Raw genomic sequence first — 139,690 nt, 5'->3', positions numbered from 1 at the left:
GAGCCGACACTCGGTCGACGCTCGGGCGGCTCGGGTTACAATGTAACACACAAAACGAATCTCCCATGAATAAAAATTTAAACTTTTACTCTTTTCAGAGTACGTTCTTAAAAATATTATGAATAAATTTAGGAGATTCTCCTGATGAAAATAAGTTCAAACCCACCATAAATCGAGCTATATTTAATAACTCACAATTCGTCCAATCAATTATCCCACCTTTCCCTTAATGTCGCGATACAAATTATATGTTCCTGCCATTCTGCTCGCGAGCCGTTCAAGCGGCTCGGTTACCCATCACTAGCTGCGGGGAGTCGAAACATCTTTGAACAGTTATCATTAGCCAGCCATGCTCGTAATTCCACGGGATGGACGGCGGTAACCGGCGGGTCGGTCGCGTGCGACAAAAGACCGAGGACGGAGGGAACAGGGGAGGCGTCGTCGATACACGACGGTCGACTCCTCGCAGCCTCCATCGCCATTACTTCGCCTGGTATCGACGAACCGGACTGACCTCTCTCCGGTGTCCGTAAATTACGACGCATTCCAGCCGTGACCTCCAAATGTTTCGTCGCCGGCGGGCATTATTTTCGCGAGCCGATTGCGCGCGCGGATACGGGGCCTGGACACCTCTGCGCGCCGGAACGAGCTGTCGATGCATAAAGTAATAGAGAAAGAAAGACAGAGTTGGCCAGATACAAAACACGATCTTGTGCTACACATACATTTTCGCCGCGGTGCGGTCGGACCCGGTTCTCTATTCCCGGCGAACAGTTTGCTGCCAGATGTTATTACGCGACCGATTACCTGGATGGTAATGTGACGGTGTTTATGGGATCGGCTTATGGCACCGCGATCCGTATCTTTCGTAATAAGATAATGGTCTTATTCTTGACGTCACGAACCGACGTGTGGCTACTCGCCTGTTCTTCCCGATTTTCCCGCGGATATAATATCGATCTTTTTCTGTCTGGTTGCTGTCCACACCTTTTTGCGCTTCAGTTCTGTAGTTAATTTTCGAAAAACCTTTTCCATGTCTTCATCTTCACACAATCTTATGGAATTTCATGAAAATCGAAGGGTGGTCCTTTTCAAAACTGCAGGCAACATTCTCATAACCGCCTACTATCGTATAAATCTTCTATCAACCGTCCAGACAACTTACGAGTAGTAGATAGGTACCGTGTATGTATGTGTTTCCCAATCGGATCAAGAGAATCTTCTTCCTCGTACAACGCGTCCCGTTCAATTCGTTTCTGTTTGTTATCGCTTATTTAAATGTTACGGGTCAATACGCGGCCACCTACCAAGGTGAGCTGTGGCACGTCGAGCCGCAGCCATGATAGAATTCCATCGTCGTTCGATCGACGGTATCCACCGGGACGATACACGACTCACGCCTCACGCCCCATAAGCGAAACAGTCAGAACGGTCAGTTATGTGCCCGATCATGATAAATGGCCACCGATCGCGACTCCGACGAATATCGGCGAATGGTTATGGCTCTATGAAACTCCGCGAGCAAGTCGTAATCCTTTTTTCATTTCTCCTTTCTGTCCAACGGAATAACTCGTCGGCATTCGTCACTTCGACCATTCCCCCCCCCCCCGCCCTCACTGAACCTCTTGATGGAATCGTTTATCGGACGAAGACCAACGGGGACCTTTCGCCGGATATTCCACTCGTCTCGCATAAAGCTCGCTGCTGGCAACCGCTGTGGACTGACGCGCCCCTCGGGGACGTGGGGGATTTTTGTTCGATTTGGTATTTTCGTTGATTGCGAATGATGGTTGATCGATGACTTCGAACCGTAGGATTGGAGAATATAAGCGCGAGAAACCGGGAGTACGATGCCCTTGGTTTGGTGTTGCATTGGATTGTAACTACGTATGTAACTTTAGATTTTCTGCATATTTTGCTGTTCTATTCCGAATATACGAAGAAACGCGGCGCAACGAATGGAACTTTTATTTTTTATTCATTATTAATCGAGACTAAGGAATGAACTTGGTTTGCAACTTCTATGTATTACTTACCTCTCGTTCATCCTTCCGTTCTTTAAACATAACTCACTTATCCTACCCATCCTTTTCTATTACACCCTTTCTTATCTATATCTCATTATTTTATTTTCTACCTTGTCTACCGGAAGAATGCAATAAAATCAAAATTGTAACAAACTTTAATATTATTTATGCATTGTCACGAATACAGTGAAGCCTCTAGTAGGTACAGAATTTAAGATTCTGTCCCATTTTAATTTTTCAATATTCGTATATAAAATTCTGAATTTGCATAAACTTCCGTAGTCTAGTTATAGGTATTCACGTAACAAAGTTGAACGGAATCAACCGAATGCATCCGAGCTTTCGAAACCCTTCGCCAAGGAATCCACCTAGCACCTCGCGGGATCGATACCTGTCCGACCGTCAAACCCGTCCTTAGCCCACGGAATCCTCTCTGGTAGGGATCCGTTTCCCGAAAACGTCGCTCGGGAGCACCTGTGCCCGTGAAATTCCTGTGGGGGGGGGGGGGGACCACGTCGTTCTCTTGGCCGCTATGAGGAGGGCCGAGGCGGGAGTGGGGGGATGTGAAACGGTGCCGCGCGGCGAGGAAAAGAAAGGAAGAGGAATCGGTGAACGGACAGGGCGGGGGAGGGGACGTGGATGCTGTCTCGCTCGTTCACAGGGCCATCCATTGACGCCCTCGGCTCCGGCATTTATGAATGAACCCCTCCCGACCCGCGCACTTCCCCCACCACCGTAGATCGTGGCGGCCCCGTTCTTACTCTCTCGATGCACATGCGCCCCGGGGCGTTGCATGCGCACACGTTGCGTTTCGCGTTGCATCGCGAACTGCGGATATCAGAGTTCCCGTATCTCTCTCTCTCTCTCTTCGTCGCCAGCCAGGCGATGCGTCTCACGGTGCTTCGAGAATTTGTCGAGCTTCTGCCACGATCCTACGAAATGTTTATTCACAAGACAGAATGACGGGATGTCGAGAGTGCATGGGAAATAGAGATACAGGCGACCATCCCGTCCCTAATAACACGGTGTCTACATGACACGTTTTCGCTCTAATGTGGTTAAAGGATCGGGGATAAGCTCGAATAACACGATATTCCTACCGTAGGGAGTTCCTACAACACGATATTCCTACATGATATTTTTACTATTCTGAAAATATGGTATTTCTACAACATGGTACAAATTCATAAAACAGGGTATTTTCAAAACATGGTACTCCCGCAATACGTGATCAGCTTAGATTATTCTACTGTCATAAACAGAACTATTCTTCTAAGGTAACTATTTATAGGATTGTTGTACGTCATAAATAGAACTAAGCTGTCGCTTTTTAACTGTTACGCGAGTGTGTTGCAATCAATAGACACCATGCTGAACATCGTTTTAAGTAAGGTAAATGATATTTTCTTAAAAAAAATGATTTCTTGTAATAATCTAATGTCTCCTAAATTGCAAAACGTATTAAAATAAAGGTTTCAATAAAGTTTAATACCATTTAAGTATTATTATTACCATAATAAACCAGCAAGTAAATTCATTATAAAATATCCACCGTTTGCAATAACTCTATTGTAGGTAATACGACGTTATGTAAAATTGTTTCGTACATTTTTTACTTCTAACAATGGCTACGCGTCTCACAATGAGACTTTTTCATCGTCGCCAAAGGAAACCACAATAACCCCTAATTTTCGGAATATCTGCTGCCTAATTTGTACCAAAGAAATCCGTCTGGTCGAACGCACCTTTTTGTGCGAGTCTGCTGGACCATACGCCGAAATCTCAATAATGCGTTCCTCGCGTAATTTGTCTCGTGGTGTGTCTGACGCGAAAAAATGACAGAAACGGTCGGGTATCGTTACCACGAAAGGTGTTACTGGCAACCGCGACGAGACGCCGAGATTTCGTTAGGTTTTTGCAACCGTTAAACAAGATTTGCTTTCACCCGTTGACGTAATCGGAATCATTCGGGTCGATTAGCATCAAATCGACCGTGTCTTCAAACGACGGCAATACTTTCGATCATTTGCAAATATTACGTCATGGCACGATTGCGATTTCTTGGCCCACAGACACCACGGCCATAATTTGATGGTACGTATGCGAGATATGATGAAAAAGTTCCACAGTATTTATTTATTTTAAAAAATATTTACTTATTCGTCAATATTGATATCGATGTGGTATCACGATTTACTTTTAAAACGTAGGGGAAAGGTGTCTAAAACGATCCTTCGGAGTAAAATGATTCCTGGCTTCCCTGTGGCTATTTGTGGTGCTATGTAGTAATGTCGTTCCGCAATAGTTCTCCCCGCACGTCACTAGTCGTTGCTCGAAGTGGTATGTGAATATCAGTGCTCTGTGTGTTGTCCACAAGAAAAATGTACAATGACTGTATGTAACTTTTGTCATAAACGGTTTAATGTGACAGCTGCTTCTTACGCGGATTTAACCACAATTCAATAATAAGTTAATTAATGTTTTGTTACCGCATGTAATAAGTCGAGATTATCTTCAATCACTGAATATGAGTTGTGTGTTTGGGATCATATGATCCCTCTCTAGTAGGATAAAATGATCCCAGGAATCATTTTACCCATATGCTATATTATTGTTTTTTTTTGTTTTAGTTACAATGCCCCGTCCGTATGAAAGAAAAACAACGGGTCAAAGCTGTTTTTATTTAAATAAAATGTAATAAATGAAATGCTTTTTAATGTTCGTCGTATTTACTATCAGTAGGTATAAAATGGTCCTTAAGTATGCCTTCAAAGAAATGTGAATAAAAAATATAATTGAACAGGTAGCTAAATTTTATTTAAGCCAATGATAAGATAGATAGACTAACATACAAAAACTACTTTACTTTTATTTAAATAATGAGAATTTGTATTTTTTATATACGTTACGCCTTAAAGGGATTGTTTTAGGCACCTTCCTCCTATCTCTCTGGCTATTTTTTTTTGTAAAGACCCCTTGATACGAAAACGAATTCGCTCGACACCGAGTAGCTATTGCAAAAACGGAACGGAAATTCACGACGGAAAGGAAGAGAGGAAAGAGACGGTCGCGGGATCGGGGTGCACGCGCCCCTTTTTCCAGACGACGCTGGTGCGCGCGTCCTCGCCGCGTGTACTCCGCACTCCATTTTTTTTTCTTCTCGTGCGGCGCGAACGCAAGAGGAAAGCGGCCTCGCGCTACAATGCGATCCGCGTACGCTACTTTGGCCGCGGAAAAAAGCATCGGGGGCCCGGCAGCATTTTTGTCAGTCTGGACACGTGTTCCCCCCGGACGAGGAATCGGCCGTGTCTTCGCGTTGGTCCCGGTTTGTCGCGCGTTGCTCGCATCTGCTCGCATGTGCTCGATTAATTCCCCATCCCCCAACCCCTCCCTCGTTCCGCTGGTGCAGATGCGACCACGTTTAAAGAGACCCCCCAACCTTTTCCGTTTTGATATTGAGCCACCGAGTATACCGATCCTCGATCTCGGTCTCACTTTTCGTTTAGTTAAAAGTATCATCGCCGGTGTTCCACTGACAGACAACCTATACGCGATTTAATTATTGAAAATCGAGCGTTTATATAAAAATACGACAGAAGACTGCATTCTTGTTCATGAATTCTGGAGTTAGGTAATAAAAAGATAATAAAACATTGAGTGGGAATTGTAGAAGTGGAATTATAACTTGGGTCGGATACGACACGGACGTAACCATTAAAGGGTTAATAATGTACTTTAATTCGAGGAATACCTATATCGTGTATTTTAGATCCTACTTTATTGATATCGAATTAAGGTAGCAGATACTTGTGAAATGTTGCATAAAGTACGAAAGATTACGTGTAAAAAGGTACAAAATATCGAGATAATTGTCGGCAGAGAGGTGAAAATAACGTGGCTCCATCGTCTCGGCGACTTTTTGCGTTTCCGAGACTCATCTGGACGATTTTTCTCCTCCACGCGACCTCGATTCGCGCGATCGCGGGCTCCGTTTGGCTCCATTGTCTCGCATAATTCGCGCGACTTCGAGGAAATTGATTTTTTAGGAAAAAAAAACAGACAATCCGTTTCGTGTATTGGCTGTGGTGCAATGTAATTCGGTTCAATGGCGTGAGCACACAGTTTCGAAAGAACAATTGCGTTGGTGCACAAGAAATGTCGCTTGTCCATTAAATTTTGTTCGATTCTTTGTTGTTCGAAACCATATATTGAAGAAGAAGAAATACGCTGCAATACATGTGTTTTGATTACTAACGAGATATAATTATCATCCGTCATGGATAAATTAAAATAAACTTGGGAAAAGTGACGCAATACCTAGTTGCTGCAAACACAAATTTGTTGATCTACGTTATTTCTAGCATTGATATAACTACGTGTGGTTAAAGTGTAATTTGTGAAAACGATATTTCCCCTGCACAAACTCATCTGCCGTTCCATTAAATAACAAAGAGAAGCTTCCAAATGATATCACTAGAAAGTAAAAGAGAATTTCCTAACGGAGACGTTTTATAAATTGTAACAAAACTGTCGTCGGGGGATACGTTAACGGACGCGACAGCTAATGGATAATAATCACGTAATACACGTGAATTATTGCATAATGCCGATGAACAGTCGGGCGTGGCCGCATTACGCATTCCAGCCGGCGAAAAAAGGAGAATCAACGGGTCGTTGCGTCGGGTGGATCGCGCGTTCACTTTAAATATTGCAACTGATAATCATACCCCCCTGATCCATGGCAATTTACCACGGTGGATCGTACATCATCGTCGTCTGTCATTTACATGATGTCGGGGAACGCGATGTCGATGTGTTTGCACGAGTGAATGGCTGCGCACACGCTCGAGAACGGCGGGAAAACGGTTTTGAGGACCAAGTCGGTGAAATATTACACCCTCGTGCACCGTTCTGATCAATTGGATCCATTTGAACATTTGTTTTGAAGCTGTTTTACATTTCTCTTTTGTTCGTCCAAATCTTATTTTTAGAAAATGCTCTTGGAACAGTTTAAGTTCACCTTAAATAGTTCTGTATTTCGTATACCCTCATAAATTTATTATTATCTCTATTATATGTTGGAAATATTCGTTTAAGGTTTTGGGATTTCAAAAAGTTTATTAACATGCCTGATACAGAAATAATTTGTTATGTTTATTTTATATTAGTTTCTTTCGTACCATATTTAATCAATCATTTACATATTTACCGAGAGCTTTCCATTTGCAATTATACACTTGTCCCGTCATTTAATAACGCATGAAATCGAAAACACATTAACTTTCGGCGACTGATTCTGGTTCTTGGGATTACAAACACGTTTCACAAGAGAAGTGTTTTTCAAAAGCAAAAAGGGGGAAAAGAAGTACTTTCATTCAGAAGAAAATGTAGTATTCATTCTGCTTTAAAAGGACGCAGAAAGGAAGAAGAGCGAAGCAGGAAATTATGCCTGACGGGAAGAAAGAAGAGAAGAATGGTTTTCTTTGAAAAAGGGAACATTACGAAAGAACAAATTTACTTTGAAAAGAAAGGTGGCACAAGAGCAAAGAGATGTCTTATGAAAACACAAAGAAGAAGAACAGGAATATTCTTCTTTGTGTATACATATACATACTTCTCTTTAAGGGAATATAATCTTGGATTCTCGTTGCAGTATCAAAGGTTATTGTTTTCTAAAATGAAAACCAAGATAGTTATTCTATAATCGAAATTTTTATTCTCAATTTAGAAAAAGAAAAGGAACTGTACAATTTTATTTTGAGAAAATTGATCTGTCTTAATGAAGGAAATAGAATAGCATCATTCGTAAACACAGGGGATTAATTGCATAATATCATAAATTTATTATTATTCGCGTTACTAGAAAAAATGTACTCTATTTTGTGATAGATATACATAAAGTTGAAATTCAATTTGAAGTATGGAATAAGTGAAAATAAGGTGTTTTATGAAAAGAAAGTACGACATCTTTTTAAAGATATTATTGAATGAATTTAGCAATAAGGGATTGCGTATTCTACGTGGTTTTACGACTCCGCGTTCCTCGCAGACTGTTGACCTGCGAACGAAAGAAATATGAAGCCAGAGGTAGGAAAGAAAAGATGAAAAAATGAGCCACGGGTTGATTAAACCAGGGAAAAAAGGGGTAGAATGCATCCACTAAAGAAACCGAACCGCTGGGACTGGTCATCTTTAAATCTACGACAACGTATAATAGCAGCCTTCTTGTATATGTCGAAACATCCACATTTCAAATTTGTTACATATTTTCCTCTTTATGTACTGTAATATATTGTGAGGCAATCACAACTATCTGTAATATTCCCTAAACATAAATTTTATATGTTTTGCAAATAAACTTTATCCATTCACCAAAAATATGTAATTACCATTTAGGAGTATAACATCAAGTTTCACTGTTCACGAAACAGTAAAACATTCCTTTATGAATACTCGATAAAACTTGAATGAAATTAATAAGTATATCAACTATATATTTGAATTCAGTTATTTTATATTTCAGCTTCGGTAAAACTCTATACAGTACTATATCTCAGCTTCTTTAATTGTGACACCTAATTTCACACTTCTGACCAATACTGTCTTTAATGTACAATTATAATCTGAAAGTATACTGCCTTATTACAAACATTTTTTAAATAAATTTAATGAAATTATTATTCAACATTTAGGTATAGCAATAAGTAGTTTACTATTTTTCATGAAATACTGTATTTCTTTAGAACCATCTCATAAGTCTGTGTACTATCTTAACAGTACAATTCGCTATTCGTATTCATCATTCTCCGTCATTTTGACTAAATAGAAGACTAGAAAGATGATTTGAATTTAAGCAGCATTTATTACTTAATATTGAATTATAAATTAATATTCAGTACTAATAAATATAAAGAACGTTGCGTGCAGCAATGTGCGCCCAAGAAGAACGGAAAAAGGTTGCAGGCGAAGAGAAGCTGGAAGATCGCACGGAAGGGAAGAGAAGAGAAGAAAGGAAAAGTGGCGCGCGCGTCCCGAAAAAAGAATGTGACGAAAGAAAGGCGGAGAAGGAGTCGGGGAATCGGGCAAGAATTCGAAGAGCGGCATACGAGCATCTTATTTCAATATTTTAAGCGCACTCTGGGGTATCACGCATACCACAAGTGGACGGCCAATATTTGAAACGGACCAGAAACGCCGCGGCGTGGCCGGCCCTGAGAAAGGGAAACGGAAGGCGCGATGCATACAGGGTGGTGACAGAAATACTAACCCACTTCGGAACAGTCTGATTCTTTTTTAACAAAGAAAAATACGTTTACCAAAATCGTAGAACTGAGTTTGATCTTACAGAACTTCGATCGCAAGAAAAAAAAAAGTCAAACCAGATTGTACTTCATTGAAATCTGTTTTATGCTGGTGAGAACAATGGCTGTGTCACTGGATACGTTGCATTAGCATTATTCTATTCTACGTCATGTGATTTTTCCATAAAAAATTAATCCAAATCGTGGCAAGGAATGTGCCTTGTAAAATTTTTTGATCTCAAGAAGAAATAATTTATAAAGAGAAAGAATTCAGTTGTGAGTGACTAAAGCCCGTTTTGCACAATTAGTTCTCCGTGACCACCTACGATATCATTGTTATACACTCGTAATTGATACACCGAGGAGATAGTATAATACAATTCTGATATCGATTGTTTACTAACAGCAATCGAACTTACATATCATTTTGTAGCGTTATATTTGACTGAAACAAATTCCACGATATTGCTTACATTCGAGGGCGTTTTGCAGACAGCTGTTTTAAAACCGCGTGCGTCGACTCCAGCCGATTTCAATGGGCTGCAATTAGTCGCCGCGACAAATCGCTGGGCCGGGGGACCGCGAGGAAAAATCCGCGACGATTTTTCAATCGCATTCAGACGTCTGAACGGCGCGCGTGGAATTCCGCTCGTATCCCGGGCGAGTTGGCGGTATCGTGGTCAGCGTTCATTAAAATTCATTAAAAACGATAAGCTCAATTAGACTTCCCTGTGGCGCATATTTTCGAAACTCACCCCTTGTGACGGGATCCCGAACGGCGTTCCAGGAACCGCTTTACCGACTATAAAACAATAAATCCACTTCCGTAATAAAACTCGATTAACCAACGGACGCGGGGTTAACAGAAATGGTTCGAAACGTTAGAGAAGTGAATGGATAAAATTTTGAGAGCTTAGTGTCTCCGCTGTGTATCAATTGCATTGTTCAGCAAGTCCCAAAATGATGGTACTAAATCTGGTTTTTCTTTTTACAGCTCCATATTTACCATTTTTTAGAATTTCCAAAATTTCGTTGAATATTGTTATTATCGGTGGTCGGGGTCTGACTGAATTTTTTCGAAGGAAAAATCGTAAAGGAGTGTAATAATGAAGAAGTATAGTTACACATTTTGTAAAAACTTTGGAGACATTTAACAAAAGAATATTGGATATCCACTAATATGATTTATTGTGTTGTAGAATTGGGTTAACTGTATCGAGGCTTTTGGAATTTTCACAATCACTTTTACAATGTTAATAAGTCCAATTACAGAAATAATGGTCCAATCAATACACACAAATTCAGTAAACTTAAAAGTTTAATGATCCGCGTATGGGTTCACGACCCTCTTTAGCGCTTCAATTGGACCAGACGAGTTAACTCGTCCTCTGCAAACATCACCGTCATCAGAATCAACTTTAAACAGAAGGACCGATACAAAAGGAGGAAGAGACCTCTTTAAAAAATAGTACTATATCTATCTTACAAAAAATTACCATGCATATTCGTAGAATATAAACTGTCCAAAGAACGTAATGTTCAAATTCCACGAAAGAACTGATACAATACAAACATTACTCTTCGCTATTTGAAGATTTTCTTATTTAACAACAGTCAATACTCGTTAAAATAAACACGTATAATTCTCATTTTACCTAATTACTCTACTTTCAATTATATTGAAAAAATTACAACTATCACTTAATAACAGCTGAATATTTTTTTACTTAGATTAATCTACTAACCGGGTAACGAGAACCATCAATACCAACGACCACAGTACAATGTACATCAGATACAAGGAGGTAAAAAGTGCTCAAAAACTGCGTTTTCCCCCCCCCCCCCCCCCTAGATCTAAAACTTTAAAACAACTTTCCACTAATTCCCTACTTTCCTGCTTAACGTCTCGAATCACCCTGTACACTGTATCGTCACGTTTCAATTCACTGTAGTCGTTCCTCCCACAAGGGAGATTCCATCCTGTCCACCAAGAGTACGCCGAAGGGCGTGCGACAATTAGCCAGTTGTACACGAATAGCGTCCCGTCTATGAATGGCCTAAGTACGCGTTAATTAGTCGACGCGATGGCTCGCGGGACACCAGCAAAGGAAAAAACGATTTGTTCAGTGGTGGAGTAGAAGAGAGGTAGGGGGACGTAAGACCGTAGCATGTGTCAGTCCTCGGCGGAGCTTAATGGAACAATGGAGGGTGGGGAGGGGGCCCGGTGGCAAGTCGAGGGCCTCGCAGTCAATGAATCTGCTGGCCTTTTCCCATGCCCGCGAGCCCAGCACCGCCGAGTTCCCTCTCTCTGTGCGACTCTCTTCGGGTCCAGTCGATTTTATTAACCTCTGACTCATTCCCTCTTTACTCCCCCGCCAGCCAGTCCCCCACTCCCGTCTGCCGGATATTTCGTTCTTTCTTTTGTTTCTTTTTTCCCACTATTTCTGGTACCAGCGACGAAAGATGTCATCCGGGAACCGAAGAAGTTCGCGGGATAGCGATATCATGGACCATCTTCGCGAGGACAGTGTTATTTCGGAGAAGATAGCGGGCGAAGTTAGTCACTTATAGTTCGAACGAAGAGATGTGCGAGGAGTAACAGGGAGTGGATGGAGTCTTTTGGAAAATTAGCAATGGATAAGCAGGTAATGGGAATTAAAACAGCGAAAATGCAGCCGACACGTCGGGAAACGGTGTAACGATTCGCCTAAGTTCAGAAAGGCTAACTTTCAAGTTTTGATCCGTACCTCAAGATTCTCAGCTGTCATTAGCCCTGCAATTGTTTTGCGAGGATTTAAAAATAGCTCCGCTCAACATCTTCGTCCCATCCACCGTGTTTGCGTTCTAGTAGCCGCCATTATTCCAGAGGCGAAAGCACTTTTAGGACATTCGAAAAATCGCTACCATCAAAGGCAGTAACCCCTCGGGATTAGTGGCCAAGTTGGCGGGCCTCTGTATCAGTAGAAAATCAGAAAAAGCGAGAAGGAAAAACCAATAAACTCCCGGGATCCTGAGAGCGGATGGGTCGTCGGGTTCGCAACAAAGCAGTGGGCTGTTGATAAAGTAGCTAATTTGCCGGGTAGGGGTCTCCGTCCGTTTATTTTTCTTCGTTCCCCGGAATCTTTGCTCTTCCCAGCACGGACCGGCCCCCTCCCCCTTCACCCTTCACCATCACCACCCCTCTCTGGGTAACCTTTACCGAACTGGCAGTTTCTTCTTGGGCCCAGCTAAAAAGACTCCTCCCTCATCCATTGAGGAGGCTACGGAGGGTGGCGTTAACGAGCCGGCGAGACTTTCACACGATCGTTTGCATCGAGACAAACAGCTCGGCTTAGCTTACCGAACGACACGATTCTTCCTTATTTACATGAGAGTCCTTGGCCGCAGGACACTCCTTTGACACCGCGACCTCCGTGTATATATAGCCGATTATTCGTGGTTGCTAAGGGGTTAACAATACCCTTAGGTTTTAGGTGTATATGGAGTCTGGAGTCAGGATTTCATGAAGGTCCTGGAGTCAGAACCTCGTGAGGGTCCTAGAGTTAGAACTCCATGAGGGTCCTAGAATCAGCATTTCATGAGAGTCCTAGAGTCAGAGTTTCATGAAGGTCCTGGACGCTGGACTTATTGTTAAGTGGTTAGCAACGGAATGACGGTGAAAACTATTGACGATTTTTCGAAAATTCGTTCATTCGGGACATTACAGGAACTGGAGTCGAAGGAAAAGTGATTGACTATTAAACGACACCATAAGTGTCATAAGTTAATATCCCCATAAGCTACATATATCGAGTTTCGGACAATCACCTAAGAGAAAGAGGAATTATATAACTCAAAAAAAGATAGCTGCCGCTCTATACCGCTTTCAATTAATAATTTTCTTGTTTCTAAGAACAATCCACGTACTCGAAGTTCGAACCAATCACGCCTCAAATACCTTATGTATCTGCAACAGTACCACATACTGCATCTAATAGGAAAATTTCCACGCTGAAGTAGCTAAAATAGAGGGAAGTTCTATGATCCTGCATAATTCACACCGACACTACACAGCGATATCTCATCGACGACCTTGACCTGAAATATTTCGCGCATTTCCCTCGCAACAGAGATCACTATACGACGAGCCCATCCGTCAGGTGGGACGGAGGGGAGGGTGTGCGACGTGGGGGCCACGAGAAGGAGGATCGCCGAACGCAAGAGACGTGCGTGGAGAGCGGTTTCGCCGACCGAATGAAAGGGCGGAGAGGCCAGACCGAAACAACAAAGATGGCCAGGAGGCGCAGCACGCGATTCACTCGGCGAGCTGAGAGGTTCCCCAGCCTTGTCGTCGTAATCTCCGTGGCCCGATTCTGCCGCGAACTTCGTGGAACCCGGCCCCCGGGAGGAGGGAGATTTATCGGATTTGCAAATAATGAGACTATGTTTCAAAGGGGCCCCGACCACGCGCGTCCTTTTGTTCCTGCCGGATTCCACCGGTGATCCTGCGGCCTCTTTTTTTACACGCCGGGCACCTTGCGGTTTTTCTTGTTGATTTCAGCCGGATCACGATCGGTAACGTTTCGGGAAACTCGAGGAAACTGCCTTGTAGGAAATGTGGCTCAGAGGAATTTCATCGATTTTGATAAAGATTCCTTGAAAATGGAGGATATGTATCGAGGTTCTACGGTGTATGGTGTTGATGAAAATATAGGACACTGTCACAGGATGGATCCTACATGCGATACTAATTATAAGACAAAAATGAAAATTCACGAAATCGTGTTCTAGGACTTTGTTTACGTGTTATTAATTGATAAAAATATGGGCAAAATACACGTGAAACACACAATTTCAAGTAACAGGCAATTTCCAGCTGATACACGGACTCGATCGATGACCCAGTGAAATTAATGAATGAAATAATATTAAATGACTGGAACCAACTCGTTAAACAGTTGGAGAACGCGTCACTTAAGTAGAATAATCCACCGCGTCAGACGTACTTTGCGCGTAATCTCGCTCGTATTTTTAAAATATCTCGTACATCAACGAAGCCTCGAACTCAATTTTGATTTTAAAATTATTAACACCCTGTACGTATATCCAAACACTGACAGTCTTAAGATTCTCGTAAGAAGGTTCGCGCCACGTCCCTGGCGCTTTTCATCCCGCAGAACGCTTTCGGCGAATCGGCAAACGAAAGGGGGCAGGGCGAAAAAAATCGCATACGTTTCTCACGCAGAGATTCCGTGGGACGTGAAGCACGCGTGAGCCAGCAATTTACCACGGGAATAGTCCGTGTTAATTGAACCGTATTATCGAGCCAATCATATCGTTCAGAGAAACCGCGTATTTACATACATGCGAAAAATTCAGTAGGACGCCGCTTCGCGGTCCCCTCCGAATTCGCCAGGCTAATTCATAACCCAATACACGTGAGTTTCCGAAACATACATTAGCATCCATAAGTGTCTGTACACAGTACATTGTCGATAATAGAATGTTACTATTTTTCAATAAATTAAATACATCATTTCTGTTGCTATTCACCGAATAGAATGACTTTCTTTAGCTATATGTCACAATCATACTAGGCTCTCCTATCGTTAATTCTTCTCTGGAGCTAAAGTTCGTAACCTCTTGCAATGTTAAAGTTAAACTAATTCTAACCGTACGCTTACATGGTGTTACTGACATGTTTTGCTTCGTTATATGTGACAAATATTTCGTCTAAACGCATGAAAGTACAACAGAAGTTAGAAAAAGGCAGCTAAAATTTATTCCGTTCCTACACTTCTACGTGTATACGTATTGAACATTTCTCCCATGATGAGTCCTCCGTCACGATCGATTCCTATTCGGAGTTAATATACAGAATAATTTCTAAAACACCGTCACAAAATAAATGTGAGCCATAAAATCATTTGGTTTTTCGATGCAACAATTTCTACAGGAAGCTTACGCTCGCAAGAGGTATCCAATATGGCCGCCGTTGGTAGCCTGCACGATACATAAACCAGTTGATTCTTTAGGAATTGTATTCGTACTAACTTCAAGGGAACAAATACATTGTTCATAAATTGTCTAACATACCGTCCGGTTGGGTATACGAACGATAAGATGAAATGTGGAACCAGGTATGGTAAAAACAAAAAATTCCGTTTAATTGCTACTTTGTACAGGACGCGAAAGTGTTCGGTTAAGTAGGCAGAAAAAGGTGAGATCGATCGAGTGTAACCGTGCACAGACGAGTTAAATCGTCATCCCCCCGGTTAGCCGGTGGATTCCATAAAAAAAAGCGAGATTCGCCGTTCCGCGAGTTAACCTATACCGCAAAACAGATGCAAAATCCCGGTTGCTCCATTAAATCCCGTCTTCCAATTCGTGCCGGGCCGAAAGGGAACCCATCAAGCCAGGGCCCCATATTCCAAAAACCATCAGCCGGGGCCCAACCGAAACAAGCACCAACCGAACGCGCTCGTTCCCCGCAATCTCTCCCGTGCAGAGAGCGTTCCCTCTAAACGCGGGGCCCCGAAACCCGAGCTGAACATTTTTGGCCCCTCTTTCTCTCTCCGCGGCCGATCCCTCCGGAGCAAAAAGGATCTCTCGCCGTCGTCGTATCCTTTGATCCTGGCCAAGGAGCCGTTCCCTTCTTTCGTCCCTCTCTCCCAGGTCCGTTCCGTGCACTGGCCCTGGAAGGAAGGACCTCCCTGGACTTGGCCGCCGCTTTGGAGGTCCCGTTCCTCCCTCTCCTCTCCGTCTTGTCCCTCATAGGCAAAAGGGAGGCTAACGGAGGAGAGCCCCCGGGTGGGAGGCCCGAAAGAACGGGGGCCCCGATCGAGACGAAGAGATGGAACACGTCGGGGCGAGGAGGAGGCTCGAAAAGGACAAGGTCTCTCCTTTTACTCCTCCTCGAAAAGAAGTCTGCTCGCCCTTCCTTCGTTTGGATTGCCGGATAGAACGCGATCTTCAATGAGGATTTTTGATTTGGCTAGGTGATAGGTAAGATACCCGTCTAGAACAATCTTCCATGGACGGTTCTAATTTGCCTAGGTAAAGCTAGGTAGTATTTGTCATTGATGCAGCATCTATCTCTCGGGAACGTATCAGGAAAGGTATTCTTCAAGTATCTAAGTCTAATGCCCATCTATGCAACAATCGTCCAAGCTGCCAACACCACAGACTTCTTGTGTCCAAGCCAACCGAGCACACGACTGACAATAATAGTTCCCGGAAGTTTTCGTCCCATTCCCGAAGATTGTCAAACACTCGTTTAATTTAAAATCCAACTCACCAATTCCCAGGCTCCTACAAAATAACCCAGTACACATCACACCCCGCGTACCGTCCTCTGTACCCTCCAAAGGTTCACATCGATGCCTCCCCCCACCCTATCGCGGAAACCTACGGGGACCGTCGTCCTTCCGTGACCATCGAGTATCTCCGTGCATCGTTCCCGACGTCGAAACGCGGCGGAAAAAATACGAGGTTGCCGGTTGCGCGCGATTTGACGTGGCCGCGGCGGTGCGCACGCACACTCGGACACCCCCAGACACCCGCGGGTACAGCCACGACCACGAACCCCGTGGGCCCGTAGAACCGCATTCCAAGCTGGCTTCACGGATGGGGCCCCGATCGGGGGAACGAAGCGGGGACGAAACGGGCCGCGGAAGGGCGAGAGTAAGTGTGTGTTTGTGAGAGAGGGAGACAGGGAGAGGGAGAGAAAGCACGGGTCGGGGAATAACTCGATAAAGCGAAGGACCCCTTCTAATTAAAATGAGTTCCGCCGTGGGTCCTCGTGTACCACTCTCGCCGCGGTCTTATTTCGTCGCGAATCCCTCACCTCCCCTCCTCCCGCTCCTTCCTGACTGGCCGCCCTTCCTGGCATCTTCCTGGTCCCGTGGAATTCGAATGCCGGACACGTGGGAATTTCGGGTGGGGAGGGCCTTTTTCTGGCCGAGGATTGATAGCGGACGATTGATTCAGTTTTTCATCGCGCGCTGACTTCTAAGGATCGCTCTGCAGTGGTTCTCGACGGACGATGCATGGATCGCATAGATTAGAGATTTCTAGGATCGGATGCTCGGAGAATATGTATGCCGAAGGATGAAATTTCTTTTCGAGGGTGGAGGGGTTGGTCGTGTTGTTGGTGTTTGAAGACATTCGGGTGGCTAAGAGAATATTGAATGACTGTGGACACTTTGGCTCCTGTTGTCTTTTTATTGTGCTGTGTGGAAATAAGATTGATTGCATTTCTTTCATGAACTTTTGATTTAATTAACCGATTATTTAAAATATATCGTGGGAGTAGAATAAAAAAACGATTTGGAATACAATTCTGTTCTACCCTAAAGTTGGTCTCTTTAAAATATTATTATCGTAATATCATCTCTCTCACGGTATACATGCCCGCTGGCCAGAGCCGGGTGAACCGATATTTCGACCTCTAAGACGATTCACGAGAGTCGATTCCAGCCGGAATTGCTCTCACGGCAACTTCGCAGGAATCAACCCGATTTGTTCCAAGACTTCAAGACCCGTAAGAGAAAAATCCTTACTCATCCTTTTCCTAATCACACACACGTTTCCAACAACCCTATTTTATCAAGACTGTCAGGAACCTATCCCCATTATTCCTAGGAATTTTTTTTCAAAACTTTGTAGCAATTCACTCTTTTAGATTCAATTCTTTTCTAAAAAACACAATCTTCTAATTTCCGAAAGTGCAATTTCTTCCAAACATCGATGAACATTTTTTGCATACACAACGAATTCAACACTCCGTGAAAAATAAGAATTCCAACTTCGTCCGAATTCTGGAGGATTCTAGTTGATCCGTGTTACACACCGATTCCGCTTAATCCGTCCATCTCCAGGCAAGTTCGTGAAACGACAAACCCTCCCGTTTGGATCTTGCGATTCCCTAAACACGCCGGGCCCGATTAAGCCAAATAGTGGCGGCGCGGCGCAGTGTCTTGGTGCAGTAATTAAGTCCTTATTGAGGATCCCAGAGGGAAGTCATTCTCGGCGCAGCCGTTCTATCGCACAATACATCCAACTTAATGACCCGATGCGTAAATCAAATCCCTCTGCGTGCTCCTCCATCGAAATCCTGCACTGGTTCTCTCTCTCTCTCTCTTTCTCTCTCTTTCTCCCGCGCTATGTACCCCGTTTCACGGTGTTATTTTCTCTCTCTCTCGTGACAGAGAAAGAGAGTTCATCCATTTCTCGCCTCCTCTTTCACCATGTAGGAGGTGGAGGCCCCTTTTGAAAGCAGCCACCACCATCGCCATCGACGCCGCCACCAACATCAGCATCGGCACCATCTCTCGCAAGGTGGGTCGCCTTGGGTGATACATGACGTTTCTCACGGTGATAATTATCACCGTCTGCCCAGGCCCGGGAGACAGAGAGTCTGCCTTTGTATAAATACGCGTCATTAAAAACTCTACTCGATAACTAAGTGGGGGGGGGGAGGGAGAGGTTCGTTGTCACCTTATTTTCTCTTTTATCCTCCTGATTTTAAATCCCTTTAACAGGTTTTCGACCGACTTCACTGTTCTTGGGAATTTTTCGCAATGTTCTCGTCGAAATTGCCGGAAATCACGATTCTCGTTAAGCGAACGCGAACTTTTTATTTATTGATTTGCTCGAATCACGACGGAACACCAGTCCGTGCTCTCGTATAACGTTTCGTCGACGGTTCCCACGGAGCTGATCACCTTGAAAAATGATATATCTTGTTCTGATTAATTATCATCGCGCCTGAAAAACAAGAAAACAGAGGCCGTATGTAAAATTAAGGCCCGTCGTAAATAAATGCCACGATCCAAATACCGGATTTATTGTCGCTTGTACGACACAGCATACATTTTGTAATGTTAAACGTGAGCATCGTATTAACCATAATGTTGCGGCCGATACTACTGGGATAGTCGTAATTTTTCCTTCATTAATATCACACTGTCACTGACAATTATGTGTACACATGCATTCGGTCGGTGAAAAAGTTTCCGATGGATTTTCAATAGACGATACAATCGCCATGGTTTAGTGGAACAATATTATTATAGAATGAATTTCTCCAACATAAACACAGAAAATCGCAAAAGATTGATCGAGCTTTATCAAGCGAACGCGGAAGAGGCACCGAAAAATTCGCATAAATTTTCTCCCGCGGCGAGGTGATATTTTTACTGAAAAAACAAAGACGATAAAAATGTTCGGTTTGGTCGACGAAGCAACCGAAATGTCGGGATATATTTCTTTGCCCCGATATAAAGCCCTCAATAAAGCCTCCTCCTCGTCCTCTTCCGCTCTCACTTTTTTCGTCACCCTTTTCAAAAAGTAATCGGTAATCCTGTGGCGGAGGGCACTAACGAGAATTAATACCGACTGGAACTGTTTGTTTTGTGGACTCGGTCCAGGGACGGGCTTTTAAAGATCCGAGTCGCACATGAGAATCAGTTCGCGGGGCCACGTCTGAATAAATTAAATCCTTACCAGGAATTCACTAACGACCTGTACCTCTTCGGCTACACATCTCTTAATGCATGTACCTATAGACCCTCCTGTACCGCAAATTTTTCCTATCTTCCACCCCCGTCTATTCCCCTCGCTAGACTTATGTTTCTGGGAATACTGCTGTCCCCTAAATAACAATTTCGTGCAGTACTAGATACTCTTTTCCTAACCCAGACCAACGAAGAAAAAGAATTGATCGATTGATTTTATCCTCGACAGGTACACACTGACACTCATAGGTTTACATTTAATTTTCGGATAGGATGACTAAAACGAGAACGTATTGAATATTTAGATTTCTTTTTTCTCCTATCGTACAATTACTATAGATTTACACTGAACAACACGTGCTACGCAAAAAGTCACATCATATTTTCTTGCCTTTAAATAGTTCAGCGCGAATCAAATCGAATTAGAAATAAAATTCATCTTGAAAAACTACCCCCTTTCGATTTTCACCGGGGATTTCGCAGGATCGAAATGAACACTCCTCAGATGTAGCGCTTGAATCGGGGTAGGAAGCGTTGTATGCATGCACAAAGAAAAAAGCATTCGAATCGCCCGCGCGATCTTTTATTTTCCACGTTCTATACGTCAGACCAATCGAACAACAGGGCCGTGTTTACAGTTTGATTGTATACGTCTCGTCGCGGCGCGCGGTCTTGCACCGAAAAAACGAATGTGTGTTGGCGTCTGAAGCGACGATGCAATGGGAACCGCCCGAGGCGTGTCGGTGCACCCTGCAAAGGCTCTCAATCGCAAGAATGTAAAGGCCAACCGGTCCAGCTCGATTCCGATCAGAATTTCGGCCGAACGTGCCCGTAAACTTCACTTTCAACAACCATTATTTTTTATTATTTTTCGAGTATACGATGATCGTTTAAAAAAAAAACCGTCCCCCTCTTTTGTTCTGTTGAAAAAAACAACACGAAAGTCATCGGCGTCTACAATTTCCAACATGGCCGCTGTCTTCGGCGTGGGGACTAGATTGTGGAGAAATGCTGGTGGAAACCCTTTATAAACGAATATGCTATCAAGAATGTATCAACAAGGTATACTAAATAAATATAATATTATAGAAACTTTGAATGGGAAAAATAACCATGATTTTAAAAATGGCCGCCAAAAAGTGATTGGTACTGCTCCAGGGCGATAGCAGATGGGAAGTTAAAACGAAATAGAAAATGTTTTATCCATATAATATTAAAATTTCGAAATTTCCTTGAGAAACCTTCCTGCTATCACCCACTGTATGTTACAATCTTGATTTGGGAACTGTATCCTGTCTCTTTAACTCGACGAATCGTTCCCCAAAATTCATCGCTATGTCACTCTCCCCCTAACACCCTTCACAAGTCTCGTCCAAGAGGGTGGTGGAAGGTAAGGTGGCTGGTTTCCGCGCTTTAAATGGCCGCACTTATTACACAGATTGGATTAAAGGTCTGCTATGTCGGGCAGAGTGGTAGGCGGTGGTCACGGGACCGAGACGAGAGGAGGGAGAAGGGAGGGGAGGCGGTCGGGGAAGGTGGTTTAGGTTGAGACAAGAAGAAGGAGGGAAAGGTATGCGGCGGGGCGGTGTATATGTACGCATGTACACTTACACGTGTGCGTATGGTACGTACATACCTGCGGAACCGGCGGCCCACCTTCACAAGGTGATTCACTGCGATCCTGCCGCGCGTTCTGCTCAGCCATTACGTATATACTTGCGAATCGTCGCAGAAACGTTCGAGATGTTTTGATATTACACACTATCGTGTAACCTTTTGTTTTAGGAACATAATAAAGTAATTATGTATCACGTGATCGATCGAGGGGGATTCGTGTCAGACGAGGATAGACGCAGTAAGCAGAGTGATTACAAAAAATGGTTTTAAACTTTAAGGGCTCATATATAGTACTCGTCGAAAAGAGTAAAAATATGTTTAATCAACAAGAATCTTAAAATCAATACTTTTGGTGCAAAATTAAGTACCGGTACAAATGGTAAGTAAAAAACAACGGTAATAAACGACTCGAATATTCTTCAATACTTCACTGTCCCGACACATTGTACACCAGATATTTGGTCAAGTCTAAAAAAAACTACGTTTTCATCAATACTGAAAGAAAATTCAAAATTTCACTTCCTCAGACGTGAAAACTTTGCGACATCTAACCCACCAGATCCGAAAATCTCGTATATAACACCGACCGCAGAACCGATCCCGGATGGGCACGATCCACAGCCAGGCCGAGACTCATTCCCATCGGTGTGTCGGTGGTGTTTCATCACCGACAAGGTCGTCGCGGCGGAAAATACCAGGCCAACGACACGATTCGATCATCCCGAGACCGTCTAGCAGAGTGAATGCAACAAGAAGACGAGCTGTGGTTCCCAGTTGGGGGTTAGGGGGATGGACCAACACCGAGAGACATACACCATGGTAACAACAACAACAACAATAACAACAACAACAAACGATGACGCCGAGTGCGAAAGCACAGGGCCTGTCCGAGCCGACAATGCGGCAGGTACCTTCCCCGCAGGCATTCCATCAAGATGCTATCGAAAGTGGCCGACCGCGAGGAGGGGTAGGAGGGTAGGGGACAGTAGGCGGCTGGCCCAGGCGAGCGACGAAGAGGGAACGCGCTCGAGGAGGAGGCTGCCGAGAGATATTAAAGGATGCTGTGCCGCCAAACCGGGAGAGGAGGGAGAGAGAGAAAGAGAGGCATCTCATAGCGCGGTGGGTCCAAAAGCGAAACCACGAAGGATCAGAGAGATGGCTTGCATGGGCCTGTTCGGTACCCTGGGCCCCAAACCTCCCTCCCGACGACCCCCGCGAACGCCCTCGAAAACGTGACTTTCGGCGCAGCGCACGCGCACGGGATCCTTATTTATTTCGTGGTACATACCTATGGGAACTTATGCGGCTTCCGTTGCTGCGCTTCGTGGAATTTAAGTAGATTGAAGCACGGATTCTATATGGGCCTGTTTTCACCCCCATTTGTGGGTATTGTATTCTTTGTTCAAGGGTGTACTTGTAACACAGTAAATTTTCGATAACTGCGCGGGAAGATCTCTACTTTAAGCACTTGCGCTTCATCCTCACTACTGGGGGCTCGACTCGAAATGAAGTTCATGAAGAAATCATGTTTTTCTGCGGTAACTGCTCCAAAATTGTCTTGACTTTCGAGCGTTAATGGAGGATTTACTATACATTTGGATCACGCCACACCATATTCTGTTTGTTTTAATTTAAAATTATTAAATTTACCACTCATCTATGGGAATTATATTATTACGAAGCTTGAACGATGGGGCCACCTTTGAACACAGTACTCGAGTAATAAAGGAATATTTTTTATTTTACTGCATGTACACGCGGGTGCCATTTCTTTTTTTAGTCTGCTTGATAAAAAAATATATATATGTATATACAGTGTCCATCAATTTTATGAACTGCCAACAAAATTTCGCGAGACGAATTGCAACGTTAAGAGACAACTTCGACGTTAAACCGCCTCGAAATAATCGAAATGGAATCGAGATTACATCTTGTTTGTGGGAATATTATCTCGTAATGCACCCCGGAGAATTTTAATCGGCTTACAGCCGATTTATGGTTACGTTTCGCTCGTTTTTGCAAGAGGGATTCGCGGTCCCGTAAAAGTTATTTAACGAGCTCCTTTCGGCTTTGCCGTGCTGTTACGTATTCGTGACTGAAACTCTGTTAACCGGGACCGTAAAATAGAAAAGAATCCCGTATTCGATCGTCTCTGAAACCATCAACCACTCAATCAACCGCTCAATCGAAAATTAATTAAACGAAAAACGTTGAAATTGTTTTCGAGCATGTTCACGACATTCGTACTTGTTTCATTCATATTCGCGTTTTCATAGGAAGTTCTTTCACTTATTGCTCCTTTATCGGACTAAAAATACATAAACAAACATTCAACAAATTTCCTGACGAGAATTTGAAGTTCATAGATCAATCTATAATTTCGATTTTATTAGAAAAAACCTCAGATAGAAGTTACAGGTCATTCATGGGAATTTAAAATCGTTTATCAAGATGGATGCGTACGTATCAAATGACAGAAGATCAACATCCCTACTTACATAGATCAAATTTCTGTGAATGTAATTAAAGAAACGGTAATCGAACAGACATTTATACAGATTGTTCTGTGTCCACATAGAAAAACAAATCTTCATTAATTTTCATCAAACTACATCGAAACACATGAAATCCGTAATCTAGATACTAATTTTGTTGAAAAATCTTCGATTCGATCGATATCGTTCGGAAGCTTGAAACACAGCGGAAAATCAAATGGGGGTCTGTGTGTTGTCTGTCGGTGTGCATGTGCACGTGAGCGAGCCAATCGGCCAGGGGACGTGTTTCTCGCGGATCAGTGTGGGTGTACACGTGGTCTGGTCTGTGCTCTGACCCCAACCTTTCGATTTCGTCTCTTCGTTCCTGGTGGTATTCGCGGCGTGTTGTTGCAGCGGCTGCGGCGGCTTCATGAGGATCAGCCTTAATGGGGGTAGCCGAGGAATTCCTCTGGCTCGTAACCCGCGATTTGCTGCTCGCGAGGTGGTTGCGTACGTGCGTACAATATCAGCCTCCGAAGAGAATAGCCTCGACGTTTTATTGCTCTCTTGTTAACCCGTATCCCATCCCTCGACTATTCCTTCTCTCTTTGAAGCCGTCACTATTTCGAAATCGTCATTTTTTTTCTCTCGATCGATGTGTCTCGTATTTTTAGTTTACGACAAAAAGTTGTTTATTCAGGGTTAGGTATGCAATAACAGCGGTCACTTGGAATGTTTAAAGGCGTGCACCACCTTAGGACGCCTAAGAATAGGTAAAGTTTCGGAATTTTTTTCATAGGTGATTGCTACATGGAAACTTTCAAGCTTTCAGAAGATATAAATGTACCCTTCTTTACTCTTCAATTTTTCAAAACTAAAAAACGTTACAAAACGGTGAAGTTACTCGCTGATTTAGAAACCTTTTCTGATAGAACATTGTCCGGTTATAAAAAATGTAAAATAAATATTAGAGATTTTTCTTGCGACAGTTTCAATTAGAACGTGAAAATATAAACCTTTCTACCATGTTATACGTACATTGCTACAATTTTTCCGTCGTATTATAGTATGTAAATTCGTATTATATGAACGTTTACAGTATCCAAACAAAATTGTTCCCATGTCTGCGACCTTCTTATCAATTTCCACGCAAGAATAACGCTCGATCCTAACAAAAGATCCACGAGCAACAGAGCAGCCGAGGTTCGCCAAAACTGTGTCAGGGTGAAACGTGCGACGCAACGACTTACCGGTCGATTTGTCCAAGTCAGCTGTGCGATCCTACCGTTCTGTCGTCTGAATTATGATAAAATAAAATTAAGATATCAGTGAGCCGAGCGGACATACGGTGTTGCTGAACGACGAGAGAGGAATGTGGACTTCTTCATCTCCCTCTTTTCCCTCACTTCCGAGCACCTCTTTTTTTTTTCGAAAAATCTGCCACGACTTTCGAACACAAAGGCTCGAGCTTCGTTTAAATCGACCGCGAAATCGATTTCTCTCACGTTCGTCTTCGACCAGCTCCACGAGGCAAGTCGAGCATTTATTAAACGAGCCTCTAAGGGCGGAAAACCGTGACGGAGTGATTGCCGGTTGTCTATAGTACGTAAAAAAAACTGGAATACGCGGATGGAATAACGTAGACGTCTGGATTCTACTGTGATATCCTTCTTTCAATTGTTAATATTAATAATTGTCAGAGTTTGACAGACATCGATATTTCTGGAGCAGAATTTTTTTTGTATGTGTGTAAGGTTTCAGAAAAGGAGTAAACGTCTTCAAAAAGTAACTTTAATGTGTTTTTAGTGTCCTTTGGGAAAAACAGTTTCGAGTTGTTCAATTTCCTATGGTTAAAACACATTCAAGTGTAAAAGCCTAACTTTATGAGGTGTTTTGCGAGGGTCCAAACAAAATACCAATTTCCTTTAACTTTATTATCTATATATTTTACCATATCTAGTTTCAAACAATTCTGTGTGCTATAAATAGTCCACTTGTCGATAGTTAAACCGATAGTACGAACGTTGTGTCTGCTTCTATTCTACAGGATTGCTTTTTTCTATCTATCTTCATTAAGTAAATACGAAGCACTTTGTAATAAAAGCATAATGAACAACAAACTATCACTACATATTGGGTATTACAGCTTCTTTTATAATTTACAGAATAAATTTATCATCATAAGGAACTCTACGATCTCCTTTAAATCTCTGTTCATTCTTGAAATATAATAATTTATCAATTTTATTGTTACGTACATAGATCGTATAGATCAAAGTGAGTTGCAATTTGCGAAGCTTGTCGCTGGTGCCGCGGCGCCAACAGTAATGCGAAATAGACACTCTCCGACATGATTGTAGTCGGAAGGAGAAGACGAGAGTGCTCGAGAGACTGGATCCGTGACCGCTCATCGGCCGTAAATCCCTGGCGGATGGTTAGAGGTCGGGCGCGGTGGCTTGTTACCTCAATATGGAATTCAATGGAGGGTAAAAGCAACGACGAGAACGATTATCGGCTTCTTCCTCGGCTACCACCTTTCCAATTTTCTGTCTCATGATTTCAACCGAACGAATACGAAACTAGACGCATAAAATTGACTGGAAACCTCAAATAATAATCTGTAGCCTTTTTTGGTTGAGTGATTTCAAATAAAATTTATGTAGTCTTCAATTAGTGCCACAATCAAAGTAAACAATAATAACTGTTAATACATTAACAATCTCTAATAAATGAGATTGGATTGAATGCAATTAAAGGTCCATTCAGAAGGCGACAGTATTTATTAAAAAGCTATACCTACGTTTCTCGGGTATCAGCAAACAGACGTTCGCGGAAAGCGAAATAGGAGACGGCGACGTAGGAATGTGTAACGAAATGCACATTCTCCGATGATCTCCTCAGGTGTACGCGACGCAGTGCATCACGGTCACGTGAATCACAACGTTGCAAACATTATCAAGTTTTCTGCGATCGTTTGCATCGACGGATGGAAACGAAAATCACGGAAGCAGTTGTTCCTGCGCACGCGTCTGCCATGTTGCATAATGTTCCGACTGGCCATTTAAATTCTTAACGCATCGCGGCCGCTGGACAGGTAAAATCGTCCTTCGTTAGAGGCAGAAAAAGAGGGTAATTAAAAATTGAAATTAAACAACAAATTACGTTTAATTGTTTCGTATTTCTTGTGTGAACTTGCAAAGGGAAGGCTTAATTTTTTTCTTTTAGTGTTTCATTCGGTAGAAGTTTAAAATACAGCTTCCTAGAAGTCATTTGAAATTTGTTATTAATTATGAAACATTGTATAATCTGTATAAAAGCAGAACAAATTCTATTTGTGTTTCTATTACCCAAGTTACCCAACTTCGTTTCTTAAAGTATTGAAATCGTATATAAACTTCAATGAATCATACAAAATTCTCGAGCTGTTTTCCATTCCAAGTCGTGACACGAATATAATAAAACGACCTTAAATGTCACAGTTCCAGGTAAACATTTCTACCACAAGCCCGATGAAAATATAATAATACTTCCGTTAGATAAAACGGTGTGCGTCTGACTCAAGAACAAAAAAACGATTCACGACATGTTATCGCAGCTCGTTAAGCGGCGAGAGATTAAATTATCGAAACGCGTCTGCACCCGCCTCTAAATATAATAAATCGTCGATCAGCGGTTGATCGAGTGAATGACCAGAAAGAATCAGGGTGCGTCAAGAACTCCACTGTCCTAATGATTTGTCTGCCCTTCGTTTATCTCATTAACGAGTGTTCAATTCTACGTTGTCGAAAAACGACAAAGAATTGGGATTTCGTAAGCTCGAGTCGAAATTCTGCCGAATTACGAGATATTTTTGAATCATACTTTCATGATCTATGAAATTCGAAAAAAAATATGGAAGGATAGTGGCTGTCGTAATCGAATGAAAACTAAATCTATGTGCTCGATATCTTCTTGATAATTGTATTGTCGTGATCGATCGATCATTTATTAATTTTTGTATTATTTCAATTCGATAATAATATATTTAAATTATGAGTCATCAAACAGAATCGTAAATATTACTTTATAAATTACTGTATGAATAAAGAATTGAAAATTTCCATAGATATCAGTAATCTAACCATAGTACAATGACACCAACCTGAAACAGAGGCGTTAGATCAACAATGTGCCGCGGGCAAACCACACAACTGCAACAATAGATAAACAATCACGCAATTAGCACGCTTTAATCGCCGTTCGCGGCGAGGAACTGACGAATGCTGGGTTCTGTAGTTTGAAACTTCGTTCAATTAAAATTCAACTGTGGTCTTTTTTTTTTACGGCAAAACCTCGTACCTACATGCGATCTGCGTGGATCCGCTTGTAAAGGATTCAAGCGTGAACATCTTAATTGGTACGTAGGGAATAACTTTTTGATTACATGTGGATCATGAAAAATTCATACTGCGCCCGAAAGACTCGCGACGTTGAAATTACAGTGTGCCCTTTAATCGGTGCAGGTATACGTTTCATTCGACTGAATATACGAGACACTTTGGAGCAAAATTTAATACACTGTGTTCTCTATTTAAACCGGGGATTATCATTAACAACGTTTAGACCCGCCTGGTGTGAATTTTTTAAAAAATAATTACGGCTGTACGAGGTGTCCTAAAGATGAACGACGACACTCTTGATAAATTCGAGTGAATCCTGTCGATTGAACAGCGCTAAAATAAAAACATTAATCATGTTTCAGGCAAATCACCAAATTTACTTACATCTCATCTCTTTCATTTGAATTCTCGTGTACAAGAAAAGCTTCACATTTTAGTAATCACGAAAGAATCCTCGGATATGGATACTCGAATACTCATCCTCATATCCGATTCTCGAACGGGAATTTGGGTTATTATGAGTATACATACTTGGATATTCTGTAACCGTGTCTCGGACAAGGCGATCTTTATTCATCGCGATATTTTTTCTCGATTTTCCGACCAGTAAGAGTCCGTTCGGATTTCAGTTTCAGCAAGGACGATCATTATCGAGCGAACGAGACGAGCACCACCGGTCGAACAATGAGAGCGCTCGTCTCACGCGTGAACGTGGCCGCAAAAACGAGGCTCCTTTTGCCCGGAGGTAGCCATATGGCGTGAATTTGATTAATCGTACGCGCACCGCGTGGAACTTCACCTTCATTTGCAACGATACAGACCGCGCGCCGCGGAACGTTCTGGTTTATTATTCGAGGGACGTGCCTGCTCGCTGCGCCGCGCCAAAGATCAGGCCCTGGTTATTTAATAATCATGAGGATCGCCGGATCGTTAGACCGATTACTACGAAAATCCCCGATATATCGTACGCTCGCTATTGTATGCTTAATTAACGGAAACTACGAAGCAGATATTGCGAACGAAATTGTATCATGAGGCGAGGGAGCGAGAATGAACGGAGAGATTAACAGAATATCGCGTAATCTTCATCGAGTACGAAAGTATATGCATACCGAGTTTTAATTATATTGTGATTTTACTACAGAAATATTTCATCGTTAAAATTTTTTTTAGTTTGAAAATAAATTCTGTAGATTATCAATGTTTTATATTTATCAACTACAGTTACTTAATAAATGATAATCTAACCGAAGAGATTCGATCGGAGATTTGAAAGATTCTTTTAAATATCGCGCTACAGATTTCTTATTCCAGGTGCGTTATCCAGAGGAACTCGTTTTCGGTTTCCTAGTCAGGTTTCTCATTCGAAGAAACTTGTTTTAAATTCCCTGGTACAAGTTCCTTACCCCGAGGAATTCAGAACTTTGAATAACGTAGAATTTAATGTATTCTAAGTTCCTTGCCGGAGGGTCTTTTATGTTCAGAAACCCGTCTCAGACACACAGACCTCGTATCCGAGATTCATTATTGTTTAAATACGTTTCTCTTCGAAAAATCTTTATCAATTTTACATTTCATCTTTTACAATCCTTGATTACGAGAGAAATTCTCACCACTTCGTTATTTTGTATTTTTTATTCTTACCGTCAAATATTTTATCTTCAATTCTTTATTAAGTAAAACAGAATAGAATTTTTTTATTTCTTTTACTAAAGTAGTTTTTAAGTTCATCATTCTACGATTATTATTATCCTTTCACACGCATAACCCTTTATAATTCCAGTCTACTCTAATCTTTATATTTTTACAATAGTGTCACACAAGAAACTAATTTTTAACTAAGAAGAAATCAATTATATAAAGCCTCATAATATATGCATAAAAAATTAACATCGGTCTGTACAACGTAACATCAAACCTAATCACCTGTAATTTTCAAACATTAATAAAAACCAGGACACCCTGTACAGCATCAGTTACTTACCCCACAGATATTTCTCCATGCGTCGAAATGTTTCAGACACAGAGGAGCCAACACCAATGTTTTCATTCCCCCCTGAGCGCCATCTTAGCCGCGGGCAACAAGCTCTAATCGCAAGATGGATGAACTTAGGATCAGCCAGGTGTTTGCCACCGTCGAGGATCGGTGTATACCCCTCGCGCACGTTTCCTTTGCTCTATTACGTCGTCGAAGATTATCGAGGCAAGGGCCGATTTCGTTAAGGGTGGCTGGTCAGGCTGGCTGCGACTTGCACCCTTCGCGAGCTCGTGCCAAGCAGATGTCTTATTGTCATGCTAAGGGATCACCCCTGTGCGACGTGTAACGTCTTTCAGGCCGTCGCCGTCGGTTTCTGCTTGTTTGAAATTATTTTTTCGCAGGACAGGAGGGAGGCAGGGGGTTGGACCGGGTAACGTATACTGCAGAGAAGACTCCTGTTCCCCCCTCCCCTCCCACAGTTTTAAATATCCCTGCTGACTTGTGTACGCGTTTATTTGACCTGTTTAACAATAATTCGACTGCAGATTAGACTGATTCACTGCGAACACTAAAAGTGATTAATAATATTTAATTAGAGTTTTATTTGGTTAAGGAAGGGTGTGTGTGTGTGTACCAACGGGGGTAGGTTAAGAGAGCTAAAGTTTGTAAATGTAGGATAAGTAGATTAAGTCTAGAAGTAAGAGAAGAGATGTAAAGGATTTGTAACCCTTAAGGGAACAATAAATTCATATACATATTAGTGTTTTATTTTATTTGAAGGTTACTACAACCCCCAACCCCATTCATTCCAGTTTCTAGAAATTAATTCATAGATACCTACATTTCGGTACATATCATATCTGTAGTGTAATAATAAGAAATGGTATAATATTCGATTCGTGAACGTTAATGCAAATTTATAATTTCAGACATCTTGTGGTGCTACAAAATTTTTCATTTGGTAATGTGTTTTGTTAATTCTAAAATACGATTAGATGATCATTCTACGTTACTAAAGTTTCCATTTACGAGTATTTCGAAAATTCATCTACCCTGTAAATACGTAAAATCCAAAGACTAACAATATTCATAGAATACAAAGAAAACCTGGTTATGAAACCATGAAGAAATTCTTATCTACCATGTAAGATCAAGAGATCAGATCTTTATGCTATTAGTCCCGGTAAATTTTCCCCGAAAAACTTGAATGTTATCAGTACTTCGTAATAAATTTAAGATAACGTCTTCTCGTGAGAATCGTAAGATAAAAAAAAAGTTTCAAAATTCGTAGTTTGTATGACTGTGAATTTCATGAATTTACAACTCTTACGTGTGCATGTGTGTGTGTGTGTGTGTGTGTGCACGGAACATAAGAAAATAGAGACTTTAATAGAAAAAATATAACAATAACATTTCAAGTACACACCAAAGGGAATACAGGACTAAACACAATTAAAATCCCCATTGGCGTTATTATAAAGAGGAAAAACTGTGATTTTTGCAAAATTTCTCAATCCACTTAAACGTTTTCAATTTCTATGCACGTTAATGTATTTCATTAAAAAAATCACACAAATATAGTTTCACTGCGCAGCGTAGGCGTGCGCAAGAACAGTTCCAAGAACGAATTAGCCAAAAGGCAAGAAGGGGCATCGATCGATCCTAAGGCCAATATCACACGGCCCCGTGCAACCGTCGTCGGTCGCCGTTTGTTGGCCCTTCACGCAGCGGTCCGCAGCCGCAAATTTTTCAACCCTGAATGCCCGCCGAAATTCGCGTCGACACAATGGTCTCGTGCCTTTGCCTTTTGATTTCACTCCCCCTCTTCCTTGTGTCCGTGCATGCGGCCGCAGGTCTTCGAACTCGAGAAATACTTTTCTTGGCCTCCTTCACAGACGACGACGACGATCTCGAATAAAAATCCGCAGCTGCCTTCCCTTTTGTGTTTCACGGCACGGGCCTAGGACGCTAGACTTTTGTTGTTACCTTGGGCCCTTTTGTCGTGGGCCTGGCCAAGGTAGCGCGCGACTGACTTTCGATCGATAAAGGATCAACGGGCTCCGGGGAACGACCAGGGTGGGATTCGTGCGAGGAAACGCGATACACACCCGAAACGCCGATTCCTCCTGGAGGACTCTTATTTCGCGAAATTCCCGATTCTGCTTGCTTGTTCCTCTGTTTCTTTTTCGTCGTGACTTGACAACGAATCCCTCGATGCAATAATGTAGATATTTTTTCTTTCTTTTTTCCGTTCATTCGTTGACATTTAACCCTGCTATGGCTTGCTGGTTTAGCGATGCATTTGAAAGAACGATGAAATGGAGAAACATGCGTGTTTTTCAGATTTCGTTAAATAGTGAAAGTTTGTAATTGATATGTTATTAAACAATTTTTATTTTATTTATACAGAATAACATTGCCAATAATGCTCCATGTGGATGTGGAGATGTGATCTGGTTTTAAAGATACAGGCTCGTTTAACATTGACTTCTCTTGTTAATAGTTTCCGTTCTTCTACCCACAGGCAACCATGCGAATAATAGTCTGTTAGTTTCCACTTATACTCATTAAAGCGTAGTTCTTCGACCGCGAGGTGCCATTAAAATTTGACGATCAATTAGCTCCCATTCAAATCCCTGAGATCGTACAAGTGTACAAGGAGCTTTATACTCGTCTTTGCACATTTTACAAACAATATTAATCATAGAATATGTTAGAAGGTATGGATTGAACTGCTATTTCATCACAAGTACCAATTCCCTCCGGCATTGATTCAAAATTGTTCCAAGTTATTACTACATCGTAAAAATAAATCCAAATATATCCGAATGAATTTATTTATTTGTGAAAATAGCAAAAATTTGAATCTATAATGTAAAAAAAGTAAAGTTCCAAAATACGTCATGTATAGATGCTTCTTAGGATGATTAAAAGCATGCATACCTAATCTCGAAAACGACCACTAATATGTCTGTCCATTGCTAACCTTTTCTACTTAGAACAATCACTGATGAACCGTTATCTGTATAGATACAAAAATTGTAGCACCGCTGTTACACAAACCCCTTGAAGACATAATTTATAATATATGACTCAATTTTCTAATACTACATAACACTATTTGAAATTTCTCACAGAAAACACTGAATCATCAGGTGGTTCATGCCACAAATTGAATTTTCCTGCATCTGATTTCAAATCGAAAATTTATTATTATTATATACATATAAAATAACTTAATTATACACGTGATATAATTACTAACGAATAAACTAAGTGCTACCCAAACGTCCCCGAAAAATTTTGCAAAATTAATTCCCTCGAGAATGAAACTCGAACAAAACATTCGATATTCCACAGTCTCGACTTATCTTCCACCCGTAGAATCGCCCGTTACACGTTTGCACCATGAATTCCGGGCTCGGTGTATGTTATACCCCAGCCACGATCAATTCCAAGTGTACCTTACAGCATTCGTAAACGGCCAGGTGCCGCGGGGTCCTCTCCTCGAGTGCAGTCACCACCCATGGAAGCAATTCCAACGTATCGAGGTCGTCGTCAGACGGTGCTTTGCCCTCTCCCCTCTCTCCCTCCCCTTCGAGAAACCGTTCAACGGGGAATACACCCTACCGTTTTCTTTTCATTCCGCCACGTCTCCTTCACCCCCGGCCCACTTCTTGCGCCACCGAAATAGTATTACGTTAGACGATAGACGGTAGTCGATCGCCAGGTGTCCAAGTACCCTGCGCTACCCCCGTGAAAACGCAGGTGTGCCGGCACGCGTTCTCTTGCTGTCTTGCTCCTACACACTTCCATACGACTTCGCTGTCCTATTCTATGCGTTACGAACGCGAGAAACCTGGCTGCAGACGTGTCTTGCACGATGAAACACGCCCATACGTCAGTGGGCTCCTCGATCACCACCCGTTCGCAAGGTGACGGAATTTTGATAACAGAATTTCGAGGAATAATCTCGAGGCATTAGAGGGTATCGTTTTATTGACATTATCCTTTTTTCGGATCTCACTACGAAGCCAAAGGGCTTGAATGCAGTCGCAGCGTGAACGGTGACATAGTCGGTTAGATTACCAGTTCGGAAGGTAACAAACTTTTGATAACAGAATTTTGGAAATAATCTCTAGAATTAGAGAACGCTGATTAATTTCTAATCATTCGTTATTGATTTGAGGGTTTTTATGTAAAGTGACAAAGTTTTCAAATTCCACCCATCAGGGTCTTCAGTTATAGACACTCGGGGGATTATTAATGTGACGGTATACCCGGGAATCATCCGAGTGACAGCTTTCCGCTGTGTGATCTCGGAGGTCCCTGTCTCGAGCGCAACCGTCTTGAACATAAGGTGCTCCTTCTGCGGCAGTAACGCTGACACGTGTAAGAGGTGCATATGCCTTGTATCATTAATGCATAAAAGGCATGTGCCAAATGTCCTATAATTAGCGATTCTTATTTTCAGCCATTCTTTTGTTCGTCACGGCGGCAAATCAACATGGCGTCTCTTCGTGACACTTCTAATATCGACTATTATTCTAATCGTTAGACAAATCCTTCTCCCTTTCTTTTAGTTCGCAAACAAGGTCCCAAACAGAAAAATGTTATTCTTCTTTTTTTTCGACTTACTTTCACACATAAAATTATCCCCTACCTGATCATACGTCCTGCTGCACCCTGTATACATAGTTATAGTAAGCTTTGCTGCCGAACGGATTTGCCTTCCCATTATGTAACAGAGTTGAGCAGAATTTTATTCGAATAATGGACAGTGAAAAGCAGCAGTATCTAAGGGTGTCGTCCTGAGCTTTAAACAATTAATGAGATTAGATAATTGTTCGACAAATGTCGATTCATTCATAAAGAAATATTATTGTATTACAAAAATTGAAATGTCCACGTTCAAACAATGAAAAATGACGAAATATTTTTTTTATCTATCATTCGTTATTCGAAACTTTTTATCTAGATTATGAGTTTGCCCATCTCTGTGTTGTAATTCGGATAAACGATATTCTACAGTACTCAACTATATACAGCGACAACTCACGTATACAAAATGAAAAAAGAAAAGTTCTAACTTCTAATCGACAGTCAAATTTCCCCCGTCTACCAAGCGATCCAACGATAACATAATAACAAGGCGTAAGGGAGGGGAAAGCAGCATCGGGGGACGAAGAACGGCGTTGCACCCGCCGCAATTTACTCGGCGCGGGGCGGTACAATGGGAAACGAGTGGCTTGCTTCGCGTCCGACAATGTCGGCTTTTCTTCCGGGGGAACAGCAGCAGCCGTCTTGAACATAAGGCGTCGCCGTCGGTCGCCCGTTTCCTAGGGAGACTCTCGCTCTATTCAGAACGGGGTGCATAAGTAGCATCGTTGCAAGGCGCTGGCCGCATAAGGCGCACGTGCTGCACGCGTGCCACCCCGGCCAGATGACTTCTAATTGAATTATCGTAATCACCGGACGAAAATTTCGGGGGCCCCCGTGGCATTGTCTTGCTTGAAAGACCAGGGGGACCGTCGTCGAGGGCGGTTATTAACGCAACAGTGGCCGCCGATGGATTTTTACGACGACCGGTAACACAAACCCTCCGAGTGATTCTGAAGAACGACTTCCGCGAGGTGGTCGAGTTTAACGAGGAATTAATGGCAGGATTTTGAGAACTAATCACAGATTTCAATTTAACTGAAGGATAGAAAAAACATCCCGCATTCGGCCGTTTCCATATGAAATGAGTGGTTTAGTGATCGGCGATGATCGTATATGTATATTGATGATATTCGAACAATTCAATATCAAAGTAATCACTTTTCGATACTTATAACTTAGAGTCAGGACTGATACCGTATCGATGCTATCGATATCTGGCCGCAAATTTTCATCTGGTATCGAGTAATATCAAAGATATAAATATCAAAAAGAATCGATATCCCCTTGATACTTATACGAAAGTATCGATACCCATTCAATACTTTGTAAAATTGTTGATACTTGTTTGATATTTCATCGAAATATTGATACTAGATAAAAAATGGTACATTTTTCTTGGATTGACTGAGTATGTCAAAATAATGAACGTTCATAAAACGTTCGTGTACATAAAAGGGAAATTGATAAATTCGTAATCGATTAAGATGTTTTATATAATATTTCTCATATGGTACTAATTTATACGAAAATTAACATTGCAAATTATAGCCTGAAATTGAATTACCAATATATGTAACGTCTTCTTGTAATCAAATTTCCTGTCGTACAGATTTCCGAATAGAGAAACGTCACGAAGCTCGCGCATACTCGAACAACGTGCTAATAAGAACGCTGGGCTGGCGTAACGGCGGTCCGAAAAACGCTCCGTAATTATACTGTTCGTGTCGATATATTGCGTGACTTGAGGTTACCCGGTGGTATCACAAAACGTTCTTTGTAATGCACACGTACCCTGGAATAGCCATCTTATCACGAAAGGGGAGACCACCTCGTCGCGTTTCGCATACTGTAAAACACACGCACACCATCTATCACGCGCGGTCGTAAAGCCGCAATGATTTTCACAATCGTAACGACTAAATTTTACGAATTGTTCGCTCGCACGATTGTCTAAACGTCCGTTTCTGATCTAGAAAAAAAAGAGCACAGGGTCGGCTTTCAAAATGAATAATTTTCTATTGCGAAATTTTCGGTGACGAAATGAAGAAATTCGCTGTGAAGAATAATTTTTGTTGTAGAACCGTTGTTAAATAAAGCTGATTCTTACTTATCGCAATGACGCACATTGTTATCTAGGATGCGTAACAAATAGTGAAAAAGATCAAAAATCACTGAAAGGTCATGAGACCCTTCGAACAGAGCTCCCGACAGCATTTGATAACTATTAAGTTAGCCAAAAAGTTTGTTCGGTTCTTGACAATAGGTAGTTATTTTCAGGCGCGCTGGAATACAATTAACTTTTCGTTCAAATCTTGAAAGCACATGGTTATTTGATGGCTACCATTTAATCGTACATTTTAATCAAGTGCAGAGTACTTTGACTTGTCTATTTTTGGAAAAACAAATGACTTTATGAATTTTATAAATTTCTGAGCAAGTCGATTTTTCTATTTTTGTACCGCTGGATTCCGGACACTGTGCATCGTTTGGTAATTTTTCAGTAACAGTACATTTCAACCTCAGTTTCTGGCTGTTTACCGGGCTCCAGTAGGGTAATAAAGGAGACAGAGATAAATGTATATACGTTTCGCGCGTCTTGGGTGCTGCATCTGTCCTGTTAATTCTGCAGGGCCATTGAGTTTTCTATAAACACGATGCAGATGGACGGATGTGAGCGGAAGGTCAGGGACACACGGTCAACGAAATCGTTTTGGCGAGGGCAAACCGATAAGTGGCATGGCCTCGGGGCTACTGTCTTATCATTCCGTGTCAGCTGTGCGCCCCTCCTATCCCCCCCCCCCACGCAGTGTCTCGATTCTCGGAAGGTCCTCGTAAAAATATCACAGGATGTAGACGCCTGCTATGCCAAAAACCGACCTGCCTGCGTACAAACTGGCGTAGAACTCTCACATTTCACTGTCTCGTGCGAGCCATATGCGTCGATTTTTAGATCTACGATCGCGATAACTGGGTGTGTTTGATTCCGTTTGGTACACTGACAGCGACACAGTGCCGAGCAATCATGTAACATTTTGGTATTCCTAACGACAGATTTTTGTAAATAATTTAACTACTTCTCCATGTTAAATAAACATCCCAACCATACTCTTGTAAATCATTCTAATGATAATAATCCATTTGAAAAATAATATTTTCAGGTGTTTCGGAATAAAAAAGGAAATGCAGCTAAGTTGGAGTGAAAATAATCGAGCGGCCAGCTTCCACAAAAATTCGTTCCACGGTGCCTACGATATTTGTCGGAGCGTGTGAACCGGCTGACAAAATCCCTGTATATTTACATAAAAAGGAACGAAAAGGAGAAACCCGCGGGCCCAGGAGTCAAGGATTCACGAAACACGCCGATAAACCGCAAGTTCATGGGGCTCCATTGATGCCAGGCTTCTTGTCACATGGCGCCTGATCTACCGAAAGCGAGAGCATAAAATTAAGAATGAAAACAGTCGGAATTTTATGAATCGCGCACGTCAACCAATTTTTATGCTGTTTAAAAAAGAAAACGTTGTCCGGGCGAACTTAAACGACGAACAGGCTGTATCAAAAGTTTCCTCGTTCAAAAGATTGACCGGACAATATTTCTATGGTATTTTTATTGTTTAACGAACGATACTTCGTGACATTTATTACAAAACATAAAAGAAATGAATTATGTAATATGGCACGTATATTTGGCTTTCAGTTCGAAGTTACGAAAAATTGAAAACGATAAAAAGTTATTGTTTGTTTGAACATGAATAGTACCTTTACGATGTATGTATATGAATAATATTTTCAATGTTAGTTAATTTCTTCAGGAATTATACAGATCAGAGTATAGAATGGATTATAAACTGTGTTTTTGAAGTCTAGTTAAAGTGTATGTGTGTGGTTATTTCCATTTCATTCCATTCTTCTAATTACAAAAAAAGGAAGTGTGTCTGATAACCAGCAACGAGCTGGAAACGGATCTGAGGGACGAGGCTGATAGTTTGACAAAAAATTCAAAATATGGTTAGTTCTGAGAAACTGATGATTATCTTCAAAACATAAAAAAAAAATTGTATACTTTGCCCTGTGATACTATATTAACTTCAAAATTACGACATTTCTTCTCCACGTTTAATCAGTTCAGAATTGTAATATGTGTCAATGGTATGAGACTTTTTATAATACGATTAATAATTATCATTGTCATAGAAAATCAGAGAAATTAAACAGTAGTTTCTGCTTGCAGTCAAGAATTCTATTAGTCCAACAATAAATTTCGGACCAAAATAAATTTTCATAGTGTGTACCATAAATTAACAAACGGCTAATTCAGTGATTCAGTGATTCAGTGATTAAGTTAAAACTCAATATCGAATCCTATAATCGTCAACTACACACAAAAACACAAATTACCACATCATTACAAAAAGATCCCTAAAGAATCGAAATGCTTACTCCAACATCCGATCCTCTCTATACGACCATTAAAAAACACCAAAATTCACATCCGTAATTTGGTAACTAGTTAAGACATCACCCAGAACATTTTAATCGCCGACAGTATATGGAAACGCTAATCAGTAAATTATCTTATCATTATAAGACATTACTGACTAAGTACGAAAATTATTCGGTGATTTCGATTGCTTCCTTTGGTGCTCCCTGTATATAATGATAATTTGAAAGAATGGAAAGAAAAAGAAGAGAGCCTGATAACCGCAAAAAGAGATGAACGCGAAAGCGTATACGAAAAGAACCGAACCGCTTGTCGGTTAATACCGAGAGAGAGAAAAACAAACGAAATGAATATCTGTGCATGGGGGACCAGTTAACGGGTGAAAAGGCTTCCCAATTCGAGTCGTGGAAGCATAAGAGAGAACGACGTCGACGTTCTCGTAGAAGAGCGAAGGATCCGTGGATACCGTGGCGCAATTTCGCATGCGATCATTATCCCTTCGCTGGTTTCCAGCGCCTATTCGGAATTCCATTGACAGTTCCCGAGGCCCGGGGTTTCTCGCCGGAGGGGTATTATCGTCAGATTAACCGTTTCATAAGCAGGGTGGCCATGCCCCGCCGCCGCCGCCGCCGCTCCAAGACAATCCGCGGCAGCGTCGGGAATCGGTGGTTCTTCTTGTTCTGTCCAGGGTTCGCCCTCTCTCGGTCCAACGGGGGCCCCCGGAGTACAAAGACCCACCAGACGGGAATACTCGTTTCTTTCTGTTGCCTTTCATCCTCCTCGGCACTTCCTTCCCACCGTCTGCTACCTCGTCCCCCGCTGCCGGCCCCCTTCGATCCTCCAGTGGCCGGCATCTTGATGGACCATGCTTTAAATTAACCTTTTCTCGCGGATAATACTAGCCGGTTTCGCCCTGGAAACGCGTACTATTCTCCTATCAACCGCGTAAACGATACAGATGGGACCTCTGGTACAGTGGTCCAGATGAATATTCGTCCATTTGATCCTGAAGATTTAATCCATTCGGTTCGATAGATACTCCTAATATGGAACTGTTGAATCACTCGATTCCCAAATAGTCTCCACAAGGAAGAAATATTCACACCTGAAACCGCTCCCAGATATCGTCTAACCTAGCCGAGACGGACGAGAAGTGGGATTCAATCTAACCCGAAATTTCTGCCTGAAAAACACCCTGTAATCCCGATTCCCAATTGGAAAAAAGAGGATCGGATAACGAGGCCGGCTCTTCAATCGAGGATGCCCGCGAAACGGGCCAGTTTTCGAATCACTGCGGCGCGCCTGGGACCGTATTATCACGTTGCAGGCGAAACACCGTGTTGCCAGGAGGCCTAGCATCGAAAAACACCACGCCATTATCCGTCCCTCCGCGGCCAACCTTTCTCTCCCCCTCCCGATCTTCAGTTCTGCAATTTAATCTACGATGTGGAATACCTTCCCCACCATCTTGTTGCGACCGCTGATTTAAGCACACCTTGGAACGGACGCGCACGCCGGAGTGGAGTCTTTAAATTAACCATCAACAGATTAACGAGCGACCGGACGCGCGAACTTCCCCGCGTATCGGCCGAGGAATTATATTCTGTTTGCAGTAACAAAGTGCAAGCTTAATCCTCGGGACTTCGCGCGACAGTGAACGAGAGAAAGAGAGTAGAAAGAAAGAAAGAAAGAGAGAGACAGAAAGATCCGCTTCGCCTCCGCGACGGAGGGCTCGGGTTTCTTTGAATGATACACGACTTTCGCGGAACGCCAAAAAGAGCATGGCCGCGTCAATCCCTGTGGACCCAAGGAAGAGGCCCCCAACGGCCCCAACCCTGTGGGAAACAGTGTCATCGTCGACGCGGGTAAACGCGCGCCGCAGGTGAAATATTGTCATCCGGCTGGACAGGCCTTCTTCATTAATCTGACCGATGACTAGCTAATTTCGTACGGTGGTTTGTGTGTCGGGCGAACCAAGCAGGTGGTGGTGGTGAGCTATGGGGAATGGCGGTCTTCTTATTTTACAGAGGAAGTATCATTACGTATTCGATGATTCGGGCACGAACGGCCCGATCCTCTTGCCTCGCGGAATTCCTGTGGGAACTGAGACCGGCGATCTTTGGAATGAAACATCGAGATATGCGGCGGTAATTTTTTTGTTTAATGAATTTGTTGAACGAAGATTTATGGTCGTATGGCGGTTTGAACACACACTTGTCGACTGATTGAACGCCGTTGTTGGAAGGCTGAGAAACTTTGCGTGTGGATATATCTAAATAGTCTAAATCATAGTTTACTAAATCTTTTTTGGCTCAATACCCCCTTTTCAAAGTTTTTTTTTGGTCAGTGCTCCCTTTGGGTGAATAGTCCCTATTATCGATGTTTCCAAGTGTAGTTGTGCCGTATAATCTTAGAATATTAAAAAGTTAGATTGAAAATCCAGTGAATCATCGATGAGTGTTCGAAGGCACCGCGGTACCGAGTGTTCAGATGTCATCCCCACCAGTGGGCGCTTGACTGGTTCCACGGGGACCCACGCAGCTGAATTGAATTTTAATAAAATAGAAATTTCAATATAATTTCTTAAAATTGTACTTTGGTTTTCATTTAATGAATATATTGATAGAGAAATTAAATAAGACTTTTGATAATATTACTAATAATTATCACTGTCGTGTACAATCAGAGGAATTAAACAGTAATGAATTAATTAAGACTCATCGAACCTTATATATCGTCAGCTGCACACGTAAACAGAAGTTACCATGTTATTAAAAGAAAAAGAAGTTCGTGAGTTACTCCGACATCCAAACGCGGTCCTTGGTCCCAAAACCAGGGGGCCACGAACCGAGAGCAACGCGAGAATGGGGGCCCCCCGAGATCGGCGTAAGGACGAATTATTCTCGATTAAGAAAGAAGTTCCCTGCCACTTCCACGAAGTACTGAACACGCCAACGCTGCCCTTCGAAGGACCCCGTACACGTTTTGCTTCCATACGCGTTGCGCGGGCGGGCGGGCGAAGCGGGCGGAGCGGGGCAAAGCGCGTGTCTATGTTGGTGCACAATACGAATCGAGTTCCATTGAGACAATTGGCAATTTTCGACGCCGAATATCCGTCGGAAGCGGCGGTAGCGCCCACGGCCACTCACTTGGCAAATTGGAGGCCAGACAATAAATTGCAAACGGTCGCATATAGGCGTACACGGGGCCGCCGGGTACAATGGGTGTTGTGTACGCGTACACTCCAGCTTGCGCGCGCGTTCGCCTCGTCATCGGCATAAGGACCGCACGCAGTAACATTACCATTCGGTCGCAGACGAATTCATTGGCTATGCCAGGGCGTCTTCCGTTCACAGGCAGAACGGTTGTCAGTCCGGTTTGACCCGACTTAGATCGTACGTGAGGAGCTGTTACGGTCGGCACTCATCAAACGCCCGACGAGGAGAGAACGCACTGGCCCCCGAGAGTTGGTTCGTCTCTCCACCACCACCACAACCACCACCACCACCACCACCTCCTCCTCGTCCTCCCCCTCTTCTTTCCTTTCACGCTTTCACCCTCAGGAGAAGAGATACGGTTTGGACTCCTCTGGCGAGGACCTCCAATGTCCATGGCACCGACACGCACACTGATTTCTTGTTTAGTCACTGACAAGCAACGTGTAGTAGACCTTGGTCTAATCATGGTCTGTCGACAAACTTGCCATACTGTGGGAGATTAATGATTTTTACTAGGAGCTGTTCAAAATGATTCTCGATCTGACGAAATATTTTTTATTATGATTATAAAACTAAGGAATATATTGGGATAATCCTTATCCTGTTTCAAGATGGCGAAAAGAGTAGTCGTTTAGTTCTAGTCTGGATCCGAGTAGATTTTAGTCTGACACGCGAATTGGTCCCAAATGTGTCGGAACAGTCATTAAAATGATACAATGTCCGATTAAAAATACTGCTGTGTGAACAATTTTCTCTCTTTGAAAATTAGAATGAAGAAAATTACGATAACATAATTCAAGCCTTAAACTACGCCTTGTCCATTAATTTTTCACCATCATTATTCAATCTCCAAAAAACATCCTATATTCTTCAGAGAATTACATATTCCTCTCTTCCAATGCATTTTGCATACCCCTAAATTTAAAAATTCTTCAAATTTCCTGTTCGCGCATAATTTGTAGGAGCAACAGTAACGTACCATTATCCGTTATCTTCCAAATCACCAAAAGTGTATTATATGTATATCCGAAGTGGGAAGACGGCGTGCGCAAACTGTTGCATTTACAAACGGGGCGCAGCAACAGCAGCAACAAGTTGTCCGACATCCCCATTGATTCACCGTTGTGTCAGGGATTATCGATCGTTCCGATTCCCATGCCAGTATCTTGGGCATCGCTCGCCACGAGTCAAAGGACATTCTCTCTCACCGTGTATGCCCACAGAGTGGTGTCTCCGTGGCGTCCTGATGCCGTTTAAAATATGAGGGCACGCACGATACGCATCTGCCTCTGCCTTTATGCGCAATTACGATGAAGCTGGCATTGCGCCCCAATGCACCAATCTCGGAAAGCCCACGAAGAGACGTTCTTCTATTTCGTGCCACTTCATGGGGGCTTATTCAACGGGATTCTCGGTATATCTTGTGGGAATTTCGTATGTTATACACATGTACCTCACACATATGGATACACTGGGCTACAGCGTGTGTGCGTGTCTATGCGAGAAAAATCGAAAAACCAACTTGTGAATTAACCATATAAATACGATCACAATGGTTCGTATCGCGGACTTGTTTAATGAACTCCATTTTTAAGCTTCATGGATGTTTGTAATATTCATTTATTTTGTTAACGACCGTTTGGTGAAAGGGTCGTGTGACTCAGTTTATAGTGAGAATGATTAAAATACACACATTTCGATACAATTATTATCAGAGAAAAAGGAAATTAAACGTAATTTTGTTTTTCAATGTATCATTTTTCTAATGACTACACTAGAATCGTTCGAGTCGTTTTTTGCGACGGATCGTATAGTTGTGTTTTTTACCACTGTTTACAGCTCGTTTTAGAAACACTTCGACTCAGCATGAACGACTGCAAGAATCCACAAGTGTTCCACATCTTTGAAACAAATAATCCTACAGGAGGTATATTTTATGGCGGTGCTATCTCGGCATTTTAGTCCCTGTTTATACGTTATAAAAATAAACCGATTCTTAGAATATCCCTTATTTTACGCCGACTCGCAAAGTTATGATCGTGTTGAAGCTACTGGTATAAGATACATACCCACTTGAGCAACATTTTCCGGTGGCAATAAAACATCTGCGTTTGCAGCTGCATAAAGCAAAAACATTCGGAATTTTTCTACTAACCGCGCCTCTAGTAAACTGTTCCTCCTCATGTGTTTCTGTCGGTTTTTGTACTATTTATTTTATGAAATAATGTTCCCGTTTTACGATGATTCCGTTGATTTCGATATTAAACTTCTACTTGATTCGATTTTTCACGAAACTAACATGTCTGATTCTCTTGTGACTTTAACAGAACGATTTCAAGATGATCCTATTTTTCAATATTTATCAATGAATTCATGGGAATTACGACACATTTGTGAGTTACGTACAATTTTGATTGCAATATAAAAGTAAAGAAATTAGTGAATTTATAAATTTGTATATTTTCAAATGTTTGTCATGTTTGTAGGTAGTTCTACGGTTAATTGTCTTTAGCAGTTGTCACGTGCCCGTACGCAAAACGATTGGAAAGGTATTGACCGCCGCGTGATTATGAAACGGCCGGCGTAAAACGAAGCACAAGAAAGTCCTGAATGCACCTCCAAAAAAAGAAATGCGAAGGAATGCGACACAGTGTTCCTAATGGAAGCACGCCCACGTGCGACAGTGCATTGACCGTGGGCAGAAGACTTTCGGGTGGTTGTCTCTCTCTCTCGGGGTACCCTAATATTCCGCCATAAATTACCGGCAAGAATGCACGGGAAGACATTGTTTGGTTAACCCCTTAACGGCTCGCCAATCAGACGCTCGTGGCCGTTTCAAGTTCTGCAGCCTCTTTTTTTCATGAAACGTGCTACGTAATACATTCGACGAACCGTTGACATTCAATGAAAAAAAAAACGTTTATCAATTAATCACGATGATCACCATTCTAGGATAGTACCAGGAAAAGGTTTGCGAAAAATTTAAAAATGAAAAATCATAGACGGTTTAAATGGAACACGTCAGTATCCATAGATTTTCTGGTGGACATCCCGAAACAGACGGTATATTCAATAAAAAAAAGAAGCAATCTGTTCAATGAGGTCACTTAGAAAATATATCGAAGTATGATCGACCTAAGAAAATACTAATTAGGCAAAGCGTTGATAACGTAATGTAACATCAGTGCTGTATTCCTAATTCAAAGACTACAGCAAAAGGTGTTTGTCCAAAAACATTTTTCGCTGTACTGTATATTACTATATTGTAAAATTTAATGCTGTAAACATTCAATGCTGGTAGGTCTAGCGTTAAAATTGCGTCTACAAGGTTCCCCGATCGAGTCCCAACAGATTCACACGAGGTGTCTGTGTTTCGAGGAGTCTGATAAAAGGCAACGAAGGATCAAGCGAATCTTCCCCTGCAAAGAAGTACCTTGTGTGACACGGCCCCAGAATCCGCGGTTTCAGACGCATAAAAGGCCGGAAGGAGAGAGAGAGAGAGAGTTCAATGGCTGATCGTTCCAAAGGACTCTCCCACGGTTCACCAAGGAATTCCTATCTGCTCCCCACTGACACTGATTTTTCTATTGCCGTCTGTATATGTATGTATGTAGGTCACGGTGGCCACTCCGCAGATATACACCGTAGAGGAGCTTTCATTACTCGATGGGGGCCGCTATCTTTTTGCCAGTCGATGTCTTACGGAGAGCCCGAATGAACCCTTAGAAACGTGGGAAACCGTCTTCCCCGTGATGGTTCCAAATTTTCGCGAAGCTGTGCGTCACAGTTCTTTATTGGAAATGGGACATTTTACGGTTTCTATATGTATACATATATTCTTGTAATAGTAAGATTTAAAGATTTCGAAATTTCACGCGCGTTGTCAGCGATTCGACAAACAAAGGCATTCTACGGCACGAGTCACATGAATTTTTATGTTCGGCTACAATCTGCATATAATGATGAAGATGATTGGACCGGATGCGCCGCTCCTACAGCTCACGAATCTTTATTTCAATATTCAATTAAAGAGCCACTGACTGGGGGAAATATTCCAGAGTTGAAATTAATTAATAACATCGCTACCATTTCTACAGTTTCGCGTAGAAAAAAAAATTAACACAAACAGCAATGTTATGAAACAAAACATTCCAGAAATCTCTTCGTTCAATCTATCCTTCTCCACGAAATAAATTAAATCTTCAGGGAGGATGTCCTTCAAGGCGCCACTTTATCCCCAAGGGAAAAAAACATGAAGATAACTAAAAAGAAAAGATAACTAACGTCTTTCTGTAGAATCCAAAAAAAGTGTATCTCCGTGTTCGTGTATATGTATATACAGAGTGGTACCACTGTTACAAAGATGCTGGGAGGACAAGGATAATTGGGACACCCTGTATATCGGTGGGATTATAATTCAGGATTGTCGAAGGAGAACAAGAAACGAACCGAAAAAATAGAGGGGTGCCATCGGTCGAATCGGCCCCGAGCACCCCTCTCTCTCTTTCTTTCAAGGGAATCTTTTTTCTGGTCCGGCATTTAAAAATATCTTTCCGTTGCGAGTGTACACTCGAGAAGAGGCTGGGTTCGGTGGATCCTTAGGAAACGAGAACACTTGCTGCAGTTTCCTCGGAAATTCTGTTGCAGCAAGTTGAAGCCTCTCTGCACTTGTTCACAACTGTGGTTGTTCCCAATAATATTTAGTTTCGTAACGGTGACACCGTCGACCACCTACCGAAAAGAGACACTTCCTTCCTCGATTCTCTATGTATATATCTACTTCACACACTTCAACCGAAATTTATCTTCAACAGATGCTTCTGAACCGTCTGGAACTTGGCATTTCTCGAGGGATTTCACTGTGAATTACTAGTAAATATTTTTCATTGCCGTTACCATTATTTTCTACCTAATGAGATTTATGTAAATATGAAGAAAAATCTAAAATTACAAAATTCTGAAACCTCCTGAATTTTGTATTTACGATAGATATTTCTTCATGGCATCACCTACGCCAGTGGTGCATCCATTTCCAAAGAAGTCACTCTCTTGCGCCTATATTCAGGATAAAAATTGAAAAAAAAAATTTTTTTTTTCACTATTTCTATTGAATAATACACTGACAAACTGTTAATTTTATTCTATCAAAAAAATTCCTAAAACGTGGTACACTTCTTTGGGACATCATTGTAGAATGAGCCTTCAATCGAATGAATGTTTGGGAAGATTTAACGAAAATGGTCGAAATGGTTGACTACAGACTATACCCCACTACAGAAGAAAGCGAACACTCCCCTCCACCCCTTGCTTTCGATAGTTATCGTTTCTCGTCCGCGCGTTGTTACACACCATATGGCTGGTCTTGTGTCCCGGCGAGGAAATGGCGAAGGGAGGCAAGGTTATTTATTACTACATTACTTCTTACCTACGGAAGTCTGGGCTATTGCGCCCCGAAGAAGCCTATTGTCGCCCGGGAGAGAAGCAGACAAACACCGTGTGTCTCAGAACGGTTTACGAGCCGACGAGCTTTGTCTTCCCTTGGGCACTCGTGAACAAGCTCGAGGATTTGTTTACGGCACTGCGGCAAATTAATCGCACGCGATTTTTCGACAGGAAATCCGACGGCCCCGGGTAAAATTGCCGGTCGTTATAGGGGTTGCGGGCCACCTTTCGACTTTCACCTAGGACCGACTTAATGCTTCCAATTTGTCTTTGGTGGTTTGGTGGCGAGTAGGACAAGGGGAACCTGGAAGCTTGCTCCTTCTTTCTTGTTTCATTATGCTGTTCGGAACACGTTCGAATGGAAAAAGAGTTAAAGAAACAATCTACAGGGGTTGCGAGCCACCGTTCGACTTTCACCTAGGATCGACTTAATGCTTTCAATTTGTCTTTGGTGGTTGGTCGTTAGAAAGACAATGGGTATTGGTGAATTTTCTCCCTTTCGTTTTTTTCAGTATGGTCACGGTGTTGGGAAAATGTTGTTGAGTGGAGGACACGTTATTGTTCACGAATAGGTCCTAAAACAAAGTAATTTTTTACAAAGGACATCACTTTGCAATTGCCTTGTCAATTTTTCTTCATTGTTAGAGCAACGTGTAGTAATGTACGTTGGTCAAAACTCACGGAACGTCACGCAAGGGTGGCTACGCCTTGGATTTTGATCTCGAACGACTTCCTCGACACCTTGCGGTTACCCCCGCTTCTTCCACGAGGCCTGATACATACACTTAATTTCGTGATTACCCACGTAAGTGGTACGGTGACATAGGAAACTCGATGGGCCCTTTGTTCTCCGATAAAGGGACACATGTACACTGGGGGAACCTCTTTTTCCTACGCCATGTCTTGGAAGTGCACTACCGGTCACGTGTTACTGTTCTATAGAACCTTACAGAATGATTCCAGCTTATTGTTGGTAACATACTAACAAAATTTTGTAAACTAGTTTCTATTAGTACAAGTGTTGTCTTTCGAACTTTAATATCCCCTAAACAATATTTATTTCAGCCTATAAACAATTTCGTAACGCCTTATTACACTTCACTTCCTATAAATATCATAATCTTCATGAACAGGAGCGTTGATCTATCAGAGTTGGGCACAATTTCATAAGAAAGAAGAAGTATCAACACATAAGTGCGTTATCCTGACCTTCAAACAAGTAATGAGATTAAGTAATTGTTTGCCAAGTGTCTACTCATTGAAGAAGAAACATTATTCTATTAAAAAAATCTGGAATGTTCACGTTTAATCAATTAAAAATATCAAAGTACTTTTAAATATTTTATCCGTACTTCCAAACTCTATATCCAGATAATGAATTTGCCCATTTCTGGGATTTATCCCCGTTGGTCATCAAGGTGCCAAGAATCACCCAGTATATGTTACACACGAAGGAAGTGAAGCTTTCTCTGAATGCATCTGTTTGCCATGCAGAAGCACATCCTAGCCGCAGCATTCCCATTCTTCTCCCTATAGTCTGATGACGCCAGGCGAAGGAAGTTGTAGCGCTCCGCCTTGTAAAAATCCCGTTTCCGATGCATAATGCATCCCCAGAAATTTAAATGCGCACTTCCAATTTGCGAACGAAAACCTGTGACCCCCTCCCTTCTGGTTTATGTATTCGCTGACTTCTGAAGTGAAATATGTAGTTTAAATTGCAAACGGAAAGCAAAACGAAGTAACACGTGAAAATTTATTTTTTGTGCTATTAACACTAGAACTACCAGCATTCAATGTATTACGACATTTAATTGAATAATGTGTTAATATGTATAATATATAATACAATATAACACAATAGAGTGACATGTAACATGTATAATAAATTAAAACTTAATATAAATTAGATTGTGAATTTGACCATAAGTGTGGATTCACTGTCGATTTATTAGAGCAGACAATGCATGGATTTTTATCATACATTCATTGTAACACGAAATTGTTTTTAAAAGTGTGAATTTCGAAATCTCAAGAGCAATTTTAATACGTGTCATGCAGTACTGCATAGAAAGCAGGATGTGGTCGCCACAAAAGTTTATTGCTCGTTAAATTTTAACTTGCAACTCACTGTTTGATGGACGTTTAATCTTTATTGTTCTCTTGTACGCGTTTTCGTACGGTGTACTATACATTGTAATAACAATATCTCTACAATGTCTACAGTTTAATATCTTCGGTACTCGAATCATTGAAATCTTAATACATAAATGAAGCATAACTTAATGGTTTTAGATTTCCTATCTCCACCTAAAGTGTACGATTTAGTGATAGAAAAAATTTATAGAAATTCATAAATTTTTACATTCTCACAAAAAACTATTCTCCATTATTGACTTATTGTACTTACAATTATTTGAAATTACAATTATTTAACTTAAATGCAAAAAAATTTGAATTTTTTGTAAGCTCATGCAATTGCGTTTCAAGTAGGTATACATATCCCATAAATTTGGAGAAAGAGGAACAGAATCTTTGGGAACAGTCAGATACGAGAAAGCAGAAGTCAAAGAAAGGGTTGATCGAACTCCGCGGAACGAAACGTCACGGATTATGAGTCATACGCGACATAGCCTTCTTAATCTAAATTCGACTTATGAGACGTGTCTTGTTCCCCCTTCGCCGTATTCTCACGCTTCCAGAGTCTCGGTCCCGTTGACCACCCCCTTGGTTCGCGAGCAACGCCAATTACGCGGAATTCTCTTCACTTGAATGCTCAGTGGCGAGATAAAAATAAGCGGGGCCCGTGTTAATTTAATCTTAACGACGACGAATGCGGTGGAACCGATTAAGAAACGTTGTGGTACTCGTCTCACTCGCAAGGTCCAGTTTTAAATTGCGGAAACAGGGTCGTTACTTACCGCTCTTACCCGCTCCCTTCATCTATCAAAAAACGTGATCCCCCGTTTCCAGCGGTGCCATTAAGGGGTGGGTATTCCCATTTGGAGGGTTCAGAAGAATTATTTCTATTTATTCCATTTTCTTAAAATAACTCCTTTACACCATCAGCCGTTCAAACTATGTAACGCCAATTATCATAATTAACTCCTCATTTGCTTTACAGAACTATAAAATTTCATTCGCTCGATCCATAACATACCACGTACATTTAATTGTAAAGGGAACACTTCGTTTCGCATAAAATCTCGCTGTTTTTCCACGTCCGGCTGGATATTATCCCTCGAAACGATGCTTTTCAATCGTACAATAATAATCAGCCCCCTGCGCGTAATTGTTATAAACTTCTCGAACGACATCCTCAATTCAGTTTCGCCCGCTCGAGGAACCCAGACGGCGGTCGCGGTCACGCGAACGAAGATTCAATTAATTTCGCGATATTGCTTAATTATGGATCGGACGCGCTGCGAAACGCTCGGCAAAGTCTAAGCCGAAGTCCACCGAAGTTTATTGAACTTCAGTTGGCACACACAGGTGCAACCCAAGGCGAGCACACGGTGGATCTTGGCCGAGCAGCATTCTTTCGAAAATGGCGGCGTAAATAAAAAGTATCGGGATATAGAAGAAGGAGGGACGTACGGGAGAAAAGAAGAGAGCATGCACAAAAGGGATTTTCGAAGAATCTGATAATGAGCGGACATTTTGCAACGAAATCTGGCTCGTTAAATAATTTTCGAGCGACGCGCTACCCAGTTTCTAACGCCGTTTCTTCCTCCAGGCTTGTTTTATCTGATTTCCAAAGTTTCTTATTACGTGCGTTAATATAAACATGTAGTAATAGTAAATACGTTCATAAGGAACAGAAGTACCATATACATAGAAAACGGGTTTTAATTTTAATGTACGGAATAAAATACTCTGATAGTGAATCTTTCCATCTCTTTCAGAAATAAGGAATGTCGGTTTAGTTGTGTTTCCAAAGATCCAGGTACTCCTTCCTTTCCACAAACTTTTACCTCCAGCTATTCTCCATTCACGACACTAACTTTTTAAAACGAACACAATAATACTATCATCACACTTTTCCAAAGAACCAATTATATCCCCTTCCCGTTTCCTCGGACCAACCATAAAATCCACCCTGTATCACCCCTTTTGCCCATCTCATTTTCAGACGGTTCCTCCTCCACCCCACCCAAAAAAAATCCTCGAACGCCCGATCCTTCGGTTCTCTCTGTTCCTCCTATTAGCCACCTCTCCGTTCACCGGTAAGCTCTTCCACCTCCTTCTTCTCTGTCGCTTTCTTTCTCTCTCTCCGTCAGTTCATTGAGCACACGTCTGGTATGCGAGGACTTCTTATATACCCTGGATCGGGGCCGGCAACCTAATGGCCGACGAGGGATCGACGCAGGAGGCTTCGTAAGGACCTTCGTGATCGCGGTGCGGCCGGCGGGAAGCGGGCAGGATGGCCTTCAACTTACGGAGCCAAGGTTTGGGAGCCGACCGGGGGCCTCCCATCAATTAGTTATATGTATATATATATATATATGTATATGTGTGGATATACACATGTATATGTATACATGTGTGTACGAGACGCCGATGAAAGGACACCGCGAATTTATGATTGGCTGACAGGTGGCTGCATTGGGTCCGCGGCCAGGAACCAGTCCCTGGACTTTAAATCCGACTGCTGGGAGAGAGACTGTTTTAATGCGTGGCACTAGCCAGTATATGGCCCCTGCCAAGTCGCTGCTATGAGAAACTTCCGAGGAAGTAGGGAAATTTTTGTGCAAGTGCTGCAGATATTCAGTGCCGACGATTTTTCTGACAACTAGAGCGCATTAGTTTGAAAATAGCTATAAATGGTGGGTATTTTAATCGAATAAAAACGATTTTCTTCAACGATAAGCGTTTCCCGTTTGGATCTACAGAGAATGACTATTTTCTATGGTACAACCTAATGATTTTAATTAACATTGTAACAGATTTCCATCGTCAAGCTTTCGTTGAATTTCTATCGAAACGACACTTCATCGTTCGAGGATGACTGATTGAATTCGAAAAGGATTTTTCGATCCCGCTACATCGTTGTGTCTATTCAGGTATTCCGCGACATTTGCATGAATCCGCGGTGGAAACGAGATTGTTCATCGGGACTGCACATCACGACCTACGTACAGGACACCCTGGCACGTCGATGCCTCCAGCCCGTCACTTCCTGAAGGCAGTTCACCGCGAGTGAACAAGAGAAAGAAAGAGAGGAAAAAAAGGTGGTACAAAAAGCGAAGAAGAGCTTTCTTTGACCACCGCACACTTCTGAAATATCCACCCGGCTCGCTATATTTCTTCGGCCACAGAATTTCTGTTTCCTTTTTCTTGTTCGGGAAACAGGAAGCAGTAAAGAGACCGTCGGAGTGATTTACGGTGATGAATATTTTTCTATCGAACAACACTTGATAGCTGTCCACGGGGTACGATTCCATTTTTTTGTCGATTTTGCTTACGATTTTTCTCTTAGCAATCTTTTCGGGCGACTTCCTGTTCCGTTTAATAGCCAAATATTTCTATGTAACAATATTTATTCGAACTGGAAATGCATTAGTTGTCGATGTGAGTACAAAGTTTAGAAGGTTAACTTTATTACGAATAAGTTTATTATTGATTAGAGAAGATAGAGAATTCCAAAAAGGTTGACTATTGAGCCGCAAGGTATGGAGTATGATTAAATAACAATAATACAAATTTTAGAAAAAAATAATCAATTACCGTTAGATGTAATCTATAAAATATAGAACATGTATGCTGATCAAAGTAGATAGTTCAATCAAGTGAATTTTAACTGAATAATGAATTGTATTAACAACTTTACATGATAATCAACGCAATAATACATTTATAGAAGAACGACTAAAGTCATAAAAAAGAAGTATATCCAATGAATCAAATAATTTGTTATAGTTAAGGAAAAAATACACACCGAATATAACCAGTTTTGTATTAAATCGTGGAATATTTCGACCCCTTCGCGCGCACACGGAATTGCATATTTATTTCTTAATAAAAAGGGTCTCCAGCAGCAGCAGCCGCAGGACGTTTGATTCTCAGAAACGGGCCCAGCGGAGAGCTTCCAGTAATGAGATACGTTACATCGCGAAATATCTGATACAATATAAACTTTACGTATTCGTCATCTCGCCGTTTATCATGTTTTGCGTATCACTGCCCACGTTGTAGGTATAAACTGGTACCTCGGTGATCACACGGGACCACCCGGGGCCGGGTCTCGCACAGTGAAACAAAAAGGGAACGAAGAAAACGTATTCTTCCCCCACAATTTCTTAACGAATCGCGTACAAAAATCACGCTGTCTAACTCCTCTTGGAAACATTAGGCCTATCGCGAAGCAAATCGCTAAATGAATACATTTCATACCAAAAACATTCGTCTGTATATGAATTGGAACGGTATCGTTCGAACAATCGACGAACAATTAAAGGACCGTTCAGGTGGATCCAGGTTCCGCTGTACCAAAAAACAAGGAGGACAAGGGGAAGGATCCAAGGAAGCATATCACCTTGAACATCCGACAAAGCAACAAAAGCCTCGAAGAAAAGAAAAAAAAAACGTTATCTGGGAATGCAATCCTTGGAACGGAAACAATGAACCCGGGGGCGCAGAAAGAGGCGTGGACCCACGAAAACCATAACCTTGACCCCGAATCCGAGAAACGTGGCCCAGAGAGGGACAGAGTGGGGGGAACTATTGAGAACTAGCCGAACGATGCACACACCAGACGATGCTATTTATAATGCCGTGCAACTATTCATCATGAGTGCGCATCACGGGTCACGTGTAGCCGCGACTTTCTAAAGGCTGTCTGGTGAACCGAGAGAAACAGAGACGGGAGGGCTCCCTCCACCACCTCCGCCTCGTCCGTCGTCTTCTCCCTTTCCGCCTTTTTCCACGCAATTCCTTCACGAGCCTCGCCAAAACATCCTGCATCGGATTGACGCCTCTCTTCCAACCACAGCCACATAAAAGCAACCGTTCTCGCTCGTGATGATTCCGTCTCCATGTGTATGTGTATGTGTATGTATACACACACACAGAGACACGGGTTTTATGTAGCCGGAGCCGCCGCCACTGGAAGCCACAGAGGCTCACATGTAAATCACGTGTGCCACACACGAGGGGCCCCCGCTTCCACCGTGGCAGACGCGGCTGCTCAGGTGAGAGAAGAAGACGTTGGGAATCGGTTGGACCACGCGGTGGGGGGACACGATTGGTCGATGAAAGCCAGACGAACACGCTCGTTGGTAATATCGATCGTAGAATTATTACTGGAAGTTTGAAGTTTGCTGAGTAGTCATGGAAATATTTATAGTAAACCTACTAGGTAAATATTTAAATATTCCGAATTAATAGGTAATTGGAATTGAACCAATAATTCGAATTATACTTTCCAGGATTAGAAACTCAGCAAGGTTCTCAGATTCTTCAAAATAAATCAGTGTACCAAGTTGTTAAAATATTCCTCTGTAATAGTTATTCAGTTTTCGTAGGAATTTTGACAATCTCATTCGAAATTCTAGATATTTTCTAATCCAGATGTCCCAAGAATACGAAGCACCTGTTTTACGTCTATATTCAGGAATACCACGTAACTGTATGCAAATGTAATAAGTAGTTCCCGAATATTTCGTATTTTCTAATCCAGATGTTATCCCGTGTAGTATACGAAACAAGCGTCGGAAATATAAATTTCGAAATTGCCACGTAATATGCAAATGTTCGATGATACAGAAGGAGGAGAGACAGAAAGCGGCAAATATTGCTACCCGAAGTGGTAGCAACGGGCCAGACAGGTTGAGCGAGGCAAGAATGCATACCAATTGCAAGAATGCATCTTGTAAGTCGACGAGGAAGAACGTAAAGTACATAGAATTGACGTTCCGTGTCACGATACGTGAAGCTTCGTATAAATGGTACATTTGAATAGTTACAACGTCTTTTCGAAACGTGTTAGAAAAATTAATTACATTCTGTTCGAGGCTTCTGAACGTTTCTGTGTCGTTAGAGAAACATCGTCACGAACGGTACAACGGAAAATTTGGAATATATTAAATATATTTCAGAAAAATAAATTTCATCCAATAGATTCTAGAATAATACAAACTATTAAAGTAACAAACCTTTTTCTTGTAAAAAATGCGAATGATGAGGAAGTTGGATAGAACCAAAAATCTGAAGAATATAAAACCGAAATGTAATAACTATTCATCGCGTTCAACATATTACTTCTTCATGTACAAGTAAATTATAGTATAATTATTAACACATTTCTTTACTACCTTTACAATTAATTCCCATCCCATTACCGGAACATAATCATGTATTCATAATTCCTTCGACCATATAAAACCAATGTCTCTTAGGTGTCCGAGGAACCATAAGCATGACCAATTTTTACCATCCTCCTTTTTCGACCAGTCAAACCAATTCAATATACCTACACACAACACCACATCGAACAAATATTTTTCTTTATCCACGGTGCAATTCAAAATGGATACGAAAAAGCGTTTACGAATCGTTCAACGACGGGGTTTTTATTTACGCGAACCGTACGTTGGCAAACCGATGAAGACATTCATCGTCACCGTTGTCCCGCCAATTAGCCGAACAACGGTGGCCGGGCGCGAATCAAAGACGGAACGAAGTGTCCGTGCTTTCGTTCGTACGTTCGTGCGCGCGCGTGAATGACGGTTGGGTTGGCGATTTTCAAAGAAGGCATCATCATCATCGATGCGGCGTGCATAATCAAAAGCAGAATCCGCCCGGCCAGGAGAATGGCGCTTGTTCGATTAGCGACCCGGTCTTTATCGAATTCCATCGCATACCGCAACGTGTGTTACAGGGACGAACACGTCCGCCATTCACCGACGAAATCTCGCGCCGACGATCCGTCAGATATTCAGACAGAAGAAGTGGGAGAGGGGGGACTCTTCGTCGTATCATCCGGTGCTACACACGCGAAACAATCGCGCCGTCGTATCATGTATTATTTATAACGCTTGCCTTATGATCTTCGGCCCATATAACGTTTCTGCGGTAAATCGTTTTGTCGCGGCTCCATCAACCTCCCGATTGATCCCCCATATCGTTCTTCTAATCCTACATCCCCCACCTGAGCGTAGAGTTAGGTATTATTTAAATGATTATTAACAATGGTCATATAATAAAATCAAACATGTCTTAACACAAAAACTACCAAAGCAGTGAAAATAACTCGTTCGTAAACTCTTGATTTATATATTTTCACCAAGCTGTCTCTTTCACCAACGTGGAGGAAATAAAAACACGTTCGTCTTCGGCAATTCTAGTGTTAAAAGTATAAGCCTCATTGGCGTTTAAACAATATTTTTAAGCCAGGTAATATAAAAAAACATTAAATATCTCGATATAATGAAAAGTAAGCATACACCACTTTCAGAAAGAATGGCTCATCTATTTTTCTTACTAAATATATGTGAGACGACAATGTGCTAATGTGTACGTTTTTTGTCCACGGTTTATTACCAACCGCCCCCCTCATGTCCATTTGTATCCATTTTCCGCCAAATAAGGGGTCCACGGTCGAATTAAATGTATGTGGGAATCAGAAAAGGCCATGGAGCGTCTTAAGGATGATCCACATCGGGTGTCCTTGCAAGAACCCACAGGGAAAAAGCTGTACCCGCCCGAGAGTCGTTCTCCTCCCTATGTGTACACATCTACCCACATACATATATACAATATGTGTATATACTTGCCCGCGTTCGCGACGTCTACCCTGGAAATTCCATTCTGGTGTACACGTGGTACCACGGGGCGGCCTTTAAAAATAGAGGAAACGAGTGTAACGGCGCTGGATCGTAAAGTCGGGGTGGTGTTCTTCCTCTGTCGTCGGTCCTATTGCGGCGGTTCGCGCGCGCGCAGTTTAGGGCGGCGGGAAAGGGTGTCTCACAGATGTGGAGAATCGCGGAGGAAGTAGTCTCTTTGGTGAATGGTCTTGTTTGGTTACGGGCCATTTTTTGCTTTGGTCAACAGGCAGATTTCGAGAACGAAGGTACCCATATTGCTTTAAAAAAAAATCTCCGCTTACGGTGGGTGTTGTATAATATACGAGGTGTGACCATAAAGTTTCGAGAATAATTCAGTTTCTGACAAAATGCACATAGCTGCTTGCATTGGTCTAAATATTGAGCACAAGGAGGTACGATGACATACTACATTGAAATTGTATCATCACCTTATTAAGAAAATCATGGATTACTCGTTGGTACATTCTAATGCATTAAAACCTGGTAATACTTGTAAACTAACTGAAACTAACATTCCAAAGTGCTACGGTCTAATTAGCCATACTTGGGGAGAGAGACTGAACCACATGTGGATACCAACATGCAGTAGGTACTATCCGAATACCAGCGATCAAGCCGCAAAAACTTTTCCAATCGTTATTCAACCTGTTTCCAAAGGAGTAGCTGGAGCCTACGGCAATGACGCCTTTCTAGCCATGGCGCTCCTGGGTACGTTCGATCGAAATATTCAATCTGGACTAGAAACTGGACTCCCGGATGAACCTAAAAATCCCGTGGCTTCCAAAAGGATTGAGCCGACCGGTCTGGTTAAACCAGTTATTAGCCATTTACTGATCCGTGCGAATGCTGATTACGGCAGAAAAATGATCAGCAAAACTGTGAAATTAACCAGTAGACTATCCGTACGCTCGCGCGCACCAGGCGAGCGCCCAGGATAAGACGACAGTTCTCGAATTCTTTTGGTATTCGAAGCGTGACAGAACAACTCAGTATGGGCGCGCGTCCTTGGAATTCTGCATCGATCGGAGAACCTCGCGCCCATGAATCATGGTTAATCCGATCTCGTCTTTTGCTCCCTTTTCGCTGAACTTTCATCGCTTGCGTCACGGGAATGCTAGCTGGGGGGATTTAAAGCCACGTACTGACAAATCAATCCTGGCAATATATGTATACATATGTATACTTTGGTATGAATACCTGTTTGTCAGATTCGAGTTCGTACAGTTTCCTCCTGGAAATACTGCACAATGTGATCGAAGATTTGTAACTTATTGGGAAATTGAATGAAAAAAATGTAATTGTTGAGTATAGAAATAAAATGGTTGTTTTTCTGTACTGATAATCACAAATTGTTCTGTAGTTTTGGCTTAGTCACTACTTTGTGACTAAATGAAGGTTTATACCAATGAAATGGTTTTGGATTCTAGTGACTGATTAATGAAAAATTTGTTACTTATATAGATTTGAAGAGTTCGTCTCAGAGTAGAACAACAATTTGAAATTTAGAAGATACTATTCAAAACTGTAACAGTTGCAATATTGATATTAATATGGTAATCGATAATAGATATAATAAGATGAAATTGAATTTTTAAGAGGTCGGAGAATCAGTGAAATTCCAAGGTCGTTCGAATCGATGATGAGCGGAACCTTTCGATATCAGTTCAACGACCTGGGCTTCAAGACCAGCCAAGGTCACTCAAGGTCACAAGCATATAACGAAGTAATTTTAAAATATGCCGCGTAATATGATTACTTAATAGAAGTATACATATAATACTTGGTAATACTGAAAACTAAAATTTAAGAGACCTAAAATTGATCTATTCGCCGTATTTAAATATTGCCTTAAAAAACAGTTATAGTTTTTTTTCAATGCCTTAGGAAGCTTTCAATATACATACAACTTGTTAAAGTTACTTTAATCATACAAATATCAATTGATCCCATGTAACCATAAAAACGACTTAAAACATTCGCTACCAGTTAATTTATGAATCGTTCGATTTACGATCTAATTCATTACCAACCGGTCACTGAGTGATCTATACTATATAACAGTAGATAAATTAGTAAATTACCCATGATCCATAACGTTAAATTTAAATTTAATAGCAGCCTCTATAATATCAACCTCGGATACGATGTTTTTCACAAATTATTGTTTACGATTGTTATTTAATTGGACTTAGACACGCCTAGAAATATGCTAATAATCACAGAAAACAATGCCATCAGGAACTATAAATACACAATTTCGGATCGAAACCTCTCACAATGTTTCCTAACGAAACTCCCAAAATAAAGCATCGATATACACCAACCACATTAACCCCTTGAGCACACCTGCGGTGGCCAACCGTATCGATCAATCCCTGGAGTCGATATATACAGCGAAATTATCGGAATACACAAGGCGAAGGATAACCAGCCATGAAAAAAAAACACACAGGAACCGAGTAATTGACCGCGCGATAAGGACACACACAATGTGATACACTTTGTAAGCGCCTTCGTGAATCGATGGACACCGATGTTCGGGCCTGATCGGAGCAATTAAAAAAGATGGCCCGGGGCCAGTCGCAGGAAATCAAACGAGAAAGAGAAAGAGAGAGAGAGAAAAAGATACACAGATCAGGTAAATCGGACTGATCGAAACGCGGAAAGGTTATCGATCGCGGGTACGCAAGGTGTATCCCCGCCTCTCTCGAGTCGGCTATTAATTTAATTGCCGTGCTCAACGGGCAGCGAGAGGTGTGCTCCGAATGACGACGGCTGTTTCGACGGTTCGACATCGTCCAACCCGGTTGGAATTCAGCAATGCGGGAGGCGCAATCCTGGCTCCGCTACCATGCACGCCTCGGAATCCTGCGTGATGCGCGCTGCCGGGGAACCGATTTCTCTCTCTTCCGAGCGCCGACTCACGACAAACAGGAGAGAAAAAGGGAATCGAAACTTCCTTCGGCGGATCGAAGTCTCGTACACATCACCCAGGGCCCCCGAGTAGTATCCTCGCCGTCACGAAGGCTCGTTTGTTTCGTGGTTTTTAGCGGGAAAACGGGTTACCGTAAAGGAACGTCGATTAATCGCCGATATAATTTCCTCGGTTACGCATAAACCGCGTCCCAATCGAGTTTCCGATGGTTTGTCTTTTTTCGGTTGGTGGGAGGTGCACACGGGGGGATCGATACGGGGTGGCCTAGAGGCAAGAAACTGAAGGAATTCCGCGGAGCAGGTGTTGATTTAATAGACGTTCTTCGGGGTATCACGTTCGATGAACGACGAGACTTTGACAGTAGACGATGATACATAGGGGATGGTGAGGCAAAGTGAAATATTGTTTTGTAGATACTATTAATAGTACGTCATATGACGACTATTCTAGTAAATATGAAGGTCGCTATATTATTCTCTTTATGTACAGAATTTAAAAATTTCATATTGCTCGTACAGAAATTTAAGAAACACTGTTGTTTCCAAGCAAACAATATTTTACACATAATTTGAATGGTATTAAGTGGTCAATATCCTGCAACAGGTGTTTTTTTTTTTTCAAATAACTACATATTTCTTCCTATTGCATCGTGTATAACTCATGAAAACATACATTCACACATGTACTACAATATGATCATCAAGTTACCCTGAACTCCGAAAATGAAGGTTAACGATAACCTTAAAAACTGTGAAAATGAAAAGATTTGAAAAAAAAAAACAATGCTTGCTGGATACTCTCAGCGCTTAATACCATTCAAATGACGTATAAAATATTTTTCGCTTTCTCCTAATTAAAAAAGATATTCGGGGATCACACTTAAATCAGACACCGTATGTATAAAAAAGCATCTAAAACATTTCGACCATCATATCTACAAATAGAAACACCTTCCTTGCCTCCACCGACGTAAACACCCCACAAGACGTCGAAAGACCGAATTCCAGTCACCCTTCAACGTCTCATCGACCCATCGAACCCTTCCCCAGTCAACGATTTTCCATTTTCCCTTGTTTGGTCAGGCCACCGAGCCGTACGAAGCCTCCACCCCCCCCCCTCTGGATTTCATAAAAATCCGCGAACGCCCCACGATTTCACTTCTTTTTATACGGCAATTACGTCAAGCCGGGGGCTGTGCTCCCCATAGAAGTAACTCACTCAGTTAAGCGAAAGGCACGCGCAGGACTCAAAACATTCGCAAAAACCGGCCTACGTATTTCGGTTTTTGCCGAAAGTGTACGAGGAAATCGACCGTCCGTGTTTTTGCCTCTGACAACAAACATTTCGGGCCCTACCCCAGGTTGGGGGGTGGGGGATGGGGTACGCAAGACAGTGGAGGAATTCAATAATCTCTTTACCAGGGTGTCACGTAGGTGCCCCCCAGTTGTGCGGCAAGTTTTTTCGTTTATCCACGTACGAATCGGGGATGCCTTCCAGCAGCGTGGACCGTGGGATCAAACAGGATTTCCGACAAGGTGCGGTAACCGAATACACGCCGATCCTGTTCGGCGCCCGTGGTATCTCGACCGAGGAAAGTATTCTTTTCCAATCCATTTAACGATCGCTAGGTCAACCCTGACGGACGCCTTCTCGCTAAACGCTCACGGGTAGAAAGAGAATCGACCACCGGATCGGTCGGAAGCGAGCCAACGACACGACAGGCTTTTTATTCGCCCCGTCACTGTTTCAAAGTGGGTTGAACTGGCCAATTTTCTTCGGAACAGAATACCTTGGACGGTTGCTACAATGTGTATTCACAGTGACGATTCATATCGTGGTAAATTAGCTGCGTGAATTTGTTAACGATTAGCTGCTGAAAATGGAATTCATTTAGAATCAGGTCCTATTTGAGGATTGTGTGGAAAAATGGCTGCTCGTATTCATTCTAAGCCCCTTATATTGATCTTAAATAGAATTTATATTTAAAAAGTATCAACATATTTTTAACCTTTCTTTATTAATCTGTTTAATATACACATACACAAAAATATAGAAAATAAAGAAGTAAGTAAAAATGTTTTAGAGGTATTTCGTTGTTATTGTCACGTCTGAAATTGTCAAGCGTAAAATATTAAAAACCGCAATCTACGAAGATTTTCAAGAAGCTAGAATATTTGACACTTTAATAGACAGTTAATATTTAGACACTTAATAAACTTTAATGCAATCATTAATGTTGAAAATTCTACGTTGGTAATTGAATGATTCTGTTTTTTAAAATTGAATCTTACTCATATTACAATCAACATTTGACTGTAACATTCTGTTTCTTTTTATAAGTACCTACAATTGTGATATAATGAATACATACCATAATTATTCTAAAATTGATAATTCAGAGAAGAACTACCGATAGAAACTGACGTTTCAGAAAACGGAAAATTTATGCCGATGATGCACAGCCCACGCAATCGTCGCCCATTAAATTCTCAGCTTTCTCACGGTCCTGTTTCGCGTGTCTTCCACGACGGTCGCATAAATAATGTTATCGGTCTGCGTCCTCGCACGAAACTACGGCATAATTCGCAAAGTGGTGTAACCGAAAGAACACGGTTCTAAACGAGCATGATTGGTCGACGTGTGACGGCGCTATCGTATCGTCGAGTGGAAAAACTTGACATATCTCATCGCGACCGTAGAAGCTGCTGCTTATGTGTCGCGTACAACAAGTAATAATGTATTCCTAATGACCTATTGAAAAAAAAAAGAAAAAAAAATAGAAACAAATGGGTCAACGACATCACAAGAGAAAACCAGAAAGAAGACATATATCAGCGTCTAAAAATACCTTATTCGAAAAATTTGGAAAATGGACTATTCAAATGAAACGACCGGCATTTTGAAAATTTCAGACTGAGCAGGTTGGTAATTAATATGTCTCATTTTAGTTAACTGTAAGTATTTCACAATATTGTTCAATGTTTATACATAATATTGTTGTTACAAAAGACTCCAAAAACAGAAGTTTCAAAGTGTAGGACTTCGAGACAGACCAGGCCGACAACATAGCACAAGTGGTCGCCATCTTACAGGGGTGCGTTTACTGTTCTGACCTGGTTCGTATGAAACGAATGATAACAATTCAAAATAAACTGTACTTTTTACCTTCTACGGTATTTAACTTGTTTGTGTTTTTAATAAAGCGATTATACATGACGAAATTGATGCCCATTTAAAGCTTCAACATTGTTAAATCGGTTGCGAAATTTCACTCTAATGTTACCATTGACACCTAACTAATACCAATATTAGTTTTCACCCTATTCATTTTCCAGCTGATATGCCACAATTTCACACCAAATGCCACCTTATTCTCACCGAAAAATCGGTTCCCTCAAAACCGTTCGCTCGGAAATTATTTCCTGAACACACGAACCGTCAAAGGTTCTCCAGAAGCAACTTAAACGAAACACCAACGAAATCGAAAAAGGAGCAACCCGATGTGTGGTTCGAGAAGAAAAAGCGAGAAATATCCGACCTGGCCCATCCGTTTTCGAACTGGTCTGCCGTTCCGTGCGTTCAACTTTGTTGCGTCCGCCGATCGGAGACTTTGAATCGTGTTCCGCGTATAGGAGACGGGGGCAAAGCCAGAGGAGGAGAGATTAAAATTTCACGACACTGTTCGCCAGAGCGACAATGTATCTGCGAGAAGTGAACACCAATTAAGACGTTACCTGCGCGGCTGAAACTCGATAACGGCCGAGGAATGGGTCTACCCCGTTGGCCACTTAGACGAGCCGGTGGGCCCGTCTGTGCGGGCCACCCTCTCTCGCGGCTAGAAGGATGGAACACACGGTGTAGGTACCCGCGGTGAACAACAGCCCCAGAGAGCCAAGAGGAAAGAGAGAATTGGCCACTGTGTGGAATGGCGGTGATTCTCCGGTGTCACACACGAACCGCCAGCCTCCGTTGGAGGCCAGGGGCCAGCTCGTGTTTCGGTTTTCGGCTTTCCGAGAAACGTTCGCGAGAGAGACTCTACTAAAACTTGCCACCAGCTACCCTCCTCCTCCATCTCCTCCACCTCAAGCCACCATCTTTCTCGTTTTCTCCTATGGCCCCAGTGCATTCGTCAAGACATTGTCTTGGTGTCCCCTGCACAATGAACCACACACCACCGTCTCCAGCTCACGGTTGCTGATCGAGGATCGACGCGGAGCCCCTCGACCGTGGAACCGTGGGGATAGAGCACAGCGTTTCGGTGTTAACGAGAGCCTTGGGAAAGTCTCTTGCTACCTGTGGAAGCTGTAGGGTTTCTTCCGGTTAGAAGAAACGGGACGGAGACACGTCTTCCTTGGGTTTCTTTCTTGGCGAGCTTCTTAGCAGATAAGGGAAGATCAGCATGGAATTGGAAAGAGAAATGTAAATAGAGGGTGGTGTTACGATGATGTTTCATTAGTTGTGTCACGTTTGAGAATACGTAGGACGAAGTGATCAACGTGGCGGGTTGCGAAAACAGACAGTGATCAAGTTGTTTTAGAAGATTATTGCGGAACTTGAACCAAATAGAAATTAGCTGGTGGATTTTTTTATTATTTCCTTGAGTTATTGTTTCAACGTTTTTTGAATTGCACCTAGAATCACACACAAGTTTGATTTGGTTCGAACGAACTTTTCAATCAATCGAATATCATTATTCACACATTATCAAAGTGTTAAATCATTGTTTGAGAACACGGACTCGAGTAAAATTTCCTCAACAATTTCCATTAAAATGGATTTCTGCGTCTATCTCAACTATGTTGCTCCATTTATACAGTATGTGAAAAATTGACTTTCAATTCCAATAATCCTACAGTCTTCGTATTGTATAATGAAAATTTTCAACAGGAGAGATAATTTCCACCCAATGCTGTAGTGAACAACAGAAAATCAGTTTAGACATCGATGAATTCCTCATAATTAAAATACTAGGAAATATTTGCTCCCCAATTATTTATGTAAACACATAAAATATCATATCGATACGAGATCTTGAACTGTCCAATTAGAAGATTACTGCAGGAAAAGTACAGCTGCAAGTATACAAAAAATTAAATTCAGAAATAAACAGAGCGACGCCTGACCGTGAAGTTGCGACATATTAAAAAAAAAAAGAGGCACTGATAACAACGTGTCGCGAAAGGGTTCAACTACCGAGCGCGGCGTGGATTTCTTTCCGCTTGGAGATAGCATGGTATCACGTCGAACAGAAAGAGAGGAAGAAATGAAAAGAGAAAAAGAGCTCTCGTCTGGTGGCGCCCGCAGACGACTGTTTTTGTTCCCTTACAATTTGGCAGTACATAGTCGACGGTTCCTTCACAGGACAGGATACTCTCTCCCTCTGGCATGCCTTCCAAAGATCGTGGAGAATTCGTTAAGCACTCCCTGAGAAATTGTATCGTTTACCTTTTAAGTACTACGCCTGGACGTACACGATTCCTGTTCGAGTACATCGAAGCACGGAAATATTTATCGACACGATGGGCATACACGATCACACGAAATAAAAAAGTTCATTTGATAGAGTTTTTTATTTTGGAAGTTCCAAAAGTGTGTTATGTGAAATTATTGGACCGAGTCAGAAATTAAATTATTCAACGAAAAGTAATAATAATAAAACGTCTTGTGTTCGACCGTATCTATGCAGTTACAACTTGAAACTGAAATGTTTAATGAAGTAATTATTTTATTTCAGACCGAGTAGAATTATTGCTGAAGACGATCGATTTGTGTTTAACTCTAATTTTCGAGAATTAGCCTATATATTGTCATTGAACCAGAGAAATAAAAATATTCATACTATAAATGCAAAATATTGTTGTGCACTGTTAGACAGGTTTTGAAATGATTCTCGAAGTGGTTCAGGTAGACTGACCACGAGCTGTGCTGATGAGAAGACCGAGATCCGAGCGACTGCCATAAAGATATTTCGGATCCTTATCCCATAATGTCGGATTCGTTGTGTTTATTAAAATCAACACACTGCCTAAGGAGGACTCCAAGAAGCTGTTTTCCCTGTAAACGTTCACCATCGCAAAAAATTACGACACACTAAAGTCAACAGAGTCGTTTCATCGTCCTATATCAATGGAAACCGACTGACAACTATAAAAGTCTGGTAAAATTGAAATAACGCCGATGTAAAATAGTCCTTCGGGAATCGCGATTAAATGAGAAACCGACGAGCATTCCCGTCGATCATTTATCGCCCCCTCCCTTTCGAATCCAAGACGTGAATTAAAGAGATGGCAAGAAAATAACGTGAAATCTCACGATGAAAAGTTTCTGGTCGGCTTGAAAGAAAGCTGGGCTCTCTTAGTGTGTCGTGGCGCGCATAACAATGCGCGCGCGCGGCATACCACGATTTGCGGTTGCGAGGGGATAAAAGTACGGTGCAAAAGACTTCTCAGAAAAATTCTGGCTGAGGATCGAGCACACGCAGTGTGCCGATCTTCTTTATCTTATCGAGGAACGTTTTTTCTGAACCTCAGACCGAACGATTGTTTTTAACGATTAAAGTAAAAGAAGACACGGTGGCGAAGTGGTCGATTAAACCAGGTTTAAATGTACTATAATTCCTATTCAAATCAACAGACTGTTTAACACTAAACCTAACGAATCCTTTAAAAAAATCAGGAATTAGGAAGACAAAACCGGTCCTTTCGCCGGTCGTGGTAGGTTTAGTGTTAAAGAACTTCTTATACATAAGTTATAAAGTTTCAGGCCAATTTTATATCGATCACTCTGTAGTCCTGTGATTGGCATGCGAACACCACCGAAAACGTGCAGAAAATGAGCACCGCTGACTACCAACATCATCTACTCTCCATGAATGAGATCGCTTCCACGAATAGTACAGGCCACTCAGAAATCGCGGTATGACAACCCAGTAATGTTCGGCCAACAACATATTGCACGAGAAACGTCTAATTAAGTTTCTATCTCGTTAAGGTGGATGTTACGCGGGTTCGTAAGTATTTCATTTGTTTCGTCTATCTGCAATCATCATCGCTGCGCGTGTGCGCGAAGGGGTTAAAGCCTTCATTGACCTCACGACTGCTACATACAATGATGCTACGTGGTTCACAACGATCGTGTGTAGTCCCATAAACTGAAAATTACGATCTGTTGCCGTGATCTTTTCGTTGCATCGAATTGCCAATTTGCACGCGATCGTTTTTAATAAATTACTCGGCCCGGTTATTGTATACGGATTAAGATCGGATTGTACGATTACGTGCAGACTATCGAACGTTCAACGGGTACGGCTGATTATTGTAATGTTTTCGAGAAACAAAGTCGCTTGTTCGGTTCCGAACCCTTCGTAATAATGAAAACATCAGCTTCCAATGTGTACAACGTTGTTGTGTGGAATTCGGAATCTTCGTAACGGTTTACCGCATCGCTAATAAATGCAAATTGTTCGGGTGGATTAAAGATCCCGGCATGATTCGATAAGGTCTCGTAGCTGGAGGCTAATAGGGAACATTCACGGGGCTATTCCTATGTAAAACATTCTATAAATCGAGCTTTTTGCAATGTCTGATAGTTTACAATGATGAATACTCGTTATTCACTTTTCTTCTACCAGATTTACTCTAGATACCAGGCGGCGAGACGGTTGAGCTACAATCTCTAACATTCTGTTTGTATCTTTCTTATAAATTAAACCCGTATCAAAAGACAAGTAATATAGATACCAACATTTAGGTACGCTTTAAGTGTAAACCTTAAAAACTTCCCTTAATTAATTTCTAATAAAAATGTCATTTTGTCAATTTTTAAAATTTCTTATTCATTCCAGTTCAATACAAAACGGACTAATTATCTGGAATAATTTCTTTTCTTTAGACTTTAGACTATCTGCAGAACTGATACCATACCAACAAAAATAAAAACTTTTGGGTACTTCTCATTTTTATCTTATGAAAACTGTTTCCAATAAGCTAGAAGTATCTTAGAACACGAAACTGATTGAGGCTATTTTGAAATAGGAAGTATCATGGCAACCGTTGTTTACAAAAATTGTTAATACTTTTTCAAGAATTATTTTACTTTTCAAGTTTGGTAACACTCACGTTCCAGTAATCGACCACATTATCCCCACCATAAACTTTGCACACATTATTTCTAAACATGCGTTTTACCTTATTGATACTCAAAGAGAGAGGGAAAAATCAATCGACAGAGAACTAGAAGAAGCGAGATATGAGTGTAGACAAGACACGTATTATGAACCTACGCGACGGTGGAAATGGCGCCATCTTTAGACGCACTATGTGCAGCATAGGTGCACGGATAGTCATCGTACCGTCGACTGCTGCTAGATGGTGCACTAAAAGTAGGGCTGCCATCCGTCCGGGTTTCTCTGGATTTGTCCTAATTTTTAGAGCGTCCAGAGACGTCCGCAGGGATTTTTCGGATTTACTTATTCGTATGCTGCTTGTTCGCTAACTTACAGAAATTTTTGTCTTGGGATATCGTACCAAATCTAAGAAATAGTTCAAAGTGTCCAGTGATTTCAGGCGAAAAAGTCCGGAATTTTAATGCCCTCTGGTCCCAGATTACATAGTAATTTTACAGATGGCAGCCCTAACTAAAAGGAAATCAAGAGATTCTCCTCCTCATCATGTCTGCACGAAGCGTTATTTCGCCCAAAAGCGTTATTAAAAATTTCTCGTGAAAATGGCGAGTGGCATTAAAATCGACAAAGAATCCTAGCTTTCGGCACAAGAACGGTTCGACGTGGTAAAAAGACTGCAAACCGGGACGCCAATCGGCAGAATAGCTGGCGAGTTTGACATTCACCCCACCACCGCGCGTCGCATTCGACGAAATACAGTCACGTTATGCCAGCCGGCCGAACATAAGGATATAATGTGGATGCGTGAAAATACACGGAAGTTAATCAACGAAGATGTGGACGTTCGATTGTACTCCTGGTACCTGGAACAAAAGTCGCTTGGCACGACGATCACGGACTCAATACTTTGGGAAAAAGCGGTGCAGTTACAGAAGGAGCTCGGCGGCCCTACAGCAAGCAGAGGCTGGTTGACAAACTTCAAGGAGCGCCATGGTGTTAGTCTTGGAAGCATCGACGAAGCGGGAAATACGAATTTCTGTTCGGGAGTATACATCACGGAGGAGGTGTGTCTGAAGGAGGAAGTGGTGCTAGAGGAGGGGGATCCACTAGTGGATGACGACGTTTTCACGGAGGTAAATCCAGAACAATTTTTAAAAACCTTAACAGATCGACTACGACTGGAGGGAATAACGCCCAAGAATATTTACTACATGAAAGACACCACGCTTGCGTGGAAGGCTTTCCCCGCGAAACTTCTGGAGCAATGCAAGAGGCGTAAGAGTAATGCCGCGAAATTTAAAAAGGATCGGGTAACCGTCAGCCTTTGCGTCAACGTGTCCGGTTGTCACAAGCTTGAATCGTTGTTTATTTACAGACTCGAAAATCCGAAAGCGTTGAAGCACTGTAGGGATCGATTGCCCGTATTGTTCAAATGTCAAGAGGAAGCTCGTATGGATCATACGATATTTCTAGACTGGTATGAGAATCATTTTAAACCGACTGTAAAGATACTTCAGTTTCCCGACAGTAGCGGAAAAATCGTTCTACTATTGGACGATGATCAGAGGGATAGTTTACGGATACCTAATGATTTCGGACAGAACGATGATATTCACGTTATATTCTTTCCCGCGAGTGTTGCCTCGCTTCTGCAGCCTCTGGAACAAGAGGTAGCCGAGAAAACGAAAAGATCCTACAGGCTTAAAATGTTACAACGGGTGTTAAACTTTCCTGGCGGCGTACGGAAATTCTACTTCGATTATGACCTAAAGGACTGTATTGATTTGTTCACCGAGGCGTGGATGGAAGTCAATGTCGCGAACATTCAAGCCGCGTGGAACAAAATCATCAACAATATCCCTGAAGTATGTCCGATAAAGGAGGAGCCGGTTGATCCTTTGGAGCCTAATTTTCACGACATCATTGGCGTGATTTGTGGAGATCAAGAACCCGAGGAGAGTGTAAATGAATTTTTATCCCGCTGCGAGGAAGTGGAGAAGAATTTTATGACACACGACGAAGAAACAGATACGGATGACGAAAACGAGGAGGAAGACGAAGAGGATTATGGTGTCGAGGGTGCGGTCGAATTCTACAGTGAAAGTGAAGTGCCCACTGAACAAATAATGAGAAGGGCGTTCGAGACTTTGTTAAGATGGTCTAAACTGCAGCCGCAATTTATTCAGTTACAAGTGGAATATCTGAAAAATTATTACGAAAGTACTATTAGGAATAAATAAAATCAGACCGAAAGTTGACGTACAAACCAATGAATGGAAGAATGCGTGAGATGAGAAACAATATTGTATGATGTGCGTGTACATAAAAATATATTTTCTTTGTGTTTTGTTAGTTAATACTTTGGTATTATTTCCATTGGGAAATTCTTACTCTCATCTTTTTTTCAGTGTAAATAAATAAATGTGAAGATTTTGTTTACGATTTGTAATAAGACGTCGTACCTTGTGCCTTATTGATCCTGGTACCCACTGTGTACTGGTAGGGATAATGACGTTTTTGTTTCATAGTTTACTGCGGAGTAGTAACTACAAAGGAGTCCTGCTGTAACTGCTATTTTGTCTCGATTAATTCACTACAATGGAAGAATACTGCTATAAAGTAGTATCTTCATTTAGAACACAGAACAAGCATAAATCGAGTATGATAGAAAGAAAGAAAATTTTTATTTCTGTTACTATTTTTGTTGCTTTTCATAGCAAATCATTAATTGCAATTATGTCGATAATTTTTTCTGCAGAATAAGTATAAAGAATAGGAGAAATAATTTCGTTATTAATGTTAATTAATAAGATTGATGATTATACTATAATTTAATAACAAAGTAATGTTAACGAAAATTTCATTATAATTGTCTCAATACTGTCTATCACGTGAAGATACTTTTACGCTAAATTGTTTCAGAAATCTGGCTATAAATAATCTTGTCTCACATCTTCATAAAACCGAGTCCGATGGCTTTTAAAAATCAGGTTTCCATTTAAAACCTGAAAGTTCACTTTTACTTTCCATTTTGCTCCGTTTTCTTCACTTTCTGGCCCATTTTTTCTTTTAAACTTAATTCACAGATCTTAACAGTCAGTTATTTCATTTTACAAACACTGAACACGGGTGTTAAATGCTTTTTACCATAATGTATATCTACATTAAAAATGATATTTTTCATAGTACCATAGCAGGTAAGTTAAATAATTTCCTGCTTGTAATTTCTTGTTCTGATATACAGTATAAATCCGGACTGAAGAATTAAAGATCGAACGAACGATAAAATGAAGGACCAAGAACACACATTCAAACAGGTTACTGTAATACTTCCATAAAAAGTGAGAAAAACATTTTTCAGTCAAACTCAATATCTACGATATACTTGCTAATTTTCGAAATTCTTCTTAAACAACCTGTATGGCTGAGAGTGCATGCGTAACTGATTTCAAAACCACACAGTTCCGGTAACACATACACATAGGAATACATTCATAACCAAATCTCTCCTGCCCCAGCAAAAAGGGAACGTGGGATCGTGGTGTCTTTGAGACTATTTTTTTTACGCAAAGATTCTGGTTCGGCTGTTTTACGCGGTCGATTGACCCGAGTCATGTACCCATGACCTTGTGTTTAGCTGAATAACCTTTACACAAACGTACTCGAGGCCGAATTGAATTCAATTCCACGAAGCGAGTCAGTACGGTCTACTTCTCTGAGCTCTCTTTCATCCTTTGGTGGCTTTATGTTTACCGATATTAAATTCACGTTAGAAAGAAGAACACATCCGGGGAGGTCTTAACACCGATTCTAATTCAGCCCATATTAAATGAATTCCGAGAGTTCTACAATGGCGAGCTAATTGATCTCAGGGCCCATTATTGCGGAATACTACTGTTTATCGTCGAATAATATTGTTCATCGTCAAGCGTACTAATTTATTTATCAGTATAAGCTGCATATACGATAGGCAAATTTAAAAGAAAATAGAAAGTAATATACCTGTACGTTTTAAACGTACACTGCCAGCTACTATGAAGAAAAATCTTCAAATGTTGATTTCCGAAACATAAACCACAAAAATTATAACAAAAATTATATCTTTTCTATTGACTAATCTTAATTCAAACAGTGCAGCTATCTCGGCTGCTTTTTAGTTCCAATGATGGTTCCAGTATGATTTTGGGCGTTTTATAGATCGCAACACTAACACGAACACGAACAATCCATATCGCAACTCTAATTCAGCAAAAGAAACTATTATACTATTATATCAATCAATGTTATGTTGCCAGTTCAAGACTTTTTGAAAATAATTCAATTTAAAAAAGGAAATCTATAATATCTCAGATCAATCTCGATTCATTTATAGACGCAAGACTGATTCACGAGAAATAAGAACTATAAACAATCGCGCTCAGTCATCTTCGCAACACTATCTTAAAAAATGATCCCAAAGCAAACGCGAACTCTTCATCCGCGACACTATTCTTTAAACAACTAAGCAGATTAACATTAAAAATTTCCAAGACTAATGCAAACTGTGATCGTTTCACCCGCAACACTAATTTAAACCGCGATTTGCCCAATATTGCTGGTCGTTGGGCCGATATGCCGACTAAAATAAAAACTACTACTACTACATACTACACAACTACAAGCGAGTACAGTGACAAAGTAGTAACGGAATGACTCCCCATCCGAAGATGCAGAGTCATTAGTAGTTGCTCTCTTCAATGACATTATTTTTGTCAGGCCTCTTCGGCATATAGCCTCTTCTTTTCTTCGACAGTCCGCCCACCTGAAACTCTCAAGCCGGTCGTTCGTTTCGACGATCGTATCGCCGAATTTGAAGAGTCGAAGTCGAAACCGGAAGCATACGGCATTCTCCGTCTGAACCAGCTTCGAATCAACATTACAAACTACCCCGGTAGCAGACTATCACACGGAATGGAAATGCCTACCCGATCAGACTGTAATAGCCTGCCCCAGTCCTTACCTACTTAATCTAATCATGTACTCACACACCAGAAAGTATGCTACCTGCCTACCTAACCCTATATTTAAAAAAAATATGACAAAAGACACATTCTCGCCAACACACCACACTCCACGGTTCTCAAATATACGCCCGGGTGCAAATTAGCCTAACCCTAGAGAGGACGTCCCGGGACTCCTCCGACACCCGAGCGTGATACTCGATTTGCACACTCTAAGCTGTATAAATACGTACCATTTTCCTGAAATCGACCGGCAAAGTCTAGCATTCATTGCGCAAATAGAAAATTGCTTAAGCAACATACGTATACTTGATGTACTTTGTATCGATTATCTATTTTCATTTTCTCGTCTGATAACGAGAGACTTTAAACCAATACATATTCCATGGAAATTTTATTACAGACATTGTGTAAAGCAAAGGAATATGTACGACCGATACCAGAAATTGTGAAAGATTGTTGCAACGAACAATTCTAGAACCTTCTTGTACATGGTCTGTAATATCGTGTCTATACAGAATGTTACGTTGCAGCTCATCCCATATGGATCTTATTAATACCTAAAAACTCTGAGATCAACATCTCATATTAAATTGAATACTTAAAGAAGCCGGGTCACGAGCAGTGCATCAAATTATAAAATATTTATGAATTGTATTACTAGTAGTAAACGCGGTGCACAAGAAGACCCTAGCCTAGCTAGGAAATATAACAGATCAGTGTTACTACTCGTAGGTATAATTGCATACCGACGTTCACTGTACTCGCTAAATTCAACATGTACACAACCAGTCGCCCGTGCCGTTTCGGACCAATCGTCCTACGGCATGATTGGGGACCAGAGAAATCAAAAAGCATGCGACTCACCAGATGATAGAAGGGCTCCTTGACAAATCTGAAAAAAGGAACAAAATACGTTACAATCTTTTCTCAAAGTTCTAGATATGTAAGTAATAGAATATAAAGATACTTACATTCCTTGATGGTGGAGCTTTGCACGAGGACATTTGCTTCAGTGTTCAGTGATATATTATGTGATGAATGTGAGCTTTGCCTGAGGACATCTCCTAGAGTGTTCAGTAATTAAATATGTAATACATCTGAAAAAAGGGAACAAAATACCTTATTATCTCTCCTCAAAATTCTAACTGCTTCAATTGAATAATGTAAGTAACAACATATAAAGATACTTACAATCTCTGTTTATAGAGCTTCGCCCAAAAACATCCTCTTCAGTGATGCACTGACTATAACCGCGAACGCTCATTTTTAAATGTAAAAAAAAACAAGAAAAACTCTATCCCAACACTGAAAGTAATTGATAATACGCAATAAACACTGACTTTACTTTCGCGAGGACCTAGTATCTCCTGTGAGATTCTATTCGAAGTCAGTTCGCTCCGGATAAATACAAAAACTTTTACAATGTGAACACTGACTCTACTCGGCCGCATTGCGCGCGGCCACCAAATTCTCTGAAAGAAAAGCAGGAGTAAGAAAAATGACATTTTCTTGAGTGATGAAATATGGGAGTATCTAAACAAAAGGAAAGAAAATTCATTACTATTTCTTCTCAAAATTCAAACTGTTTAATTGAAAAATATACTTAATAATATATAAAGATACTCACAATCTTTGGTGATAGAGCCTCACGCGAATACATTTTCTTCATTGTTCTATAATGCACGATATGAAAAATCTGAAAAAAAATATCAAATTCAACGATAAATATGAGCTTAAACATAAAAATATGGCATTAACTACACACAAGTAAAAAAATATTCAATAAAGTCGTATAAGATAATTCTTCAGTTTATGTTTAGATTGTATTCATTATATTTGAGTATTTATGACTAGTATATTAGATTAATGACATTAGTTGTTAGAGCTGTCGCGTTCATTTTTTTGTCTAAACTACGTCTTAGTTTTTGTAAATATTCAGAAATTCATCGCAGTTACCCAACTTCACTATTTACTCATGCTTGGTAGCTCCTAAAGTATATATAAATGCAAATAAAATGTCTTTATAAAGATAAACACTTAAAATTATTAATATGAAAACAATTTCGCAAATGGACTACAGTAAATTGCGAGTATTTCCAATTTGAATGTTTGGATGTATTATCGTTTAAATTTCTAACGGCCATGGAAGCCATATTGAATGCTTCAATTACGCGTTTGAATTCACAATATCTTTCGAAAAATCTCGTTCGTCCTTAGCATAATAAATCACAAAATCGCGATCGTGCTTACGGTTCGACAAAATAAAAGCGCGATAAATTGAAAACATAGAGTGAAGTGTCAGATATTAGTTATAATAACTTACCAGAGTTCACTAGTTTCCCACCGATTTACGTTTGAAAAGATAGTTAACCGTCATGGCGTCGATAGCGCGTTCTTTCCAGTCGGAATTCTGAAACAGAAAATAAACGTTAATTCTAAGTAACTACGTTAAATTAACTATAATTAAGTCACAAATAAGCAATTATTGACTCGAGGAGTGTAGCTAAAGATTGCAAATTGAACAAATCTGCGTAAATACTGATGGGTGGGTATCAGAGGAGAACAGAGTCTCAAAGATCGATTCACCTTGTCCCATAATGTCGATTTAATTTACCATTATTTACTCTAAATTGAATATGTATGAAACGAAAGTAACGATAAAAAGCTAACAAAGGTATTAATAGTTTGTACAAATGATCTAAGGTGAAAAATATGGATCAAGTACATACCTTTTAACACGAGCAAACTCCATCTGCGTCTTATCACTCCAACTTCCCCGAGACGAATGACTCTTTCGCGGTTTTTTCCCCCCCCCCCCCCCCCCCCGCCGCTACTATATATCTATTTCGACGAAATAAGATATTTACCACTGTATTATACGTCCGTATGATATTTTTATTATGTATATACCCGAAATTAGTTACCCTCATAAAACGGAAAAACAGAGGTACAAGGAGGACGGTTTCAGACAATGTTGTAGCAGTCCTTTGGTTATAATCAGTTTAAGGTGTTTTGTGTTTCGAGTTAACCAATTTTTGAAAACATGCATTCCACTTGACTCTACGATTAATAAAGACATTCAACTACGTACGTACCTCTAAAATTTGTTATTCCAATTCGGTTTAAATGAAAATAATTTATGTACAATACCTCATGGTATTTTTGGTGCAGTTTTCTCGAAATTTTCTAATCTGCAATGTTTTCGCGAACGCTGCGAACATCGTCTGTGATACACACTGGTACACATTTCCCGCTAATTTGACAGTGGCGCCAAAGTATATGAATTAGAATAGAATCAGCTGACAGATATTATCAATTAAATAATGGATAACACCATTTCTTCAGTGAAACAATAAAGAAAACTTAGACTTATATTGTAGAATAGAAGTTTAGGACACGAAGTCCCGTAAGGTGAAAGTGTATCTTATACATCATCTGTGCTTGTAGATATACTTAACCTAAAGTAACCGATACATCGTCTTATGTTTATGATTTGAAGCAAATATTTACATTGGTAATTTTATCCAGTTAATCCAGCAAAATGTCGGAGCGAAAAGTTCTAAACGTAAGTAACATTTTACGTTACTAAAGACATTAATTAAAACATAAAGACAAAGTATTAAGGTCATGTTTCATATGCACATAGGTAGTGTCATAAATTCCCAGCCTAACTTGGTTAAAAAATGCACAGTACATATACAATCACGTATATCTACTCATCTCTTACTCCTAAATTATTAGTGTCATGCAGGCGTAAATAAGTTAGGCTTGGAATATGTGGCATGTACGCAAATACATACTTAAAATATGTATGATTCTTCTTATACAGAAATATTATCCACCGGACTTTGATCCGTCTAAAATTCCTCGTATGAAATTGGCCCGAAATAGGCAGTATACTGTACGTTTGATGGCTCCTTTCAACATGAGATGCAAAACTTGTGGAGAGTACATTTACAAAGGAAAGAAATTTAATGCCCGCAAAGAAGATGTTGAAGGTGATGACTATTTAGGAATACGAATTTATAGGTTTTACATAAAGTGCACAAGATGTCTTCAAGAGATAAGTTTTAAGACAGATCCCAAGAATACAGATTATGAGATCGAAGCAGGTGCTACGAGGAATTTTATGGCCCTAAAATTGGCAGAAGAGCAAGCGCAGAGGGAAGAAGATGAAGAAAAGGAGGAGGAAGCCACCAATCCTATGAAACTGTTAGAAAAAAGAACATTACAATCAAAACAAGAATTAGAATTGTTGGAGTCTTTGGAGGAATTGAAAGACTTGAATCGTAGACAGCAAACTATTGATTATGATCAAATGTTGGAACAGTTTGATACAGAAGCAGCCAAACTAAGAACAGAGAAAGAACAAGAGGAATATGATGAAGAATATATCAGATCAGTGTTTGGCAAGAAACAAACAGATGGAGTTATCGTAGAAGAAGAAATTGTTGAATTAGATGAAAATAAAAGTGTTGAACCTCCAAAGAAGACAATGAAAACAAGTAAAAATAAAGAAGAGAGTAGTAGCATTACAAGGACAAATAAAGAAAGTGTAAGTACACCTGTGTCTATAAAAACATCTGATGCATCATTTTGGTCTGAAAGTGCAGGATCATCGTCAAACAAAAAAAACTTATTAGGAATAGTTAAAAGAAAAACAAACTTAGGAGTTAAAGTGAATTCAAATTCTTCACATAGTAGTACAGTGGAAAAAGAACAAAGTAGAACTGAAAAAGAAACAGGTACTTCTACTCAAGGAAAAAGTAATAGTGACACAGAGACCAACAGATCTGGAAAGATAGATAGTTCATCAGGCAATACTCACAATGCTCTATCCCTATTAGGAGCTTACTCTGACAGCAGTGATAACGATAGTAATTAATGCAGTCTTCAGTATTGTACATAGAATTCAATTTTATAAAGTTTATTATAAAATAAACTTTACCTACAAACATAATATACAAATATAAATGTCAATGAATATACATATAAATTAATACATATGAAAGATTTTTGATTCCAATGAATTTAAGAACTAAATTTCTAATTAATTTACATGTTTTTTTCTTTTGTAAATGTAGGGACCGATTTCTGTTTCAAATGACTGTGATCAGTGATCATTGCACCAAGTCACCCACCAAATACATGGTCAATTTCACAGAATCCCTTTGAGGTAGGATCACTCAATTGAATTTCGTATAGCCATTTGTGCTGTTGACGTTTTAAAAGTTCCTTACAGGATGCTGAAGCCTTTACCCCTAAAACACAGAAAACAAAATCGATCAGCAATGGAGAAATTATGAGTAGGTCTGTTTCAAAGGCTAGGCACTCTGTAAGGAACTTTCAAATCAATTATACATCATTGAAAACTCTGTAGCAGGGAGTACCTAGCCTATTAAATCAGACCATATAAACAGCATTCAGATTTATTTATAAGTGTACATTACATACGTTTCTATAGGAAAGTGCTATTAAAACAGAAATTTTTGTCACTAACAGACTGTAACAACCTTTTACAAAAATAGAGATACTCATTATTACTAAGTACCACACTCAAGTCAGTACTACAACAACTTCGAACCCAAAATCACCAAATTTACTTTGACATTTACATGTGTGTAGTATTTTACTATTTATACCACTTTTATACTAATGTATACCTAGACAATGGTCGTTGAGATTTTACAAGAAAAGAAGCCTAAAACATTTCCTACACCGATATGAAACCCTTCAACGTAACATCCAGTACTCGCCAAGTGTCGAAGGTGTCTCAGTCAGAGACGATAAAAACAGTTTTACAAGTCCTCGGTAGGAGAGTGGATCCTATTTGTCGGCAATAGCCGAACATGATAACGAAGAGGATTGCGACGTCGATTGTCTTTTCTCAGATAAGAACCCTGCGACTCCCTGCTACTACCATATGCATTATTAGGTTCTTCATAGAGGTTCCTCCTTGTAAAAATGTACCTCCTACCCCTAACGACTGCAGGTGGATCGTGGTAAATATTATCATGACCGTTATGAATGTTAATTGAATATTTTGGCTTTTCTAGACCGGACTCATTCATGAACCAATTACGAAAAGATTCGTGACCATTATTATCGGGACTCTCTTTGTTCGACCACTGTTCGTCGTCTTTATTCAGTGGTGTAACCGTGTTGCGACAACGCTCACAGATGTAAAGTTGTTCCTCGTCGGAGGTTGTTTGTCGCGGAGTATCCTCTTCGAAGTCATCACGGGACTGATTATCAGTTTGTGAGGCTATGGTACTGAGTACTACGTCTGACCTTTTAGTAACTGAACCGTATGGATATTGATAAGAGACATGGCAAGAGGCTGCAGAATGTTGCGACGAAGGTTGATCGAAATTGCTAAGATAATTCCGGTCATTGACTGTTTCAGACTTCATAGGAGAGGATGACCTTTCCCTGACATACCGTTGTTCCTTGTTCCTCTGCAGAGCCAGCTCTAGCTGTGCGATACGGTTCTCCAAACGCGTGCGTTGAGCTTGGGCACGGTCCTGCTGGTCCTCCATCAGTTTCACCATCTTCTCCAGACGCATTATCTGCATCTGTTTCTCCTTCAGAGTCGTGAACAACTTCTGAATTGCCTCCGTCTTCGCGGCTATCTACTCATTAAGTTGGATACAATTTCGTCAAGAGATAGACGGGCAGTTCTTGTTAAATTTTTCTTGACTTATTGTTAAATAGCTTACAAGGATATTTCTAGATGTCTGATAGCAAAATTAAGGTCTGCTTTGAAATACCTGTTCAATGTATTCGTTGTTCTCGTCGCTATTCGACAGCTCGCCGTTCTGTTGTTCGACTTTGCCTTTCAGAATGTCAAGCAACTCGTCCCGAACCTTCAGGAACTTGCTCTGTTCACGCATCACACGGTCACGCTGCTCCAGCTCTAATTGCTTCTGCGTCAGTGCATTCTCCAAATCTACGTTCTGTTGCATCAGTTCCGCCACGTTATGGCGAAGATCGGAAACCTGCTGTTGAAGATCGATGGCGTAAGCGTTCAATCCAGCTTTGCCACCCTCTTTCGTTTGCGATTGTAGCCTCGCCTGAATCTCTTTCAGTTGCTTTTCTAAGGTCCCATTTTTTTCTTGGCTGTAGATTGTTCCGCAAAGAACGAGGACTTAGAAACGTCGTTCAACAATTAACACTAGATTCTATGTAGATCAACGACGAATTGATCATTCTATAACTTACGCGTTTTTTGCGAATCTCTTCAATTCAGAATTCTGCATAATCAACTCCTTCAGCTGGGTCGTTTTCGTCACCAATTCGACAGCCAATTTCTCTCTTGAATCCTCATCCTCGTCGTGGCTCTGGGTCGCGGAAACGAAAAACCAAATGATTAACAATTATCACAGACTATTAATGAGGCTAGAACATTTAACGAACGAAAGGATCTAATCAAGCAGTCCCTAGGATTTATTCGAGGACATGTCCCGAAAGTAGTGCAAACTAACGGCCGCTTGGTGCATCACTGTCACGATCTCCTCTTTTTCTGTCTGTAGCTGCGCTATCATCCGCTTCTGGACCTCCAATTCCGCCCTTGTCTCCTGTAGCTCGTTGAACAATCGGACATCATTCTCCGTATGATTTCCCTCTGGTAATCAATAATTCGCTCCAGGTAAAGCACATTACCTCCAGGAAGGCTTCTCACGTTTTATACCTATTATAGTAAAATCCTTGTTCTTTTCTGCAAGTTCGCATAGTTGGTTGCTCTTCTCTTCAAGTTGTTTGTAGCGTTCCTCTAGCTCGTTAAACGCCTCCTCGGCTTGCTGCCTGTTTAAAATGGAACATTTATCAGTAGTGGAACCTTCCCGTAGATAAAATAACGAAGTACCCTTGCCGGAAGAAATATAATATGGTAGTGAAGTCATATAAAATACTGAAACAGAACATTTGCTTTTTTACCTTTTCTGTCTCTCCGCACTAATTGTGCAAGACATGACATTCAATTTCTCCGATAGCTCTTTGATTGTACTCATTGTCTCATTTTCCTTCAAACTCATTTTCTCCCTTATTTCCATCAGCCTGAAGCGAACTTTGGTCAGTACAAAGCGAAAGGAAGAAACATGGATTTACGATTACAATAGTGTCTCGTTGAATACTCGCAAAATTTTCCGATTTTCTCCTAGCGTTATAACGCAGAAGCAATTTTTATTATATAGAGTATTTCTGTTGTCAGCGAGTATTCAACGAGTCAAACTGCACTTCACGGCTACAGAAGAAACAACCGTGTCTCGAAGCTGTCCCTCTGCTTTTCGACCTTATTGACCAGATTCTCGCTGCTCTTCATCGTTTTCTGCATGTCCTTTAATTTCAACTCCATGGCCATATCCTTCTGCTTCATCTGAGTCTCTAAGCTTTTCAGATTCCCCTGCAGCAATTGAATCTTTCCATCGCCGTTCTCCACGTGCGCCTCCAGCTCGCGTATTTTCACTCGCGCCTTCTGCAGCTGCGAGTCCGCCTGTCGCATACGTTCCTTGCTCTGGTGGCTCCTCTCCCGTTCCAATTTCAACTCCTCCTTGACGGCTTCCAGCTGGCTCTGCAGCTCTTTTTGACCTTCCACGTTTTTCGACTCTAATAACTTCACCCGATCGTTCTCGAACTCTTCTATCATATCTAAAGTGACAAGACGCAACGATTTCAAAATTAAAGAAGATCCGTGAAACGTAAGAAGAATAGAAAATCTCGTCGATTCAGTTATACCCTGAGCAGTCTTCATTATTTCCGCGATCGTCTTCACTTCTGCCGATTGCATCTCCTCTAAACAGGTCTGCAGGATCTCGTTCTCTTTCTCGTGCGCCTCCAACTGTGTGGTCATCTCAGCGTTCGCGTTATCTCCGTCGCATTCCTCGGTGTTGGTCTTCAACCGCGAATTCACGAACGCTACAAACTCCGTCTGCTTCCTCGCTATCTCCCGACAAAAGTTCTGCGATTTTTGCGGCATCTCCTGCAGCTGCTTCTCCAAGTTCTCGAGGAACTTCCTACCGATGACAAGCTTCTCTTCGAACTTGATCACCGGTTCCGTCTGCGTGACCGGTTCCAACGGAGTAGTAACATGTTTGGTAACCCCCACTTCGATCCTCAGCTCATCCAATTTGCCTGGATCCTTCGCCCCGCAGGCGATCACCTTCTCCCGAAGCTGCGACATCTCGTTGTAGATATCCTGAGCGACTTTCTGCACATACACTACCATTCGTAAGTATTTCGACACTTACACATTGTCGACCAAAAAATATTGAACACAGGCCGAAATCGAATTTCGAATAAGACTTTATTTATTAGCGTTTAGTTGTGTTTCCATAGCTAGAAGGTCTGTGTGTCATTACTTGTTTATCGAGTAAATCTTTCCGTAACTGCTGGAACCGCTTCTTCTTCAGCATGTATTGGTTTTCGAGTTTCATCGCAGAACCGGCGGCCATGGAAGAAGATGGCCTCTTGAATCCAGTGGGGCTAATTGACGGTTTCGTGGGCGAACGACGAACAGAATTATTCTGTGATTTACTACCACTCGAGGCCTCGTCTACTGTATTACTCGCAGGTTCTCTCTGAAATTCCATTTTTTTGTGTATAATTTATTTATTAATATTAAGATCGCGGATATTTCATTGGGTTTCAAATAGGTCGGTAGTAATATTTTATTAATACAAACGTGAAATCCATATCGATTAGTTGGATTCGTCGGAGTTTTGTTCCTCTGAACCGTTGCGGCGCCTTTAATTACTGTAGACGACATTGTCACTTTCTCCGCGGGGATCACAGGTTCCGCGTTATCTAAATTTTCAAAACATGTATATCATTCGACGATCCTTAGTTCCTTAATTCCTCACACTAAAGTATAACTGATTCACGCGAGAATAATTTCAATAATCTAATTAAAATATTTTTCACATTCGCACACAGTATCAACAATATATCTATACTTGCCACTTGTGTAGATGATGTTACGTATACTAGACTTAACGAACAAATTCGAAATAATATACAAAATCTTATTAATCCTAGTGAATGTTATCAATTCACCTTATTATAGTAAGTACTATTAGATATCGTTAACAGCAAAGAAGAGACACAATGAATTTTATTATGATATTGTCCTAATAGTAGTAGAAAACCGTGACAGTGAACGTGTGAAAGACGAAAATATACGAACATTGAATGAAATATTTCCATCATTGTCATCCGAACAAAGTCCCGGAATACGGTTAAATATGACAATCCCATATCAAACCTGACTGCGACGCTGTCGACTGGCTCATTATCGTCGATGATCAACACGGCGTCACGGTGAGGAACGGGGTTTCGATGTCTGCGACACGTGGACGAATTTCCGGTGCTGTTAGTGGAGAAACGGTCGAGTTCCGTTTTCATGGTCCCACCGGTCACGACAGCGAGATCGCACGACCGTCGATTCGTTTCGAGACAGTCGACGACTTCACGACGCTTTTGGTGGCCTCCCGAGCCAGACGACGGGAGGACGACGCGACAAAGAACGACGAAATGTTTCTAGTCTCGTATTTTGCGTGGGACTTACGGCCGAGAGGGTTCGCGTGTTAGATCATCGTACGGCATAATCGATTAGCGATGCGGTTGGACCGTCCGGTTCCGTTTTACCTGTGGATTTCCGGGATAAGCACACGATGATTTACCTGGTGGCGTGAAACGTCAAAAGGGAAAAAAAAAAATGACGGGCGTCGCGCGGTCACTGGCAATTGTTTATTCTCGCGAATTAATGGATCGGTAACCAATCGGTGTAACGATGAACAAAAAAAAATTGGAAAAATGTTTCTTCCGCATTTTTCAGTGCCTTGTAGTTTTAACCGTCGAACGTTGGGAATAAAAGATTCCAAGCCCAAGTTTGTCTTGAATCTCGATTTTTGAAAATATCCTTTAAACCCATTCTTTTATTACTTTATTTTGTGTTTTTTTTCTTTGATTTAAAGTATCCTACCTGAAAATACAAACATTACATTTAAAAAAAAGGCTTCATAAATTGATGGTAATTACTTTCAATGGTTCAATCATCGAGGTTCGACAGGGGTGTGAGAGAATTATGATGTAGTTAACGCGTATTTGCACGCAGTGAGAAAGATTACATGAAAACACAGGCGCCGCTATAATTGCCAAAAACAGTCCGTACCGGCTCGTCGCAATAAAACAGATGGAACCATTTAGTCGGATGACCTAATTCTGGCGATGGGCATGGTTTCTTTTTTTAAAAGGCCTTCTAGACATATCATGGATCGTCTCAAGGTTTCCATTCCAGAACGTTCTTTCGAACTCGTTCGTTGCAATAGATGAAGTTGTACCATATAGGCAAGAGGATGTCTGATAAATGAAACATTAACCCTTTCAGGCCGCGAATATGTATTAGTAATTTGGTCGTGTTGCGAAAATTGAAATTTTATCGTAAACAAGCTTACACGTTATAACCTGGATAGGCTAAACAATTACTATCCACATTTGACCGATTAATTATTCTAAGGAAGGATGTAAAAGCATGCGATCGAAGCGTTGCACGATTTATTCAGTATGAAATGATCATTATAGTGTCGATCATTAGCAAACTATGGATTCTTATGAAAAATGACACTTAATAAAGTAGTTCATGAAGACGAGAACAAAAGTAGGAATTTCTTTTTTCCCTTAGGTATAAGATATTATTGGGTTAAGAATAAAATAGAAACGTCGTTACGTCTGATTGAACGTTTTGTCATTTATTGTATTACACAGACCTCTAGAAGCTATAAATATTGAAAATTGGAATGCGTGAAATATTTAAAAATATGTAATTAATTACTCGATTCGGTTTCAGACGGAACGAGCCGCGTCTGACCCTTACGGAAGAATCTCCTTTGTAAGAGCAACGCGCACGCGAGTACGCGCAACCGTTGGGTTGTTATTAGCACGCCTCGGGAGCCGTAGTCATAGTCAGTTGCCCAGAGACTCGCGTACGCGACCAATGTCTTGATTCTGTGGTTCGATTGTGATGCAAGCACGTGACATGAAGCACGAAAGCCAATTGTTTTAAGTGCAGTGCACATGTTTCATGCGGTAGTGTGCAGTTCCGTTTAAATATGGTGAGTGTTAAGATAATGTTTTAAATTTTTTATTTGACACCAATTATCGAGTCACGGTTTGCTCTTCAGTATTATTTTCGACCAGAAGTATGTGCGTATATGTCTTGGCATATAGTACTGATTGCGTTGTTTTAATAATATTTCACATTTATTCAATTTGTTTAATTTTTTTATTAGTATGTAGTAATCAGTGTTTGATTGTATAATGTAAAATTGAAATTAAATTTTTATTCTGTTATTAAAAAAAAGAAAAAGTAAATCGATTCACGAAAATTATCTATGCAAACTGTAGGCGGATGTTTTGGAGAAGTTGAGAATAGAATAACAAAAACAGAGAGAGCGTCACCGCTGAAAATTAAATTCAGGAGCGTTGTGCCACTCTGACGACTCAAACAGGGTTGTTTTGATCGCCCGGGGTACACAACGTTAACAGGCGAGAAACTAGTAAGAAAGTTAATTAAATCCTAGTAGAACCTGTCTCGTGAATACTGAATTAAGTTCAATATTCTACCATATAGCAATTAATTGAAAAATGTTGGGAAACATAATAGCAGCAACAATAACATTTTTCAATTTTAATAAACTTTCAAAATTATGCTTTCTCACATTTTACATATTTTTAATTCTTGTAAATATAATAAAGACACCAAAGTGTGCAAACACTTTTTCATTCACTTTAGCTTCATCGTTTATTTTTATACAAATATTACCATTATAGCATCTCTTTTTTTTTTTTTAATTGACTTCAACAATCGGAAACTGTGTAATATACAAACATGTTTACAACAGAATTTACTAGAATACACTTTTATCGATATTATTCGCACGCAAAAATAAAATGAAAATGTCATTTCGCTGGATGCACACGATTCACCGAGTTCTTCCATAAAAGGACGGCAGTGCAACAGGGGTGCAGACCCACAATGACCCCTGAAACGACTGTTCATAAACGTTGTAACGTTTGTTGACACGTGGTGCGTGATCCATAACGATAAACAACGACCTCGCGAACTCGCTACAACTCCAGTTTAATTTAGAAGATATGTACATATAAAAAAAAGTCCAATAAGAAATAAATTTCATAGGGAAATAAAAACTTCAAAACGTATGAATTCGACCGTATTATTTATCATTTTCAGACTTTGTATTGAAAACGAGGAAGTTGTCTACTGTAATATGTATAATATTTATTATCAGTACGTATTCATAGTTTTTTGACCCTTTGAAAACGACTCTTGTCAAATGCTTCTGTTTTTTTCGTAACAGCAGATTCTAGTAATCAGAAGTGAAATTTAAAACATGGTGGAGCCTATACTATTAAAAATGACTTATTAAAATCTTCAAAGTGCTAGAATATTTCTTATTCTCCGAAAAAAAAGCAAAATTTTACAAGCTTCATTTTTGTTACAAACCCCTGAATTCTTTTAACCTATTTTTCCAACAGTGAGAGTATAATTTGTGAAGTTTTTGCTCTTTCTTCAATAGGATGCACGTCATATTGCATAAAATGCCATTACCCCTCCTATACAATTATTCCACTAGCTAGTAAACTGACATTCATTGGATTATATTGAATTCAAATTAGCTTCAGTAAGTGAATTCATCCACAGTGGGTTAAAAAAGTATTTACACTTTTTCTTAAGTTAATTTCAGACTCTCTTAAATTATACTATAAAAGAGAATTACAAACAAATTACGAGAACATTGCTAAATACCGATTGTACGATACACACGAAATTTATGAAATTATTGAGATCGAAACTAACAAAATTGATACATAAGGGGTGTACGAAAGGGATCGCGAAATCGGCGATGAAATGGAACGTCGATGGAATCGGAGAACAAGGTTGCGTAAACTCAGCGATAATGACGCGGTGCACAGGAAAATCATGGTCGCGGCTTAGTGAGCTATTGTTTGAATTCCTGTCGGCGTTCTGCGGTCGAGGATGCAACGAGAATGGCAGAACGCCAGATAGAGTCGAATACCCTTGTCCTATGGCGAGCCTTCCTTCGACCGATATTGTATTGAAGCACGGGAGAATTTATGGTTGGCCAGCTTATTATACGGTCGCCGTTAATGGTACATCGTGGAAACCGAGCGGAATTATTCGATATCTGGGCCCTCTTGAATGGTTGAAAGTACAGATGAAAGGCTGAGTAAGTTGCGGTCGTTCAGGATCTGCGGCCGCCATGATGGATTAAATCGCTCCGTAACCCCAGACCTTGTAACATCGAGTCAGACTGTGTTGATTTCGTAATGGATTTAACAAATAAGAAGAAATGTTGGTATTAATATTTAACTTTTAGAGCAGTGTTTCCTAACGTGAGACGTACCGAGGGGCAAACAATTAACATTCGTCACCTCATCAACAACAGTTTTACCTATGTGCCTTTTTTATTTGAAGCAGCTATTGATGTTAAACTTTTTCGAAACTTTGTTTACTATTGTGCTAAAGGGGTATCAAGATCTTCGAGGCGTTGAAATGGGGCATGATCCGATAAAAAGTTGAGAAACTCTGTTTTAAAGTAAATGTACAGTTACGATAAGAATACAAAATTCTTGTTGTTTCTTAAGGGATAGTCTTCGAGAGACACGGTCACGAAGTGTCGCACACCCAAGATGAAAAGAGAAAATGAAGACGAGCGATGCAATCGTTCGATTGCACCTTGCCAAAGATGAGTCACTAAGCGGTTCGGCCGCGCGTGTAAGCGTACGAAGTAGTACGAACACACGTTTTCTCGCACGTGTTGGCAACGCTTCGGCCTCCTCCGGCATTCACGTGCTTTTGTCCCTACAGAATATTCTGCTTTCTAATTCAATAGAATCGACCCTCAGCAACGTGATACTTTATGTATCGGAGCTTTGTGCCGTTGTCCATCGAATATTTGTTGTTACACAATTCGACGGATTACACAGTTGCATTGGGTGATCAAATTATTAAAGCCACAGTACGAAAAATATGTTCTTTGTCTTCATGTAGAAATGAAATCATAATATCACGATTTTTATACTAGATAATTTTTAATTAACTAGCAATCCACAAAGAACTCAATCCTAGCTAATGTAATTATGAGAAATAGTTATACAATCGAAAAATCGTTAATTTATGCAGATGGCTCCAATATTGTATTCAATATACGCGAAAGAAACGTGATTGTATGCAATGAAACGAAAGTAAAATATCGAATGAAATTTTTTCAATATAAGGCTTCAAGTTTGAGAAACTGTAATTTAAAGATTCCTTGATCAAGAAAGCGAATCTGGCTGGCTATTGTGTCTGTCTATTACTGACTACTTCTACTTGCAGTAACCGATACCGCAGAACTACTAATTCTTCATCAATCTTGTGTGTTCAAGTGTGTATCGAATTATTGCAGAAGACAGTGATATACCCCATATATTATGTTAATATTTACAACTATCATCGCAAGCAATTAATAATGAAACAATACGAAAAATAATCCATATTCGGTTCTGAGTGGAAAGATTGAGTCCTTGAAGAAAATCTTGTTCAAATCCGTAATTTATTCCGAATAATACAAAATATTTTTCAGACATTTATTTGTACATCGTTACATGCATAAAACTCTCAAATATCGGACGCAAACAAATACGATTGCTTCGGTTGTTTTGTAAAACGATAAAAAGCACAGGAACCGTGAACCTAGCTCAATACTTTCACATCACACTGTACGTACATACGGCTTGCTGAAACGACCGATAACGCGATTTTCTCTTACATAACGTCGACAGCTTATCGTATCATTGACGTTTGCCTTGATGAAGATCTTGGCCGTGGCGATTGCCGCGAATCCACTTACTCGGGTCGGAAAAGAATCAATGTCGTAACAACGTGTTCCGCGAATCACGAAGATCGATGGGTCAATCCTCGTGTGGAATATTTTTCCGTACGCGTGTAATTTGAAATCTACTTATCTGTTTTTAAGATTCTACCATAGAAATACAGACTCCTCTCGATTATCGTCCCGAACTCGGGTCCGCGTCAGGACAATAATCTTATAAGGAGAAATGCTCCAGACCCGCATAAATTCGTTTTTTTTCCGAAGTCCGAGCCTCAGCAACAAAAGCAGAAGAGCAGCAGAGTATGCGTTTAATAGGTTCCACCCCTAGCCCCCTAGTGGTGGGGATGACGCCTGGACAATAATTGTGTAGACAAAGCCAGACAATAATCGAGAGGTGTTTCTGGTTGTATGTAAAAAGAAATTTTCATCGAGTGCACTTCATCGACGCGAACTGGAATTTCAGTTTGCATGCCAGTCAATATTTTGCACGTCAATCATAGTCCGCGATGTCGAAAGAATCGTTCATGATTTTGAACGGAACTCCCAATTGTTACATGAAAAAAGACTCGTGCGCAGCGAATTGTAGCGTTTCGAAGGAAATCCCTACAATTTGGTTCGAATGAAAGGTTTTTGTACGGTTTTCACGCAAAAAATGTGTGCACTTTCTTTCGTAAAAAAAGAGTGAAATTGCATGTTGCCAGGGCACTTGCGGTGAAAATGGGATCCCGGGAGTTTCTGCTGTTCAATTATGCAACCCTTTTATTCTATATGTTTTGTCGCTTTTCATTCTGAACGTGTTCTTTATTTTTACTTCCAGTATATTATGAAATTCTGTTATTAATATTGTTGATTTAGTGTTAATTAATTTATTAATTATTAAAGACAGAAATCTCTGGGAATAAATATGATTATAATTTACATCGAGCGATTTCTGTAAAATAAAATGAAATTAAATTTTTTGTAAAAAATTAGTGATCATTTAATTCAATCTTTTTCTTGCTCGTTTACAGCACAAATAAAACTTGTTCGTAAGAAAAATCAATAATATATGCGTACTGCTGCCATTACGTGAATAAAAATTTATCGAGTTCGTAGAATTAATTTCTACTTTCAACGAAAGAAAATAACATAAAATAGAATAAAGTAAGAAAAACTTACTCAAGAAAGTTTGAACAACTATTATATAAAAACGATTATCGATAAAATGTTATACATCATAAAATATTACATAATGCAACGTTTTATTTAATTTCAAGAAATAGATACATTAGTTTGTTCCGTAATTGTAACAAACAAACCCATTTTCTATCTCCACCTGAATAACAGATCTTGTTCCGAAGAAAACATGGCGTCGATTGTTCCACACACGTGTCGAGAGTTCGTCCCGACGCAGAGTACGTTCGAAAGAACATCGAATCTCCCCTTTTACCCTGTAACTGCTACAGAAAAGAAACGAAATCCCCTCTATTCGCATGAAATGAAAACTCGCCGTCTGCCACCATCTGTCGTGAGTGTTCATGGATAAATTAGGTCAATCGGTTTCCGATCCTAATCCCGCCAGTGACGCATCATTCTTATTTACCGCGGCGAATATCGATAAATCACACCGAAACGTGAGCTTAAAAATTAATCTAAACAATCAAGTTATTATGATCTGTAGCTTTTACTCGAAAAAAATTGAAATTCAGGTTGTACTTTACTATAAAATCTAGTTTATTTAATACAAATGATAATTTTAGACCTTAAACAAATTTCTCGTGACATTATTAATATAGCGACTTTATATTTTATTAACGAAGTGATGGGAACATTTATTTCCTCGAAATATGGTAAACATCTACAGTTTAATATTACATTACAAAATACCTGGAAGTTCTGTTCTCCGAGGGGCTTCAATGAAGTAACCACCGTATCAAATTCTACGAACATAATTTTAATCAAAATACTTCGCAGTATTAAATATTTCTCAATAAATCGTGCTTTTAACATTGTTGCAAACTATAGGTACCTTTAAAATTCTACTATGTTCCACCAGTCTACAAGAATGAAGCCGCGATATTGGATTCCTCAAAAGTAATTCATAACTACTGACACATAACAGGAATATTCGTTTTAAAGAAATATCTCTCACAAAATAGGACTAAAGATAAGTTTTTATTTAAAGTGCATTTTCAATATTGCTTTAATTCGTGATATATGTTGAATTTTGACTGTTTGAAAAAAGCAGTTATGCAAGCGTCATATTGGATTTCATAAGCGTAAAATACTCGATGCATACGTTCAACGGGACGAAAATTTCACGGTTTAATGACGACCTTGCACTTCCTTTTCACAGGGTCTAAAAAGCTTAAGGGCCGTCCGCTGTTTTTTGTTGCTGTTGGCGGCGGTAACGAGCACAAGTGCGTCCAAATGCAGCCGACTCATAGACGGCACCACCATGCCACGGTCGAACGCCGATGGGAGATACCATCTCTTCATCACGCTGTTCAACCGAACGGAAATGGTCTTCTCGTACATGCCCAATACCCGATATACTGGTGAGCATATTTTTTTTCACAAAACTTTACACTTTTATTAGAACTTAATAGATCTCAAATTCTAATAGACAGATTGATATCCCATTTGGTGTGCACCCCGATGTGCTGTTAATCAAATTACTTTGAAAGGTTTCGTATCTGTGTAACAAACCATAATTACACATTTTTCAACGTAAAATAAAACTATTTCGAAATATCGTCGTTTAAACGTAGAAGTATCCTCGGATTTCAAATGAGTCTAGTCTCGATAATGAACCATATTAAAAAACTTTCGCCCTCGAGTCGCGTTCGATCTTCGAACGTTTAAATCGCGATGATTTTCACCGAGCATAAGGTACTAGAAAAATTAATTCACGTCCGATCTGACAAACGGCAGCCGGACGTAATGAACTCTGCTCGAGAAAGTTAGCCGAGCTTGATCCAAGTCCGTGGAAAACTTCTAATTCTCGTTCGCTTCTACTTCGAATAGTTAAATAGGGACTCAGACTCTTGGAGATTACAAATTGCTTGTTTGTTTGAAAACCATGCGATGAAGGGGTTGTGCAGCTTCACTGTTTCCAGGCTGTTAATTAATTAGGTACTGAAATTACCGAAACAAATACGTGCTCAGTTCACAATGCAATAGGTTTCATGTCGACGATATTTATTCTTATTCGACTAGGCACCGCGTTACAAATAACGTTATTTACATTGTTGCTCCTCTGAAGAACGTGTTTTTTGGTTTACTACTACCTAACAATTTTATGTTGATCTTTCACTTTTTTACATTGCATCATAGAATTTTTTCTATCTGAGATTGTAGGTAGCATCGAGATAAATTCATAAAAACAAGTGGAGGATAAAACGAATGCAGGAATTTGAGATTGAACTAATAACCCGAAGAAAGAGCCAGCCTCTCGTTCAGCAGAAACTACCCCTATTTTCCAAATTCAGGAGGTAATTCAACTCAAGTGGTGGTGAACTGTCAGAACTGCTCGCAATTCAACCGTATCTCGCGCGCGCAAGATGGCAACATGCACGGGAATCCACGGTTATTTCGATAATTGCCGTCATTATCTTTCTGAAAGAAACGGTTGGCGAGAAATCCTTCTTCCCCGCAGCCTATTCAGAGTTCAACGACGTCCATTCGTGAGATATATACATAGATATCGATAATGTGACTGCGCGATTGCCAGAGATCACTATCCGCGAATCTCGATAGGCGGTAAAGCGTGTGAAATATCGGTCCACGATTCCCGTAGGAATCATTTATGGCGGCGAATGAACGATCCATTCCATTTCGAGATTTTTTATTCGATCGAAGCATATCATAAATACCTAAATACTAGAGTTTTATACCACATTATGTCCTTCTTCATACCAAACAACCAAATGATTTTTCTGATACCATCAGTTCTTTACGACATATTCCACCGAGCCCAGTTAAAACAGACACCCTTGTACGTCCAGAAACAAATGTTAACGTCAGAAAAATAAATTTTAAACAGATGGTCGATGTCCCCCATGAGATTCGATCAATGTGCCGATAAAATTCATAGATTCGAATTCACTTTTGTTTCTTCCTTTGACACATACAGCTCACACCAATCATTTCAGATACAGCCTCTATATAGTTATACTTTTTTCTTCACTATGAACTGCAAAACGGGACTCGACACCTTGAACATCGGCGGGATCGATCAACACCGTTCTGTGTATGTGTGTGTGCGTGTATGTGTTCAGTTGACGAAGAATTCATTATTCCCCTGCGGGGAACGTCTATTGTCCGCCGTGATTTCATCGCGTTCTTCGGCGTCGCGCCGGTTACACTCTGTGCATTCGTTGAACTGCATCCACGGAGAGTTCTCACCTGGCTAACGGCCAGCCGTTACGTAACGCATTAATTCACCGACTCGTTGAATTTGCATGCGTTAGTGGCCGTGGATCGTCGCCGGTCCACGAGCCGGCTTAGCTTTCGATAATTGCACGCTGCGTTTCGCCCGAGAGCGACGAGACGGCTAGGTGAACGTTAACACCTTAAACACCCACAGTTTCTACATTGTTTAGGTCCCTTTGTTACTAACACGTTCAAGACAGGTCACAGTGGTCCAGAATTATATCCACAAGCATGTATATCCAATTTCTTCCATTTTTCACGAAAATTTTTGTTGAAACTTATGTCGGGTTTCTTTAAATATCTTACGTTTCTTTGTCCTTGTAATGTTATTTCTTTAAAGTTTCGTAGAAATAATAAGTATAAAGTATCCTGTTATGACTCTTTTGTACAATTAAGAACACGAAACTAAGAAAACGAAAGGTTACTGAAAGCTGAAGTAGAATAATCGAATCACCTGAAGATTAGTGGAATCTTTATGTTGTTTTTAGTCGAATAGAATTCCTCTCAAAAGATCGTCGTATCCCTGTTCGATGTTATATTTCGTAAAGAAGTCTCTAAGCATATGAACGTTAATAAACATTCACAGTTTATTCACAATGTTTCTGACTGGGAAATGAGACTTCCGTAAGATTTCTGATGGGAAAACGAAAATGAAACTGTAAATGTGTCGAGCCTGTTTCAAGAGAATATAGAGTTTTCTTTAACAAGCTGCCTCCGATCTTGAGAAGGAACTTTTAATCTTCCTTTGTGGCGTGAAAGTAGTTGCGATGCTGTAGGGGCGAAAAAAAAGAAACAATGGAACCACCAACAGTAGAGAATGCGGTTTATGATCATCCCTCAAATCCAGACCCCGAGCAAAAAGAGTAATGAATGGTAAGGACGCGGGGCAAACTGAATTCAGCTTCTACCCTCCGCCCCTGCGGCAATCAAAAACCCGCCATTCTTCATATTCAACCTTTAAAAATAAAACGTCGAACGCAGAGTTGCTTAATAGTTGGTCTACCAATGGGGGATGACACTAGAAATATGTATTTTTCTTCTTGTATATTCGCTCATCGAAACGTGAAATAGAAGAGATATAATTTACGAAGAATATCGTGAAGCATAAAGTTAACTTGGAACTATATCGATTTTATTATCTTTTTTTTTATGTATTTTACTGATCAATAAACTGAGGATTTTATGGATCTGTAATATACTCGTCGATTGTCTAAAATTCAGTACAATGAAGAGTTTAGTGAATTGCTTAAATTTGAACGCCTTTGAACAGAGTAAACAAATCTCTGTTTCATTTCGTCTTCTGTAAATTAATTCATCAAATATATATTTGCATTAAATATCAGTATAATAATCACATTGTTGGTGGAGGAATTATATAAATTTAAAGTAGTTGTTATTAATGACAGTCAATTAGATACTGTCTATGCGATTAAGATATTTAGAAAACAAATAACAGCACAAGCTTGCCTCTAACGTAATTCTCGCAGGCAAATCGAATTACACCCTGTCGTGCACCCTCTACTGTATAAACTGAATCCACTCAATTAAACTTTAGACACAATTAATGGATAAGAAATAATCGTTGCGTTTCAGCTTGTAGGTTCTTGCTTTCTGACACCATTTCTCTTCGTTTGACTTGAATGAACATTTCACTATCAACATTATCGTACAATGGACAGAAATTCTAAGACTTACGATAGCACTCGAAAACTTGAAGAAAGTAAATAAATTGATGGGTAATACGGTAAATAAACTGTTCACATATTTTTTTTAGAAAAAATACAATGTCTTACAAGAAGACGTTTAAACAGAAGAAGTTAATTTGAAAAAAGACTGAAAAAATGTAATGTCTAGTGTCTTGAAACGTAAAAAATTGAAGCAAGGTAAAGGGAATAAAGTCAGGCAAGAAAAAAAAACGGAAGGCAAGAACTCGTATTATCCGGAATTCGATTAAACTTGTTCGTGCAGACAACAAATCTCCGTGATTTACGTTCGAAAGGTTTCTAAAGACGTAAACGTAGAGGCGATCAAGCAGCGTGACAACTAAATTCACGAGACAGTGCCACCGAGTGCAAGCTTTATCGAATCGATTTTCAGCTCGAACGATTCGATATTCCCTTCTTTTTTTACAAATATTCTGTTCCCTTGGCGAACAATTAAACTGTCCATTTTCGTCATACAGAACACGTGAATGCACAAGAAATAATAAAACATTTCTTATACTTTCAACTTAGAACCTGGAAAAGTACATTTTTGTCTGACTTGAGGTGGTACACTAAAAATTGAAAAGTTATTTGCTAATTTCAAAAGCTCATCTTGTCGAACATCCATTGCTGGCCGCTACCATAGTGAAGTTGTGTAGGTAATAGATATTTCTTAATTGTTTAAATAAGATTTGTCGAAACGTAGTTGGAAAATCGAAAAGACTGGACTCCTCTCCTGCCATTTTTACGCGCATTGGCGTGGGAAACACGATACCCCAATGAAGGTTTCACTTAACTCTGTTTGCCTCCTCCTCCCTCCCTCACTATTTTTTGCAGTTAATTCTTCTAATTCAGGGTTATGGGAATTATCGTGGGAGGTCATGAGTCACTGTTTTCTGACGCAACTCCGAATATTAATGACTGCGAGATGCTTGAATGCGTCCACATCCAGATTTATGCGACTTTGTCTGGTTGCGACGCCGACGTTTGCCAGATTGTTTATCGTAAATGGCAAAAATACTTAACCTCCCCTCGTTATTTGGATTCTGAATTTCTAATAGAAAATATTAATTACTATTCACTTTAATTTACTAGTGTAGTTAGTTAGAAAATAGATTTTCACGAAAGTTTAAAAGTAAAAATTCGTCGACGAACGCCCGTCGATGAAATCGCTTCGTTTAACCGGCACGTAAGCTTGATTTTCCTTCAATTATTCGCCGTAAAGAAGGGAGGACACTCGTATAAACCGGATTAACCCGAATGAAACGATCGAATGCGATGCACGATTTGATTAACAGGAATTCGATTTCCCGTGAAAAATATTTGTTATCGGGGGAGGTTTAAGTGGCAGTTGAATATGTATTCGATGCAGACGCGGTCCGCGAAGACCCATAATACTGGAAGCCATAAATGCTCTAAACATCTGCGTGTTACGACCCTGGTACACACGCACCAGTCGATGTAAAATCGACTGGAAAAGACGCGAAACATTTTCTTGTGCAACTAAAAAGGTGTTTGTTGCTGTCTGTTTGATGGGCTTACAAAGGAATACCCTATTATAAATTTTTACAACATAACCGAACGATTAATAGCGAAAAATGATTCAGAATTCGAAAATTTTTTCATTTCAATTGTGACTCTGAAATGCTGTAAATTATAGAGACTTTTTCTCGTTCTTTTCAACAACAGGAATTCATGCTTTGATCATAACTCGCGCGTTTTGTTTCTTTTTGTTAATGTAACAAGGTGGTCTGCAGGAAACGTGAAAAAAATTGCTGGAAATGTCCGATATTTCACCGGGTTCATCGTATATCGCGTTTAATCCGAGTTATAAATAGCAGGCCACGTAGCGGCGAGCTTCTATATTTCTATTTTAGACACACGAATATTCCTTCGATACATGGAGATTACAGAAAACACGGGGCGTAGAATTTAATCGATCGAAAATTCGCGTGCACCGCGAAACTGATTTCGGTCCCAGTTTTATTCGCTCTTACCACCGCCAGGCCGTATTAGCCTCTCTTTCAAACATTTCACAAATGTAACGTCCAACAATTACATTGAACTGCATTAAATTAATTTTATCATGAACAAAAACACGCTGTTAATTATTCGTTTCAGTTCGCGTAATTCTCGGTACGCTTCTCGATCGCGAAAATTTGAATTAATAATCCTTTCAGTGCTGCAATGTGAAATACATGAATCGTTAGTGGCCTTCCATGTTACTGTATTACATTCATATACATATATATGTAATGGAGCAATTTTAGAGTGAATGTTATTACATTTACTCATCAGAGAAATGTAACGGTTACTCCAATAAAATTGACAAAACGGAAAGTAAGTTGAATATTTCGAAATAAGGGGGCTTACGAATTATTATCACTGCAGTACTCGCCATGAAGTCTTCTAATTATGTGTCGTTTGAAGTACTCCACTGTCTATACGTACAAAGATAAGGCGAAAAAAACTTTCTGTTCGACCCAATATTTGGAAAAATCCGGAGTTTAGTAATAATGCAGAAATGTTTGTTTCAGTGACCCTGCAAGCGGAGGGTATCGGAATGATCCCGAGGAGATTTACTAGATTTCTGATATCCAGCGAACCTGAAGGCGACGACGATGGTTCAGATAGCGGTGTCTTCGATCTCCAGGACGAGTCATTGACGAGGTACTCCGAAATTTGCCCGAACGCCGTTGTGGAAACCTCGAAGGTGCCAAAGGAGGAAATTTTTGTGGCCTGGACTAGTCCTTCCGAAGGTAGCGGTTGCATATTTATCAGGTGAAGGGACATTTTATTAACCAGCATGAAGAATAAACGTGTTGTCTATTCCTTCTTCAACAACTTTCAAAATTCTCTTCAAACGTTGTTCTCAAGTAGCAATTCGTAAATTTTTTATTATCATACTTCAGATCTGGAAATAAAATATAAACGTGAAAAACAATGCAACGTGTCTAGAATTTTATTTAACAGTAATTTAACTCTTTCTTTTTTTTAACAGAAATAGTACTAAAATACAATAACACGATAATGGTAATATTAAAATACTCTTTTCCAATGAAATTCTAAAGACGTTCCAAACCCCGTTCCGACCCTACGAACATCTCGGCCAATGGTTCTCAATCGACGATCGGCTAGTGAAATTTCGGTCGCAGTCTCAATAACGCGTGTTCGTGTTGCGTTTTTCTTTTTTTTTTCTCTGGAGCACAGGGCAACGATATTGGAAACGCCGGATACGTGGTACATGGATGATCCGAACTTAGCTCTGAAGATCTGCCAGGACTCGAGGGCCGAGGCGGACGATCAAGGCCCGGTGTTGCAAGAGTGCTACGCCTGCGACGAGGCAAAGTACGAAGTTACTTTCGAAGGACTTTGGTCGAGAAATACCCACCCTAAGGCACGTAAGATCCCCCACGCTATCGATCCCCTCGTATTTAGGATTCTTGTATAGAGAATGCACTCGATGTCTTAGTGTCTCGACCGATAGAGAAGGAAAAAGATCTCCTTTTACTCTGATTGAACTTTGGCTTTTATAGTCGATATGATTAACAGATAAATTTATTCCGCTGATATGATTTATACGGGACACTTCGTAAATCCAGGCGATTCGTCACTATACCTATTTCATCTCTGTTTGCACACCTCTGCGATCCTTCGACGTCCATATTAATCGAAAATTCTATGGAAGTCCACCCATTTTACTCGTTGAATTTGCATATAACTGCTGCTACACCCGAAAACATAACCCGTAATGACGATTATTTCGTTGGTAATCATGGATCGTGGAATTAAATGGGAAATATTATCGTAGAAAATTAAAAACCATAAACACATTTGTTAACACATATGAAATCGACAGAAAATTTACGCTTGTGGTATCGTTGAATTGTCTCATTAATAGGTACAGTGTATACATCCCAGCTAAATTTCGTATTGAATAAATACAGATGAAATTACATAAACGTCAACAGTGATTTCACGATAAATATAAAATGGCAACAAAATTAACGTTTAATTAATTGATTTGTTATGTTTGAACAGGACTTCCCTAGCAAGGGATGGCTCATTCGATTCTCAGATGTGATTGGAGCATCTCATACGGTAGATTACAGATTTTGGAGGTACAACGGCATGGCCAGCATTGGTTTGCGACAAGTCGCTGAACTTGGATCGACTAGGAAGCTGGAATCAGAATTAAAAGAGGAAGTAAATATTTCCAGACCGATCTGTATTAACGATTTATCTTATTCTGCAACAATTATTTCGACATACAAACTTTACAAACTAGAATTACAAATGCTTATTAGATTTTTTTATCAACTTCTCTAAAACAATTAAATTATTAAATTATTAGTTCAGGTATTTCCCATATTCTTTACTATAGAACTACTTAGAAGAAAATTAAAATAATACAATCAGAGTTATGAAAACGAAATCTCGCAATACATTAGTGTTGTGGTTTGGGAAAACAGATGTACGGACGGCTCTTAATTTCTTTTTATAGAGCGAGCATATCCGGACGATAATTAAAGCTAGAGGTATAAGCTACCCCAACGTCACTGGCAAAACTTTTGCAGTGTTCCGCGTCGACCGGAAGCACCATCTCATGTCCTTGGTGTCCATGCTTGGTAAGATTATTTTCCCAGGGAATTTTTTCTATCACAAAAAAACGTGTACGGAAAAATTCCTGAAGTTACGTAGCTATCAGCATATTTTTATTCCATTTTTAGGCAATTTTTAATACCATAAAAGAATAAAATATGTATAATGTAATTACAGTAAGAATGTATTATAACACAAAAGAAATTAAATAAAATTTACGTATCAAATGCACACAAGATTTAATAACTGGTAGAATGTCTACGCGATGCCGGCTTTAATTCCTGGCGTAGGTATCTAAAGTTCGTGAATCGATAATAATCTCGGAAAGTCTCGAAAATGGACGTTCCTCCATTACGCGAAAGTACTTTTAAATTACTACGATGGTTTTTAAAAGTCTCGAGAAACGCAGCGCATTTTAATCGAAACTTTCCGAAGTACCTGACCAACTAACGAAACATTCTGTCTAGTCGACCGCGATATGGGAATTAAAAATCATTTTTCAGACCCCTCCCCGGATTGGATAGTCGGAGTCTCGGGTCTGGAGCTGTGTCTCTCTAATCGCTCGTGGATCGAGCACAAGGAGCTGAATCTTTATCCTTACGACGCGGGCACTGATGACGGGATCACTTATTTAGTAAGTAGAATTCTACTTGTTTACTCACTTTAAATGCAACACACACGTAAATGTTTTATCATCAGTAGATTGCGGGTGTTTATGCATTTCTATCAAATGTAAATGTTCGAAATACAATACAGAAAATAAAAATCGTACACTATTTGTATTATCATCTGAACGCCATGAAACCTTAAAAACAGGAAGAAAGTATATTTCATTCTTTGGAAATTTGTTCGAAGAAATCTGTATTTGTATAAATCTGATAATAGATTTAAAATGTAAACATATGGATATATAATTTGAGAATGACACAGTGATACAGTGAATTAACATAACTTTGACTAACACCGTACATAACATTTAAAAAATTCACAGAATCGATGTTAAACATTGAAAAATAATTGAGTAATCGAAACAGATCATTAAACATCCTATCGTTGAGAAAAATGCGATTTTCATCGACCACGCTATATTTCTACGCGTAGCCATTTCGGTAAAGCGAAATGAACGTCAACTGTCGGCCGCAGAAAATGGCATAATAAATATGACGGGTGGTTCCGTCCCTAACAATTGACAATAGAGGTGCGGATCGCGTGAAAATCGCTGACGACGCCATAGGAAACGTGCCCCTCGACACTTTTCCGGTCGAACGGAAATTTTCCGTCGTCGCGTCGCGACGTCTCTGCCTTCCGGTTCTCTGAAAAGCGCGCCATTTCTCGTCCTGCAACCGGGGGGTTGGTGGAAACGGATGAAAACCACGGAGAAAATAGTGTTTCACGGTCCTACAATTTTGTAAAAATACGATACCGATGAACAATGAAATCGATGAAAATAATCGAAAACTTGAGATATTTCTTGAGCCAATGTTATCTTTTCGAAAGTCCACCCTGTATTAAAGTGTCCCACGTTGTTATTAACACACTGTGTATTATAGTAATTATAACGATCATATAAAATGTGATTTCATGAAAATCCAAGTGTACCTGTGTTAAAAAATATAATAAATATTTTCACAGTCACCAGACGCGGAATCGGATCCGCAAGAGCCTATTCGTCGCATAACATCGACGTACCCAAACGACTCAAGGTCTCCATTCTATGATCCCTTCGGCCTGGACATGAAACCTCTCGCCAGACTTTATTTAAATCGGCAGAGACTCTACGAGAAGACTTGCGACGACGCGACCGATGAAACGACTGATACAGGTGCTACTACCCCTCAGCCAGGCAGTAACCGAAAAAATAGCAAGTATCGCTTATTCTGTTGTGTTTTTTTACGTTTTGATCCGTGAACATGGGCGACCGGAAGTGGACAGAGAATTTCTGGCGACAGGCGTACAATAATGAATACAACTTACTCATTTGTCTTCTTGTGATAATTCGACGACAAATATGAAAACGATTTTTAATATAAGATTCATTTCTGCAATTTATACAAGTAAAATGATGTATATTTATATTAATTTTTACCGCGTTCCATCCAAGTTTTCGTTGTTAATCATGTACGACAGGGTTCACACCGAGCAAGCTTTTACGGAAACGTAAGCAGTGTTAGGCGAGGATTACCTTTCACTATAACACATTTAGTGTCGCGCTCAGTGCAGCCGAGTAGCATGATCGTTCGAGAAATATCTCTTTCCTCTCGAGCTCGCTGTGTCATGGAATGTTTGCTTAATCGCTGTGAAAGATGTTCAAGCTGACTCGACGGAAATTGAGGTAAACGAAGCTTGAAAGTAGTCTCAATTTTTTTTGCGTTCGCTTGTTTATTTATAGAAATTGAATGTGGGGCTGGTGAATCGTGAGTGATTTTTAGGTTTACAAATATTACGAGGAACTCTTATTTAATAGAAAATTATTATGTAAAAATTCATTTTTTTATTCTTCGTACTTGAAACATTCACGATTCAACCAGATTCCTCATTTCGTAGTCGGATATATTTTGTTAATTTATTTATAATGTTGGTTTGCATTCTAACTTAGTGCGTTCATAGTAGTTGAATGCCTGATGAATTGTTATAATTGTATTGTATGTAGTGTACCATCATTGCCGTTAATGAAAAAAAAATTTAACAGTCAGAACAGAACAAGAATAATCTACTATTTTGCCTGTCAGTATTTGAATGTTGATACAAATATGGTTCTCGACAAAAATAAACCCATGTGGAATATCTTTTAACGTAATTTGAATTTACGGGCTCGGGAATCGTTTCAGTAGAATAACCCATCGCATCAGACGTATCTTACCCGTACTTTCGACAATCAATAACTCTGAAGCTAAGCGCTTCGTGCAATTTCGTTATTCTAGATTACAGTCTTACTTTGGCATCTAGAATCGTCCCTTAAATTTTCTGACAACCAGTAGCTGAACATCCTATACATATACATAAAACAACCCCCAAAATTGTTCCGCCAGTGGAAAGCTCTCGTCAGTGGGGTTCGCGTAATTAAAACGAAGTGTGAGGTCTCGAGTGGTGACGTTGACGAGCTATGTACTTTCTGACATACGCAGAAGCCTGCAGAGTGACACCATGGGGTCCTTGGAGTGCGTGCTCGGTGACATGCGGTCGTGGCAGTCAGCTCAGACAGAGGCATTACCGGGACGAGGTCGCCGCCTCGCTGAACAAGTGCAGCGCCAACTTAACTGACAGGGCGACATGTTACGGGAAAAGTCCCCATTGGTAATTTCGGGAATAGTTAAACAACAGAAAATTCCATAAAGACTCACCACCAGGGTTGCGAAGCTTCGATCATAAAACGGTACCACGATTCGTTTCAGCAGCAAAGCAGGCCGTCACGCTGGTTTACTGGAGACCGAGATGTGCGCGCTGGACGAGTGGAGCAGCTGGAGTTCTTGCACGACGACATGCGGCCCCGGCCATCAAACGAGATCGCGGAACTTCCGCGAGAAGAAGCACCGGAAACAGTGCAAAGCGATCCCGGATGGGCCGGAACTTCAGCAGACGATCAGTTGCGAGAACGTTCCGTGCCCGGACGAGGATCTCGACGAGGTAAGAGAACCATCTAGCCAGGAGGAGGACAATGAGAATGATGAACAGGAAGACAATGGTGACGGAGAGGATTACGAGGGAGAGGAACCGGCGGTGGAGGTAACCGAGGAATGGCTGCAGGTACGGAATCCCTGTGGGGACATTCATCAGAACGTGTCGCTAATCATGCCGGCTACGTTGTTGCAATTGTCGCAGAGTATACGTTGCATTTTGGTAACAATAACAGCTTGGACTGGGATCATTGTATAATATTAGGACGATGTCATTATAAGAGCGGAACGGGTAGTATCTGGTTTACTTTTCACAGAGTTAAGCGAGACTTTATTATTGTTATTATCATTGTCATTTGTAATAGAATACTTTGAAAATGTTGATATTTGAGTCATTTTTTTTTTAACGTAGTGTAAATCCAATTTTGAGAAAAATGAGTTGAAGCTGAATGGAAGTTGTCTTCTTTTGACGTTTATAATAACAAAGTCAATACGGAAAAATTCTGAGATCCGATGAGTTTCGAAATTGTTTAACTTAGAAGGATGAAGAACTTTTACCATTCATGAAAATCACTAACATATTCAACAAATTATGAACCGCTAATTGAACGTTTTTTTCTTTTAATAACTCGAGCAACATTCGAATCATTACTAACAGAGTATAACTATAATTCATACCTGCACCATTTCTCGCAGATGCATCCATGGCACTGGCATCCTCACGTAAGTCGATTTACTCACGAGAAACCGAAAACGATGATCCACGTATGTGAAACGGGAATGAATGAAAAGATCTCGAAAATTGTTGTCTGTTACTGAGAAGAATTCAAAATTGATATATCTTAAATTCCTGTACATATCATTTCTTTTAGACTTTGAAGATTAATTAATCAGTGTTTAAGTGAAATTAAAAAGAATTTTAATTAACTATTATTTAATCTGATATTTTTTCACAAATAATAATACTCATTATTATTGTCCAGCATTATGATCGTTCGTTATCTCTGTTGAATGAATGTAGTGTTATATTTTTTCGGTTTATTCAGTACCATTACGTTAATTAAAAATAACTTTCATTCACAGCATTATCAATATCGCAGCTTCGTTTGATAATTTCATTTTTTGAAACCTTTCACTAATGTTCATTTGTACATACACAGCTTCATTTATGATTTATTCATTTATACATACTGTTTCAAAGTACATAATGTGAACTAAACTTGTTTTTCATGATGTATTATATACCACTAATTTTACAAGATCGTTGCGAACGTTCTTACTGCGTCAATGTATATAAAAAAGACATTTTTGACAACTACAAACTGAACGAGAAATTAGAAAAACCTGATAAAAAATTAATGAAAAGACTAGCATGTTAACCGTTTGCACTTATTGGCTTGTTACTAAATTACATCTGTATTATTCCGATTTGTATGAAACACCAACTTGAAAATCAAACATCGAAAACTAAAAATACGAATTGGACACTGACAAATTACTTAAAAATGACAACGCTGAGACAGTTCTTAAGATATTCATTGGTACGTGTAATAAATGTTCAAGGCAAGTGCAAAGGATTAATTGCTCAGAAAGGACTAGAACTCCTGATAGAGAGTATAATTTTCGTTGATTTACTCGTTAGAAGTGTCCCGAGGATCGCTACACGCCGTGGTCCCTCTGGTCTCCGTGCAGCTCTAGTTGTGGTCCTGGGGTACAACTGAGATCCAGACTCGTGGATAAAAATTGGAGCAGTTTGGGGGACAAGGACGACGACGTCAGCCTCGAAGAGTGCAAACAACAGCAGGCTGCCTGCGTGGCTAATATTCCAACATGTGATTTCTCAAAGGAAGAAGCAGAACGTGAGTCGAACATAATTATATCCGATTAAAAATCTGACGTATTTAATAACATTGTGTATCGCAAGGTTTACAATTGAATTAATTTACAAAAAATTATGGTTTATACTCTGATTGTGCCAGGAAAAGTGACGAGGAACTGAACTGATTTCAGATATTTGCAGTGAACCGATGAAGAAAGGAAGTTGTAACGGCAATATTTTAAGGGCCTACTTTGACACACAGTCGCGCCGCTGTCGATTATTCAGCTTTTCCGGCTGCGATGGAAACCGCAATAATTTTCAGACTGAACAGGACTGCAACAATGTCTGCAACGATTACCAGAGTAAGTTTCGCATCGTTGCCTAAGCGATATCGAGGACCTTGAGAAAATGTTGAAAATATTCAATAAAAGCCTCTGATGATTAACATTGTTCAATGAGATTGAAATTTCCAAAATTGTAAAGTGACTTGTAAATAACTTCCCGAAAGGATTGTTATAGTCATTTTTTGTAACAAAATCTTCTACCTTGCTTTGCGCACGCTTGCTCGTTAAACAAACGAAGGAGAGTTACGAACAAACTCATCAACACCGGTGAAAAGCTATAAGGTGTCTCTCAGCAGCGTTCTCAGCTATCATATACCCGCGCAGGAGCAGCGCAGCGGGAAGACGAAACGAGCTCATTATGGTGACGCTGACTACTACACGTCGAAACAAAAATCATTCGTCCGTTCAAAGTCATCGAAAAGCTGTCTAAACATTCGCAAAGATGGTTTTAAACAGTCGAATGATCTTGATTCGACTCCACATCACATAATTATAATTCTTTGTATTTTTCATTTAAACCAATGGTTACTTATAATGTGAAATTCACTGATATTCTTTCTTACAGAAAGTCTAATGTTCAAAGGCATGGAGGCCGACAGTCAGGTCATAGAATCGCCTGACAACATGGAAAGTGTCGATTGCGAGGTGTCCGAATGGAGTAAGTGGTCGAAATGCATAGGTTGTAGAGGATACACAGTTAGTACCAGAGATATTACGGTAAATATTCCTTTGGCGTTTATAAAACAAAAATAAAAAAAATAAATATTTAATAATTAAAGGGCTTCAAAGCCGCTAATAACTTTATTAATATTGAAATAATTAAAAAAAGCCACTTAAACTTTCATTCAACTGTTTTGGCGTTTCACGTAGGTTTTACCGAGAGGTAATGGCAAAAATTGTCCAAAGAAACGTCATCGTAAAAAAAAATGCCACAAAATTCCACCGTGCTGTAAGTGCTATAACGAGTGAACCTAATGCAATTTTAATATCGCGCTATAATTAAATAAATATATAATTCGCAGCCCTACAAGGCGACGGACCAGGTCGGCGTACTTACCGTGACCGAAATTCAGCAGCAGAAGAAAATGAAAGTAAGTTTTAAATATTCAAAATAATATTATATCATTAAGTTTTTTTTTAGAAAATACGGACAGTATTGTTATGAACCTATCGTAGGTAATATGGTAGTGTAATAATCGTGTAACGTGCATGCTCAAATGAATCTATACAGGATAATGATTTGTTTAATTAGTTTCAGTTGATTGCAAAATGACACAATGGTCCAGTTGGTCACGTTGCTCAGCAACTTGTGGAGAGGCATCAGAATACAGGATAAGAACAGTCAAAATTCGTCCCCTAGGTCCCAGGGGCAAGCTGTGCCCTGCTCTCGTAGAGTACAAAAAATGTCACAGAATAGAGTGTCCGTAATAATATTTATCTAATTATTTACATATCCATTTTCTATTTCATTTGTACCATGAAAATATTTAAATTTTAGGTATCATTTAAAGCATGTCACGTATCAATAAATCAAGTGCAATAAAAGTTTATCATAAAATGAAGTTTTGTTATAATAAATATCATCTAATACATTAAAATTTCTGTACTTTCTATATGACAATCAATAGAAACTTTTGAAAACAATTAAAAAAATATAACATTTTATAAAGTAGATTTCTATAGCACTTGATGAATTGTATTGAAGTATTGATTCAGGTTAGGTGTTTTCTATGCTTTAATAACAGAGCATTCGGTATAATTACAATTGTATAAATGGTGAAGTGATGCTATTATCATTAGACAAACAATTGTACCAAAGAAAATATGATGCTCTTTTTTATTTATGGTATGGCAGTTAATTAAAAATATATATGATAAAGTTGTAGATTAATTAATATAACGCACAGAAAACTCATACCACATTTCATATAATAGTTTCTTATTTTAAATTATGGAATCTTACAAAGGATGTTAATTAGATATGGTATTAGGTGTCACAAACCTTTTCTCATTTAGAATTCTATTAAAAAAGTAATAAATATTAAACTTTTATAATTCAATAATTTTCTCTCTAATCCAAGAGAACTGCATTCCAGTTACTTATAAAACAATAAAAAGCAGGTCAATAAGTATAAAAAAAAATATAATTTATCAAGGTTTCTGGTAACTATGTTTCTAAACATACTAGATTTAATATTTGACTATTAGATTGTAAATTTTACAAAAATTTAAGAAAGAAATATATATACAAAGGAAATAATACGTTTCATGTGGAAAAGTACATTAAAAAACAAGTACTTAAAAATGCAGTTTCTCGAATATTTTGTGGACTAAAATGGCCCACTTATAATAGTCATTCATATTGATCTATAGAAGTATTATAAAATATATATTTGCGGCATTTACAATGTAAAGATTTAAGAAAATATAGATCTCAATTTAAGACCAATGTTTCAATTAGAATCTATTATAATCATAAAATCTTAAGATTTACATCAATTCAGTTAGACAAGTTCTATCATTGTTGAGAACATATTTGTTAACTATAATTACCGATTAAATGAAATAAGTAACATATCGGTAGATAGTAAGATGTTTATTTATTATTAAGCAAAAAATATTAAAACAGTGATTTCATCACTCTTATTCGACAATAACGATACTGTACGCAATATAAGACAAAATGAAGTTCAAAACTCTGTTCCTTGTTTAATGCTAACATAGCATTGATAATAACGAAATTGAGTACAATTATGAAATGTGAAGTTTTATCAAAGTATTATTTGAAATATGGATTTTAATGAACTGTAAAACGACTTTACAGAGACTTGTCAATATAACAGTAGAAAGCTGTTTTGAATCTCATTTTAATACTTAGGTGTAATGTTTTTCAATCCAAGAAATAAATACTGTTCACTTTGTCATTTAATATATTTAATGAAGTAATTGGAAATGATTCTTTGTACATCACTGGAACTACAATAAAACACAGATTACAGCAATTTCTATGTATTGTTGCTCTAGCTTTTCACATTATTGATATTTAACTCGCACAATACATATATTTATGCAATATTTAGTAAAATACATTATTTTACATTATATCACATTTTCTTACTATTGAAAATTTAAGCATTTTTCTAGTTAGCAATTTGTAGCTATATTTTCTTAGAACTGTCACTGGCATTATTTAATACAGGATGGTATGTGCAAATGACACAGTTACCCTTTTGTCTTTCTACTGCTATAGTTCCCTCTACTTTACACTTTACATGCTTTAACAATTGTTCCTGTAAAATCAATATTAACATGTATGTTCATATGTACAGCAAAATTATTATTTCATTTATGTTTTCATTGTTGGAAACTTGAAAATTTTCTTCTTGGAACTCTAACTTTTTTAATCTACAATTTGGTATTCTAAATAATAAATCGATAAAAAATTTATCTTCACAATATGATACAACAGATTGCTCATGTAAAACATATATTGTATAATCGATATGTTTTCTTACAGTTAGAAGTTGTAAAATGAATAAATGTAGAATTCAAATGTCAAATAATTTCTTATAAATTTGTCATTTTATTCATATACTTTAGCCATTGTAAAAAGAATTTATAGGGGCCCAAATATTGTAAAGAATTTCAACATTCAAATGCTAAAACTTATGAATACAAATATATTTTTCATTGGAGGAATGATTTTTTTACCTTTTGGTTGTCATAATGTTTTAGTAGAAGTTTTATCCGGTGTCCCTTTTGCAATAACTTGTTGATATTTTTTAGTTTTACATCCAAGTCATATTCTGTAATCTTGGTGTCTATGGAAAAAACCTTAAAACTCTTAAATTTGATAGATTCATGGTTTTTAACGTTGTCATTTCTCTCAGTTTCGTTTGCAATAATCTCTTTATGAGTACACAGCTTATAAACCTCTCTTTCATCACTTCCATCAGTGTATAACAGTTTAATTAAGTGAAAATTGTTGCGTTTAGCAAGTTTCATAGCATCCTCCAAAAGAACAATAGTTTTAGATTGATCAAGATTAATCAGTGTAATCTTAGGGATTCTTGGTGTTTTTATTTTCTTCTGTTTTTGATTTTCCTCAGGCTCGAGAATGATACAATAACTTCTACAACAATTTATCATTGGAAATTTAAAAAATTTATAAGGTACATTTCGACAGATTTTATTAGACGATTTGAACATAAATGGATTACTACTATGGTACAGAAATTTCATAATATTTACAAGGTAAACCATTGTGCAATGTCTCACAAAAACAATATTTTGATTTATAAATTTAATGTGACAACATAAGGTTATATTTACCACGAGCACAGACGAAGTATACCTGTCATACCTGCCTGTACTGATCGTGGTGATCTATGTGGATCTATGACATAGATTCTATGCCACTCACCAGTGAGTCGCCACTGGCTACTGGCTTCTAACGTTCCTAAAAACACTATTTGACATCCCTTTTAAATAATGAAAATACATGTTTACAATACTTTTATATGTATTTAAATACATGTAATTGGAGATTATTAATAAAACATATAATTAGTTGTATCAAAAAGGAACTTATAGTGCTCACGCCCGGAAAGTCGTTGTTCTCGGGTAAGTACTATACATATATCATATATGCTGATACATGCTAGCGTGGAACCAGGATATGGGTAGATTTCTACTACTATGCTAAATAGAATCGGCCACTTGGTGCAGCACATATGCTCGGAAACAACGAATTCCTGGGCGTGAGCACTCTCATTTCCTCTCTAGTAGTTGTATTATACTTATATTATTTTTCATAATGCACTATTGAAACCGTAATAAAACGTATACGCTGTATAAATTCGAACAAAGTGTTAATATCAAATAACAGGTTATTCAAAGAGTCCATTTAATTGACTTTGGATTTAGCTTATAATTTAAAACTTATTTCCAATTTTCATTTCTCACGCTTCATGTAAATTGGCCTTTAAATTCGATAAATATATCACACTTGAATTCATTGATTTGTCGGACTGTGCTATGATTGGACAACCTGTTTCGATCACGTCACGACAGAAGAACCGACCAATCAGTGACTTACCTTTCTGTGTGTTCGTTTACGCGTATATTTAGAAGCGGAAACATTGCCCAGTCGGCCGTTTCCGTCTTCCCAGTGCCTGTCAGCCATTACAGCTCTGCTCGCCGGGTCTTGCAGGGTGAGTTTCTCTAAATATTTTCTAGTCTTGATCCTGTAGATTTTTTTGTCCTACCCTATAAAATCAGTACAAAAAAAGCAATCTGTCCTCATAATTGCGGCGAGAGAATTTTTAGACTTTTAATCTTGCACACAGGTGTAACTGATACAGCTGACATAGTTCCCGAAAAATCGAAGATTGTCCTTACGGAACTGCTAGTCTATCCGGGAACAGGTTCGCCTAAACTTTCGTCCAGATGTATAACAATAGTTATTCCAATCACAGCAGGTATGCTATTGACAAATTGTTTTTTACACGCGGAAACAGTGAAATGAAATATTTAATGATGAAACCGAGTGAACTTTTTTTTGTAATATCGTGGTCTCCACCATTTTGTTCGTGAAGGTCTTACGATCGCTGATCTTATTGAATAGTTCAGCAACGTTGAAACGATGTGTCGAAATGTGTGTATAAATTTGATATTTTTTAACACAATACAATAAAATTTATACATATTGCGAAAGCATTTTGTTCAGGGGTCAATTAACTACTTCGTACAAATAAAAATGGCGACATGGTTGTCTTAAAAGTTGATGACAGGAACATAATTGAATATATGAAAATTGTCGTTTATATTTTGATATGTTTTCTATGCATGTAAATATATAATGCATTAGTTTACTTGTAATACATAATTATTATATTGAAACAATAATATAGTAGTTTTCAATTTATTCATATTTAATTGTACATACGTGTATAAGGAAATGCAAGAAATATTTGCCTGGAATAACATAATAATGGTCCTTCATTAACAATGTCCTACTTATAACCAAGTCCATTATTGATGACAGAGTCAAACAGCTTCTTTTATGAACCAAATTTTATACATTAAATATAGTTGTGGGGCTATATATAAATTAATGCCTTCAGGTCCAAAAAAAACTAAAGAGATCTTTATGAAATATGGAACTGGTTGTCGAAAGTCCAACATATTGTATAAGTATAATAATGAATGCAGGAAATATGTTGGCAGCATTTTATGGAATTGATACATTTTAGGCCCAGAGGTAACAGAGACTCTGGTAACCGCAATGGAGGTGGAACATATTGGAATAGCCAGCAACAAGCACAAAAAGATAAGCAAGTTAAGAAGCAAACTCAGAGGAGGACTCCCGGGGATATGCTAAAAAAGCCTAGCTGGGATTTAAACAAGTTGCCTGTGATCACGAAAAACCTGTATATTCCACATATCAATGTTTTGAAGAGGTCATCAGATGATATTGCCAAATATCATATTGGCAAAGAAATTACTGTAAAAGGAAGTAATACACCTTCACCTATCCAAGCATTCGAAGAAAGTAATTTCCCAGATTATGTGATGGAAGAAATAAGGAAACAAGGTTTTGCTGAACCAACAGCAATCCAGGCACAGGGCTGGCCGATTGCACTCAGTGGGCGTGATTTGGTTGGAATAGCTCAAACAGGATCTGGAAAAACTCTAGCAGTATGTATTTCATTGCTATTCATTTTGTGATTTTTGAACGACTCGTTGCCTAAAACAGCCTAAGTTTTATCAAATTCTGACACATGTAATGAACAAAATATTAACTTATAAAAAAGAGAGGTTGGTTCAGTATTATACGGGGTGAGACATTATCACAGAGTTGTATGGTTTCAACATCCATGTATTCGGGTATATAGCAATAACTTTATTGTAGATTGAAACATTTAGTTTTTTAAAAACACATCGAATATACTATTATAATGTTCTTCTCAAAAACATAGAACTGTGTACTTTCATTTTTTTTTATTGTTCTGAGGAACAAAAATTTCAAATTAACATATTCAGCAGAGAATTTAGTATTATATCAAATAAAGACTACCTTTAATGAGATAAATAATATTAAATGTAACATTATTATGTCTGTTTTTCAGTACATATTACCAGCAACAGTGCATATTAATAATCAACCAAGATTAAGTCGGGGAGACGGTCCGATCGTTTTAATCCTGGCCCCAACTAGAGAACTGGCTCAACAGATTCAAACTGTTGCTAGGGATTTTGGTTCCTCCTCCTGTATCCGCAATACCTGCATTTTTGGTGGTTCTCCGAAAGGGCCACAGGCTCGTGACTTAGAACGTGGAGTTGAGATATGCATCGCAACACCTGGTAGATTGATCGATTTCCTTGAGAAAGGAACCACAAATCTACGTAGATGCACGTACCTTGTTCTGGACGAAGCGGACCGTATGTTGGACATGGGATTCGAGCCACAGATACGAAAAATTATTGAACAAATAAGACCCGACAGGCAGGTGCTGATGTGGTCCGCGACATGGCCCAAAGAAGTTCAGGCTCTTGCCGAAGACTTCTTATCAGATTATATTCAAATTAACATTGGTTCTTTGACGCTGGCCGCCAACCATAACATCCGTCAAATTATAGAAATCTGTCAGGAGCACGAGAAAGAGTCGAAGCTCTCGAATCTACTTAGAGAAATTAGCAAGGATCGAGGGAGCAAAATGATAATCTTCGTTGAGACAAAGAAGAAGGTAGACGATATCACAAAGGCAATCAAGAGAGAAGGTTGGCCAGCCATCTCTATTCACGGTGATAAATCGCAGCCCGAGAGAGATTATGTTTTGTCTGAATTCAGAAACGGCAAGACCATGATCCTTGTCGCTACTGATGTAGCTGCTCGTGGATTAGACGTGGAAGATGTGAAATATGTAATTAACTTCGACTATCCGAATAGCTCCGAGGACTATATCCATCGTATAGGAAGGACAGGCCGCTGTCAAAGTGCTGGCACTGCGTATGCTTACTTCACACCAAATAACGCAAGACAGGCGAAAGAATTGATCTCTGTTTTGGAAGAGGCTGGTCAGGTGATAAACCCACAGTTGGCTGATCTGGCTAATTCGATGAAAAATCAATACGGTAAAGGTCGTCAGCGTTGGAGTCATGCTCGCTCTAATAAAGATAATAACTGTGGAAGTCCTAGGAATAATACCAGTCCGACAGCGAACAGTTGGCAGAACCAACACATTCAGAGCAATCAGCATATCCATAACAGCGTCAATAATCAGGACAGAAATGTTGTACGCCATCAAAATGGATACCAGAACGGTCGTCAAAATAATTTCCAGCCTAACTATCAACAGCAGCCACAGCAGCAACAACACCAGAGACAGCCTAACGCTTACCCCAATAATTGTCAGAGTACTAGCAACAGTTATCAGGCTGGATATCAGAACACCAATATACCCAGATATCACAACCGAACAGGAGGTTTCCAAGGTAATCGGTACCATAATCGGCAGAATACGTACAGTGGCAATCAAACAGGGGGACAGAACATGTATTCGATGGCGGCACCACCATTCATGATGCCATCCAATGGACATACCGATTCTGGGATGCAGAGCCTCGTGAACAACAAGTTCTTCCAGACAAATCGACCACCACCGAACACTGGAGCTTGTGCTTATCAGTCGATGGGCTACGGCCAATTTCAAGCTGTGTCGCCGTACAGTTATACTTATCCGCCCACGCCAGTGCAGCAGTGACGCTTTTCGAGATATAAGTCGGTAAGAGTGCAGGCTAAGTAAGAGATCAATTTTTTTCTGTCTACATTTGGGCCCACTAATGTTTACGGTTTGTGTAGAAGATATTGGGTCTCCTTCGAATATATGCGTAATATAATATTTCTTCTTTTCTTTATCATTTATTATTTTCTGGAATGTTGCCGATCACAAACGTGTAAAACGAAGTAAAATATCAGTTTTTGGTTGTTCGTGAAGAAAATAGTGACATAAAAATCCAAAGTACCATTATTTCGCCCAGGAAGACAAATCGTAACGTTTATTCCAAAGGAAACAGTAAACGAGAAAAATTGCAAGTCGCGTACCGTTAATCTCCGAGGCACATTCCAGTTGAGTTTTCTGAAGTAGTAGTAGTTGTTTAGCAGTGGTACATTGATATAATCATTACTGGATGTAGACTATGACCAGATATGTAGGCTTAAATAATATGGTCATATCTCTAAAAAAAAAAAGTAATTACTCTTCTTGCGATAACTATGTAAACGACATTTAATGCTTTCCTGAAATGCACGAAACATATAGAAGGGGGGTGTGGGTTAACGTTTTCATATTTGATAATTTATTTATATTTTGCATATATATATATGTATGTACAGGCAATGCTCTTCAAAATGTAAGGCCTTTTGCATAAAAATTAAGCCGTACACCCGTTTTGCAAAGCGCACGACGATGGTATCAATCGTATGTGTTCTCTGTTCTATAAACGAGACTGCTGGATTGCGTGTCTCTGATATAGAAAGGGGTGGAAGTAATCTCATTAAAAGAGGGAAAGAAATTAGAGCACTTTGATGAAGGAATAATCCAGCATAATTATTATAGCGTACAAAAGCGAGTACTTCGTTGACCATCCTGGCTCGGTTCTTTGGAACGTATTCAAAGGCGTGCCGATACGGGAAAGAGAAAGGAAAACTTGGGCTTTAGGGGGACAACTTAAATTAAGCATGTAGTCACAATGGCTGTGTACCTCGGCGCAAAGTTTGATACCTTATTTTTATAATATATATCGAAAGTAATTTGTTGTTAAACCAACGAATGATTATAACGATGATAAAAAAAAAAGATGATAATAATAATAATGAGAAACATTGTTGTTTGATGTTTATGCAATTGGCCACTGAGTGGTCTTGCCTTTGCGGTGCCGTATCAATATGGGCACGCGCAGGCTGGCCGCGATCAAATGAATTTAGTTGTACCTGTTTTTTAGTTCGCGCTCGTCGAAATTTTTGCTATTTTTTAGGGGGAACGATTCAGACTATCCCGGACAGATTTTCTATCGAAACGTTTAAAAAAAATGCGCCGCGTGAACATACCCGAATGTGTATGGGACATTAAAAATGATTTAACATAATAAACGAAGAAAACGTCGCGAAAACGTTGTTACGGCCATTCGAAAGCGTCTCTCGGTGGTGTATATGTACATATATTTCACGCGAGATGGAAACGAGACGTGAAACTCTCGTTTGCCGCCGCGAGCCGGCCACGAAACCGATCCGTTGACAGCGCATAATAAGTAATTTTTTGCGGGCCTCCAGATTACTCTGTACCACGTCACTACTCAAATAAATGAATAGTAGATTTGAGCCGACAGAGAAGAATGCAAGACTCGAAAATACACGCGAGCCGAAACAAGGACTCGTTTGCGGAACGACATTGTTGTGATAATTACATGTAACGCTCTTTCGTGAAACGGTCTTTCTCACAGTTCGTTACACTTGATTACGCACAGTAGAGAAAATGTTGTGAACAGCAGTACGTGTGGCATACTACTACCGTTTTTTGGTCGGTTCGAACGCGCGCGTCACACCGGAAATACTTTTCAACGGATTTTGCTCTCGACCGGGTGGAAATTCAGTGGAAAAAGAAAAGTAACCACGCCGATTCGTTTCTAGGTTTCTCACACGGTGTCGTAGCCTTTATATTATTCTTTCGGACTTCAGAACAATTTAAGGGTCGCGAGAAATGTCTAGGCGCGTCCAAATGGTATTCTTGTCTTCGCCCTTTTTGGACACTGTGGATGCTTGCACGCTCCTACTGGCGTTAATCTGACCGCACGGTGGTCGCGTGTGTCAGGGTTGAATAGTGATATAATAATAGGAAGAAGCGTATGCTACGAGTATTTAAGAATTCTGAATACTCATACATTGCGTACGCCCTCTATGAAATCATCCGGTTTATCATTTTGTTTCTTCTCTTCTGTTTTCGGTCTGGAAAACTATGCTCCACCGCAGTCTATTGGAAGATTATCCTGGTACACTGACTAACGATTTACTCCCAATGTTGTTGACTTTGTTAATCGGTATCGACTGTCGTAATATTTATCCATACTTTTAATTATGATTACACCACAAACATGGTACACATTGGCGTAGATTTTTCGGATGGTTTAAATATTATGGGATGGGTGCACCTTGTGTCCATATATGTAGACTATGCATCGTTATTTAAAAAAAATTTTTTTTTTTTTTTTTTTTTTTTTTTTTTTTTTTTTTTTAACGAACAGATAATAAAATCTAAGCAAATCTACGATACTCACAATGAACTGAGGCTATCTTCCACATGGACATTGTCTATATTCTGATTGTTGAACATCTTGGAACTGTAACCCTTTGTAGTCTACCTTCTCTCTTTCACGAATCAACTCCGAAAAACTTGAGGGTGTCCAATATGCATATCTTCCTTAACAAATGAATCTCTCTGATATTGCGTTAAGTTCTAAGCAAGAGCAGTGAACTCGCAAGATAGGGCGACAAAGGGTTGACATTTTATACGTATACTTTGTTCTTTTCCATGAAACACACGGCGTTGCACTTTTCAATTCTCAGTGAACGAAAACGTTATGCAAGACACATTTTAAAAGCAAACGGAACAAAAAAATATTAACATTGATAGTGGGTGTACGCGTAGCTCTGTGATATGTAAGATGTAGCATATTTATAGATCTACCTATTGTGCATCATGGTTAAAATAAGGAACGTATCTTATCAGTTTTATACGTGGTATACAAATCATGCGATCCTAAATGAGGGTGTACTGCGAGAGCTCGTTGTCTACTCTAGGGGAAGAGAAAAGGAGCAAAAAAGTTGTTAATGCGAAAAAAGACCAGTATTCCTTTCTTTGTGTTTGCTCAGCGAATTCGCGTTTTGTCGGAATCACAAGAAAAAGACAAAGGGAGATGGAATCGAAGGATGATAAACGTGTATTATTTCTGTTGAGCGTTCTTCTTTTCGTGAAATCAAAAACCAATATATATATATATATATATATATATAGTTTATGAGAAATTCATTCAATACATGAGGGTACGTCGTTCTTTTTTTTTTTTTTGCTTCTCTTGTACTCCCGAATCCCGTTCTTTTTGTACGTTTGTCCTGTGTTGTTAAGGTTGCGTAGTCTCTTAATATTCGCGTGTTTGTCGCTGAGAGGAGGTGTCTTTATAAGAAAAGAGGTTTAACGCCCCGTTGCTGCGAGCATATATATATTTTTTTTTCTCGTTAAATTTCACGTTCTCTTTGTTTTTATTCACGACAAGCATCAGTTCGAAATCCTGTGTTCATTCTGCATCGTACTAGGTAGAAAGATTAAGGAACTGTTAAGCATTAGTTCCCCATCGTGTGAACGAGGCACACACATACACACGGGTTAGCTAACACTTGACAAGTGAAGTCGTATCTTCGAAGATTCGTACTTCTTTTTCCTACTAGTCGACAATTTTAGTTTGTATTATTATTGAATTTCGTTGTTAACTATTATGGAATGCCTTCTCGGTGAAATCTCTTTGGCGAACCGTAACTCGACGAGGCTAGGTGTCCTCGGTTGTTACACACGACGATATGTCCCTTCCCTTCAACTTCCCCTCTCTGAAAGAACAAAAGAATCTTGCCCTGTTGGCGTTACAAATCGAAGAAAGAGAAGTAGTTAAAGCGTGTTCAACGACATACTCCTGTAGCATCAGTGGACTCGAACGTATTGGTCGATATATATTTTTCTATCGGTTCCCCATCGGTGGTTGTTAAAACTTTTGAGCACACAGAGGATATGCAGTTTGTTTCGAAAGACATCTGTAACGCGCCTTCTATCCGCGAAAGAGTTCGTACCATTTTTCTCGTGGAAAGTTCTCACGCTTGTATCAAGCACACACTGTCCTAAGTCCGTGAAACTACTTGCTCGGTTTAATGAGATATCTTCTATTTGTTCGCGTACTAACCGTTGTTTTCCCTCGCAGAACAAAAACGAAAACCGTTTAAAAACATACAGATAATTGGCACACAGTTCTCCATCGCGAGCTTTAGCCGAGCCTCGACACTTGTCCCTGTCGCGTGCTGAAAAAAAAAAAAAAAGAAAAAGAAAAGTCGTTGACGCGACGACTAAATAGCTTCGGGAACACGAGTACCTTTTTAATAATGCTGAACGCTGTGATATCGCGTACATAAACATTTTTATTATTATAAACGTAAATGTGCATATTGTAATGTTAAAAGAGTACTATTCTCCTTTATATGTGAAGACTGAATCTCGCCAACTTATACACAAGTTTAGCAGCCGCAGATACGTTCGTATACTGTAGACTACAGAATAGACTATTTGTATATTATTAATTATAACAATATGTTTTACGTGGGGTAGTGCCGTGTTAACGGGACGGTACTGTTATATGTTAGTTCGATAACGGGTGCGTGTTCGTATCGTGCATTTTATTGAGAGCCTAGTAGCCAGCAGGTGGCATCGTGACGAGAATAGTTGCGCGGGGGCCATCGTTTCTCTTTTTTGTTTCCTCTTATTCATCTTATATTTTTATTTTGTCCGCAATTCCGTCTAATTCGAGTCACGGGAGAGTAGCTCTATTTGGAAGCCGGTTTCATGCTTGATTTACCATTTTGCTTCGGCCACGTTGGTTGCTTTTTCGTTCGATCGTTAAATCGTTCGTGGAAAAGGGATACTGCAGCAACAGAAATCCGTTTCATGCTAGTTCCTATGATTGCATTCTTCTTTGTAACGTGAATGGGTTGCAGCTTAAATTTTGCAGATAAGTTGAAAAGACCTTTACCTTGATGCGTATTATATTTATCTGAGAAAAGAAAAAGAGAAGCCACCCGTTTTTATTTTATTCGTGTAGTTACATGTGTGCATTGCCGAATCTGTAAATTATTCTGCGACCGTATCTCAGTTGTTTGCTGTACACGTTGCTGCTATATTTTTCCCGTAGGAGAAATGTACCGGAAATTGTTGATCGATTTTCACTGCGCTCGATCAAACGTATTGTGCATTTCCGTGTTGTAACGAATTGTAACCCGAATGCGTTCTTCTTGTATTTAAACTTAACGGAAATCTCGAGGTTCGACGCGAAGAAGAAAACCCACGACAGTAAGATGCGTTACTGTTAGGCGAATATAAATCTGCAACAGTGCGTTTTACTATACAACACGCAACATTTTGTACACACCGTTCGTTGATTTTCCGAGTAAGCGTGAAAATTATTGTTCGTTTCTTCTTTCAAAGTCACGTTTTAAAAATAAATTTTCATTTTCTCGAACGTCAAACTCCGCAGACCTGTTAGTGTATATAAAAGTGTCGGAATATTGCACACTTGTATAACAACAGCAACTAAATTTACTGTGCAGACATTCGCGAAACTGTGTGCATCCAATACAGTTTGTAACCGAAGTATTTATAATTTTATCTAATGCGTCACATAATAATGGTACATATGTAAGCCTGGGCTATTCGATGGGAGAGGAACAGTGTCTTTAATTGATCTTGATGCGTGCTGAGATCATTCAATTGACAAATCTTATTTATCTCGTTTAAATTTTAATGACTTAAATATCAAAGGAAACACCGAACGTGTATTAAGTAAGTGGGCGCGCAAAGTAACTATACATTGTAAAAATTTATTTCATAATTTTTATATCATGTACAAGTGCGTGAATATCTTAATGTCTATTAGTTCTGCGTACACACTTGTTTTCTCTTTGTAATTATTGTATTTCCGTAGTATTATTCAACATTTAGAATTGAATAGTCACGAAAGGAACTTTATTTTATGCGTATCTTTAACTCTGTCGGTAAGAAGCTGCGATAGCTAATTGGAAAATCAATGTTCTCTACTAAGCTCAGTAGCGAGAGGGTTGAAGATACAAATGTCAGAAGTGGTATACCGTACTTGGTATTATTAGAAATGAATATTAGTTACAGGTGTTTCTTTGTAGAAACGTTTGCATTTTCCACAATTGGTCTCTAGATAGTGAAGCATACGGATCAGTTACTTTGTCTGATTGAGAATGCATTATACTATACCTACATCCAAAATATATCCAGACATATTTTTGGAGTCACAGATTGTTCGAGCAGATCTGTATGAAACGAACTTACGTGAATCTTGTAAACGACACGAAGTGGAGTTTAAGAAAAAAAAAAAAAAGAAAGAATTGTAACAAGTATAGGAATTGTGTGTGGTCGTCATTGGGGAAACGCAAGTACAGCACGGTAAACTTCCTGTTGTTGGAATAGTTCATTCTTTATGCATCTGTTCTGCACATTAGGAAGAGAAAGAGAGGAAGGAAACGGTAGTTTGAAAGATGCTTGTAATGTAGTGTGCTAAATTATATGAAAATGAGAGCGTAATGATTTAGTATGCATGATTTCAGGCGATATGAAGGCAGATATATGTAGAGATCAGGCCACTGATGTCCGGAAAGGATTTAAATTACAAAATATGAACACGTATTTTGTTCTTACGGCTTCATTGAATCATCACGCCTTACAATATGAAAGAGCTCGGCCAATGTCCCAAGATGTGTATACAAGATTGCAAACGAAACACTCTTAGATTAAAGAAGAAACCGCTCCTTGGTCGTCCTCGGATAAATTGTAACTAGCATTTGGAAATGATTTAAACTGCAGCAGAGAAGACGGCATACAACTGTATTCCATTTCTGAGTAAGAGCATATGCAAGGCAACACTCGAAAGATATACATTTGGGTGTCAATTTTACTGCTATAGTGCATTTATCAATTATTTATGTACATAACGTGTCTATATATATTTATATATAAACACATTATTTTGAAGGGAGAAGAGATATTCTTTTAGAACATGTAAATCATAGAATATTCTCTACAAAAAAAATGAACGATCATTTATCGCGTTATTAACAGATTCACTGCTGCCTTGCATTCTGATGATTTATAAAGCTACTGACTATTTATAAGAGGAGACGAATAACGGTGTTACAGATGATAACTGCCTCAATCAACTTGGCAGTGAATATGTTAAGGGTGACAAGTAATCTAGTTGGAATTAATTGTGGTCCTTGATGGGTCCAAAGTGGTCATATTAAAGTGAATACCTTTTTACGGTGCAGCAGTATTGAATATTTTCTACTGTGGAGACATTACTTCAGAAATTTTCTGAGGTGTATGCGGAAAAAAAGATAAAAAGTCTGCTGTTATCCACTGAACAGTGTTTGTTGCAAAGAGTTGTTTTATGAATACAGAAGATCAGTATTATGATGTGCAACTAAAATCGAAGTTGCGCGAGAACTTTATTAGCATTTCCCTTTTTTCCAGTATGTCACTTTGTTCTCGGACGAATGGAATAACGTGAATGAATTCGATTTCTGATCGTGTAAGCCGTTTTACTGCAGAACCAGTACTTTTTACGACCAAAGAGAGGTAACGTGACAGTGGCTTGTTTCTTTTTCGTTTCACTTTGAATTTACTATGATTTTCAACAGTAAAAAACTGAAACCATAGCATGAGTGTTATGAACATATTTTACTGCAATCTTCAATGAGTGATAGGAAGCAAGTGACATTTGTTGAAAGTATGTTAGAATTAATTATTTTTATGAATTGCTACTGTTTGAATACATATATGATTTTCTCGATAACAAGGAAAAATGAGTATACACAAATTATTTGTATATAAGGCAGCGTACAAAGTCGACGATTAAAACAAAAAATGGCGTAAAAGATGTTAAGTGACAATTCAATATTCAGATTCTCTTCTGTAGGTTTCATTAAAGTGCATTTCTTGTATGTTACACAGTATTATGGTAGAATATAAGAAATAAATATTGCAATAGTAATCTGTACTTTATTTATCATCTAAAAGTTCTACCATTTAACATTTATCTTTAATAATGTTAGACATTCGAAAATATGCATTTTTTCATGAAGGAATACTTCCAAATAGTGTTCGCCGTATCTTACGCAGGATTTTCTATGAATATCGGTAAGAATCGTTTAACGACGGGTAAACAGCGCTGACACCAAATTTTGACAAGCACTAAATTTGAAGCTTAAAGAACGTCTATTAATACTTTCCTGTGGCAGAGGATCAGTAATTACAAGAACATTGTTAAAATCGCAATTGTTTGCAACGGTTGACAGTGTATTTCTTCATGCGCACCTCGTTTAGTTCACTTTGGACAGCTCTTACACCGTTATGCTAGCAGTTCTCGTCTTGACCAAGCATTAGATTTGAAGCTTAAAGAACGTACATTAATCACCGTATATTGATAATAACAATAAATGTCCAGAACACTGTTAAAATTCCATTTAATCGCGGAATACCACTATTTTTTTGACCGGTGGCGCTACCCGTGGCAAATCGCTCAAACTGCTAGCCAAATTATATCGACAGGTGAGTGAAAATTTCTACTGATGGAGAAATGTAAATATCTCAGTAATTAAGCACTTAAATTGAACGTCATTAGTCTCAAATTGTCCCTCAGGACCTAATGCATGGACCCAGTAGTGCAGAACCTCTGAATTAATAAAATTAGTTATGCCTGTATTACCGTAACCTCTTATGGGGCGACAACTTGATTGCAAAATATTTCGATCGAATTTACACCGCTAAACGGGCATGATTCTTCTTCGTTTTGCATTAGATACAACGTTTAAAGAACGTAGATTACTATTCTCTAACGGCTGGACACTAGTAATTACAAGAACATTGTTAAAATCACATTTGTTTGCAACGGTTGACACTGTATCGCGTCATGCGTACCCGGGTTAGTTCACTTTGAATAGCTCTTACACCGTTATACGGATAACTTTCGTCTAGATAAAATACTCGATTTATAGCTGAAAGAACGTAGATTAATCTCCTGTCATTGAAAATAACAATAAACGACCAGAACACTGTTAAAATCGCATTTAATTGTTGAATACCTCTATTTTTTTTGACCGGTGGCGCCACCCGTGGCGAATCGCTGAAACTGCTAGGGTAAAATTGGCTAGCAGTTTCAGCGATTCGGCACGGGTGGCGCCACCAGTCGAAAAAATAGTGGTATTCCGCAATTAAATGCGATTTTAACAGTGTTCTGGTCGTTTATTGTTATTTTCAATGACAGGGGATTAATCTACATTCTTTCAGCTTCAAACTGAATGCTTGGTCAACACGCGAGCTGTCAGCATAACGTTGGAAGAGTAGTCCAAAGTAAACTAACCGTGGTACGCATTACGAGAGACAGTATCAACCGTTGCAAACAAATGCGATTTTAACAATGTTCTTGTAATTATTAGTGTCGACCCGTTAGAGTATAGTAATCTACGTTCTTTGAACGTTGTATCTAATGCAAAACGAAGAAGAATCATGCCCGTATAGCGGTTTCAATGCGATAGAAACGTTTTGGCAACCGGATTGCCGATCCAAATTATACCGACAGGTAAGTGAAAATTCCTAGTGATAGAAAAATGCAAATATCTCAGTAATTAGGCGCTCAAAATGAACGTCGTTTGTCTCAAAGTATTCCTGTCGACTCAATGCATCGACTAAATACGGCAGAACCCCAGAATTAGTATAATTATTTATGCCTGATTGACGTAGTCCTTATGGAGCGGCAACCCTAACTGCAACAAGTTTCAATCGCATTTACACCGTTAAACGAGTATCGTTTTTCCTCGTCAGGCATTAGATTCGAAGTTTAAAGAACGTAGATTAATACCCTCTAGCGACAGAGGACCAGTAATTACAAGAACATTGTTAAAATCGCAATTGTTTGCAATGGCTGACAGTATCTCTCTTCATGCGCACCGCGTTTAGTTCACTTTGGACAGCTCTTACACCGTTATGCTAGCAGCTCTCGTCTTGACCAAGCATTAAATTTGAAGCTTAAAGAACGTAGATTAATCACCGTATATTGATAATAACAATAAATGTCCAGAACACTGTTAAAATCGCATTTAATCGCGGAATACCACTATTTTTTTTACCGGTGGCGCTACCCGTGGCAAATCGCTCAAACTGCTAGCCAAATTATATCGACAGGTGAGTGAAAATTTCTAGTGATGGAGAAATTTAAATATCTCAGTAATTAGGTCCTTAAAATGAACGTCGTTAGTCTCTAATTATTCGTTATCACCAAATGCATCAATCTAATATCGCAGGCACAAATAATCTGAAGAATTCTCTCCGCCAACGGTATCAATACTGACAGAAATGTTTGGTCTAAATCTAGAGTTCTGCCATATTTAATCGATGCATTGGGTCATCACGAATACTTTGAGACAAACGACCTTTATTTTGAGTGCCTAATTACTGAGATATTTACATTTTTCTATCACTAGGAATTTTCACTTATCTGTCGGTATGATTTGCCTAACAGTTTGAGCGACTTGCCACGGGTGGCGCCACCAGTAAAAAAAAATAGTGGTATTCCGCGATTAAATGCGATTTTAACAGTATTCTGGTCATTTATTGTTATTATTAATATACGGGGATTAATTTATGTCCTTTAAGCTTCAAATCTAATACTTGGACGCAAGCTGTCTGTATAACACTGTAAGAGTTGTCCAAATTTGAACTGACCGGGGAGCGCATGACGAAGTTTCCTCTTGAAGCTTCAGTCGCTGTCAGACAATTGTTTTCAGACACTTCTGTCTCCGTAATTTCTCGAGTACTCCATAAAGAGATGAAATGAAAGGAAATTGTGGCCGAATAACCAAAGGACAGCGGTATCCAGCAAAATTTTCACGACCACAAGCAGTTTGCAAATACTGAGATACTTTCCCACGAAATTACCGTCCATCTTGCGTTTCGTGTCAGCGATCCCTTTTTTTATGATTCCGTGTTGAGCACATACCTGAGCAATCGCTGTTTTGCCTGACTGAAACATTTTCTACGAACGTCCGTAATAGCAAAGTGAAAAGAACCTGTCTACGAGCAGATTGAGGAACAAGAAAGCGTTAAAAAAGAACGAAAGTTGATGCGACTCTGTAGTCTCTACAGTGGCTCGACATTGAAAGTAAGTCCCTGAAAATTGCATAATTTCAATGAAAACGCGTAACTGATTGATCGAATCCAACCACACCTACCAAAGGATATTTCGTAAAGATCCTCAATCAGTAAATAAGAAAATTGTCGCTTCTCCCATTTTATATCCTGTGTGATAATCACACTGGTGAAAGCATGGGATCGATTTCACGATAACGTTACGACGGAATCCTTCGTACTATTACGCCTCGCCTTGAATTCAGGGTAAAATGAGCAGAGCCTTGAATACTCCTAGCGAAATTACGCTGCGATACACTTGGCTACACAGACGGTCTACTTCCAACAGCGGTCACTAAAGGCCAATTTACATATTTAGATCACCTAACATCTTCTTTCTAGGAAAGTGGCAGGAATCCGGAAAATTTTTCGGTGAAACTCAGAACCTCCTGGGAACTGTGCAATTTTGTAAATATTCTGTCTCTATTAACCCTCATCCGTACCTTATTTTCCCAACTTGATTTGTCCCTCAGTGTCAAGTGGACACAGTGGTAAAAAATTAATATAATGAAGAGATAAATAATTAAATTTACAAACTTTTTAAATTAAAAGTCATTTTTTTTTTTATTTCCCGTTACAGCAATTGCTGTAAAGGTTCGTAGGCACGGGCGTGCATCGTGAGAAAGTGCTCTTCGAAGAATGCGAATCAGAGGGAAACACGAGCCGATTAGTTAGCTAGCACGCAATCTATCCATTTAAGGTTGCACAACATGAAAATATTCAACGTTTGCCGAGGGACAAAGCAAACTGCTTTGTAGTCGAGATAAAAGCAGTACTTACTCGGACATCGTGCAGATTGCAGATGGAATTGCATGTTGCGAATTGCGGAGTTTTGTCGCGAACCAAAAATTGCTATCCATTTAACGATTATCCAAGCAAGATAGTAAATCGCGAGTGGTGCAATATTCGTTCTCGTGTCTGTGATCGGAGAAAATGTTCGAGAATTTGACCGAAAATGGTAAAACGAAAACTTGACACAATTAGTCCAATGATCTTTTTCTCTTGGTTCTTCGCTGCACTGTTTATGAATCTGGCCATAGTTATGCAGTAATATTCCGTGGAAGTATTGAGCAATTTCGTTGTTCGTATCGATCGTCACGGTCCGGCGAATAATTGCAGATCGTTTCTGCGGGTCCATCGATTCTCGGGAGAACTGTCGCAATTCAGGAAACACGGTAAAATGATATTTAACGCTGACGAAACCGTTTGCCGCGTTCATTCTTCGACGGGCCATTGTTCTATTGGGTGCGTACGCATTGTGCAAAGGTACGATCTTTGCTTCCTGAAAGCGAAATCCTCGTCACGGCCGGTTCTTCACCCTTGTCACCTGCAGGATTGACGTTCGGATTGGTCGTCGTTTGGTGATTATTACACGAAAGTGAACATTTCGAAGCCTCGAATGCAATTTCATAATTTTTTCTTGCATTAGTGTAACATGTTGAATTCACCCTGTAAAAGTGTCCCACATTTTTATTAACACTCTGTATATAGAACAGTCTGTGAAGATCACGGTCGTCGTATTTTCATTTCCATTAAAACACTAAATGATAATTTAAATATCACTTAAAACAGGGGGATGCGTTCAAATATTCAGTATAATCTCGTGTTGAATATTCAGTATAATCTCTGAAATGTATAATAAGGAATTTATTTCAGACTTGTATGTTATGGAAAATGTCTAATGATACTCGACAACATCTTAGCAAACATCTATCTGTGTAATGCGTACGCGGCAAGTACCGCTAGATGCAACTCAGCGGATCCATTCACTGCGAATCCTCGGGAAATGAAGTTCTCCTATTTTGCTGTTGCTAGTTTCATTGGGCAGTCGGTCAGTCGGTGAATTCTTGCTCAATACTTGATCTGTGGGATGTGTTTGATATACTGGGTGATTTAAAAGACAAAGATCTAAGACTTTAGGAACTTATAGTACTCACTGAGAGAAGTAAAAAATATTTAATCAACATGGATTCCAAAATACATCCTTTCAAAGAAAAACACAAAGGTTTGTTTTCACGTGTTATAGATATTCTCTTCCTTCCATTTCAATGAAAAACTCACGTTTTCGGATTAGACGTACATTTTCAAAAAGTTAATTTTACACCGAAATGATTGATTTTAGGATTTATGTACATGTGTTGATTAGAGATTTTTTACTCCTCTCGGTGAGTACTATAAGCCTCTAAAATCTTAGACCTTTCTTTCTTATCATTCTGTATAGAATTCTGAAAGGAAGTTTTGTAATAAAAATCGTATCATCGACGTAAATCGCGTGTACCGTATCGATGAAAATTCGCATAGTCGACCAGAATACCTCTAATTATTGTTTTCGTACAAATAATACATTAATTGTAAAAGAAATATTTTGAATAATCTTAAAAATATAAATTTAAAAATCATACAAGAGAAAGGTTTTAGATACATTTTGATTATTCTTCTCTCAGCGTATTTATTTGTTCGCAGAGTTGTCGAGCACAACAGCGTCTATTTTTATTTTATCTGATAATAGAATTTAATTTATGGTATACGAAGTTTAGCCACAACCGTTGTCTTCGTCCGAGTCGCAAGATTTTAAGAGAAATTTTAACACGGTTAGTTACATTATCCTTTGCCCTTTCAGTTTTATTTGGGAAAGACCGTGGTCCACTTAAAATTTAGATCGTATCTACGGTCAAATCCCATTTTAGAGCGACCAGAAAGACCTAATTACTACCTTGTAAAATTTCGTTTACGAATGAGCAAGAGAAACTGATACAATTAAAACATTCGATATTTTGATCGAATCTCACGGAAACTCTCGTTTATGAATGGTCCAACTGTTAAAAGAGGTCGAGGAACCTGGTAGCCGAGCCATAAAGATAGGACATCGGATATTAGGAAGCCAGAGCATGGTTTCGTGGAGGTGGAACAAGAAGGTACACACGTCTCGGGTCCTCTACTCTTCAAGGAACTCGTCGAAAGTGTAACAGTAGGTTTCTCATAGCGCGGCTGAGCGCCCCGTGGCTCCTCGGATGGCGAGGATCAGACGAGGTGACGTTCCTCGAATGCTACGGAGCAACCTCGGGTCACGTAGGTTCAACGGACCAGTGAATCGGGGGTCGTGAAACGTGCAGGTATATTGTACACTGTGGAAGGAGGAATAATAGGGAAAACCATTGGACCAGCCGCGTTTGATAAGACCTGTCAGTGGTTGGCTTACCTCTCGCATGTACAGAAGTCGTTTTGGAGAACGTTCGAAGACTCACCCTTAACCGAATAGAAGTCGACAACACTCGAGGCTCCAAATTATGTTATTACATGGAAATAAGTAGTATGTCTATATAATATAGTTGTTCAGTTATTCGGCCAATTGATTTACGTACAAGAGGATTGTGATGTTTTTATTTCGTGCAACTTCAAGAAGTTGTGGATTTCGTTGAATCGGTTTCTTCTTCGAGTGTCAGTTTCTAAATGTTCACTCAACGGACGTATGAAGGACTGGATGGATTGGTTTGCAAAATACCGGAAAAAAAGAATTTAGTTAGAAAACTGTTTTTAATACTTACAGTCAGTTTCATGAAGTGATTCCTCTGTAACTCGCGATTGACAGGCCTGTAAATGAATTCTTCCGTCGAGTCGATGGTATGCAACGAACAATGAGCTTTCATGTGAAACGCTACGATCGTTTGAAATCAGGATTGTCGGTTAGGTTTATGTGGGACGAGTTAAGAATGGTTTGCAGCTGATATGACATGAAAACGTGTAAATCAATGAACCGTAAAAGGATCAACGTCACCCTGCTTCTTCATGGCTCTGGGATGCCGCAACCGATGCTTCAATGGAGGATTTTATTCGTCGTATTGTTTGTGATACTCGTATCATCCCCTTACGGTGACAGTCGTGGTATGTGATAAAATAAAATACAAACAATCGTTAAAAAAAATATGCTCAGTCGGTTAAATTTTGATTTCTCTCTCTTACGATTTAAAGTTTAAAGTAAGTAGCACGTCTTAGGAGAAATACAATATAGAAACTTGGGATTAAGATATTTTCTTTAAAAAAGGTCGGACACGGTTGTCTGAAATAAGATACAATTTTTTATACCACAAGTTAAAGAATTTAATTGTTTTTTTTTTCATTCATTGAATACTGTTATACGGTTATAATAACAGATTGTTTAATGACAATTCCGACTTTGACAAGTTTTTAAATTACTAATTCTGATTCGTTTAAGTTCGATGACCAATATGTAAGTTTTTCAGTGTCATAAATAAGTATACCGCGCACCGTAGACGGATGTATGCCTCACTGTTACAGATCACGGTGCAGCCAGCGTGGAATAAAAAGAATGTACGGTTGAAACAACGGAGAGAAAAGCGCGTTTACGAGCACAGTTAAATAACTAAGTAAACGGATAGAAAATGAATTGCATCAATTGTATTTTAATTCAAGCTTCGCACCAGTTTTCTCTTTAGTGCCTAATCAAAGCTATACTCGAATAAAGAAAAAACACGTAAATTGTGTCTTATGTTTGATTTCAACTGTCCATTGTAATTTATAAGCATAAAAAATAAAAACATTTGATGTCACAGTATTATTTGTTAATGTACAGCTAGGAATCCACTGAATGTTCAAAAGGTGATCGCCAATAGCAAAACAGTTAGATTAAACAAGGACGAGACATCTACTAATCACGTAGATGATGAATGGTATCAAGGAAGTCTTCCGGTAGGGCAAGGTGGAGAGTTATTGGAATCAGTGTCCATACAAAACCAGAAGGCAAATGTTTATATACAAGGGCGTCCTTTTGTTAATTTTACGCACAATGTTACGGAGGATTATCAATTAGTGTAAGTCCCGATACTTTGAAAATTTCACAAGTCCTTTATAATAATACTTGAATTTGATATCTATATGTAGGATCATTTTAATGTAACAAATATTTGTTATTTATGTCTGATATAAAATATACATTGTTTTAGAATACACAACGAAGAGACTGTATCACATAAAAGATTTAAAAGAGGAGTAATACATCTCTATAATATGTTAGTTTGTGCTACTGGATGCAATCCTTTAGCTTACAAAGGATACGGATGTTATTGCGGTTTTTTGGGTTCAGGATATGTAATAGATGGAATAGATAGGTAATTTCTGTTTTAAACTGTTTAAGTGCCGAAAAAGATTCGGTTTGTACGTTTATTAAGTTCAATGAAACGAGTACCAAATATATTAATTAATTAATTTAAATTGAAAGTTTGCGATTAAAAATGAAAATAATTTCTTTTCTTTTAGGTGTTGTAAAATGCATGACTGGTGTTACGATGCTACTGATTGCCCAATGTTTTCAGAGTATTTTGTACCATATTATTGGAGATGTTATCACGGTTACAAGCCAGTATGCGGTTCGTTTTATTTACCGAATTCACTTTGTAAACAATTGAGAAAATCATATTTACTTACTTTCCGTTAAATTACAGCTGTTGAACACGGAAACTGGGGAGGATCTGGATCGTGTGCTCAACGATTATGCGAATGTGATCGTTCGTTCGCCGAATGTTTAAAACGTTACCCTTGCCCGACGACCAAAGCTGTATGTACCTCGTCGCCTTGGAGATTGGTACAAAATCTTTTTATGACTATGTAATTATCGACCGGATTACGAAATATACGTAATAGAATTGTAAAATTAATTCATAAAGTAGGTTAACATGCCAAAGAATGTGCTTCCATAAATTTTATAATACCTGACACGAGTAAAGGTACAAAAGTGGTATGTAACGCTCGAAATCATAAACACAACATATATATATGAAAATATTGTTTTATGGTATTTCATTTTATATATAATACATTATCAGCAGCGTTAAAATTGATTGAAATATAAAATTTTGTATAAGACTCTTTTTACACAACAGTACAATTTACACTGTCCCTTTTATAATATTAATTATTTACAAAGTACTTATGCCTCCAGTTAAGCGTACAACTCTGTTTTTATATTTCTTTGAAATATCTTGCTCTATCTGTAAATAACAAAGACGATTGAAGAAATATTTCTATAACCCTTTTGCTACCACGGACGATTACTCGTATAGGATAAGTGTAGTTTGAGAAATATTATAAATACCTGTGTTTGTAATTCCTTTGTTCTCTGTATAATACATTGTAATAGAGGTCCAAGAGAATCTGCTTCTTCTGCAGCATCCTTCTTTTTTTGTTTCATAGTATTTTGTAAAGCTGTCATTTTATCAATTAAACTTAACTTCTGTTTTAAAGAAGCAGCTAAAACATCCACATACCTACCAACATCCAGAATACGTTAGTTCCTTTCGAATAGTTCATACAAATAACGTACCTTTCATTCAGTTACCTTGGGGAATGCTTAATGTTATGTAAATGTTGGACTTTCTTGTCCAAAATCTCGGATAAAACAACTTCTACATTATCTAACATATTCTGAGTGTTTTCCAAAGTAGAATATTGCAGAACAGAAGATGAGTCCTGCAGCTGACTAAAGCTCAGAAAATTCATACTATCATCGACTTTAAATTCGTACAACCGTAATTTAAGGAATGATTCCAGCTATATAGATATAACCAATTCAGAAAAAAATTGTCATCGCTATCAAGAACAACATAAATATAATTAGAAACAGAAGAAAAAATATATGTACCTCAAATAGCTGATTAATAAAGTCACTTCTAGTAGTTGGGTTATCAAGAATTGTATACGCTTCAGTACCAGTAGCCACTCCACCTTCATGACCAGCTGCTTCCACAACTATACCAGATTCTTCCAAGGAAATATTATAATCTATGTCTCCAGGTGCATCTTCTACTACATTGCCATCACCCCAATCAATTTCACCCCCATCTTCTAAATTAACATTATCACCCAAATCTACATCTGCATTTAGGTCAATTTCACCAAAATCAATTCCCTGTAATTTAAAAAATACTTAAACATGCCTTTTAAAAAGCAACTTAAAGATGCTGAAAATATTTACACACAATGTTATCTGTATCTTCTGTTTTCTTTTTTTCCAAATCATCATTGTCTATACTTATGTTCAAGGGTGGTTCATTAACTGACAATGGAGGTTCTCCATAGATCCATTCATACGTGGTAGTATTTCCTTTGTCTAATAAATTTATAACATATAATATGGTATAAAATATCATTAGTACATTCTTTCTAATTAAATTTTAGCATACCAATTACGTATTTCAACATGGGAACACAGCCACCATCATGCTGTCTGCCCAGAGTGTAATTAACAAAGCCACAATAAAACTCTGCAGCTTTGTCTACCGACTTTGCTTTTTTCGCAATTTTATCGTAAATTTCTTGAAGTTCTTTTACTTTCTCTGCCACTTCTTGTTTAATGTGATGTCCAGGAATACCTAATTGTTTGCATAATAAATTGAACTCTGACTGAGCTGCATTCTCCGATTTTTTATATTCTGCCTCCTTCTTTTCTAAATCCTGTGATACATATTTGCATCATATGGTATTGTCCACAAAAAGATAAAAATAGAAAATATTTGCCATAAATACTTACAATCTGCATTTGCTTCAACTTTTGAATCTGTTTTTTTGTACTAGGAACTTCATAATTAACATTTCTAATAAGAATTTGTGCAACTTCTGCAAGGTACACATTGTCTTTCTCATATGCTCTTACAATATCCTGCCAGTCTTTCATTCTCTGTGATCCATATCTACCAAATACATTTTTTGTGTCTGCCTCTGTTTCTTTTAATATTTCTACAATTTTTAAACAGTGAAAGTAATTTATATCTAAAAAATATAAATAAACATGATAATAGATAATACATATATGTAGTAGAATAAATATTCAAATACAACTTACATGCTCCAGACAACAATTTTACAATACCCTCATGTTCTGGCATATCTTGAATAGCATTATTAATTTTTTCTCTGATAATTAAAACTTGTGCATGCCAATCTTTATTACAATGCCGCCTACTGATTAACCATTCCAATAACTTCCCAGTGTTAATATCAATGGAAATATTTTGCTCCTATTTAGAAAAAACATTAGACTTAAAATACTAAATAAATACAAATTGCTGATTGATAGATAATTCATAACAATGCACTACAATACAATTTTAATACTTCAAACGTACCTCCATAATTTTATATATTTGTATATACTTATTTTGTCTTCTGTCTGTTTCTCTGTAGGTTAGAACAGCTGTTGCTGGTTGTTGCTTATGGCTTATAGTATTGTTAAAACGTTTCAAAGTGATTATAGCGGTTGAGATACGATACCGGCTGTCTTAATGGCTGCGTACAGCGTATTTAACCGTTGAATGATATCACTAGATTTTACACTGAACAGTACCTACTTATCGCTCACTTGCTAACTAACATGTTTAGTGATCGGTTGGTATGTTTTTGTGATGGAGTTTCAGTATTATCAGGTACTTCAAATGAAATAAAAAATGTTCCATCAACATATTGTCCAAAACGTATTATTTAATCAGATAAACGTTATGACAAATATTTAATGTGACCACTATTTCTATTACACAATACATATTTAGTTTGACGTAAAAAATACCAATGTATCTATTATAATACATCTGTAATTATAATTATTGAGGTATTAAATATTTATGATATGAAAAAACTATTGTACATCCTTGAATACTTCTAATTGGTAAAATATGTATTTATAACGAGTAAAATAAATCCGTTGTCTTAGCTACATAGTTTAGGCATGTATTCATAATAAAATGGAAATGAGGATGAAGTTACTATAAAGGCAAACATAGTTAAACGCGGAAATATTTTACTTTATTATATTACAGATTCACAGTAAGAAAAAATGTGTTTTTCGTGACAATGCCTGTTACACTGCCAGTACCAAAATATAAATACAACTTAAGTATTTAGCATAAGAGGTATAACAGTCCGATTGCTTTCATGTTCTTTGCCGCAGTTTACGGTGGAGCAGGTACCCATATGAAAACGCCCATCTTTTCTATAACTTAATATTCAAATGATACACACATGTCCGCGCATACACAACAATTTCATACACGAATAAACAGTGTTTCTCGTACTAGAATATTCCGTCTGTCTGATGTAAAGTTGTACGTCCAACATTAAGCATGGACACTAGAAATAACTGGCCAATGCTAACATGGCACCATGACTGATGAGTAGAGCTCGTGGAACGTTACTTGTAACACTGTTTCACGTTGCTCAGACGGATAAATTATTTTATTGCGAACAAAAAAAACATTGTCATTCGCAAATACACTAGCAGACGCGTTAAGGCTTCCTTTCTGTGAAAAATGCTTTTAAAATATACACCTCTCCGATAGATATGAGTAGAATTGTAATTGTTTCTACAATGGACCACTTTAGTACATGGTCATTCAGATCCTCTGCTCTTTTACGGCCTTGTGCTTCTCTTAATCGATGATGTGTTTGGTAGTCTATAATTCTGTTCAAATTTTTGTGCACTTCTTTTGCAGAAGACTCCATCTAAACAAGAATATTTTGTTTTTAATGTACATTCTTTTTAATATATTCCTACATAGATGGTAAGCAGTTAACTTTTACAGTCTAATGTGATATTATATCTGTTTTTTATATTTATATTAGCAAAAGCTTTAGATTTCAATTATCAATTAAGATTTTGTTTAACATACGTAGTCTAAAAAAATATTTAAGTAGCAGTATTTGATTTTACCTGAGTCATAACAGTTACATGTTCTCCAAGACCAACAAGTGGCATCTGATCACCTACACGGAAATCCATGTAAACGAGCTTATGTGAGAATGTTGAAAACTCATTACTAAAACATGCCTTATATGCTCCTGTCATATAGGCTGTAAAGTGATGTGAATCGAATTGAGTTTTAATTTGCTGATAGATAACTTCTTTATTTGGAGCTTCCAATGTTACATCTACATCGTATTGTCCACCTGTCACAACCTATAAGACATTTTCTTATGTTAAAATATACATATCCTGATAATTTAAAACATATTCTAATAGATACATAATACAAAATTCAAATATCATTGTAATCTATAATGTGTCTGATTTAAATGTATATATATAATCGTTTCTCCAACTTCTATAAACATGAAAAAAATAAAAGTTCGAAAAAACCACTTATTAAAAAGAAATATTTACATAATTTTTCTTATCAGTAAAATACGATAATCATTTGCGAGTACATTTAATAACTTATTCCTTTTTGTGTCTTGAACAGTAATCACAATTATTAAGGAACATATTGTTTTACGATACAACAATTATGACCCTGCGTGAACGAAAATTTCTAGTGATCAATGTATTAAGGGTTCAATTGGTTCTAAATTAAATATAAACCGAAGTAAATTTCATTAAATTTTCGTATGTTCTATAAATGCATAAGATCCACAGTCTACGTATGACATTTAATCAGTAAGTGCGAACGTGGCCAATGACATTACACTATAATGAAATTAGTAGTACATATCATTTCACAAATTCGTCTCACGAGACGTGATTCATTTTATCGTACATAATCGCATACCTGAAACTCGAGCATTGCCGTCGCATTTTTTTCAATTTCTTGAAAAAAACACTGTTTTTCATTATCAGGCAATTCGAAGGTTAGCTCGACGCCACCAGTGCGTAATATTGTGCTGAACAGCGAAACGAACAGCAAACAGATCGACCAGTAGTCCATTTTCTTATTAATTTTTTTCCTATTGTTGTTTATCTACTATTCTACATACATTAAAGTCTATATCGAATTTGCAAATTACGATATTATATTAGTCGATCAGAGCTCCGGCCAAAAATTTATCCAAACAAGCTATTCTAACGTGGCCGGATATTACTTCTAAGTGCTACGACTGGAGCGCTGTACGAACGGAACTGACTACTACAACGTCCAATTTTTAAGACCGTAAAGAAACTATTTACATAACAGTTTTTGACAAATTCATTGTTTCATTTGTTTCTGATCAGTGAAAATAGTTTTATAGCATACAAAAGGAAAATACTTTTATTGCAGTAGCTCGACATGTACATTAATACGTCCTTTTTAACCACTAATCCAAAATAAAAATTTCTACACATTATTACCAATTTACACACTGTAGTTATAGTATCGAGATTAGTGTAATTAAAGACAGTTTGAAATAGCTCTAACAAAAGTATTAAAATTATGTCTACTTTACTATTGAAGGAATGCTTCTTTAGGTATTAATAATTTTATACGAAACTGGTAAATATAACTTTATATATTGCTGAAAAAATGTGCCCTTACATTTTAATGTTCTGTGCAGTGACTCAGTACTAGTGATATTACAATGATCAATAAATTGAATGTGATTCCGATATTGATGTATGTCGATAGATAAATTCACAAGTTTCCTCACGCTTTTGCCTGTGTTTAGTAAGTATATGTGCATGAGTTGATAGAATCTTAAATAGTTTCCTCTACGTGTTTCCTTTACAATACATGATCCGGAAAACCGGAAGTTAGTTTTTAGAACGCAATGTATTGGTTACTTTTAATATTTAATACTAAGTAAAATAATCGACTTTGCTGGCAAGTATTTTTATCACCTTCAAGTAAACAGTATCTGAATTGGCAATCGAAATTTGGCAATTATTACAATTATAGATTTGTTAGTTTTTCTTAAAAAGAGAACGCGTAAAAATACTACATATTGACACTCAGCATTTATACAGTGAGCGAGTGAATCATGCTAACTACAGATCTTGACACTTTTATCTTCTTTTCAATACAAAAAAAGTTCAGCGAAAAACAGTTTCATAGAACATATAATAACAGATTATTTTCTGTTAAGAAATCTTTTTTATACCATTTTTACATGTACATGAAAGCATATTTCCAGAGATTACATTTTTATTTACATGTAGGCGCGTATATGTGCACAACGGTGTTTGCGTGAGGCGCCCTAAGGTCCCGCCTACTATTCTAATAGAGTCTCCTCGTCTGTCACGTTACTTATTCATGGAAGTGTGTTGCAGAACAAGTCACGTGTATCGAAGGGCGAAGGGGGTGCCTAAAAGAGAGGGAAAGTAGTATAAAGGTCCTTTTCATTGCGAAAGAAAACCAAGCGCGACGGGGCACGCAAGAATCGTATGCTATCTCAAGAATCATTTCGTAAGGGTGCGTATGCTATGCAATTATTAAAAACACTAGAAGTTTTTAAGAAAAGCTGTCACTTTATAGAATTGTATTCATTCGTATCTTGAAGATGTATTAAAAAAAAATCTTGAATGATTTCATATTGCTTTTACGAAGAAAGAGAACGTTAAATATTCAGTTTTTATCAGTACTAATTGTAAGTAGATTGCGGAAGTACATGCATATTTAGCATCTTCTAACCTACGAATTGCAGTAAAAATAAAGATTTTAGTAACTTTTAGTGCAATTTAGTCACAAATTAGCAGTGATAACGATATTTTGTTTCGACGAGACGAAGGGAATAGAATCACGACTATATAGATTAAATTATATAGATGGCTAGTGCAGTTGCAATATTGTATATGCAGAACCGAGTAACGCAAGACGGTGTACGTTACTTATCGTATAATCTTGACTCCTTGCTGGCTTAGCAATAACCTCCACGAATTTTTTGATAACCCTGCATAGCGTGCTTGAATGATCCTTAACGATATCTGCAAGTCGTTCTAAATTTACAGTGTAACTATATCGAGAATGAAATCGATATACCTACGGAGGTTTGATCGAAGTACAAGTTGCGTCGTTGTTATTTTCCCGCGCAAAATTCTTGCAACTTGCAGTTACAGCTAGATACACATGTAAATATTATTGACGATTAATTACATTAATTGCTTGTATATTAATACTTGCTTTGTATATATAATCTGTACGTTCTATTTAACAGTATTTGTTCATACTACTACTACTAGTAGTTTATACTACTACCGCTCAAAAGTTCTGGCCACATCTACAGTGAGTATTACATACAATTGTTTTTTGTAATACTTCATAAAATAATTTTCATGTTAAAAGGCTCGATCTATTGTGTATACAGCTTTATAATGTTTACCTTGTTAGTTTTCTTTTTCCCTGTCATAATTTCGATGCTGTACCCTGAACGTTACTCAATGTTCCACTGTAATAGTAATATTTGAAGAACGTAAATATAGAAGTAGAGGAAGAAAGATCGCCTCGCACATGTGTTAACCAATATATTTTTTTTATTTTACATATGTGAACACGTATAAATTAAATAAAACTGTTTGTAGGAAAGGAGTATCGATCCCAT

The 139,690-nt window shown here is 39.2% G+C and overlaps 9 protein-coding genes across 9 annotated transcripts; 5 read left to right on the top strand and 4 right to left on the bottom strand.

Annotated features, from left to right (window-relative positions):
* The first annotated feature begins 69,707 nt into the window (after positions 1 to 69,707).
* LOC107185948 (jerky protein homolog-like) lies at positions 69,708 to 71,153 on the top strand. Its single transcript, XM_015573725.1, has one exon. The coding sequence runs from the start codon at positions 69,708 to 69,710 to the stop codon at positions 71,151 to 71,153; it is 1,446 nt and encodes a 481-aa protein (XP_015429211.1).
* Positions 71,154 to 77,266: 6,113 nt separating this feature from the next.
* LOC107186000 (coiled-coil domain-containing protein 94) lies at positions 77,267 to 78,866 on the top strand. The gene is made up of 2 exons (XM_015573788.1): positions 77,267 to 77,481; positions 77,746 to 78,866. The coding sequence occupies exons 1-2, from the start codon at positions 77,458 to 77,460 to the stop codon at positions 78,799 to 78,801; spliced, it is 1,080 nt and encodes a 359-aa protein (XP_015429274.1). The 5' UTR covers positions 77,267 to 77,457; the 3' UTR covers positions 78,802 to 78,866.
* A 286-nt stretch (positions 78,867 to 79,152) lies between these two features.
* LOC107185947 (golgin subfamily A member 3-like) lies at positions 79,153 to 83,679 on the bottom strand. Its single transcript, XM_015573724.1, has 11 exons — positions 83,596 to 83,679; positions 83,273 to 83,491; positions 82,650 to 83,121; positions 82,175 to 82,562; positions 81,852 to 81,971; positions 81,607 to 81,719; positions 81,401 to 81,540; positions 81,138 to 81,256; positions 80,687 to 81,035; positions 80,358 to 80,548; positions 79,153 to 79,177 (listed from the first exon to the last, which is right to left on the bottom strand). The coding sequence occupies exons 1-11, from the start codon at positions 83,677 to 83,679 to the stop codon at positions 79,153 to 79,155; spliced, it is 2,220 nt and encodes a 739-aa protein (XP_015429210.1).
* A 7,949-nt stretch (positions 83,680 to 91,628) lies between these two features.
* Positions 91,629 to 107,750, top strand: LOC107185946 (spondin-1). The gene is made up of 18 exons (XM_015573723.1): positions 91,629 to 91,727; positions 91,832 to 91,900; positions 92,163 to 92,364; positions 98,481 to 98,724; positions 99,154 to 99,340; positions 99,985 to 100,149; positions 100,448 to 100,571; positions 101,049 to 101,179; positions 102,178 to 102,406; positions 103,671 to 103,839; positions 103,938 to 104,289; positions 105,802 to 106,018; positions 106,170 to 106,340; positions 106,561 to 106,683; positions 106,888 to 107,039; positions 107,193 to 107,271; positions 107,345 to 107,413; positions 107,575 to 107,750. The coding sequence occupies exons 1-18, from the start codon at positions 91,629 to 91,631 to the stop codon at positions 107,748 to 107,750; spliced, it is 2,958 nt and encodes a 985-aa protein (XP_015429209.1).
* Positions 107,751 to 109,480: 1,730 nt separating this feature from the next.
* On the bottom strand, positions 109,481 to 111,507 carry LOC107185945. The gene is given in 5 exon segments (XM_015573722.1): positions 109,481 to 109,612; positions 110,034 to 110,391; positions 110,393 to 110,426; positions 110,686 to 110,803; positions 111,421 to 111,507. Coding segments are annotated over 5 exon segments (729 nt in total).
* LOC107186010 (DEAD-box ATP-dependent RNA helicase 20-like) lies at positions 111,478 to 117,563 on the top strand. Its single transcript, XM_015573801.1, has 4 exons — positions 111,478 to 111,535; positions 111,671 to 111,802; positions 112,577 to 113,021; positions 113,453 to 117,563. Exons 2-4 carry the CDS (start codon positions 111,771 to 111,773, stop codon positions 115,085 to 115,087), a joined length of 2,112 nt encoding a protein of 703 aa, XP_015429287.1. The 5' UTR covers positions 111,478 to 111,535; positions 111,671 to 111,770; the 3' UTR covers positions 115,088 to 117,563.
* A 12,568-nt stretch (positions 117,564 to 130,131) lies between these two features.
* LOC107185944 lies at positions 130,132 to 132,125 on the top strand. The gene is made up of 5 exons (XM_015573721.1): positions 130,132 to 130,282; positions 130,992 to 131,229; positions 131,362 to 131,526; positions 131,675 to 131,784; positions 131,860 to 132,125. Exons 1-5 carry the CDS (start codon positions 130,132 to 130,134, stop codon positions 132,024 to 132,026), a joined length of 831 nt encoding a protein of 276 aa, XP_015429207.1. The 3' UTR covers positions 132,027 to 132,125.
* Positions 132,126 to 132,333: 208 nt separating this feature from the next.
* LOC107185997 (CDK5RAP3-like protein) lies at positions 132,334 to 134,568 on the bottom strand. Its single transcript, XM_015573784.1, has 9 exons — positions 134,539 to 134,568; positions 134,256 to 134,430; positions 133,944 to 134,182; positions 133,597 to 133,867; positions 133,393 to 133,523; positions 133,056 to 133,322; positions 132,753 to 132,964; positions 132,510 to 132,681; positions 132,334 to 132,405 (listed from the first exon to the last, which is right to left on the bottom strand). Exons 1-9 carry the CDS (start codon positions 134,542 to 134,544, stop codon positions 132,334 to 132,336), a joined length of 1,545 nt encoding a protein of 514 aa, XP_015429270.1. The 5' UTR covers positions 134,545 to 134,568.
* A 631-nt stretch (positions 134,569 to 135,199) lies between these two features.
* On the bottom strand, positions 135,200 to 137,136 carry LOC107185994 (transmembrane emp24 domain-containing protein 7-like). Its single transcript, XM_015573781.1, has 3 exons — positions 136,951 to 137,136; positions 136,116 to 136,361; positions 135,200 to 135,907 (listed from the first exon to the last, which is right to left on the bottom strand). The coding sequence occupies exons 1-3, from the start codon at positions 137,104 to 137,106 to the stop codon at positions 135,692 to 135,694; spliced, it is 618 nt and encodes a 205-aa protein (XP_015429267.1). The 5' UTR covers positions 137,107 to 137,136; the 3' UTR covers positions 135,200 to 135,691.
* Between the last annotated feature and the right edge of the window lie 2,554 nt (positions 137,137 to 139,690).

The sequence above is a fragment of the Dufourea novaeangliae genome, unplaced genomic scaffold (genome assembly GCF_001272555.1).
Source record: "Dufourea novaeangliae isolate 0120121106 unplaced genomic scaffold, ASM127255v1 scaffold54, whole genome shotgun sequence".
Lineage (NCBI taxonomy): Eukaryota > Metazoa > Arthropoda > Insecta > Hymenoptera > Halictidae > Dufourea > Dufourea novaeangliae.
This window is presented reverse-complemented; position numbering and strand designations above follow the sequence as displayed.

Excerpts from the sequence above, each read along its gene's own strand:
- LOC107186010 (XM_015573801.1), top strand. The coding sequence starts at position 111,771 with ATGTATAACAATAGTTATTCCAATCACAGCAG. Across the intron at positions 111,803-112,576 it reads AGTTATTCCAATCACAGCAG|GCCCAGAGGTAACAGAGACT; the intron begins GTATGCTATTGA and ends GATACATTTTAG. Across the intron at positions 113,022-113,452 it reads GATCTGGAAAAACTCTAGCA|TACATATTACCAGCAACAGT; the intron begins GTATGTATTTCA and ends TCTGTTTTTCAG.
- LOC107186000 (XM_015573788.1), top strand. The coding sequence starts at position 77,458 with ATGTCGGAGCGAAAAGTTCTAAAC. Across the intron at positions 77,482-77,745 it reads CGGAGCGAAAAGTTCTAAAC|AAATATTATCCACCGGACTT; the intron begins GTAAGTAACATT and ends CTTCTTATACAG.
- LOC107185947 (XM_015573724.1), bottom strand. The coding sequence starts at position 83,679 with ATGTCGTCTACAGTAATTAAAGGCGCCGCAACGGTTCAGAGGAACAAA. Across the intron at positions 83,492-83,595 it reads CTAATCGATATGGATTTCAC|AGAGAACCTGCGAGTAATAC; the intron begins GTTTGTATTAAT and ends ATGGAATTTCAG. Across the intron at positions 83,122-83,272 it reads AAGATTTACTCGATAAACAA|AAAGTCGCTCAGGATATCTA; the intron begins GTAATGACACAC and ends GTGTATGTGCAG.
- LOC107185994 (XM_015573781.1), bottom strand. The coding sequence starts at position 137,106 with ATGGACTACTGGTCGATCTGTTTGCTGTTCGTTTCGCTGTTCAGCACA. Across the intron at positions 136,362-136,950 it reads CGGCAATGCTCGAGTTTCAG|GTTGTGACAGGTGGACAATA; the intron begins GTATGCGATTAT and ends AATGTCTTATAG. Across the intron at positions 135,908-136,115 it reads ATGTAACTGTTATGACTCAG|ATGGAGTCTTCTGCAAAAGA; the intron begins GTAAAATCAAAT and ends ATTCTTGTTTAG.
- LOC107185944 (XM_015573721.1), top strand. The coding sequence starts at position 130,132 with ATGAAAACGTGTAAATCAATGAACCGTAAAAGGATCAACGTCACCCTG. Across the intron at positions 130,283-130,991 it reads CCCTTACGGTGACAGTCGTG|CTAGGAATCCACTGAATGTT; the intron begins GTATGTGATAAA and ends GTTAATGTACAG. Across the intron at positions 131,230-131,361 it reads ACGGAGGATTATCAATTAGT|AATACACAACGAAGAGACTG; the intron begins GTAAGTCCCGAT and ends ACATTGTTTTAG.
- LOC107185948 (XM_015573725.1), top strand. The coding sequence starts at position 69,708 with ATGTGGATGCGTGAAAATACACGGAAGTTAATCAACGAAGATGTGGAC.
- LOC107185997 (XM_015573784.1), bottom strand. Across the intron at positions 133,524-133,596 it reads CATGTTGAAATACGTAATTG|ACAAAGGAAATACTACCACG; the intron begins GTATGCTAAAAT and ends TAAATTTATTAG. Across the intron at positions 133,323-133,392 it reads CAGAAGATACAGATAACATT|GGAATTGATTTTGGTGAAAT; the intron begins GTGTGTAAATAT and ends TTTAAATTACAG.
- LOC107185946 (XM_015573723.1), top strand. The coding sequence starts at position 91,629 with ATGGGAACATTTATTTCCTCGAAATATGGTAAACATCTACAGTTTAAT. Across the intron at positions 91,901-92,162 it reads CGATATTGGATTCCTCAAAA|GGTCTAAAAAGCTTAAGGGC; the intron begins GTAATTCATAAC and ends TCCTTTTCACAG. Across the intron at positions 92,365-98,480 it reads GCCCAATACCCGATATACTG|TGACCCTGCAAGCGGAGGGT; the intron begins GTGAGCATATTT and ends TGTTTGTTTCAG.